The sequence below is a fragment of the Rattus rattus genome, chromosome 3, assembly GCF_011064425.1.
Source record: "Rattus rattus isolate New Zealand chromosome 3, Rrattus_CSIRO_v1, whole genome shotgun sequence".
Lineage (NCBI taxonomy): Eukaryota > Metazoa > Chordata > Mammalia > Rodentia > Muridae > Rattus > Rattus rattus.
Window position 1 is genome coordinate 37812614 of NC_046156.1, and position 144179 is coordinate 37956792.

The 144179-nt window shown below is 41.5% G+C and overlaps 1 protein-coding gene across 1 annotated transcript; it reads right to left on the reverse strand.

Annotated features, from left to right (window-relative positions):
* Positions 1 to 1115: 1115 nt before the first annotated feature.
* On the reverse strand, positions 1116 to 71828 carry Arhgap29 (Rho GTPase activating protein 29). Its single transcript, XM_032897391.1, has 23 exons — positions 71690 to 71828; positions 52892 to 53128; positions 45332 to 45466; positions 37101 to 37197; positions 36728 to 36800; positions 35467 to 35515; positions 34637 to 34774; positions 33732 to 33796; positions 33234 to 33344; positions 33053 to 33133; positions 32730 to 32918; positions 31984 to 32121; positions 23472 to 23632; positions 22855 to 22994; positions 21948 to 22052; positions 20869 to 20967; positions 19689 to 19828; positions 18906 to 19094; positions 18553 to 18690; positions 16554 to 16786; positions 15074 to 15404; positions 14450 to 14558; positions 1116 to 3379 (listed from the first exon to the last, which is right to left on the reverse strand). The coding sequence occupies exons 2-23, from the start codon at positions 53094 to 53096 to the stop codon at positions 2490 to 2492; spliced, it is 3816 nt and encodes a 1271-aa protein (XP_032753282.1). The 5' UTR covers positions 53097 to 53128; positions 71690 to 71828; the 3' UTR covers positions 1116 to 2489.
* Between the last annotated feature and the right edge of the window lie 72351 nt (positions 71829 to 144179).

Consider the following 144179-nt stretch of genomic DNA (forward strand, 5'->3'; position numbering starts at 1 on the left):
GACCAATTGTGGATTGTTGTCTTTATGTGGGTGAGGGCTGGCATAGGATGGGGCAGGGCATACGACTGGACAGTAGAAAGGGGGTGGGAACAGAGTTTTGGTAAGGGGAGAGAGAGGAGAACAAAGATGAAGGCAGAGAAGGACCACCCAGATCCCTGTGGCCTTACATGGCCAATTACGAATATTTAAGGGATGGATTTCTATAGGTCAATCTATCTTATCTGGGTGGGTGGTTTATATCACTACCCTCAATTGGTCGTGAGTTTACTGAGTGGCTGTTTTGTGGATTGAGAATTTAACATATAAATTTGATTGCTAAATTGCTAGCATCTGGAGTTTTGATTTTACCGGGTGGTTGGGAGTTGATACTATAACCATTTGGGGGTAGATCCGTGGAATGTGAGCAGAGTTCACAGTACTAGAGATAGCGGTCTCTGCATCCAACTGGCGGGGTAGTGACCCGCTTGGGAACTAGATGGAGCAGTCGCTGCTGGGCTCAGAGAGTAGCGGAAGCTTGAGACAGAGATTGGGAGCTTAGTGAGTGAGACGCTTGCCACCGCAACAACCAATATAACTTGATCTATAGAAAGATCTACAATGGAACTGTCACTTGGTAAGTGGGGTACAGAGGCAGCTTTCCGCCACGATATATTCATTGGCTGGGCTGTCTCCATATACTCAAGCTGGAGTTAAAACCACAAACCTTATGGGATAGTAAGGAAATTATGGAGATAGTGAATTATGCACACCCAATAACAATGAGAATATATTTACTGTTCCTGAACCACATGTGCAGAAGTGATCACAAAGTGATCTCATTTTCGCAGTATAAGGGGCATTTGTTATTAAGCACTCGCTGATGATACTTAGTTCTATCACATGGTCACTAAGTACACCAACCATCAAAATCAGAGAGCCCTGTGTTCTATATTAATTCTGCTGCTGACACCAGTGGAACAGCAGGCTCATCACCCACTACAGGTTGCTAGGAAAGTATAAGTAGGAACTTTGTTAAGTTTGTATCATACAGAAGGGGCTCAATAAATGCTGGCTGATTTCATTTTAGGTTCTTACAATAGGGTGTGTAATAAAAAACCAAGCTTCCCCATGAAAAGGCTGCTTAATTTCTTCTTAGTTCTTAATGGCACAGAGACTCCGACACAACTTGTCACAAAACACTCCATGTTATAGTTAAGGGATGCATGGCCCTAAGCGCTGATCCCTAAGTCAACGGTTAATTACACTGAAGATCACAATGTAGGAGGCAATATTATCAGACAAGCCATGAGAACCTGAAATAATTTAAGAAGTGGATATATACATATATTTATCAAATATAACAAGGTCATACAAAAGCATAATATAATTCACACATACAAAAGGCTGTTGTATTTGTTGTCCCTTTTACATCCTATCTTAGACAAACAATGGTGCAGAGAATGACAGGAATGCACAACATTCTGAAAATTAGGTTGTTGGTTTTTGTTTTTTAACAAAACAGACCTGGTCATCTACACCTTCTCTCAAACTTCTGAATGAGGCTTACTGGGGTGTACCCTTTGGATCAACTTAAATAAATCTTCACTCCATCTGAAAGAACTATACATTTTCAGTGGTTGAAAGTCAGGTAGAAAAAGAATATAAAATGACCCATAAGTCAAAACATTTCTTATAAAAGAAAGTTTAAACAAACCCAGGTAGCAAAAAGGGGAAATGTACTGAATTTAAAAACTTCTGAAAATAGCATCTTTCCTGGACCACTGTACAAAATGTGTTCAGAACTGTTGGAAACAGTTTATACAGACAAGACTACGGGATTAAAAAAACAAAACAAAACTCCCAACCCCTACCAAATGTATTAAATCCATCTAAAGTCAAATAAGAGGTAAGAGAACTACACAGTTCAAGTTTAAGTGCATTTTTGGGGGTACAATTTAACTGCCATATGTAAAAATTGGCAATTAAAATGTAATTAAACACAGACTGGCAAACCCTTTGGCCATTATGTAAATATTAAAAGGTGAATTTCCAATTGAAAACTCAAAGCTGACTTACAATTACAGAAGCACAAATGGTCAAAGACGCCCTGTGAAACTGTGGGGAGCTGCAGCACATGGACACCCACCAGGCTCCCGTGCTCAGAAATACTTTATAAATATGCACTTGGTCTTTCTCTCCTCACTAAAGCTGATTTTCCCCAATCACACCTACTGCTAAAAACTACCATACGTCAGCGATGCATTTAAGTGGATCATTTTTTGGGAAAATCAACTCTAAAAAACATGAACCCACCCATTTTCTTTATAACAAGATTATTCCAGTGAGGCATCAAGGGAGCCTTGTCAGAACACTCTCCTAACCCACATGATCAACAGACAACACACCTGACAAACAGCTTTGGCAATCCTGTACACAAGGGCCTGTCCACATCCTCTCACACAATGACACCACAGAACAAATAAAACAGAAACATCTAAAATCTGACAATCCTACACGAACTGTGGGATTTCATCTTCAAGGTCCTCAAACTGCTGCATTCGTTTTAGTCGAGGTCTCTGGCAGGTTGGAGTCCCCTCAGGCAGGCCGGGCTCCTCAGAGCTCTCTTTAGGTTGACCACTTGTCTGCACAGGACAAGCCAATGTGGCCTCCAAATCTGGGTCTGACTTTGCCACATGACTCTGGGGAGCATGCACCAGGACAGGAGGCACAGCTGCTGAGGGGAATGCTGTTTTCTCCTCAGTGCCCCTGACATTGAAGGTGGGGTTAGGTGGTTTGTAAAACGTTGTCCAGTGCTGGGGCTGCAGTGTTCTGGGTGCTCTGACAGCAGCAACAGGGCAGGAGTCAGAGGAGCTGTGCTCGGACGTGTCTCTTGCAGACCTGGCTGGGTCTGCATGTGCTTTACTAGGCTGGGCAGCACCACTGGAATGGCCCCTGTTGTTCCCAGTGCTCACTGCCAATCCCTTCTCGGCATAGGCACTGGGAACAATCACCGTTGTCTTGGCAGTGAAACTGTTCCGCTCATACTGTTTGTCCCAGGATTTCTGTACATTTTGCTGGTCAAAGCCATTAACTTTGGAACAAGTAGTATTTGAGTGGTCCTTTCTCTGGAGTCCTTCAAAGGCAGCATTCTTGCCAAACTTGTCTGAGTCTGTGTTTCCTGTATTCCGGCTGCTTCTCTCAGTAGGAGACCCGGCGAGCAGCAGCAGTCGATCCACAGGCAGACTTACAGGTCTTAGCCTGGTCCTCGGAGTCGGTCTCTGCACACTATTTGCTGCCCTATCAGATCTCAGAAGGAGCAGCTTAGGGCTTTTACAGGTATCTTCCGTCTTGTGGGATGCTGACTCAAGCTCTTGGTCAAAAAGCAAATGTACTTTGTTATCTGAAAAAGGAAGTGGCACATGATAAACACCAGAATCTGAGTAAGACAGACAGACACTGAACTACAGAAGGAATTCTATAAATGTCCCCAACACAGCACTGTCTATGCAGAAGACCTAACTGTTCTTTAAAGATAGATGGAATTTAAAAGTTCATTTAATTTTTACATACATTTATACAAAAAACCCAATCACAAAACATTTTACGAATGAGTTAAAACAGAACAAAATACAAAACCGCTTGTCTAGTAATTTTTCTTTTTTTTTTTTTTTTTTTTTGGTTTTTTTTTTTGGAGCTGGGGACCGAACCCAGGGCCTTTGCCTTCCTAGGCAAGCACTCTACCACTGAGCAAATCCCCAACCCCTAGTAATTTTTTCTAAATATGCTCCCCATGAACTGTTGTGGTTTGCCTTGCCAAGATGTGGTGTGGATAACATGGTTGGTGAACAGAGTTGGTGGACTGGGTGATCAGCATATTGTTGGTTTTGTAAATTGCAGAATGGTAATAATGATGCTTAGTTCACCTATGTATAGGGAAAAGTTTTTTAACTGGACAAAAAGGGGGAAATGTTGTGGTTTGCCTTGGGGTTTTCTCTGAATTTGTTAAATAAAGGCAAGAGCGTGAGATTTGGGCAGAGGTAGGAGTTGGGAGTGAGAGGGGGATTAGATTCAGAGGTTAGGTTGACAGTTGACAGTTGGAGACAGTTGAGCGAGTGGAACCTGAGGAGGGGGGGTGAGGATTGACAGTTGAGGGAGGAGGGGTGAGAGAAGGAAGCCAGGAGGAAGAGAGGGAGTTGGAGAGACGATGGGGAACTGAGAGGAGTTAGAGGTACCAGGTGGGAGAAGAAGCTGGAGACTTGGTAAATAAAAGGTGCAGGGATGAGTAATTTGGGAACTGGGATTAGGACAGTGTAATGTGGATCTGCCAAATCTAGACGCTGGATTGCTTTAATGCTAAATGAGTGTGTTTTTTTTTAAGAAAGAGTCTCAATTTAAGTAAGTGTGGCTGGGCTGAGTTTATGCCAAGATATCCAGCAGATATCTGGGGCACTGAGGTGTGGAACCCTAGCAGGGTAAAAACACCAGTTGTATGCTCTTTTGTGTAAGAGTCTCAGTATAAGAAAGTGTGTGGCTGGGTTGTGTTTCTGCCAAGATATCCCGAAGATATCTGGGGAAGCGAGGTGTGGAACCCTAGCAGGGAAAAACACCCTGAGGGAAAACATTCCACCCCCGGTTTTCGTTTATACATTTTTACTTTTACTTTATTTTTATTTATTTACGACAACATATGGCGCCCAACTAAACCATTAGAACTCAACTAACCTGAGATAAAAGTTTACTTCCCTCTCAACCCCAGAATAGGCAGGAGTACTAGTGGATTGGGAATTGACTGGGTCTGGAGGGTCTACGAAGAATCGAGAGGACTGCACGTATTCTGAAGCAGAGGGAGAAAAAGGTACAAGGGGCTTCAGATCAGATACTACTTTGATGTAAGAGAGATATATAACTTTATGATACTTAAAGATGAGAAACATAATGAATATCTTTTGGGCCTTATGGAATGATATTTTGAATGGTCTGACAGTTGAGAATTTTGAGGAAAAAGACACTTTATCATTTACCAGTATTGCAATATTCATTCTTCTGATTTACTATATCTTCTCAAAAGACAGGGCCCTAAATAACAAATTTCTAGCTTTAGAACAGAAGATACAGGTAATTATGGAACAACATGAACAACAGAAAAGAAAATTAAATCTTGGCAATATAGCCTAGAAGGAACACTAGAATTGAAGACACAGAAAATTATAGATCAGAATAAGAGACAGAAAGATGAAAATGAAAGTGATAGACAGGAACTAGAAAGGATGTTAGAACAGAACATACAACAGCACACAGCCCTAAATAGCAAATTTCTAGCCTTAGAACAGAAGATACAGGTAATTATGGAACAACATGAACAACAGAAAGAAAATTAAATCTTGGCAATGTAGCCTAGAAGGAACACTAGAATTGAAGACACAGAAAATTATAGATCAGAATAAGAGACAGAAAGATGAAAATGAAAGTGATAGACAGAAACTAGAAAGGATGTTAGAACAGAACATACAACAGCTCACAGATCATACTGAACAGCAGAGAGAAAGTAATGAGGTTTGGAAGCAAGACTTAGAGAATAACTTTTTAAAATTAATCAATCAAAAGATAATGGATAACAAATTATTAGAAGTACAATATAAAGAAAAATTCAAAGTGTGGAAGCAAAACCTTGAACAGAGAATTCAGGAACTCAAAGAACAGGGGAAAGACAGAAGAAATATGAAACACGGATACAGACTTTAAGAGAGGAATTTAAAATTACAACTAAAAAAAAACTCAGGTAGAGACAGAAGATAAAATTAAGGAAAGCCAACCTAAGGTTTTAGGAAACAAACTTTTAGTCTATCCAGTTAGTGTGCAACAAAGGCCTCAAACGATGATCATCCACAGGGGTTATGAAGAATTTGAATGGCAACCATGGATGTATTAAATTAAGGAAATTTAAGGAAAGTGTAACTAATTTTGGAATGCATTCGCCATTTGTAAAACAAATCTTAATTTCTTGGGCTATTAAAAATAGAGTAATCCCCCAAGACTGGAAGAGATATGGTAAGAGCAATTCTAGAGCCTGCTGAAAATTTGCAATGGATTTCATGGTGGAGAGAAGAAGTGAGGGAGATAGCAAGACAAAATAGAGCTAGGGGGCAGAGAGATTTCCACAGATCAACTGCTTGGTGAAGGCCCTTTGCTGAAGTAGAGGTGCAGGCTATATATGACGAAGAAACTCTGTCATGGTGTCGATTGTCAGCCTTAAAGGCCTGGGACAAAATCGCAGAATCAGGGAAAAGACTTGAAACATTCACTCAAGTCATACAAGGTCCCTAAAAAACCTTCCCTGACTTTTTACAAAGGCTTACCTCAGCTGTGGAAAGGAGTGTATCAGATTCAAGCGGCAAGAAAGGCGATAATTGAGTCTTTAGCCTTTGAAAATGCAAATACCAAATGCAGGAAGTAATTAGACCACTAAAAGGCAAGGTCCGCACCAATAGATGAGTGGATTAGATATACAGCTGATGTTGGATCTTGTTCTCCTGATACTACTTTGATAGGAGAAGCTGCCACTGGACAGCTAGAGATGACCCAAGATTTCAAATGTTTTAATTGTGGTGAGCAGGGCCATCTCAGATATTACTGTAATAAAAACCAAAGTGATACAAAAAGGGGACTGTGCCTCCTAGAATGTGTCAAAGATGTGGCAGATATGGACATTTGACTAGGAAGTGTACAGCAACAACAGACAGATGGGACCGCATCCTGACAAAAAAACTCCCAAGGGGGCCTCTGGAGCCCCAATACCAGGCAGGAGAGTTCTCCTCCTCAGAACGATTAAACAACAAGACTTCAAACGAATATTTTGGCTAACGTCTATAGAGGACCAAAAGGCCAAAACTAAAAAATACTGGTAGATAATATCGAAATTGAAGGAATGGTTGACACTGGAGCAGATGTTACCATCATCTCTCCAAAATCTTGGCCCATTAGTTGGCCACTTCAAGGAGTGGATATGCAGTTTCAAGGTGTTGGCACTTTATCCCAAATAAAACAAAGCATCAGGTGGCTTAAATGTATAGGACCAGAAGGTCAGGTAGGAAAATTAAGGCCATCGTGGCTGATAGCCATTAATTTATGGGGAAGAGATCTACTACAGCAGTGGAAAACTCAAATTAATATCCCCTCAGTTTCAGGTTCTGGCCTAAAATTCATCAGACTCCTAATAAAAACTTTAAATTAGTCAGGGAATGTTATCAAGGACAGTTAGAGACTGTCCAAGCTGTCCATAAGCAAGATACAGCAGAGGCTGACAATTTAGTGCTACCCCAAGGAGCCACTGCTGTTAAAACAACAACAGCCTTGCCACTAAGGTGGCTGACTGACCTACCCATCTGGATTGATCAGTGGTCCATGACAAAAAAAAAAAGAAAACTACAGGCATTAGAGCAGCTAGTCCAGGAGCAGCTGGAGGCTCAGCATACAGAGGAGTCCACCAGCCTTGGAATTCTCAGTATTTGTCATTAAAAAACAGTCTGGCAAATGGAGGTATTGACAGATCTCAGAGCAATTAATAAGATTATTCAGCGATGGGTTCCATGCAGCCTGGGATCCCTGCCTTCTTTGTTGCCTAGGGAGTGGCCTATTATAGTGATTGACTTAAAAGATTGCTTTTTCACTATTCCTCTACATGAAGGCGATAAGGAAAGGTTTGCCTTTTGGTGCCTACCCTTAATAAGGTCGCCCCATAAAAAGATATCAATGGAAAGTCCTTCCACAAGGAATGTTAAATAGCCCAACCTTGTGTCAATATTTTGTACAGCAGCCATTAGATATAATTCAAAAAAATTTCCCCAATCTATTATTTATCATTACATGGATGACATTTTATTGTCTGATTCAGATATAAATATCCTGGAAAGAATGTTTGATGAAGTAAAAAAAACATTACCATGCTGGGGATTACAGATAAGCCCCTGAGAAAATACAAAGGGGATTCTATTAATTATCTAGGGTATAAAATAAGTGTACAAAAAATTAGGCCACAAAAGGTGCAAATCAAAAGAAGCAAATTAAGGACATAATGATTTTCAGAAACTACTTGGAGACATTAACTGGTTGAGGCCTGTGATTGGCTTGACCACTCAAGAGTTGAGCAATTTATTTCAAACACTACAAAGGCGATAAAAATTAAATAGCCCAAAGGAAACTATCAGCTGAGGCTGAGAAAAGAGCTAACTTTGGTAGAAAGAAACTGCAGGACGCACATCTGGATCGTATTGATCCAAAGATGGCCTGCATATTAGTCATCTTGCCCTCTACTCATTCCCTACAGGAATTCTCATGCAAAGGAAGATTATATCTTAGAATGGATATTTTAGCACATAAACAGAGTAAGAAACTGAAAACCTACATTGAGAAGGTCTCTGAATTGATACATAAAAAGGAAAATTGAGACTTCGACAATTGGTTGGAATGGATCCGGCTGAAATTGTGGTACCTTTTACTAATGCAGAAATTAACTCTTTGTGGGTACAAAATGAACATTGGCAAAAGAGCATGCAGTAACTTCTTAGGGAGACATTAACAACAAATACCCTAAAAAGCAAAAAGACTTCAGTTCATAAACGAACTAACTGGATCCTCCCTCGTATAGTAAAGGAACTCCAATATCTGGAGCCCCTACATTTTACACTGATGCCAGTAAGTCAGGGGAAGGCAGGATATAAATCGGAAAATGTAAACAAGGTGACTGAGAGTCCCTATAAGTCAGTTCAAAAATCTGAACTGTATGCAATACTCATGGTGTTGTCACATTTTCGAGAGCCTCTTAATATAGTAACTGACTCTCAATATGCAGAAAGGGTTGTTTTGCACATAGAGACTGCTGAACTTATTCAGGATGATTCCGAATTGACATCACTATTTATTCAGCTACAACAAAAAATCAGAAATAGGAGTTACCCACTATATATAACACACATAAGATCCCATACAGGTCTGCCAGGCCCTCTGACACAAGGTAATAATGAAATTGACCAGCTACTGATAGGAAGTGTACTAGATGCTTCAGAATTTCATAAAAAACACCATGTTAACAGTAAAGGCTTAAAGAAAGAATTTTCTATCACTTGGCAACAAGCCAAAGAGATTGTGAGGCAATGTCCTACTTGCTCGTTATATAATCAAACTCCATTGCCTACAGGAACTAACCCTAAGGGTACCCAAAGAAATGAAATTTGGCAAATGGATGTTCTCCATTTTACAGAGTTTGGTAAGCTGAAATACATACATCATACTATAGATACATATTCAGGATTTCAATGGGCAACTGCCTTAGCGTCAGAAAAGGCCGATTCTGTAATTACACATTTGTTAGAAGTTATGGCTATAATGGGAATACCCATACAAATTAAAACGGACAATGGTCAGCATATATCTCTAACAAGATTAAGCGCTTCTTTGACTATTATAATATAAAACATGTTACAGGTATACCACACAATCCTACAGGACAAGCGATTATGGAGAGATCTAATCGAAGTCTAAAGGAGATGCTTAACAGGCAAAAGGGGTCAACAAAAACTCCCAGAGATAGGATACATAGTGCTTTATTAACCTTAAATTTTTTAAATGCTGATGAACAAAACAGCACAGCTGCTGAAAGACATTGGATTGTGGAAAAGACTACTGAACTAAACCAGCCTGTTTATATTAAGGATATTCTGACGTCAGAATGGAAAATGGGAAATGTGTTACGCTGGGGAAGGGGTTATGCCTATGTTTCTACAGGAGAAGAAAAAAGCTGTGGGTTCCTTCAAGCTGATAAAAATCAGAAATGACAGGGGAGACCTCCTGAAGTCCTTGGCAACACAGAAGAAAAAAGGAGACTAAGACGATCAACAAATAGGTGATGTATATATGAGGTTGTTTAGGTCTCCGTGTATGAACTAGCTGAGACTGAAATGTCTATAAACAGCCAGTGATATTTTGAGTGCAAATTCCTCATAACTTGTCATTATGTATTACAAAATTATATTCTGGTTTGATTATATGATTAACCTAACCTGAAAAAAAGGTAGTCATTTTTTTTTTTTTGATCTTTATTTACTAAACTGTACCCTGCTTATCCCATTTGAAAATGTATAGAACTATATAATGCTTGTAAAGTTTTTGTGCTGCAGGATGAAGGAAGAAAGATAGCTCTGAAATGATACACACTCTGGGATGCTGAGATTCAGGACTTTCCAGTCCAACTTAGTGTTTGATTCTCCCTTAATTACACTGAAGATGCTTGATTTAAAAGGCCTGCTTTCAGAACTTTCCCAGAATGGACATCTTTATCCAGCCCTTCAGACTGTCATAGTCAAGATGTCAGCTAAGCGATGAACTTTCTCAGCACAGAATGACTGGCAGGCAAATCCCCTAGCTCTACTTCGACAAAGCCAACTTTTCCTAATACCCCTTGGGCCCCAGAAGGAATTCTTCCCCAATCCAGCTAGAAGCAGACAAGGAAGATCGTCGTCCCATTTCCTTATGTTGGGGTGGATGGTTCTGTTTATTTTAAGAACTGTGGATAAGTTTTCTTTTAAGGGATACAATACAAATGTAGCTTTGGGCAGGGGAAACTAGAGAATGTAAACTCAGGGATTGCTACTTTTCCTTTCCTTTTTGTATCCTTCTTAGATATAGTAATACATAGAAATTAGAGAAATAGACAAACAGATAGATTGGCAAACTACTCTTAAACAAAATTTTACGCTATATTTTACATTGATAGAAATGTTTGTAATTGATACAAAGTTGAAGCTGTAATCTTTTCATTGGTATAGAATGCATTTTTTACACAAATCGAGGTTTTCAATGGTATACTTTCTTGTTGATTTATAATTGAGATTAATATTGCTACTTTAACATGGGCATTGTGCCTCCACTATGCATCTAAGAATACAAGTCTTAGACCGGTCCTATAACTGCTGTTATACATTATTTTAGTTGATTAACCAGTACCAGCTAAGGGTCAGATGGCAAGGTTATGGTTCTAAGTCAGTTTAGATGGGTTTTGTAAATACTTGATTAGAGAGGGCCAGCGGTACTCTATATGCTTAACAGTTCAAGAAACGCCTATGTAGATAGGAAATCTTCAAGGGCATCAGAAGTCCAAAAGAATAACCTGTTTATGGACATTTCTTCATCTAGATCATTTTACTAGAGACTTGTCTGCCCTGACAGGGCCCTTAGACTCGAAGAAGAACTTGAGCATCAATGGAGTTGCTCAAATCGGTAATACTTGTAACCACTGAGCAAATTGCTTCAATTCATCTACAGACAAGACACTGTCCAGAAAGGACAAATTATGCAGAATAGTCGATGATAATCTCTGCGAGGCAGGGTGATCAACCCTTCAAAATCTGCATTGATAAGGTCTGTCAGATGATCCTGGGCCAGAAGGCTGAAGACTGATGCTCCAGCATATTAAGGAATAAAGGGACTGTCAGGTGATCAGCAGTCTTTATAAAATTGGCTAAGCTTGGAAGCCATGTTTTTGTGCTTCCTATGTTTTCAGGTAATATTAATCATTCTTGGATTTCTGATGTGGTTTGGAGACTAGTAGTCTCATAGACAACCCGAATGGTTTAGTATTGAGAAAGATGATAAATCTGTTAGAAGTAGTTTTAGGGTGGCATAGGATCTAGAACCAGGATATAGTCAAGTATAGTTTTTAGTATTGATGACATGGTTAATGAACAAAATTGATGGACTGGGTGATCAGCGTATTGTTGGTTTTATAAATTGCAGAATGGTAATAATGATGCTTAGTTCACCTATGTATAGGAAAAAGTTTTTAACTGGACTGGGGAAATGTTGTGGTTTGCCTTGCCAAGATGTGGTGTGGATAACATGGTTGGTGAACAGAGTTGGTGGACTGGGTGATCAGCATATTGTTGGTTTTGTAAATTGCAGAATGGTAATAATGATGCTTAGTTCACCTATGTATAGGAAAAAGTTTTTTAACTGGACAAAAAGGGGGAAATGTTGTGGTTTGCCTTGGGGTTTTCTCTGAATTTGTTAAATAAAGGCAAGAGCGTGAGATTTGGGCAGAGGTAGGAGTTGGGAGTGAGAGGGGGATTAGATTCAGAGGTTAGGTTGACAGTTGACAGTTGGAGACAGTTGAGCGAGTGGAACCTGAGGAGGGGGGGGTGAGGATTGACAGTTGAGGGAGGAGGGGTGAGAGAAGGAAGCCAGGAGGAAGAGGAGAGGAGTTGGAGAGAGGATGGGGAACTGAGAGGAGTTAGAGGTACCAGGGGAGAAGAAGCTGGAGACTTGGTAAATAAAGGTGCAGGGATGAGTAATTTGGGAACTGGGATTAGGACAGTGTAATGTGGATCTGCCAAATCTAGACGCTGGATTGCTTTAATGCTAAATGAGTGTGTTTTTTTTTTTAAGAAAGAGTCTCAATTTAAGTAAGTGTGGCTGGGCTGAGTTTATGCCAAGATATCCAGCAGATATCTGGGGCACTGAGGTGTGGAACCCTAGCAGGGTAAAAACACCAGTTGTATGCTCTTTTGTGTAATAGTCTCAGTATAAGAAAGTGTGTGGCTGGGTTGTGTTTCTGCCAAGATATCCAGAAGATATCTGGGGAAGCGAGGTGTGGAACCCTAGCAGGGAAAAACACCCTGAGGGAAAACATTCCACCCCCGGTTTTCGTTTATACATTTTTACTTTTACTTTATTTTTATTTATTTAAGTGTTTTCTAGGTCAAAAAAGTCAACAGCCCTTCCCCTGCTCATACGTAGCCAATGTGTAGCTTGGTCTTCATTGTGGATCATGGACAATGGGCTCAGGGGCTGTCCCAAAAGCTGTGGGTGTGGGCCTGTCTGTAGAATCTGCTCCCCTAACTTGGCTGTCTTCTTGTCTGGCTTTAGTGACAGAAGTGCCTAGCCCTGCTTGATGTGCCAAAGTAGGGAGATAACGGGGTGGGGTGGGGGGGGTGTCCCCTCCACTCTCTCAGAGAAGGGGAAAGGGATTGGGGGAGAGATTGAGAGAGGGTCAGGAGGAGTGATCAGAATATAAATTAAAAAAAAAAAAAAAAGTCAACAGGCAGACATTAGTGAGTTGACTCAGAAAATTACACCACCTTCAGCCAACCAAATGCAGGTGTGCCCTGAATACCAAGAACTTAGGATACCTCACTTGATCTGTTTTTAGCCACATTCAATCCACAGTGAGGGGTGCTTATCACAGCTGCTCTGCTAAGAAACCGGAACATCTGCGAGGTCAAACCAAGGCTGAAGAACTGAGCTCCAGGGAAAGCACTGTCATTTCTGGGTGCTGGGTGCTCCCACATTTACTTTCCTCTCTCTCCAGTAGTCTGGTCCCATGGCCACACTCTCACCCTGAATCCTCAGTTCCCCATATTGCCTCCCCCGCCCTTTCTTCTTTTTGGCTTTATCTACTCAAGAAATTCCAACTCCTGCAAAGGCCCTGCCTTTGAGCCCCAGCTCCGTGGTGATGAGAAACATCAAATGACTTGGCACCGATACTGTTCTGACTCTGAACAGCAGCTGGCCATGGCCCTGTGTGTGGCTTGAAGCATCTGCTCCTGGTCCGATCTCTCCCATTCCTGGGTGTGGTGTGTATGTATACAGGTGACCACCAGTGTCACCTGTCAGCCACCATCTCCTCTGACTTCTCTCTAACTCACCCTGGACAGCTAACCTGTTTGTTTATTAAATGTCTCTGTGTACATGGGCACAGGCGCCCTCAGAGACCAGAGATACAGGATCCCTTGGGAGCTCTAGGTGAAGCTGCAGGCAGCTGGGAATGGCATTCAGAACTACTCAGGTCAGTTCAGCAAGCACTCTTAACCAATGAGCATCTCTCCAGTTTCCACATGACCTTTCTTCCCTGGGCTCCGAAAAATGTTCCTGCCATCTACTTGCCTGGGTTCTTCCCCACATTCCCAGAATACTCCAAGGACCTGGCTCATTGCAGTTGGCCTGCGAGAACTAAAGGACACGTATTCCTTCAGTATTGCAAGAAGAACCATTAGCATAGAAGACAGTGTGGGATCTGCAGTCAGTTGCCCGGGTCCTAGTCAGTGCTTGACCCTGATGTGCACGGTAGGCCTTGCACTGTCCCTACCTGCCTTCATCTGTCATATAAGAATACATGGATCTGAGTTGTCATGTTGGTCTAAATGTTCTAACAAAAAAGGTACCCAGAACTCTCTGGTAAACAATACATACTAAAAAGTATCTACAAATTCTTTATGTTTATTACTATTTCTAATTAGGAACCTAATTTTATGAGGTAGTGAAAAACAAAAAGAGTAGGTTAAATTTATAAGCCAGAGAGTACTGAATTCAAACCCTATCTGAATAATCTGTGGCAGTGGACTGGGGATTGAACCCAGTGCACTTGCCTTGGCCTTTAACAACAGTTTACTTCTGTACCCAGCTTTTTCACAGTGCTACTCACCGAGGATGGGAGCATCACATTTTCCCAATGCATTTTGTTTGCGTTCTGATTCTTCAAATGATGTAGTTAATTCAAAAGTTTTGCTCTCACAATCCGTAGTACGGATATCCTGTTAATGGAAGAGAATATTCACACTTGTAGAAACAAAGCATATTTCAAAAGAAGGAGTGCAAGACCATTAAATTACTGACACAAACACCACACAGCTCTAACACAATGCTGTACCGGTCACAGCTCTGCTCAGCAGGTAAAGGTGCTGTTCACAAAGTCTGGCAACCCCAGTATGATTCTCAGAGCCCATAAAACAAACCACCAAACAGACAGACAGACAGACAGACAGGCAGACAGGCAGTTGTAGTAGCATGCATCTGTAATCCTAGAGCTTCTCCAGTGAGGCATATACCTTGGAATTTCTCAGAAGTTTCTGGACCAGCTAGCCTAGGTCACTCTGCACAGTAGCAGAAACAAGACAGACCCTGACTCACACGGTGGAGGTGAGAATCAACCCCCCCAAAGTCGTCCAATGACTTCTACCCAAGTGCCATGGCAAGCAAAAGCCTGTCTTGTCATGTGTGTGCATGCACACACATACACACATACACATACAAATTAACGACGACTTACTTCCTTTGAAGAAAAGAATAGTTGTTTCAAAGAATGATCCGAGTCTCTCTCATCTGGTGACAAGAGCGGTTTTGGATGACACCCATGATCGACTTGAGGTGCAATAGCACCTGTGTTAGCTATGACACCAGCTTGAGGCTGGAGGGACCCATCGAAGATCTTCTGTGCGTAAGTAATGAGGAACTCTACTACTCGTGCCTGACTGGAATATTCAGCAAGGGATGAGATGGTGACAGGAGCCGTTGTAGGCCTTGGCCTAATGAGCGTTGGGCCAAATATCACCCCCAAGTTCTTAGAATTCATCTTGTTCTCTTCTGCATGGTCCACCACCCTGCAGGTCAGAGCACAAAGCCTTATGAGACTTGGCCAGTAAAGTTCTTCAGTGTAGTTTACTATGGGTTGGGAAGAGCATTCATATTTCCATCCAATTTTCCCAGCTAGAGTCTGGCACACAGGAGGCACCTGAGGGACCATGTTGGCTGCCTGAACACACAGGGTACTAAAGTCTATGAAACTGTCAAGAGTCAAGTTGTGAAGGACGTCTAAGAAAAATACATACTTACTTAATTAAAATTTTAACCACAAACAATATTTGATTTAGTCATATTTTTGTATTAGGATAAACACCAAATTGAAGGAATTACTGGCCTTTTTCCCGCAGAAACAAAGAGAGACCCTTAAAGATTACTTCTGTATAGAGTTTTAGGTCTTTATAACGGAAAGGGAATACTACTGTCAGTCTCCTTTAACCAAGGCTATTGTCAGACCCAGGAGTCCCTGGTCTCTGTCTACACTGCTGCTCTCCCACTTTACCTCCAGCTCTTATCACCTTTTGTTTCTATGACAACACCTCCCCTCTAGCCCGCTGTCCTTGTCTTTGCCAGGAAGATGTAAGAGGCAAATCTGAACATGTAAAATTCCTGGCTCAAACATCTTCAGTGGGCACAGAAGCAAGACGGTAAACTCCGCTGTCAAGCATGCAAGGTTCTATCGGGCTCCACTGTTCTGCCGTAGCGTGGCCTAAGCACATCACCTTGTTTCCTGACCGTGAACGGCGCTCACCTACCTCTGCCTGCTACCCCCTGCCTGGGATGCTCGCTCCTCTGAGCATTCTCCGGCTACTAATCACGCCTGAGTTCTTTAAGGCCTACGAGGCTGCTTTCACTGACTTACCCCATCTTCCTTCTTATGCTGTGATAACCTATCGGACAAAGTAACGCTCTACTGTGTATGCATGCAGTCTGCAAGCCCTCAGATGGCAGACTCCCTGTTCCTCCAGCTACAGCCAGCCTCACAGGACACATCTGAGGATGATGTTGGCCCAACAAACATTTGCCCTCTTTCCTCTAACCTTATGAGAAATTAAATCCATTTTAAAAGAAAATACATGAATGAACTTAACACTACTATGCTAAAATGGTGAAACTAAAAATACACTAAAATGGTAAAAGCTATATTTTATTTAACAAAAAACTCTTACCGCTTCAGATGGACGATGAGGTAATGAAGACTGTTGAAGTTTGATGCTGGCAGCTGTCGCAGCAGGTCCTTGCTCCTCAGAAGGATGCGGTTGATTTCTATGCTCACGTGTGGGTGCTTTTTGTCTTCGGGGCTATCTTTTTTTGCCTCTTGTTCTTCATTTACATGCTGTATCTCTTTTGCAAGGTCTATAAATTCCTTGTACAATCTGAATAAAATAAATGGTTCTGGAAGCTAAAGAGATAAAATTACATTATGAATATTAATCTTTTCTCCCTGCTAATGTTAACTGTTATTGACAGCTACACAATGGTTCACCACAGCCTCTTAGGTTAACAGGATTTAAAGCAGGTCTTTAATTATGTATGTTTGGAGCTGGAGAGATGGCTCAGTGGTTAGGGGCACTGGTTGCTTTTCTAGAAGATCCAGGTTCTATTCCCAGTTGGCTGCTCACAACTGTCTGGAAATCCAGTTCCAGAAGATTTGATAAGATTCTGGCCTCCCTGGATACCAACATGGATGTGGTACAGACATACATGCAAGGGACCATCCAGGTACATAAAAAAAGTTTAGATGTATATGTTCGCTATAGACATGACCTATTAAGGTGATCTGAAATCACTGTTATTAATTAAATAATTAAGACAGTAACTCACAGACAATAAAATTCTAAACCTAAATGTTCCACAAGGGATTTTAAATGCTCATCTATGTGCACAGTTACATTCATTATGATCCCGATGTTAGCACCAATGAAAACACCCACCAATACAGACGGCGTCAGATGAGCCAGAAAGAACAGAGCACCAGAGCTGGCAGACATTCAAGAGCCACCCTAAGGAGACTCAAGTTCCAAGAGTGAAGGCTGAGAACCAACTAGAAAGCACTACAGGACAGGAAAAGCCTGAGAATGGACAGAGAAAGGACGGGGACTACAGAGCCAAGTTAGGCACTTACTATCTATGCTCCTTAATTCCATCAAGAGAATATAAAATAAACACACAGGTGAGTAAGGCCCACCTTGTTCAAGGATTAGACATGAGCAAAATCAAAAAAGACAGGAACAAAGACAGGAAATTTTCTTCACAGAAAAACGAACAAACAAACAAACAAACAAAAAACCAGGATGACAGCTATATAAACAGACACAGGATCCAGAACGGAACCCTGGAACTCCAGAGACTGACATGTATGTTCAGCACTACCAGCACTAGAACGCCATTTGGGCATGACCCAAGTAGCTTTTGTACCTGACTCACAACATTGTGCTAAATTCTTAGCACTTAACCATAAGCTTCTGCCTGAGGCCGCTTACTTTACTCCATAGATATAGGTTTTTTGAACTTGCTAACACAAACTCCTGATCCAATACTGAGCACAGAAACAGACAATCTAGGCTGGCCCACTTCCTGACCATATTCCTGTATATCCAGCTTACAGGATAGCTCTGCTTGTTGTTGCAAACGTGCACTTTAAATTTCCTCCCACTGACCATCCAAATCTATTCTGAAATCTTAGGGAAGACAAAATCAAACTGATCCAAACACTGCTCTGCTTGGGGAACAGTTCAACACTGGCCTTTTCTTACAGAGCTAAACTACACTTTCAAGTTAAGTTTCTAAAACTAAATACAAACACTTCATGTTAGTTACTTCTTTATGCCCAGGAAAATGTTCCTTTACATGGTTAGGAAAGAACTTCCATATGCAGTGAGGAGGATGTAACTTGGAAAGACACATGGAGGAGGTCTTTTGTAAGGTAGAGTAATAGTCTGTGTTCTCTTCTGTGAAATGAGCAGTGCTTTATTATTATTATTTTATGTTTTTAATTGTATGACTAATTTTACTTTTACCTATACATTAATATTTATGAGACATCAGTATGGTCTATATCAATGAAAATGTCTATGTACAAAGGTTATGAACTGAAAAACAAAATATGAATCACGTTTTTACTGTATCAAATATAGTGGTGATTGGTTACAAAAATCAAAACTTTACCTGTCGCAGGTATAATTTCAAGACATCACAGATGTCATGTGAACTGAATTCTGAAATGTCTACTAAGTGCATTCCATTTTCCAAAGCTTGGCACAATTTTTCAGTTTTTATTTTGTTTCCACAAACACGATAAATTCCCTTGAATGGAGAAACAAATTCTGCTTTAGTTCAAAAGGCCCCTGCAGAAGTGTAGACATAACAGATGTGTCTACTTTACTTATTTTCACTATTGCTGAAACAACAGAGCTGGGGCAAACATTTTTTTAAAAAAAATATAAATTGGAATAAAATCAGCTATTCCAAACTGGCAGAAGAAATTCTCTTTTCATTACACAAACGACACACGTAGGTACCTGGAGACACAAGGCTCTACTTTCAATTTCTGAGGCGCATATTTTTAGCACGAAAGGGATGCCATCTGGTTCCTTTTTTGCAACTTGTATGAATTCTGCTCCAAATATGTGCATTTTCCCCTGAAGTTTTTGATGACCACAAATAATGACTAAATTCTCCAAACACTTTCGATGACAAACAAGGAGACACTAAAGGAAATGACATTTAAAATCAGTTCATTTTAGATCTATTCACAACTGAGGAAGCTATGGACAGATTGGCAACATAATACAAAACAAGTTTATAGTGCCTTATTTGTAAGGTCCGAAATGGACCTAACAAGAGAACAAAATACAAAACAATAAAAGATACACTGTGGTACGACTTATTAAAACCATATTTGTAAGGCTGGAAGGGATGGTTTAGCAGTTAAAAGCACTGGCTGCTCCTCCAGAGGACGGGCTTTCAACTCTCAGAACCTACAGGACGGCTCACAACCTTCTCTAACTCCAGTCCCAGGGTATCTGACATCCTTCTCTGGCCTCTAAAGGCATCACAAACATTAGTGAACAGATATGCATGCAGGAAAACCATCAATATACACAAAATAAAAAAATAAAGCAAAATATATCATAAAAGATTAAATGTATTCGTGAAAAAATATCCCAATATTTAAATGACACATACATAGCAGATGCCACAACACAATCTACCATTTTATATTCTAACCAAAAATACTGTAAGTGCAGAGAAACCAGCCGGCCAACAAGTGTGAGGCCGATGCACTGCCAAACAGATCTCACCTCTTCACATTCGACGCCTGGGAACATTACGATGCCTTCACAATCCCTGCACTTTGTGGGGGATCTCAACTTGCGAAACTTGTGAGTGAGAGCTGCCTTCGACATCAAAGTTTTCTTAAATGTTCCGAGGGAATTGGGTCCTTGTAAGGGAAAGAACGTACACGAGAATGGAAAGATGAGAACATTTTTACATATTATGAGCAATCCTTAGACTTTTCAGCCATCTACATATCACAAAAAACTATTGTCTGGGGTTTCTAACATCATATATATATATATATATATATATATATATATATATATATATATATATATATATATCTCCACACTTCAAACCACTAAGCTAATTCTAAGATGCCAAGACACAGTGTCTGCAAGATAAACAGATGTATGCTTTATTACTATGCTCTGTGAAAAACAGTGTGTTTACAGGTGGCATTACATGCCTAAGAAAACCCAATCACCACTTTAAAGAGCTAGTTACATGAAGCTAGCATGTGAGCAATATGTTCATTAAAGATAGTACTATCATAAAACTACAGATTAATACTAGCTAGTTATATTTTTAATCATAACGGAAGTCAGATACCCTATTAATTTGTGAAATTCTGCCAAAAGAACAGTATACCAAAGAAACAAAAACAAGTTTATATTGGTTTAATTCAAGTCATTAAGGTAAATGATTTTTATGCCTTAAATATCCACAACTTTCCTTGTCCTTGAGAAGTTCATTTATCTGCTTTTCTTCCTTGGCTTCCTGCAGTTTCATTATTGTAATTGTTGTTTCGCAGTACTTGGGCTAGAAGCCAGGGCTTCGTGCACAGCAACACAGTTTTACCACTGTGCTTTTCTGCCCATAGTCCCTGTGCTATTAACAATGAGCTTTTCCAGAATTTTTTATGCAATGCCATACTTTTAACAGAAAGTCACTGTATTGGACTTATGAAAGAACACCATACATGACCTGCTGTTCACACTACCAATATATTTTAGATCCAGCAGCTTTACTTCTTATTCTTGTAGCCATATTTCTATCATCTCATCAATTCATTATCAATCCATATGTATGCATAAATGAACAGATATATTTAAGATACATATAACAAACTAATGATTTAGCATTATGCACTGCCACTATTTCAACTGGTTTAGTGGGTCCTAACTGAGAAGACTGTAATACCAGCTTCTGAAGGTGATGGTGGCTCTCGTTCATCTAGATCATCAGCAGAAGACATGGTTCCACTGGATGGAGTTCGTGGAAGTTTCCGATGAAAGTCTCCTAAAATGAAATTGTGGATACCAACCATTACCTGACTTCACACTGAAGAACAATAAAAATAGACAGTGATAACATTCTTGGAGTTACACAATTTGTATTATTTTATTATCTTTGATTAAAAATTTTCTTCTATTCTCAAAATCTAGGTAACAGGGGACTCAGATATCGATTCCTAGAAACATAAAATTATGTATTCTTAATGAGACTTTACTCTTCAGTTCTGACAGTAAGCACTTGAGGTTACAGGCTTTACAAAGACAGGCAGCACCTTCTATGTCTAACGTATGACACAGTAGCTAATGTAAGTGGTGGTGAGTAGTATGGCCTACCATAGCAATTAAGTCAACACACACACACACACACACACACACACACCCTAAATGATATTTTCATTACTAAGTTATTACACAATACAAACACAGACAGCTATTCACAACATGGCAGAAGGAAATCAAAATTAATCCTTTGATTTTGCCAGGCCTACTGGGGAAGAACATAAGATTCAAAGCTTGTCTTGACTATAGAATGAGCTCAGGCTCACCTGTGCAACTTATAGCCAGCCAATCAATCAATCAATCAATAAATAAATGTAAAAGAAAATGGGCGCAGGGTAGAGCTCAGTGGTCAAATACTTGCCCAACATGCAAAAGGCCCTGAATTCAATCCCCAATGCCAGATCAAGAGTAAGGAAATGACTATTTTTATAGCATCCAAAAGAGGGTAAATCCATGAAATATATTACTAAAAACATTTAAAATAGTTATAAAATGATTTACTCTGGTGGGACAGGTGATTTTTCTGTATGTTTGTGTTGTTTATATATGTATACAAAGGGGCTTCTCATGCACTACTCATGTTCTGCTTGCTGGGTTAGCATACACACATATTTATGTATATTCTGTTATGTCTGAGATGGCTCAAATGGATCATTTCATCTTTCACTGAATTTTCAGTTAGACTTAAATATTTAGTTACTGTACCTGGACTTATAGATTCTGAATCCAGAGATCTCGACTCACTGCTTCCTCCAGTACTCTCAGAGTCACTAAACATCCCGAACTTCCACGATCTTATGAAAGAAGGACCTTTAAAAAGAGAATAATTAAAGACACCAACCAGTGACTGCCCCACCTTGAGACCCATTTCCTGTGAAAGCAAGCCTCTGACACTATTCTGATACTCTGCTATGTTGCACACAGAAGCCTAGTGCAACTGTCTCCTGAGAGGTTTCATCCAGCAGCAGACGGAAACAGATGCTGAGACCCATGGCCAAACCTCAGGCAGAGCTTGGGGAGTCTTGGGGAAGAGTGGGGATAGAATTGAGCGAGTCAGAGCGGTCAAGGATACCACAAGAAGACCTACAGAGTCCACTAATCTGAGCCCAGAAAGGATCACAGAGTGATCCACCAACCAAAAAGCATGCAGAGACCGGACCCTGTCACATCTGTGGCAGATGTGAAGCTTGGCTTCATGTGGGTCCCTAACAACTGGAGCAGCAGCTGTCTCTACTCTGTTCCCTGCCACTGGATCCCCATCCCCTACCTGGACTGCCTGGTGGGGCCTCATTGGGGAGGATGTGCCTAGACCTGCTGGGACTAATGTCCCAGGGTGGGGTGGTACCCAAGGGGTACTCCTCTTCTCTAAGGAGAAGTGGAGGGGAAAATGTGGACTTGTAAGAGTGGGACTGGGAAGAGAGGAGTGAGGGGGAACTGTGATCAGGATATAAAGTGAATTAAAAAAAATACATTATTAAAAAAACCTTGCCTACAGGTAGATTTTATAAGGTAAAATACTAAAATTACGTACAAGGAAATGATTCAAACAGTGACTAATGTATAGACAAGACAGGCATGGTGGTCAGGCAGTGTCTGCTCTGTGTGAATGTACCTGTCATGTCTGCACTGTTGGAACACCTGTCCTCTTCAAGTTTGTGACAGCTGTCAGGGAGGCGTGCAACATCCTCTAAAGAGTCGGCAGGTTCATATCCAGATGTCTGCGGACTGCTGGCTATCTGTTTATTTACATTCCTGTGAGGTAAAGATAAAGCTCAGCACTAAGCTTTTTTAAATTCTTAATTTAATGAATGCAGAACAAGCTTAATGAATATTAATAACTATTACGCAGTTCAACTTCTTCTAAAGATTTAAATAATAGTTGAAATATGGAAGAGGTATGACAATAGAATATTTATGTCATGATTAAACTTTTCTAATCTAACATTAGTAGAAAATATAGGTTAAGTTTTTGGTATACTCAAAATATGTAGGTCATAATTTGCTATTCCCAAAGGGTTTTTAAGACTCAAAGAGGTGAGGTCTGTGTGAAAATAAAAAGCATCATTCTTAAGTATGTTGCATCTACATTCCTTAAGTTCACAAAATATGAATAATGAAAAAAATTAAAGTTAATTCAGTATAAGAAAAGACACTTCCTTATAAGCATAGACAGGAACTCAGTAAATGTTCTCTCACTTGAAACAATTCCTCCTATGCATCAGTTCTTACCCGTCAACCTTTTCTTCTAATTCACTTGAGCTTGTAGCCTTCACGAATTCACTATACTCCTGACCTGGATCATAGAGTTTGGCACTGTCACAGAGGGACTGTAAACTGTTGGCGAGGGAAGCAGCCTGAAGCTGCTGCATATGAAAGAGGTTAACTGTTACCTATAATCACAAAGACAAAAGACAGACATAACTCATGATATAAAACACTATGTGAATGTACATGTATGTCAACAAGCACACCAACAAAAGGCCATACATTTGACATACAGAGCACTGATTACCACCCTCAGCATGCTAGCTATGTTGACTGGTGGTCCCAGCACACAAACACACAACCCCCATATCCACCAGTAACAAGTTAAAAGATGATGAGCATATTATTCCCCCATTATGACGATGCTTGTGTTTCTGGAAGGGTATTTTCAACATGATAGGTTAGGGAAGACCAAAGAGCTGACATTTGAAATATGAGAGAGAGCCAGGACACAGCTCCAGAGAAGGCCAATTCAAACAAAAGGCAGAGGCGGTACAGACGTGGACAGAACTGGTGCTCTCAAAGCACACTCAGGGAAGCAGAACTTCTGTTTGACTCAGGTCAAGAAAGGTCACTGGAGGTGAAGTGTAAAAGGAAGCCAGCTAAAGACTAAGCAAAGTATGGCCTCATTTATTCCTTTCTGCCATATTTATGCCACTGCGGATCTGTGTCAGGTATGTGCGAAAGGAAAACAGTTTGGAAAAAATGCCACATTTTGATTGTTATCTCAAAATGACTGTTTTTTCTTCATCAGTCATGTCTTATCAGATGATAGGATGACTCTTCATTAACCAGAGTCCAGGTGGATAAGTCAGTGAGCCTAAGGAGTACTTGTAATATATATCCAAAGGAACAGTGTGTGTCTCCATCCTGCAATTAACAAATGACCGTCAGCCTTTACTGGTACACTTTATGTCCATGAGGAGCTAACATAATTTGGGCAGACCAATGCTAAGCTGAACTTGCCTGATCTAAAAGGGTCCCTTACATGGGTGAGCAGCACTAATCAAGTTATTTATGATCTCTTTGTACCAGAAATTTGAAAAAGTTCAACAAATCATCTGAGAGTCTTGTTCAAATGAAGACTCTGACCTCAAAATTCTTGTTCAAAATCCAACCCTCTTCATTACTTATAGGCTACCTCAGTGACGATAAGGCGACTCCTTAGACTCCCTGAGTAACGATAAGGTGATTTGTGACCCAGAGACCATACACTGGGAAGATTTTCTAAACTTGTTTCTGCATTAGTAAAATGAAGCTAAAAATATGTTTATGAATAAGACTTTCTGAGAACTAGGTAAGTTTATATAGAGATATAATACACAGACAGATTCATACCCAATCTTAGCTATTATCAGCTACAGTTTGGGTAAAGATCTTATAAATCTTTTGATTTAGTTTACAAATCTGCAAGCTAGTTTTAAACATCAATAAGTGATTTATGATTTTAAGAGCTCAAAACATTTCAATTGCTCTTCACTGAGATGAATTTTTTTCCCTCCATTTGAATGCCCTGGTCAGAACTATGTCCTGGTCAGAACCATGGATCAGTGCCACCTATCTAAAGACTCCCTGGAGTAAAAGGAAGCAGGCAGACTGGGGAATAGATGACAATTTTGGTACATTTCTTGCTTTTCCCACTCTCATATTCTCCAGCCTAGGCTGACCCCCACAACACTCATTATGGATATAGACAGCTTCACGAGGGGGCCTCTGTGGACCCAAATGGTTGAGGAATAGAAAATATGACTCAAAACATAGGAAGGAAGCCCTGGTTTCTCTGATCCATCCTCTCTTCCTCTGTTACTCATAGGAGCCTATACATCCTTGGGGCACAATCCTGTAACAGTGATGGCAGTTACAGAACTGAACAGATTTCCAACTCTAAAGTGAATGCTCCTTTATGATCGGAGAATGGTGGTGAACTCTTGAAACTCCTGTAGCTTTTATTTTTCTCTTTATTCCTGCATGGCTCACCCACCTCCTCCACTTAATGAGTAAGAAGTGATGTCTTTAGCTTTCTGGAGAGCAGAAGAGTAGCTAGCATAATGCTTCAGCTTCCTACTCAGACCCAGGTGACAAGCACAAAGCTAGGAGGGAGAACAAAACTAGATCAAATGCCCCTCAGCCCCTACTTTAAAACAGTATTAGGACCCAGAGTCCCACAGAACAATGTTGAAAATACCTAGGATAGCATTCAAAATTTGTTGTGGAATGCTGTCCTCCGGGCATGACACAGCCTTCTTGAACTCTCAGCAGCTGAGATTGCCCTCCCCTCCTCAAGGATACACAGGCAGTTAACAGTTGCTGGAGTGGGGGTGGGGTGCCACCAGGCCCTTCTCTTAAGAGGACGTATAAGTAAGCAGTTAACAGCTGTGGGGCAGAGACGATTCCTTTGTAATTAGCTTCTATGGCTGTTCATGCTCCTATAGGTAACCCCAACTAGACACCAGTGCAATAGTTTCTTTGGCAGTTACTGGTATTCTTCTGTTGAGCAAACATTTGCTGACTGACGATGTCTTCCCAGCAAAATTACTTGTCATGTGAAAATCTTCACCACTTACAAAAGACCGATATCAACACTGAGATATCTCACACTAGGATGAAGCCTCTATGGCAATTATTACAGTGGGCTGAAGGAGGAAGGGAAGGCTGGGGGGACGGAGATGTATTTGACTTGTAAGAGTGAGGATCTGAGATTGAGCCTCACACGTTTTAAGAAACAAAACACCTCCCACCCCCGCAAAATAAATAAATAAATCTATCTATCTATCTATCTATCTATCTATCTATCTATCTATCTATCTATCTATCTAACCAACCAACTAAACAAGCACAACAGGTATGGTGGTGGTGTGTGCTTATATCCCAGCCCTGGGAGTGAGAAACGGATCTCCAGGATCCCATGGCTAGCCAGCCTAGCCTATTTGCCAAGAAATCCTGTTTCAAAAGAAAAAGTGGATGGCTCCTGGGGAATGATACTATAAGCTCCTTCCATGTGTATCCACATGCACACTTACAAACATAGTCACATAAAGGGGAGAATAGTTTGGAACATGGGAAGATAAATCTTCACAGAGAAACTAAAGACACACAAAAGGGAGATTTTAGTAGAGAAAAATCTAATTTCCAAAAACAAAGTAACCAAAGGACTATGTTGGAAAAGAGAAAACAGAGAGGCAGTGAACTTGAAGCAAAAGAGCATGACAAGATAATACTTCTCAGCTCACTATGGGACTAAATATCAATAAACTTAATCCTAGGTGGAAAATTTAATATTCTAACAAGACCATTGTTAAGTTGAAAAATCTTAATAGAAGTTTCATTAAGCTAGGGACTGAATTTTTATGAAGACATGTACATATGTATGTAAGTAATAATGAAAAAGAGGTAATGAGTTTAAAAGAGCAAGAGGAGGCCTACGGGAGGGTTTGGAGAAAGGAAAGGAGGAAATGATATAATTTCAAAAATTAAAATAAACAATGAAAAAGCAAACAAATACCCTCTTCCCTACACACACACACACACACACACACACACACACACACACACACACGAAGACAGTTTGGTGAGGTTTTTAATGTATACTCTTTAGTAAACACATACCTAGCACAACTGAGTAAAGGGCTTACATGGTGCTCAGTAGACTGGGTAGAATTTGGTATAAAGCCATGCATGCTGCCATGCTTCTACATTCCTAGAACTTGGACAGTAAAGGTAAGGAGAGTTGCTAGTTTAGGACAAATAGATCCTGTATTCAAAATAAAAGTTGAAGTATACAGTTATTTCTCAGTATCCACGAGGATTTGGGTATCCATTCAGGGTAGTTAAGTCTCTTATAGAAAACGTTATCTTTGTATGTAGTCTATGTATATCTTCCCATAAGATTTATCTTTAGATTACATATAATGTCTATTAATGATACACAAATGCAATGTGAACAGCTTCTACACTGTACTACTTAAGGAATGACAAGAGAGAAAAAATCTGTATATATTCAATAAGAATCCAAATTTTGTTTCTATTCTCTGTTAAATCCAAAGATTTGGATTCACATATGGAGCAAACTGATAATCGCAAACACAGACACAAGCACGCATGTCTGCATCTTAGTTCCTAGGCCAATAACTACAAATTTAGAGAAAATTAACCCAAAATATGAGTAAGTAAGCATGTTAAAATGTTGATGAACAGTTCATAATTAAAACTTAATCCCAACAGACAAAAATAGATGAAAGGAAAGGAGTTATAAATAGGTAGGAAATAATATGGTATGTGTTTACATTAAGCATGAATTCTCCAAACGCTCAAAAGACTGTCGAACCAGATGATTAAAAACAATCAAGACTAAAGTAAATGCTATTTGCAGACTATAAGCAGCTCATTTTAAATGTTTAAAAATAGGAGAGAAGGGGGCTGGAGAGATGGTGTACCAGTTAAAAGCATTTGCTGCTCTTGCAGAGGACCAGAGTTCAATCCTTGGCACCCACAAGGTGGCTTACTGCCATCATAATGCCTGTTCCCGAGATCCAATGCCCTCTTTTTGACTTCTGTGAACACTAGACACGCATGTGCTACACATACATACATATAAACAAAATGCTCATATATTTAAAAAATTCAATCTTAAAAAATAAGATACTATGTTCAAACTAACTAAAAGTAAACTGAAATAGCCATAGCATATTCCTATCATATCATGTTATATCATATACAGCATATATATCTACTAAATAAGTAGACTAAAAATAGCAAGGAAATTGACCGGGCTAAAAAGAGACTGTTGGTTAGTTGTCACTTTGGCACAAACTGCAGTCACTTGGGAAAGGGAAACCTCATTTGAGGACGTGTCTTCATCTTACCGGCCTGTGGGGACATTTTCTTGATTGCTGATTGAGGTAGGAGGGTTCAGCCCACTGTGGTTGATGCCACCACCAGGGAGATAGTTCTGGCTTATAAAAATCTAGCAGAGCAAGCTATGAAAAGCAAGCCAGCATGCAGTCATCCTCTGTGGGCTCTGTGGGCTCTGTGGGCTCTGCGGGCTCTGTTCCTGCCCTGGCTCCCTGTGGTGTTGGCCTACAGCCTCGGAACCTTTGCTCAGCCTTTCTTCCCTGTGTTCATTGCAGTCACTGTTTTATCTGAGCAGCAGAGTGCTCTCACCTCCGCGGGGGTGGGGTGGGGGTGGTGTCATCGCTCCAACCCCTCATGTAATTCCCAAAGAGAATAAAAATGGTGCTCACATCTCATTTTCAGTATAAAGCAACAGAATCAATAGGGAGACTTCAGAAGTAGGTATGTACAAATATCGTCAGCTGGTTTGAAAAAGATGCAAAGGAAACAACGGAAACAACATGGTATTTCGACCTATCCTGATTGTGCACCACGACTGCCTGGCTCCTGCTTTATTTTTAAAAAGGATGTCTTTGTGCGTGAGTGTGTGTTTTCTGTCTTCATGAACACCAGAGGAGGGAACCAAACCCATAACAAAACCCATACACATCTTAAAGATGGTTGGTTACCATGTCGTTGGGAGTCAAACTCAGAACCTCTGGAAGAGCAGCCAGTGTTCTCAACCACTGAGCCATCTTTTAGACCCTTTTCTTTTTTTAATGGTATTTTTTTTTAAAGCTAGCCAGGGAGAACTGCACTTGACCAGACAAGAGCTTGTAGAGCATCTCATCTTCACACACAAAACTAGTAAGTCCAAGTTTACAGCCCAAGTCAATGTAAATCCTACAGTGGGCCAATTTCCCTTGTCCTAAATAAAGCAAGAATAAGGCATAAAGAAGACACATGTCAGGGTTGGGGATTTAGCTCAGTGGTAGAGCGCTTGCCTAGGAAGCGCAAGGCCCTGGGTTCGGTCCCCAGCTCCGAAAAAAAAAACCAAAAAAAAAAAAAAAAAAAAAGAAGAAGAAGAAGACACATGTCCTCATTCCCAAAGCTTACTGAACTGTGCAAAGCAGCCAATCCTAATGGGTCTGCAGTCACTGCTCATTTTGTCTTTCTTGAGGAAGCCCCAACTAAAATCTTTTTTGTTATTATTCTACTTTGTTTGAGACAGAGTCCCAAATAGTCCAGGCCTGGCCTCAAACTTGCCACATTGCCAAGGATAGCCTTGAATTCTGATCACACAAATGCTAGGATTACAGGTGTGTACCACTACATCTAATTTCCAATAAAGATTCTTACACTTAGTTAATCTGACCACTCCTGTTTTCTGCCTGCCAAAGCTATCACTTTCTTCTATGTCCTATTGAGAAATGCCCTCTTTGTGCTGGTACTTGGTATCTACATGCCAAACAAAACAAAACAAAACAAAACAAAACACCCAGCTTCAATCCACACCTTGCACAAAAATGACCTCAATTTAGACCATATATGCAAGTGTCAAACTATACAATTTAGCACAAAACAAAGGGGGAAACTCTCTGACCTTGGGCTTGGTGAAACACTCTTACAGATATAACATCAAGAGCATGATCAAAACAGTAAGAAAGACCTAAAATGTCCCCTAGAAGATGCTGCTAAAAGTATAGAAGAAAAGCTTTGAAATGAGAGAGAATACAAGTAAATTCAATCATAAGACAACAAAAACAGAAAAAAAAACCACACAACGAAAACATTTAAAATAGCTAAATTGTAAATAAGCCCTTGAAACTATTTTAAAGTTATTTTAAAAATTCTAATTAAAATATAATTATATCACTCCCTTCTTCCCCTATTCTGGATACGCAAATGAAAACCATAATTCAATCTTTGCCACCCACCTATTAGAGCAGCTAAGCATGTCATAATAAGAAGACCCAGAGCTAGAGTTCTCACACTGATCAGAGGCACTCTGGAGAACTGTCTTATAGCTTCTTATTGAGTTAGTGATGCATCTGACAGTGACACTCCTATATATTCCTATAAATATAAAATCTATGTTCAACAAAATCTGTCAACAATTATTCTTGGAGCTTTATTCATAACGACCCAAACTATAAACAACATACATGCCCACCTGGTGAATGAATGGACAAACACTGACACTAACACAGTGGGCTGTCAGCTACCAAGACAGAGAATGGAGCTACTGACACACCCACAACACCCAAGAATCTCAGAGGAGTCAGGGGTTAAAGGCAGCCTGTCTCAAAAGGCTGGGTACTAAGAGTCCATTATGAGACACCTTGGAAAAATAAGGAACAGTTACATGCAGAAAAGCTTCCGCTAAGGTCTTTACAGCTAATTACCAAGATGGAGAACACATGAGTATCGCTAAGGATTCCGCATGGGTGTGAGGACTGACAACAGATGGGCAACACTCCTGAAATTTCCTGACTCCAATTGTGATGGCAGTTAACAGGGATTGATATATGCATTTTGAATTGTTAACTCATGCCAACTGGGCCTATTAAATATAAACTCTATCAAATACTCAAGAGACGTGAATGAAAATGTGACGCAGGATGCTTTGTCTTTACATAAATCACTCAGTTCAGTTTCACCATCTTTTTTGTACTTAAATTCCCAAAGCTATCTCACAGCAAAGTCCGATGTTTTGGGGTTTAAATCAGTTTTACCAGCTAAGGCAAGAAAGGTAGTCAATTACCAATGCTCACATTTAAATTTAGCCAAACAAATCATCAACTCAGGGTATACAGTGGAGAGAAAGAAGAAAAGTAACTAAAAAAACCCACAAAAAACCAACAATAAAACAAGGCACAGTGGTGCATACATGTTACATACAGGATACTTGATCACATTGTGAACCCCAAGATGGTGTTATTTGCTGAAAAAACTGTTTCTAGTTGTGTGGCTCAGCCTTAGCACACACCTTTAATTCCAATCAATGAAGGTAAAGTTAGTTTGTAGAAGGATGCAGCCATGTTTGAAAGTGATGTCTAACTGAGTGGCAGAAAAAAATGACAAATCAGAGGAAGATCTGACATAATAGGACATTCCCCAACTCTCATGAGGACAGGAAAGAGAGTTTCTATTAAAGAGAGCAGAGAGAGAAAAAGAGGATGCAGTTTTACCAGGACAGTTGAACAGAAACAGGTTACAGAAAGAGAGCAAGCTATACACAGGGGTAGATAGAACAAGCCAGAGAATAAGGAGGAGCCAGAAGATGAAAGCAAGTTGTAAAGTTAGTATGAGGCCAAGCAGAGCAAATCAGTTAGAACCCGAAAGAGAAACCAGATTGACAGTCAGCATGGAGAAGCGTAGACTTATGAGCTGAAAGCCAGCATAGGCTTCATTCACAGCAGATCCTGTCTTGAAACGGTGTCGGGGGTGGGGTGGAAGGGGATGGGATGGGGGGTGGGTGGAGAAATAGAGAAACAGAAAAAAAGGTAGCTCAAATTACAGATTACTATTAAAAACGGAATCTGTCTGAATGTTCTTTTGAGTCTCAGGATATCTATCTCAGCAATCAAATTCATAGACCTCAGGACTTTCTCCTGTGCTTTCAAATAATGAAGAAACAACTCACAGCTTTAAGTGTAAGGTCACACTGGAAAACAAGTGTCCGGAGCTGTGTTAAAATTTCTCGCTTCGTATTTTCTAGATCATTCCGTCTTTCTTCAACATTTGTTACACAGACTTTGTAGTGCTCATTTGCTTCTTCTACCTTCAAGAACACCACAGAAGAAACAACACTAATCACTAAATTCATACTTAAAAGCTTACAGTAATTAGAGCAGTATTTCAAAAAATGGGAAGTCTTTATGAAAAGAAAAATCTAAAATATTTTAATTTTCAATATAATACTATGAAATGAATTAAGTAAAATAATTTAAAGATAAATAGCATTTTATTTAGCAATTTAAGAACACTATATTTAAATTGCTGGGGTAATTTATAATTACTATATTGTTTGCACAAGAAATAATCTCCATTTTTAACAGAATTTGTCAAATTATATTTCATAAATGATAACAAAACCTCGCCTTATTATGGTTCAACAGGAGTGTAACATAGAAACTTGCTTAAACAGTAGACCTTATAAATAATCAAGTCAAAAATAACAAAGTACTATCCTAAGATACTCCTTCGCATGCCCACATAGTGGCACTGCCGTCGTGCCTAGGAACTTGTTAGAGGGATGGCTGTCTGCTCTCACTGTATAAGAAACTCACTGGGCAGGACCGAATATGCCTTCCTGGTGAGCCTGACTCCTGCAGAGTCAAATCTTTAGCAGAGTATTACTAATTCAAGTTTCAAATATCAAAATATTACTTTCTGAAGCGCCTCTTCTTCCAATCTCCGCCTTTTTTCTAGTAGTTTGTTGAGATTTTTTCCCAGTCCAACACTTGAACTCAGCTGCTCTTCTTCTGCTCGAAACATGGATGATTTTGCCTTTTCGTATTCATCTTGCCGTTGCATGCATAACAGTTTTGCCTTTTTAAGAGCCGTCTCTGTTTCAAGCTACCCAGAAAAGAACATTAAACAGACTATTAGACGACATTTTAGAGAACCCAGAGTAAGACAGGTGGTTTATGTACGGCGGGTGATGCTGGATGTTCATTAACAGGCAAGTGAGACTCCAGTTCAACACTAACCAATTTATTCTGTTGCTGCTTCCAAAGTTCTTTTATTTCTTTCCTTTGTTTCTCCATTTCATTCTTCCTCCCAAGTAGAGGCTTTTAAGAATATTAAAAAAAAAAAAAGTAAGTTGTCTTATATAACGCATGTTAGTATCTAAAAAACAAACAAACATATGCTGTATGTAATAATTTTTACCTGCACGAATTTGTTGGCTTGGAGAGCTGCGATTGTCTGTTGTAAAAGGTGACTGCTGTGTATATCATTAAGGAGAGCGTTGGTAAAGAGAGACTGCAGAGGCATAAACTCCTAGAATTTAAAGGTGAAAGGTAAGTTTTATAACAGCACAGTATAAGAGGAGGCTCGATCCTTAAAACTGGCATTAGAAAAAAATCTGTTGCTAGAGTTCTAGATACATCCCTGTTCTCCAAACTACAACTTTAGATTTTCTTCTCTAGTAAAATGACTTGTGTCTATATGACACAAATATTGAAATTATGAACAGTTAGCAAAATTAGCATTAAATTAGGTATTTGTATAAATCTTAAATGCTCTAGTTTCATTCCTAAGGAATAACCATTTAAATTATTTTTTCCAATACAAAGATCAACAATTATGTTCTTTTTTCTGTGAACTAACTGGACGTTCAACAAAGTAGTCTCTTATTTCTGAGCCCAAGGAGTTCACAGTACTCACCTGTATTCCAATGCTAGATCTAGTTGCCTCTGCCAATTTTACAATATTTCTAGTGGACTCCAATTCTGAAAAGGTTAAAAAAGTCAAAAATTAGCATTTTTCTCTAGATATACACTAAAGTTATCTGTGTTTCTTCAACTAAGAGGTCACACATAGTGTGCATCATGCTATTAAAGGAAATAACTTTTAATCCGACTGCTCATCAGAATCAACTGGGGAACTTTCCATACGTGCATGACATGACTCTCAGCTGTCAGAACGAGACCTAAGCCAAGTCTGAGCACACGCATTGGTGAATCCTACGTCCCTCCAACCGAGCCTCACGTTCACAAACAAATGATGTTTCCTTGAAAATGGGCATAACAATCGTGCCTTGCTTACTTTCCAAGTGTCAGGCTTAGGAAAAATAATCAATAGGAAAGCATCTTCTCGACTGGGAACACCGCTCACTCACACTGGCTACTCAGCTGGGAACACTGCTCACTCACACTGGCTACTCAGCTGGGAACACTGCTCACTCACACTGGCTACTCAGCTGGGAACACTGCTCACACTGGCTACTCAGCTGTTTCTGCCATGTGTCCTCTCTCTCTGCTTATGCATCCACTGCTGCTCTTCTCTCCATTCACCTCATTCCCTGATTGTACATTTCTACCCATCACAGTAGGGCTTCTTCAAGGCAGACACAGTGCTACCTGCTGTTATGTGCCTACATCCAGCAGTCAACAAATGTTTAGTATGTATGTCTAGTATATGAAAGCCTTGCTTAAGAAAAAAACTACTTCTATTAGTGTGAAATAACCACTAATTATAACTCATAATACCTATATTCTGTAGAAAATGAATCACAAACAATTTAGCTCTAACGTTTCAAAATTAATCGGATGCTTTAACAGAGAACTCACCCAAGTTGAGCTTTTTTTCAACCCAGGACACTATGTTCTTGGTATATTTTGACCAAGTTTTAGCATAAGACAAAGCCAGTTCTATAGAGTCAGAGTTCTTTAACAGCAAGTTGTCTAGTTCTATAGGAGAAAAGTTTCCTGAAAATAAAAGCATCAGTATATGTTAAGTATGAACACACAGTAATTCTTTAAAAAAGTACTTGGATCCTTAGGAATTAATCAATAAAACTGGTTAAAAATTCAAAGGATAAGTTTATAAACTGCCAGTGTTTATCTTTACAATGTACTTATTTTTTTTTCTTTTTTTCGGGACTGGGGACCAAACCCAGGACCTTGTGCTTCCTAGGCAAGCACTCTACCACTGAGCTAAACCCCCAACCCCACGATGTACTTATTTTTACTTTATGTGCATGTATGCTTTGCATGTAGATGTGTGTCATTCATGCCTGGTGCCCACGGAGCCAGAAGCAAGAGTCAGGCCACAAGAAACTAGAGTTTGGATGGCTGTGAATTGCCTTACGGGTGCCCAGCACCCAATCCAGGTCCTCTACAAGAGGAGTGAGTGCTCTCAGACCCAGCCGCTGTGTCTCCAGCCCATGGTTTTAAATCTTAGTCCGTATTTCTATTATTTGTTGAGCTACGATGTGAATGTAATTATGATCGGTTTGCATTATCACATCATCTACTCAAATTTTATGTTTTATATGTAAAATTTTCTATATTTAGAGTAAGAATGAATATACTAGATCACAAAGCACAAAGAGATTAAGCGTATCAAAATACTTAACGAAAGAAAACACAAAACGTTCAATAAAATCTTAAACACTTACCTTTTTCATGAGGTAAGTCCACTGAGTCCATAGAAATGTTTTCAAAGGACTGAACACATAGAAGAAAACAAATTCAAGATTAGAGCAGAAAACAACAGATCGCTGCTTCCAAAAATTCTGTTCTAATTTTATTACTCTGACATAATTCCTGCTAAAAAATTTCAAGTATTTACAACTCAGAGACCTAAGAAGTCTACTTAAAAACCACAACAGTGCAAGAATTATAGTTCCCAACATTCAACAATAAACAAATGCTTTAATCTGATTAGGTAAAAATCAATGAACCCATATTAAACTTCAAATCCACAAATCTAAAAAAGACTCAGAAGTTAAAGAAGTAGTTACAAACTTAAGAGACTACAAGAATAAGAGAAGGCCCAACCATCTTTTACCATTTTATTACAGGTACGTGTGCCTTTTCAAGTTTTTTGGACAGCTTAGTACAAAATTTCCTGTGATAACAGAAATGTCATGCATATTGCATTATATGTATGTATGTATGTATTTATCAGATACCAGCTACATGTAGCTACTTGAACATTTGGAATATGGCCATTAAACACATTAAGTAATGGTTACATCTATTAAATAGTGTTTAAAAATATCATCTTAATTGTTAAATTCTGTTTGTTTTTTTAGGTTTTTTGTTTTTTTTCCTGGTTTCTTGGAAGACACACTCTGGCTATGAAGCTCAGGTTGGCTTGGAACTCACTATGTAGACCAGGCTAGTCTCAGAGATCTGTCTGCATTTATTTCCCAAGTGCTGGGACTAAAGCATGTAGCTAAATACTTAAATAAATCTAATCTACATGGTTGGGCAATATAGGGTTTACAGATTCAATGCAAAAACACCTTTCAGCTCTATTAGGTGTATTGGGCTAATAGGATTTACCAAACCTTAGTTTGCCCTTCTCTAAAAAAGGGAATAGAATGCTGTTTTCTATGCCTATGTCTGACCTCCACCTGGACAGCTACCCAAACCCAAATATCCACCTCCCCTTATCCTCAGCAAAAACAATCTTCACTAAAGTTTTGGACCACGCAACATAGATTCATGAAGAGTCAGGATGTTTTCTTAATACAGTATCACTTAGAGAGTATAACCAAATTATTGCTCCAGAAACTGATCATTTTATCATATATAAAATTAACTAATCTGCTTTGTTTGGCCTCGAAAGATGAGGTAATCTATAATCAGAATAATACTAAGATCAACATGAGGAATCAGTTGTGATAGTAAGTTAAAAATAAATTGACCTACCTTACTCTCTCGAGAAATAGGCAGTCGTAGTATCGAATCATTGCCCACATCTCCCATAAGGAAGTTTGTGAGGCTATCCAGAGAGGTTAAAAAAAAGCACAGAAATAAAAAGGCAAATTATTACATTTCTTGTTCTCTTACTGTCAATTTTTCATCTAAATTAAATTGTTTTAGGAATTTCATTACACAAAGCACAGACACAGCCCCTACAACCTCTACAAATACCTGGCAACACAAAGGCAGCTCTGACCAAGATGTGATGGCCCTGGACACTGCCTAATAGTTTATTTTTCATTCATCCTACAGATTTATGGACTATATATTCTCACTAAGACATTCAAGGAGCACTAACTCAATGACAGTCTTCACTTACATGTTTCCAAAGGTAAATGCCAAAGTTTCAATGGAGGAAAAGACTTCTCGAAATAGATCGTTTTTGTTTTCGTCATTAACTTCTGTAAAGTTCACAGCTATAAGCAAAGATCAGTTGCAGTAAGTGGAGGAAAGCACATTTAACACTACATTTATACAAAAATCACTAACTCCTTTAATCACTATTGTTTCAAAGCATGAAGAGGTTCAGAAACTTAAAATCTAATATACAAAATGAACAAACATTTAATTTCTTTATTAAGGAAATCATGTAAAAACATCAGTTTGCAAAGAAGTGGCTGGGACTGCAAGTCCATTATATATGCATTACATAATCCAAGACATCCAGGTGAGTCAGTGTTCAGTCAATCTTGGAGTCACAGAATCTATGCTGTCTGTACCTGACCTCTACAGAGTGTTCAGGGTTTTTCTCTCACTTACTATTCTCTGGCTTTTAAAAGAGAGAACTAATGATACTGGTCCACTGAAGTCTCTATGAAGTGTAAGTTTAATATAAACTATCAACAACTGGAGTCATAGATACATTTTGCATATCATAAACTATATAGCATAGCATCACATAAAAAACCCAGTGCTTTAGAAAAGTTAAAGTCCTAGTTACACAAAGCTTTACCCCCATCAGCATGTTCTTGGGCTCTGAAGTACATGTTAACTGACATAATGCTTTTGTTTATAGTAGGGATATTCTGACATTTCGCTATTGTATATTATTAAATACAATCTGAAAAGGTTATTTTAGTTTCTTGAATTGGCCTTTTTCTTTAAGTAAGTCTTGTGACTCTGTAAGAAGCAGCTGGTCCCTTACAGCACCAATCTCTTCACGAAGCAAGATGGGGAAGCTAGAAAGTCACCCTCAGTTTCTATCTTGGCTGGAGTTTGAAAAACAGCTCCATCAGCAAAGACTCAGAGCTCACAGGTCTGCCCTTACTTAGATGTTGACTGGGTATGTAAATATGGTGAAAAGCAGGAACCAGAGGTCACAACCAGAACTGTATATGGATATGCCTCTGTAGACTGTGGGGTAGTGACACTTAGATCCCTAGCTTTCATCCAAATCTTCTAAATGTCCCTTATAACAAAACAAAAAACTTACGAACCAGTTAGAGCAAACAATTTTTTTTTTTTTCGGGGCTGGGGAATCGAACCCAGGACCTTGCACTTCCTAGGCAAGCGCTCTACCACTGAGCCAAATCCCCAACCCAGAGCAAACAATTTTAAGAATATTTTTAGACCTTTGCCTTGATCAAACTGAAGAAACAGATTATACTTCTGCCTGAAATAACTAAAAACAAAGAAAGAAAAAAACCTATACAAAACTGAAGAACACACAATTTTTTAAGACATTAGCTTATTAGGCAGTAATCTTTTGTTGTTGTTGTTGTTTTGAGACAGGGTTTTTCTGTGTAGCTGTGGCTATCCTAGAACTCTGCTGGCAGACCAGGCTGGCCTCTAACTCAGAGATCTACCCACCTCTACTTCCTGAGTTCTGGGATGAAAAGCATGTGCCTAGCTAAAAGGCAGTAATTTCTGACTATCAAGAAACTAACCACAGCTTACAGCTGCCTGAGTTTACTGCCTAATATTACACAAGTAGATTCCCAGGCAAGGACAGGTCCAGAGGCATCTTTAAAATATCCTAATACTGTAGTAGGAGGGCATAACAATTTTATACATTTGTGTACATACATTTATAAATGTACAGAGCTGGAAAATTCACAATGCAAAAACTGACAATAACCACAGTGAAAAGTGAATATATTATCAGTGACAGATATTTTACTATTACTCTCAATGACAGAAAACATAAAACAAGGCAAGATAGTGAATCCCGAATGACATCATCAACTAACCCGACAAGACAGATATTTGTACAACTTTACCCAGAAGCAAAATGCAGAAGATGCAAGTTCTTATTATGGATATGAACTACCTCTCAATAAGCATAAACTATTCAAATTATTCAAAGTATATCCTCTGATTACATGGAATTAGATTAAAATTAACAGAAAAAAATTCTGAAAAAGTTCTTGAATACTTGGAAATTAAATAGCATATATAACTTACGGGTCAAACACAAAGTGAAATTAGAAGTACTTTGAACAGAATGGAAATAAACACATAAACCATCAGAATCTGTAAAGGGGAGGAAGACACAGGCAGAGGGAGGAATCCTGACAGGGCAAGCATTATCCTGACTGGCGACAGTGTCACAGAATGTGCATGTAGGAACATTTAAAAAGTAGCACCGATGCCAAGCAACCAGAGCTTCCAGGGACTAAGCCACTACCTAAAGACTATACATGGACTGACCCTGGACTCTGACCTCATAGGTAGCAATGAATATCCTAGTAAGAGCACCAGTGGAAGGGGAAGCCCTGGGTCCTGCTAAGACTGAACCCCTAGTGAACTAGACTGTTGGGGGGAGGGCGGAAATGGGGGGAGGGTAGGGAGGGGAACACCCATAAGGAAGGGGGGGGGGGGGGGGGATGTTTGCCCGGAAACCGGGAAAGGGAATAACACTCGAAATGTATATAAGAAATATTCAAGTTAATAAAAAAAAAAAAAGTAGCACCGAGATCAGAGGAGCTCGCTCTCTATCAATCTGACCTCAGTAAGACCATGTTTATAACTGTCCATTGCAGAGTACTTCATAACACCACTCCTATTTTTGTAACTATTTTTCCTTTCTTATAGGTATATCTTTTCTTGACATTAAACACAATTAGGACACAAATATTTACTACAGTGACTGTAGTAACAGGCCATCCTTTTGAACCATCTTCATTCCTACTAGACCAGGGTTTCAGTCACCTAATGAGAGTTCACGTAGGTGCCCTTCCTTCCCCTTCAGGGCAGCTCTTATTCCTAGTGTGGTTCATCCTTTCTGTTCCAACAATATATCCTGTTTCTTTGAAACCCTGAGCCCTGGTCCCCCTTCCTTCTTTCACTAGATCTCATCCAATTAACATTTTTCCCAAGAAAATGTTCAATATCCTTGCTATGTGAAAGAAAAAATTTGTTTTACCATGTTTCTTCTTAATCTAATCTAATTTCCATTTCTCTCTACCAAATCTCTATAATAGGTAATGCCTGCTTTACTTTCACTATGATTTACCTAGAATTCACCAAGATTGGGCTTTTTAACCCAGTTCAATGTTAACTTTTTCTATAGAGAGCCAGGTAGTGAATGTGTACAATCTCCAGGAAATGTCTGGGTTAACACTCTGAAGAAGCTACAGACCATAGAACAGGGTAAGATGCCTGGGTTCCCATCAAACTCCATTTGGCCCCCCAGCTTGCATGGCTGACTCCTGAGACAGAAGACAGGTTCTACAAACAGCCTGTGCAGGCTTTGTGTCTACAGAAAACATTAACACCTCTAGTCAGTTTCCTCATTTACTCAGTAGGAGCAATTACAAGCTCCACAGCTGTGGGAATTATAGGGCGCTGGGACACTATCATCAGACAGCACTCTCGCACCAGCTTTCCGTCAGAGAAACTGAGGCTTCCCTTCCCAGGTCTTCAATCTCCTTGACTCATCTCCACTTTCTACCAGTTAATATGAGTACAACCTTGGACAAACCTTTCACTTCAGCTTCCACATTTACTGAGGGGAAGCTGATCCCACAGGTTTATTCTTCACTGGAGCTGGGATGATTAAGGGAGGTCATCCCTGCGAAGAGTCTAACAATGTCTGCCAAATGTCTGCAGTCAATCCTAAATGATATCAGCTATACTTACTAATTATTACAGAATTAACCACTTTCTTCCATCATGAAATACTCTACTCTTTTAAAGGCTATTTGTTGAAATATATGGAAGAAGTAAGGCTTTGGAGTTCCAGAAATGGTTCAAGTCTGACCTTGACCACTTCTCATGTCAACACAAATCTAAATTTACTTTTTTTACATGCAAAGTCGCATATCAAGGATGGAATGAGTCTCTAGGATACAGTGGCTGGAATTCAGTAGATATGTGCAACGCCTCAGTTCGGTACTATGGTTTCACCGTGTACAGAGCTCATCTTAAGTTGTTCCTCTATTCCTTACTAACCCCTCAGAACTTCATCCCCTCCATCCTACCAAGGAACTGCTTGTCCATGTGCTGTCTGCTGCAGACCAACCCTTACAAGAGCTTCTTTCACATGTTCCTTCTACGTTCCACTTGCTGTTTCCTATCCACTGCTCAGCCCAGAGTTTTGCTTCTAAAATGTTTTCTTTTCACTCCTACTACTGCTGGCTTTCTCTAACGCAATGGTTCTCAACTTTCCTAACCGTATGACTCTTTAATAAAGTTTCTCATGTTGTGGTGACTCAAAACCATAAAACCATTTTCATTGCTACTTCATAACTGTAATTTTGCTAGTGTTATGAGTCATAGTGTTAATACCTGATATGAAGAATATCTGATATGCGACCCCAAAAGGGGCTGTGACCCATAGGTTGAGAACCACTGATTGAAAAAAACATTGTGTTTCTCTAAATTTTAGACTTAAAAATGAAAACATTAAAAATGAAAACTTTAGGGGTTGGGGATTTAGCTCAGTGGTTAGAGCGCTTGCCTAGGAAGCGCAAGGCCCTGGGTTCGATCCCCAGCTCAAAAAAAAAAAGAACCAAAAAAAAAAAAAAAAAAAAATGAAAACTTTAGGAAAAAAGATCTAGAGAATGGTGAAACTTCAGGGTATGGAAGGCCATCCTAATAACTCAGATTCAAAACACAAAAAAAGACTGATACTTTAAGATACTTTCAAGTGTAAAAATAAATAAAAAGAGAATAAAGTTATAAACTATATCAAAAAGCTAATGTTAGAAATACAAAATATAATACTATAAGTTAATTATATTAAAATTATCAAATTATATTAAAAATATCAAATGCCAAGAGAAAAATCAGGTAATGAGCCAACTCAAATAAAAGGATACAAATGACTCTGAAACATACTCAACTGCACTAAAAATGGAGAATGCAGCTCAAACTACCCCAAGACAATGGTTTTTGCTATGAGCCAGGGTGACAAATCTTGATAGCTAGCACTGCTGACAGAGGTGGGTAAACCAATTCCTTTTACACTATCAGAGGGCAGGGCTTGAGAGAGGATATCTGACAGGATCAAAAAGCACAACTTCTCTCAACACCCAAGTCACTAGGAATTTGCCTGGCCTGCAGAAGAAGCATCGGCAGGAGGGAAGTAATTTAAACTTCTACTGGTTTAAACTTGAACTGGGTAAAGCACATCGATTATGTATCACCAAGCAGCTTTGAAAAATACCAAATAAAAGCCAAAGAACTGAGAAATGCTTTATGTGCGAATAAATGCGCAAGAAGGAGAATACTATCATTTGTATAGGAAAGAGTTTGTTTAAAAGGAGACTGCACCTGCATTCCCCTGTATGTGTGTGATGTATTTCTAAAGATGCAAAGGAAATCAGTGGTAGTCACTGTTTATCACAGGACCAGAACGGATGGCTGCATGTTGAAAAGCCAGGTTTGCAGAACAGAAAGAAAGATGAGGTTTTAACATCTTTCTTTGTGTGATTAAGGCTTGTTTTTCTTTTTCTATTTGCCAATTTATGAATACTGTGAAATATAGATATATAGATGTTAAAAAACCACACTTTTTCATTTATACAAATAAAACTGACTTAAACAGTTGAAAATACTAAGTACGTCATAAATTACACAACTGAGGATGTCTTTATCTGCTTCAAAAATAGGCTGTATCTCTCTTACCATATTGCAAATATTTTGTCAGCTCAACTTCCTGTTTGGAAATGGAAAGAGACACAGGAACTACAAATCACTGCCAGATGAACGGGAGAAAGCTACGGACTTTAAAGTTATCACAAGGTAAATTCCATGTTTCCTTTTTTTTTTTAAGGCAACAGATTCTGTTTCATGTATAAAATCTAGGTGTACTGTAGTGACATAAGAGATTTTACAGTTCTGAAGTTATTCTGTATCATGTTTTTGGTCTTAATTTTGTTTTGAACAGTTTGGCAATTTGGAGAATTGCATTTGGCAGTTAATGATCCAAAGAGAGCTAGCTGTTCCAGTCACTACTGTTTAAAATGGAATGAGGGGCTAGAGCTGTGAGGACAGTCTCGGTGGCTCCTCCACTCCTGCAGCTGCTCCTATACAAGTTTTCTTTAAGTTTCTCCCCAAAATGAAGAAAACAGGAACTCCCTTTCCCAAAGATGGAAGGATCGACACATTTAGACGGTTTGGCTCCTACATTCAGAAATGATTTCTACCTATATCTTGCCTTCTTAGGTTCTGAAATTAAACTGCTATTAAATCTAGCCTCTAATTTAGCCTCAACTGTGCAGGTCACTATTTCTGGAGGGTCTCAAGAACAAAAGCAGACAGTTTTCCACCAACAAATCAATCCTATCTTCCTCTTTCCAACTGCATCCAACACCAAAGTAACACTGTGACGATAATTCTGAGTATACAACAGCCATAGTGCTAACTAATAGTTAAAAGGTTGCTTTACCTCAAGGTTAAAAAGATCTTGGAGGCAGCTCGAGCCCACTCTTGAGGTCTGCCTCTGGAATGTGGACACCAGCCACATGCTGGTGTGCTCCTTCCCCAGGACATCCTGACTGCACACAATAGTCACTGACAACAATCGCACTAAGTTGCTATTTCCAAGCATGGAAATTTTACTATCTATAGACACAAATTTCCCTATCTAAGTAAAGTTAAATGGTACTTGTAAACAATCTACTTAAAAACAAATCTGGTTACTAAGCACATTTTTAAGAGTCACAGAACAAGCTACCTGTTTCCCACTTAAAATTGTCTATAGCACCTTTTCCCTCTCAGTGCTTCAAATAGAAAAAAGGAAACCACGAAAACAGGAAAAGTCTTAAGTCAGAGAAGAGATGTTGTAGGGGGCGTGAGGGGTGGGGTGGGGTAGGATATAAGCTCCATTTTTATTGCCAGGTTCCCGTCCAGAGTGCTCACACAGGATTCACCTAAAGTGCAGCCTTCCCTTTGACAGCTCAGTTAATGCCCATGCCTGACCTGTCCACCTTCTGGACAGGTAACCTTTCCTTCTGGTAAGTCTGTCCTTTATCACAGCAGGGAGCTTACTGCGCCACTTTGGTGCTTGTGACTTCTCTGTCACTTGTATGCCTCTGACTTTCCACACATCACTGTTACCACTTTTTATGGTGCCATTACCGTAGTGACATTGTCTTGTCAGTGACATTTTACTCTGATAAGTACCTTTTCCCCCTTTTTTTTCTTAAAATCCTGCACCTCTCAAACTCCATGATTTCTCTTCCTGTTTGGCAAACACTCCTCCAGTTTGTCTGTCTTCTTTGACCCTGATTTCTTGTCAGGCCTCTATTCTGTGATTGGGGCCACCCTTCCCTGACCACAGGTTTCTATCTTCAAGCATCTCCGTAGTCCTGGCCCACAGCAGTTACCATTTCCCACCTTCTACTCAGGCTCACACCTTCCATTTTTATCTGGTGCATTATTTCTCATGGTTCAAATCTAGTAATCCCTTCACTCTCTAGGTCTTTCTTACATATTGTATCCCAGAATAATCTGTAACAATTTCAAGTGGCTGTCACTACAGAGGCCAATGTCCTAATTCCCTATACTGTTTAGTACATATATAATATATACATACTAAAATATATCTCCACACATACCTGATAAAATTAAAATTGAATTTCATTTTCACATACTAAACTGAGCCTTGTTTTTTTCCCATTTGGAGTCACTACAAATGACCATTTTCCAATACCACCGTCTTCACATAGCAAAGAATCCTTAGACAGTAATAAACAACCTTAAAGGGGGATGAACTCAAGCACAAAACTAAAATTTTAAACACTGGCTGTTTGATTTTTACCATGTCCAACAGTTTTGTTAAAAAAAGATTTATTTATTTATTTATCTTATGCATATGAGTACACTGCAGCTGTCTTCAGAAATATCAGAAGGCATCAGATCCCATCACAGTTGGTTGTGAGTCACCATGCAGTTTCTGGGAATCAAACTCAGGACCTCTGGCAATGCTCTTAACTACTGGGCCATCCCTAACAGTTTTTATTTTTAAGAGAAGAAATCGTTATGTGTGATTTGGTGGGAATATTTATCAAAATATACAAAATTCTTTTTCAAATAAATCCTACAAACTCAGCGTCACTGGGCCCTTCTTGACCTCAGCGCCCGCCCCCCCCAACCCTCCCTTACCTTTCACTTTCGCAGCGAGCGTTTCTGCAGCGTTCTGAAGGTCTACAGAATTGAGGTTCTGATGCTTACTCATTACAGACTTTAAAACACCGAGAAGTTCATCCAGACGGATATGAATGACTTCTTTAAAACAGTCTTTAAAAGAAAAACAAGAAAAATTAAAAATGGATTTCCAGTGCAAAATTCTAGAAATCTAAGCTACAAAGGCATGAAGATGCTTTGAGTAGAAAGCACTGGTCCCATGCTCTGTCCTGCACATGTTCAGTTCTGTTTTTACTACAATTACGAACCATTTCTTTCTTTCTTTTCTTTTTTTTTTTAGCACTTTCAGAAAACTGTCACTTAATTCATTGAGGATTTCAGGACCCACATGGTGGTGGCAAGTCTGTAATTCAAGTACATGGGAGGTGGAACCAGAAATTAAGTAGGGTTCAAAATCAGCCTCAGCTAAGTAGTGAGTCTCCCGCCAGCGCCAGCTACAAGGACTAAGTCAGGTGGTAGCGAGGAACACCTTTAATCCCAGCACTTGGGTGGCAGAGGCAGGCAGATCTCTAGTTCAAGGCCAGCCTGGTCTCCGACATAAATTCTAGGACAACCACAGAGAAAAACCCTGTCTTGAAAAATCCAAAAAACAAACAACAACAAAAAAACCAAAACCAAGCAAAATAAAACAAAAATCAAAACCTACAACCAGACTAGTGGGGTGGATTAGTGGGTAAAGGTGTTTGCTCTGAGAACCTAGCAACTTAACTTAATCTCTGGAATCTCTGTAAAGATAAAAGGGAAGAACTGACCCCCCAAAGTTGTCCTCCAGATAATTTCCATGAAATTAATGCACAATCTCAAATCATCATCATCACCATCATCACCATCATCACCATCATCACTATCAGCAGCAGCAGCAGCTGCAGCAGCAGCACAGGATTTCAAGGCTATCACAATGTGGCTAATTTAACATGACTTTTTCATTCCTCCCAGTCTAAACATGCTCTTCAGACTTCTCAAGGCAACTAAACAGGGCCAGTCCCATCTCATGTCTCTTAATAGACATGGTAACAAACTCAAAATTCCTAAAAAAGTTAAGTTTCCACATTAGAATTGATTCTCTGCATTTCTTATTCGTTATTAGAAACCAATAACCCACATGTATATGTGTAAGGAACATTATTGGATCTACATTTTAAAAATTGGGTTAAATTTACTTATAAGACACCCAAATCTTTCAGTGAATTTTTTTGCTTTTTACAAAATGTCAATTAGTTGTTAACGATGAACAATTGGCTGAACAGTGAAGAACCCAGACTTCTACCTGCTCCAGCAAGTTACAGCAGCTGATTCTCAGCAGTGTCCACTTCTGGTTAGAATGCGGATCAGACTGCCTCTAACCTCTATAACTTTGTGACCACGTAACATCATTTGAGTCAAAATGTTTTTTATTGTAAAAAAGGAGGGTGTGGTGGCACAGGCCTTTAACCCCAGCACTCAGGAGGCGAGGGGGGGCGGGGTAGAGAGGGTAGATCACTGAGTCTGAGGTCAGCCTGGTCTACAGAGTTCTAATTTCATGTTCCACAATCTTATTAGATAGTTGTTTGTTTTTTAAACCACTATACAGATGATAATACAGAAACATACTAAATTTATCAGGTTTATTACACTGTGGAGACAAAATCTGAACCCAGAAAAGAATCCCAGAATTCATGCTCTATATCATGTTTAGTGACATAGCTTTAAAATAACAAAAATTGTAGACAGTTGTTTCATAATTATATCAATACTTTTTTTTTTTTACAAACAATGAAAGATAGTAACCATAAAGAAAAACTATCTTCAGGATAAAGAAACAAAAATATTCTCCCATCTCATTAACTATTCCCTTACTCACAGCCCTATCAAGAAAGAAATGTGAGAATGAGAGAACTCTCTGTTAAAGGGGATCCCAGGACAGCACCACTAGGAGAGAACAGAGATTTAGGACAGCAGCTCTTAAGCTGTTGGTCACGGCCCCTTTAGGAGCCTAATGATCCCGTCACAGGGCTCACCTAAGACCATCAGAAAACACAGATATTTACATTACAAACCACAATAGTAGCAACATTACAGTTATGAAGTAGTAAATAATTTTGTGGTAGGGGGTCACCACAGTATGAGGACCTGTACTAAAGGACAGCAGTGTTAGGGTTGATAACTACTGCTTTAGGAGGAGAGGCCTAGCAGACACTGAGCGAGTGCCATGGAAGACAAGTGTGAGACTCCAGACCTTTTCCTCTGCTCTGAAGTTTGTGAGGTGATGGATGCAGTGAGCAACTTCTTACTATGCACTCCTCCTGTTATCCTGTGCTGCAGTAGCACAGAGCACAAGCCCCGGGGCTGACTGATGGCCACTGTGAGTTACAGCTTACTATACATAGCTGCAGGACAGACCCTGTGGAGGGTTTTGTTTTGCTTTCTTTTGTTTAAATACTGTAGAACATTCAGCAACTAGCAGCATAGATGGTTTACCAACTTCAACTTCCTTTATTACTACACAAGAAGCCCTTACAGATAGATACTGAAGTTGTTCCCAATCAACAAACTGAAAGGTAGTAACTAAGTTACTTAAAATACAGTTCATAAAACCTCAAATTGTACTCTAACTACTTCCAGTTCCCTATGATTTAATATACACTTCTGAAAGAGTCTATATAGCAACAAAAATCTACAGGGAAAATTAATCACAAAGATTCATAATAGGACATTAGCATTGCCTAATGATTAACTTCACCAGAAACTTCACAATTAGCAGGCATCCAACTGTCTGTTCAGGAATTGTTCAAAGAAAGTCTTATTACACCAAATGTTCTTTTCCTTACAGTAAAGCTACCTCCAATTATTTTTATGGAGAAATGCTCTCCTATCCTACCACACAAATGGCAACTTTTCAAAACTTCCAGCAGTTAAAATGGTTCCTTTAAGCTACACCAAGTATCTCCCCTTCAAAAAAACCAAACTAAGTAAAACCAAACAGAACAACAGTGGCACAATTAGGGGAAGCAAGAAGCTAAGACGTCTACATGTGGTAGAAACCTATAGACTCAGACTAGGAAAACCAGCCCAGGTTGCCACTTCTTTGAAATGGCATGCTAGACTTTTGGAACCTGTGTTCATCCTCAATGTAAGAGAATTGATAAGAACATTTCCTTTCCCTTCCTCATAAGGTTGCTGTAAATATCAAGTAATAAACATGAAACTGCCTTGTCTTACAAACAAGAGCCTTACAAGTAAATCTATAAGCCATTCACACAAAATGTCTTTGAAGAGATACACTTCACAGAGATTTAGTAACAAATACTAGCCTGGTCCCACAATACCTTGGTTAATAAAAAAATAGTGGGGTTGGGGATTTAGCTCAGGGTAGAGCGCTTGCCTAGGAAGCATAAGGCCCTGGGTTCGGGTCCCCAGCTCAAAAAAAAAAGAACCAAAAAAAAAAAAAATAGTAAAGATTGAATTTCATTCTATTGTAAAATCAATATTAGTAAATAACTTGGAAATCAAATAAGAGTACATTGCATTAAAATATTTCTGCATCTGTCAACTTACATGTACTATCTTAGTACTACAACTAAATACAAAGCAACTTTAAACTCGGCCACACTATAAATGTAATGCCTGTCTTTGATTTTACTACAGATGGAGATATAAGAAGTTTAGTTTTCTACAACAGCAATACAGTATGCCAATGTTTGGGTGTCCCCCGTCAGTGTGGCACACCGCATTTTACTGTATTGTTTCACCCATCAGTGCTGTTCACTTTCTGCTACATTCGACTTATTAAGTGCAAACAGATTAGCCAGCTCTACTTCTTGTTTCTCAGCCATTCACACAATACCTCAGTGTTTATACTGCAAACACTTCGTGGAAATGCTTGAGTGAATACATGAAAAAATCACCGTGTTTTCCTTGATTAAAAAAAAGAAAAACTGACCAATTTAAAAAATGGTTTTGTTAACTCAGCTTGACCAAAACAACAAAGGAAAAAGCAACAGAACCTAGAAGCAGCAAACCTCTACTTTGCTAGGATGACTTCTGAATTCACAGGACAACTGTGAAGCCTGAGGTACAGCTTTTTTTTTTTTTTTTTTTAACTAGCTACCTGGAACTCTAAAACTTGTAACAGCTGATTTAAAGCTCTTATGGGGTTTTATATTTAAGAACTCATTTGATAAATGAAAACCCAGTGATGGGTGTGCTAACACCCCCTTGGTTCAGGATTACAGATAACCAGCAAGAAGCGGAATGAGGGCTGCTGCGTATGCTAGCTTGGCAGTCTGCAGCTGTTTTATGAGATAGACTCTTGTTACATAATAACCTTGAATTTGCCATCCTCCTGTCTCAGCCCCCCAAGTCCTAGACCCATAACTAGGTTCTGAATCTCTATGATAAACTGCCATGTGGTTAAAGAAGTTATAGATTAATGACGGATAGTCTGCAATATGTGATTTACATAATAAACTTGTATCTTTTATCTTTGTCTATTAAAAAACACCAAAAAGCAGAAAGGTAAAGGTGGGGAGAGGGGGAAAGTGAAAGGGAGCCTGGATACTTGTCATCTCTGGTACGCAGAGGCCCAGAAAGGAGACGCTAGTTAAAGGCCAATCTGAGCACCACAGTAAGACTTTGAAACAAAACAGCACAACACAACAAAACAAGAACTAGAACAAAGTAATGGTAAGCTCTGATTAAAATCCATTTAAAATTGTGTTATATAAATAAGAGGAAAGTTACAAGAATAATAACTCACAACCTGTTTTTCCATCAGATATATTTTATAATGTCATTCTATACTTTCAGACATGAAGTAGCAAAAAACCTAGAAATTTTGTGCTGTGTTCCTTCTATATCACTAAAAGGTTTTAAATCCTCAGATTCCAGAGGTATGTTATAAAGGCGTTACTTTAAAATTACTTCAGGAAATGCTGGAGATGGCTTGGCAGTTAGTAGTACTTGCTACTCTGCAGAGGACTTGGGCTTGGTTCCCAGCGCCTCCATCAAAACTGTCTGTTATTTCAGATCTAAGAGCATCCTATACCCCTTTCTGGCCTCTGTGAGCACTTAATACATGCAGTATACACACTGGCAAAACAACTTACACAAACAAAGTAAGTCTTTTATTTTAAAAGTTTACTGAATAAACTAGGAGAATATTTGTGAATCTGTAATTTGGAAAGCAGAATAGATTATTCCTGCTGGGGGCAACCAAAAACCTTACATTACATATATTCTAATCCACGATTAAACATATAAATTAAAGTGAGTATCTTTAGCCCCTTAATGTAAGATACACAATTTATCCCTATAATTATTCATAATGTTCCTTAATGATACTAGATAGAAATCTCAAACTTAAAGTTTCACACCTGCTACTTGTGTAAAACTACAGGGGACCTCACCTTGGCAATGAGCACTGGAGAAGACTCACCAAACTATCACTTACCCGAGACAGAGTATGGATTCAGGCCTCAGATCTCTCTCTTTAAGGAGTTCATTTATTTGTAAATCAAGAGCCAGCTACAACACCTGCACCAGTGTGTGTGTGTGTAGGGGGAGGAAAGAGAATACGTAAAATAAGACTATTTTCTATCTGTTAGAAATACAGAGGTCTTTGATAATCACTAGTTCTTCAACTACTAAAATTAGTTTCATAGTTCTACTTAGGAAACTTCAATGCAGAATATGTCATAAAACTCACAAAACATCAGTCTTGGGGAAAGAGGCTACTCTGAAGCCTCTTCTTGCATGTTCCTTTTTGTGGGTGCACACATGCACATATATGCTGTGTGTGGAGGCCTTAAGTTGAACTTAGCTATCTTCTTTGAACTCTTTCCACTTTGAGGGTATCTTACTGAACACAGCTTACCAGGGTTGTCCAGTCTGCCAACTTGTCCCTGATGCCTGGTCTTGACGGAAGGAATTACTCGTTGCCTCCCAGAGTCTGCCTGGCTTCTACATGGGTTCTGAGCATCCAACTCTAACTTTCATATTTGTAAGGCAAACACATTTTTGTTTATTTTTGGTTTTATTTCTTTTGAGAGAGGATTTCTCTGTAGCCCTGGCTGGCCTTGAACTCAGAGATCTGCTTACCTCTGCCTCTTGAATGCTGGAACTAAAGGAGTGTGCCACTACCACTGGACTACATGAACCTTTTATTTCTCCTCTGTATGTTATAACTACCTCTCTCTTTTCTCACTGAGGACCAGTGAGAATCTTCTTAGTCTCTGGATTATCTACTTACATATTAAAGCTCATAACTTTTTTAAGATAAAAGGTAATACAACTTGTTCTAAAATATCATTTTAAATCTGTAAAAGGATAACTCTCTAAGATTTGAAAGCATATAAATTTCCCCCCCAAAAAAGCAATAGAAATTCTAATACTATTCTTATTTATATTAACTAAAACTTAAATGAAAACGTTAAATTATACTCTACTATAGGCTGAGGTAAATACTTTATTACCTAAAAATATTATTTTAAATAGCCTTTAAAATTCAACCAGTAATGGACTATACATCAAAAAGAACAAAGATAACAACTTAAAAGTAACCCAGTTAAAAACAGGGCTTTATTATGAAGCCATACTTCTTTGAATAAAGGGCAGGTTTGTCATTTTGTTGAGATGTATTATGTGTTTTAGTGTCTTTCTAGATTTACTACCATTCAACCATCCATGGCTAGACTTCCAGGTGGAGCTATTAAAACAAACAGGACTATGAGTAACTTCTTTAATAGTCACACAATCTCAAGAAAACAAAATACAATGAAAATTTTACTGAAATTTTGAACCTTCCATTTCAATGCAATTATTCTGGGAATTTCAATTTGAAAATTATAATTAGGTTAGAAAAAAATTAGTATAAACATAAGATGTGGTATTAGGAAATGCTCAAACATATTTATTTAAATCTGATAAATGTCTACGAAGGCCGAGAGACCTCATAGAAACACCAGAGATCTTCTCTCTATGTCTAGAGATGTCACTGTGAACTGGCATTTATTACTAAATAGGAGGAGGTCTTTGAACCACTAATTGTCACTGCCATCAAATGTGGACATGAAAGTAACACTAATAGTTGAAATACTTAGTCTCTCCAACCATGTCAGAGGTGTGCATTTTGGATTAAATTTTGGCAAGAATATGAAAAGCAAATTTTAGACTAAAGTGTCAGCAAGGTAAATTACAAATGTTACAAATGTTACAAAATGTCTGCTTCTCACAGATCTGCACCAGGAGTGTTTAGATGTCAGTGTTCTCAAGTAAACCAATGTAAAATATACTCAACTCTGCTCAAAATACAAAACTAGTTTTTCTTTTGTGCCCTTGTTCTCTCACACTTAAGGCTTTTATTACATATTGTACTGTTATCTGATTACAAATATTCTTACATTGTAAGCATTTAACATTGGGGGAAAGTCATAAACTAAGTAGTGAAGAATGGCTTGTTCTTGTCACGGGACACACATTGATCCATAATTAGGCGCTTAAGTTTTACAAACTACCAGTAAGAACTGAGAAAAGGTGACAAACCTGAAAGAATAGCTTCTTTCAAATATAGTAACACATGGGAGAACTTCCTGATATCATTCACCAGCTCCTTGATGTATTCCGGATCAAAAATGGAGTTGGAACTTACGGACTTGAGCCCCATTTCAGAAGTTGTAATAGCAGCAGAGAGTTGGCCTGATGCCCAAACACGTTTTTTCTTTGCCTTTTTCTGTTTGTGAGCAATCATCCTCTCATTTAACAGTCAGAAAAACTGAAATCCTTAAGGGGACAAGAAACAAAAGAGAGGGGAAAATAGCATATCAGCCAAGAAATATCATACTCGGTTTCACAAACAGCCCCCAGCCCACTTCAGCATTCTAGTTTTAGATAAGGAAACCTTGAGCTACTAAGGACAGCAGCTGCCACCAAGTGTCTTCAGTTCTACAACTTTATGACAAGCAAACCCTGGGATGTGCAAGCCCCTACTGCTCTTTTCATTTCATGCTGAAATGCCTCCATCTTCCCAACTGAAAGCTGAAGCTCAAACCTTAATGCTAAAATTTGTGCTCATAACCACTTTAATTCTTTCGATAAAAACTTTTTTTTTTTACTGTAAAGACAGTTCCATCACTTAGTAGACAGTCATATTTTTCCTTTGCAGAATTGTCTTCAAAACTATAGATGAACTACATTGAGAGAAATATCTTCAAAACCTTCCTCTACCACTTACTGTGTAACATCACAAGCTGTTAATCCATCTCTTCACTGTGATATGCTCATTCAAGGGAAACACACTGACCACACCTACACCAGAGATTACTGTCAGAGTTAGATGAGGCAATGATACACAAGTGTCCATTCAGCACATCAGTTCAAATTAGAGTAATTTCCTGAGAATGCACATACATGCACACATGTCTAGCTTATCCAAACCTGTCCAGAATATTTCTTTGTTGAAAGAATCTCTTAAGAATGTCTAGTAATCTCACATACCTTGACTGGACAAATAAATAATTTGATTATAAGAGTAATACTTTGTAATTTCAGGATGATATAGTAAAAGGGCAATACTTGGCATAAGAAAAACTTGTATTTTTATCTCAGCTCTAATATTCTCCAATGTGTAATCTATATAACTAATTTACAGGCTTATATGAAGATTAAAAGAGATCACAAAATAAAAAGGGTTTTCTGTTAAGACATCTAATTCTGATCTACTGGAATTCAATTGTTTTGTCTTTTTACCTTTAATTGTTCTAAAACTGAAAGTCCTTATTTTGGTTGTATCTCTTGAAATCAGAAAAGAAACAACAGAGGAAGACCAAGCAGTGGTGACATATGCCTTTAATCCTATCACTCCCCAAACAGAAGCAGAATATCTCTGTGAGTTTAAGGCCAGCCTGGATCACATGTTAAATTCCAGGATAGCCTTGACTATGTAGAAAGACTTTGTCTTATTAAAAAACAAACAATATTAGGGCAGTGGTGGCACACGCCTTTAATCCCAGCACTTTGGAGGCAGACGCAGGTGGATCTCTAAGTTTGAGGCCAGCCTGGTTTACAGAGTGAATTCCATAACAGCCAGAGTTACACAGAGAAACCCTGACTAGAAAAACCAAAAGAAGGGAGTGGGGGTGGTGGAGAATTAGCACACGAACATCATTAAACATTTCCCAAATAGGCTATGAGTATTTGGGTACTTTCACAATGACAGAACCAAGGACCTCCATGAAATCGATAACAGAAAGCTTCTTGTAATAATAACTTTGTTGTATGTAAGAGACACTTTATTCATACCACACATGGCATAAAGATTTTTGGTTCCCAACTACAATTCTCTACTATATCATTCTTACTTTACTGCTACCATACTAATGAACTACCACCACTTTCTGTTCAGCTACTACATTAATTTCTTAAGGATTTAGTTACTACCATTTATGTGTCATGAACTCTAAAACATATGCTCCTAGTGTTCCTTTTTCGCTCAATACTTTCCCAAAGGACAGAGGTAAATGGAAGGTCCATGAAGTTCAAAATGTCGGTGGCATCCCAGCTGCCTCTACAAAGAAATCTGGACTCACACTTCATCACACACACCCTTTTCATTTTCAGACTTTTCCTCTTTCTTTTCTCTTACTGCAACCTACAGCACAAAGTAATTATACACCATGACTAATATACACATTGAGTATGTCATTTTTGTGTATAGTGCAGGTACAGATGCATTTGGGTTTCATAAAACACATAACCTAAGGACCTGTGATATACTTACATATTTTCTTATTCTAGCTCATTTTGTTTTATATTAGTATTATTTACTTTCAGTTATGTGTGTGTCTATGTGTATGTATATACATATGAGTGCAGATGCCCCAGGAGGCCAGAGAAGCTGCCTGGATCCCCATGGAGCAGGAGTAATAGGCAGTGCTAAGCTACCTGGCTCGAATATTAGAAACCAAACTTAGTTCTACAAGAGCAGCGCGTGTTCTTAGCCCTGAGCTATCTCTCTAGCACCTAGTTCATCTCTTAAAATGCTAGTGGCAGCTCACTGAACTGGCTTTGCATATGGTTCTACCCCTTGAAAAGGATGGCTTTGCTGATGGTCCTGGCTACTACATGAGGGTTCACATGTTTGAACACTCCTTCCTCCTTGATTTACTTACTGTCAGCTCAAAATCACTCTCTTAAAGAAATCTTTCTGGTGGGGCAGTGGTGGTGCATACCTTTAATCCTAACACTCAGGAGGCAAAGGCAGGTGGATCTCTGAGTTCTAGTCCAGCTGGGTCTACAGAGCAAGTTCTAAGTCAGCCAGGGGTATGCAGAGAAACCGGTCTAGAAAAGAAAAGAAAAGAAAAAAGAAAAGAAAAGGAAAGGAGGGAGAGGAGGGGAGGGGAAGGGGGGGGGGGAGGGAGGGGAGGGAGGAGCAGGAAGAGAGAGAGAGAGAGAGAGAGAGAGAGAGAGAGAGAGAGAGAGAGAGAGAGAGAGAGAGGAAGGGAGGGGGAGAGGAGAGGGGGGAGAGAGAGAGAGATCTTCCTGTGCCACTGGCATCCCTTTATCACCACCACCATCGAACCAGAGCAGAATCTCCAATAGTCCTCCTGTAGTATCTAAAATTTTCACTTTGTATTTACTATAGTTCGAATAGAGTCTTAAACTATGAATCCCTGTCCAGATCTTGACAACAAGACCATGACCACTTGCTGACCTTAGTTTTTGCTTATATCACAGTAAGCATGTAAAGGACAGCCTACTTGAAACTATCTGCAAAATGAATGACTTAGCAAGGTTAATAATGAATGGACTTGTAAGTTTACTCTGACAACTTTTATAAAAACATAAAAATAACTCTAGGATGCAATATTTTGTAGAAAAATTGCTTAAATATCTATCTCTACAATATTCTCAAAAATAAGCATATGAAATAATGAAAATCAAAATTATATTTCTTTTATCTTGTTTTGTTTTTTGAAGACAGGGTTACTCTGTATAACCCTGGCTGTCCTAGAACTCAACTCTGTAGACGAGGCTGGCCTCAAACTCTGCCTGCCTCTGCCTCGGCACTGGGATTAAGGACGTGTGCCATCAGCAGGGCCTGGAGTTGTATTCTATGATCACTTAGGCTATGTAGACATGGAGGCTTCTTACCGTTTAATAGTTTCAGAGATTCATTTAGGCAATGTCTTTTGTTGATTTCAAATTATTTAAGAATATACTTTTTATATTTAAACTAACTTACAACCTCAAATTATCCCTTGTAATTTCCAAAATGAACAGGACAACTTTTGGTCATTAATATTAAAGTATCCCCTTCAACTAACAAAAATAAATAAAATACTCAAGTACCTTGTTTGGGCAGATCTTTTATGTATCACCGAGGTTATTAATTAGCCTATCAAACCCTATCACTTTTGCAGTTTACATAATAAAGCCTTTCTGTTGTTTACGGCACCTTTAAATTTAGTAAACTAGACACAGTTATAGTCACTGATAAAGATGATCTCAAAAATTAAAAGATTAAGTTTAAAATCAACTCACGAGTAAAAAAAACTGAATAATTTGCATCAAATAAGCAATTCAAAGTTGTAAACCCTGTTTCAAAAATATTTCTGATTTTTAGACAAGACTTAGAAATCCTTTTAACATACCAATGAACACAGAGGGGAAAAGTACGAAATAGGCATTATGCTAAATGTACTTATTTTTAGAACATTTTTACAATTTTTCTCACATTTAAAACTTTTAAAGGAGCAACATTATAATTGAAAAGATGTTTAAAATTAAAATCACACTTTCTAATTGAACTATGACAATGAGAAAGTCTGGACAATATGCACTTTGCAAGGTCCTGTACATTACTTTCCCATGCGCCAAAATAAGTATTCTCTGCTTAGTGGTGATATAAAGTATAGTTAATAACAGATTGAAACTGGTAATTTAATTAAATTAGATAGTGATGCATGGAAAGCACTTAGCATAGTGCCTGGCTTGAAGACTCAGTAATTGTGAGCTATTATTACTAGGCACTTTATTGTGGGAAATTGTTTTTAAGCATATTTAAATAATAAACAAGCTGTGGCTTCCTAAGTCTGTGGGTTGTAAACAAGGAATATAGGACTGGAAACAGTTCCTGAAGCTTAACTGATTTCATGGAAACCTAGAATCTGCTTCCAAGTGAAGTTTGAACTGTGTAAACAGACTGTTGAGTGAAATAGTTGTGAAACTAATTCTCATCTTTTCCAACTCTAAGCCATAAATATTAAAAATTGTATTATCTATGTCTTAAGGAATTTAATAGAAAGTAGAAAATGAATATACAAAGACAACTCTAAGCTCTAACTCATATGTGCTTTACAAATGAGGGCTCAAAGCTCAGTGGAAAAGTGCTTGCTGCCTGGCAAGGGGCCCTCGGTCTAACAAACAGTAGGGGGAAAAAAATGTTCAGACAGATTTCCTAAACTCCCAAATGGTGATTTTTTACAAGACTTCAGCAGTTTGTGTCAATCAAAGGTCCCCTCTCACATTCCATAATGTATAGGACAGAAGCAGAGAGCTAACTGGGACGCAAAACTGCCCAAAATATCTGCACTTTAGTTCTTACTACTTATATTTCAAAATTGCATAATTTCAGAAATCTGTTATTTCAGCATAATTTCTGAGTTTGTGAGAATCTATTAAAAGACACTGGAAAAAAAACCACACAGGAATCAAGTGTAAAGGTCTTTAATTACACTTTTAAAAAACACTCTACAAAAACAGAACGGGAACATGGCAGGAACAGCTTTACCCTTAACAATTTCTAAAGTAAGATATACAACACACATTTCATTCCTGTGCAGTCTGAACCCAGCATGATAACTAAAAAAATGAAAAAAATAAAAATAAAAAAGAGGGAGAGAAAAAGCTGCCCTGCCTCCCATCCCACGCCTCCAGAGAATGTCTAGCATTCCTGGCAAGGAGGGCTCTCCTCTGAGCAGCCAAAACCACCCAATGCCAAAGTGCACGTTCCCCATGCCTGACTTCATACATACAGAGGAAAGGAGAAACAAAAAAGGACAACCAACATTGATAGTGTCAGACAAAGGATACAACTGGCAAGAGATAGTCACAGAAGCCTTAACAGGTAACAATCCAGTCTCCAAAAAAGTGTTTGGTGAGTTATCTCTCAAAGGTGAAAAACTGATAAGGAGAGACTATCACTAGAATTCTACCTTCAAAATTCTCAATCTTGAGCGCATGTATCCAATCCATAAATGTTTAAAAATTAAACATCAAACCTCCAAACATATTCAAAACAGAATGAGAACACACCATGACACTGAGAAGTGCTCAAACAAAAATATCTTCTAAACACAAAACATAGAAGACAACAATACGCAGGCTGGAACTCCTAAAATACCTTAGGGCTGAGCACCCTACCTGGAGTGAGAATTGCAGGCGGGGTTGGCGGGAGCACACTGCTCAAGAACAAGAGCGCGGATTCTGAGGCAAGGGCGCCTAGGTTTAAGCCTTGATACTGTCAATTACTACTTTGGGCAGATTTTTAACCTCAGCTTTCCTGTGTGAGAAATGAGTTCAAGGGTCATGGACCTGTCCTGAGAATTAAAGGAGTTACAAAGTGTGAAGTTTCAATACACGGTAGGTAAGTATGAGCTAACTACTTGGAAATACCATCTGCTCACCCCTGTAGGTCGGTACTCACAGTCCGTCTGGTCCCAAGCTCAGCAAGGACTATGAGCACCGATATCTAGTCACATATTCGGACCCAGATTCGAAAGCAACTCAGGGGAACCCCAACTCAACAGCCTCGGTGGGAACGAGCACCACCACCCTCACTCACCGTGGGGCTCCATCCTGTATCCCCCGTGCCGACTCCAGATGAACACCCACAGCCCGGGGCGGGCGGCTGGTGCCGCCTAGGGCTCAAACTTGTTGCCTCCATCCCCCATGCCGGGCCAAGCCAGCACTGCTGTGAGGCAGCTGCTGCAGAGGTGCTCCGCCCTGGCCCACCCCTGTCCCGCCCCAGCCCGCCCCCTGGAGCTCATCGTATTGGCTCAAACTTGCAGGGGCGGGACAGCAGCACAGAGAAGGCAGAGTTGTTCAGGGTGTGGTAGTCTGTAGGCAGCTGCTGGGTTGACAGGGTCTCCTCACAGAAGACAGTGTTAGGAAAAGTCACTGCTTAGGAAAAGTCACCTGAGAACTGGATTTGGCAAACAGGAGTTCTTGAATGAAGAATCTATATTTCCTGGACCACTTTCACCTTCTGTCGCCAAACCCCAGGAGTTATAAGAGCAGAAGACGAAGGCTCCACTCAGGTAACATGCAACAAGGCCGAGCCCAACACCTTTCCAAAAGAACGAACTACACCAAAACAAGAAAACCATTCAGCCCCGTATAAAGGGCAGAATTTTCCACGAAGACCCGTGTTTGGTCAACTGCCTTTCTCAAACTCAACTCAGGAAGAAAGGATATGAAGGGACGATTAAAAAAGCAGTAGGGCCCTCAAAATACAAGGGCTCTTGAATTCAACACACAGAAAGCTTAGATAGAGAAAACATGGGAAATATGCCTGTGGGAACAGTAGTACAGAGACAGAAAAAAATGGGAGGAAAAGGATCCAGGGTAGTGTGAGGGGAGGTGGGAAGGAAACGTGGGTGTAGATTTACTGCAGCAAACACCAAGGGAGAAACAAGCAAAGAAAGAAGAAAGAAGAGAATGGGACCCAAGGAGACCAGAAAATAAAACATAAATAGAGCCAACAAGTGAGGCATTGAGTCAGGAGAAGATTCTGAAAAATAGACACTTAGATCCTCTAATTATCACAAAAACAGCCCCTTTAGTGTAACCTGAAAGGATAAATATGGAATTGCTTGGTTACTTTAGCTCTAGAGTGGATTTTTTAAAGATTCACACAAATGTACCCCTTCTCTACCCTCCAACACGAAATACCAAATTTGTGCTCCAAAAATTCAGGAACCTCAAAAACCAAACTACCTTTCAATTGCATTGGGGAAAAAAATGTAATAAAGAATAAAGGGTCCAAGAGTAGGACTACAGTTAAAAGCACATATCTGGGGGAAATGGTAACAAGTGACTCCATCTGCTCCACGTGGTTCTTAGCTGCTCCATAAGTCTATTTAAAAATATGTATCAATTCTCTCTTTACGTATCTGCCATTACACTTAATAAGGAAAACTGTGAGTTGAAGTTGGAGGCACATTTCTATAAACCTACAATTTAGGAGATGGAGACAGGTGGATCAAGATTCCAAAGCCAGTGTCTGCTACCCAGTGAGTTCCAGGCCAGCTTAGGCTAAACGAGAGCCTATCTCACTGAGCTCTCACCCACCACTGATCACCCCCACCCAACTAACAAAAAAGATTGTGTTCTGATGAAAATGGATCTGATTATGTCAGTGAACAATAAGAACAAGTAACTGGTAGAGAGAAAGGGGCATGAAGAGCTGGGAGAGAGACAAAGAGAAGTATAAGGAGAAAGACCACTGTGGAGAGGAAGGTGAGGAAAGACACAGATAATGAAAAATGAGAAGGACTTGGAGATAAAAGGCTACAGCAGAAGGACTACTTACTGCTAGGGGGAAATAGAGGAACACCTCAATGTAAACAAAGTTCTGGAGAAAGTGAAGCCAATTGGCCTCTGAACAAAGATAAGTTGAGAACAGAGGCTCCTTGGTTACTCAGCTCCACATTTTTTTCTACAGATTTAATTGTTTAAAATGTACTCATAAAGCTTTAAATATAACTATATCAAAATTGAAAGCAATAATATTGAAGGCATGTAAAAAATATTCCTTAGGGCTGGAGAGATGGCTCAGCGGTTAAGAGCACTGAGTGCTCTTCCTAGAGGTCTTGAGTTCAATTCCCAGCAACCACATGGTGGTTCACAAACATCTGTAATGGGATCTGGTGCCCTCTTCTGGTGTGTCTGAAGACGGCTGCAGTGTACTCATATACATAAAATAAATAAATCTTTAAAAGAGAGAGAGAGAGAGAGAGAGAGAGAGAGAGAGAGAGAGAGAGAGAGATTCCCTTTAACACCACAGCAAGAGAAGAATACACCATGAACAACCCATGAAACCACTGGCTACTCGAAACTGCAGGACACAAACAGGAGAAGAAAGGATTCTGAAGGTCAGGAAGGAACGTGTCAAGAGAAGAAAGTGTTTGGCTCCATCTGCTCCCAGTGGTTCCTAACAGATCTGACTCTAACCCTCCTCCCCATATCCAAACAGCCAACTCCTGTCCACAGAATCTGAACAGAACAGATCAATGAATAGGAGATGCTTAAAGTCTAAGGAGGGCTGTTTATGGGAAGTTTTGCTCTTACAATCTCAATCCTTCAATTGTCTAAAAACATAGTAGCTACCATTTTTCATACAAAGGATGGTATTTGCAAATATTCACAAAATAAGTTCATTTTTAAATTAAAAGAACTCATAAATAGCTCCTGATTTATATTTTAAAGTAAGTTTATATGGCACAAATAAATTTAACTATGAAAAGCACAATACTGAAGTAAATAATCTTTGTACCTAAAATTACTGGTTTATAATAAAATTATAAAGCCTTCCCCTCAAAAGTAAAAATCATTTTGGATCTATTGTAGATATGTAACATCTCAAATTGTTCAACAAGCTGCAGAAAAACATTTCTGGAAGCTACCTACAACTGAAAAGAAATGACCAGCCGAAAGTGGGGGTGGGGGTGAGTGGCAGCCACAAACATCTTTAATCCCAGCATATGAGAGGCAGGAAGCAGAGGCAGGCAGATCTCTGTGAGTTCAAAGCCAACGTGGTCTACAGAGCGAGCTCTAGGACAGCCAGGAGTGCACAGAGAAACCATGTCATGAAAACCAAAACAAAACAATTACCCGTGTTTCTACTATGTTCTGTTGTGATTGCTTCTACCATTTCCCTTTTAAATGGTAACCTGCACTCACTTTATGTTACCCATGAATCATTCATCCTACAAAGCATGAATTTACAAACTTTATACATTCTCCTTAAAATGTCTATGGTACCAGACTGAATAATTATATTCTTATCTGTAGTGTTGCTTTTTTTTTTTTTTTTTTCTTTTTTCTTTTTTCTTTTTTTCGGAGCTGGGGACCGAACCCAGGGCCTTGCACTTGCTAGGCAAGCGCTCTACCTGCTGAGCTAAATCCCCAACCCCTGCTAATTTTTTTTAAGCAGATGTTTGCATATCCTTGAAGCAGGCTGTGTGAGTTAGGCAGCCTGTATTTTTCACAGCAGAACATGGTCCTAAAAGCATTTGACATCTGGAGTCATTTTTAGTTGTCACAATTGAGGAAGGGGTTCTACTGACATCTAGTGGGTAAAGGCCATGGGCATGCTAAATGCCTTCATGCACAAGATAGTCCACTCTTTAAGAATTAGCCAGCCTCAAAAGGTCAAGATACCTTACTCTAGATTTAACTACTTTATACTTTATAAGCTGTAAGACAAAAAATACATCAAATTATATTTCAGTACACCCTCAGCAAAACCTGGATTATGACAACAAATTTTTTCAACAAAAAAGTTACACGAGAACATTTTTTTTTTTAAATGTCTAGATTTAAGCCTTAAAAGAAGATAGTGGTGCATGCAGGTATACCCATGAGTTCGAGGCGATCCTGATTTGCCAAGGGAGACACTATTTCAATAGAAAAGAAATCATTAAAAGATAAAGTGCAGGAATAAATAACAACAGATTTGTTCATTCATTGTATTTTTAAAAAAACCTAGAGAAGTGTGTATATGTGGGGGTATAGATAGATACTGTTTTCAAATGTTAGATTACACAAAGCAAGGAACAGTAGTATTTGAAACATGGAATCTCAAACCAATGAAATAAACTACAATCTCTGAACTTTCAGTGAAGTAAACTCTATGATCTCCCAACTTTTATTTTATTTATCTATTTACTTACTTATTTATTTATTTTTTGATTTTTCGAGACAAGGTTTCTCTGTGTAGCTTCAGCTGTTCTAGAACTTGCCTTATTGACCAGGCTGGCTTCTACTTAAAGAGATCTGCCTGCTCCTGGTCCCAAGCACTAGAATTCAAGGTGTGTGCCTACCCATCCATCTTCTCATAACTCCACAGTATCCCAGCTTTCGCCAAATGGCACTTTCTAGACCAAAGTAAAAGGAGGAGCCAGGCAGGATATGGAGCTCTTGCTGAACCGAGGAGAAAAAGAGATCCTACCTAGTTCCAGGGGGTAGCACAGATCTTTGAAGGATTGCCAGGGGTGAAAAAAAAATATGGGCTTGCAGAGGGAACCCCTCAATTGTTTCTGAATACCAAGATGTGCACTCAGGGAAAAACGCAAAAGGGTTCAAAGAATTTAAAGGGAGCTGGGGATTTGGGTTTCCTCAATGCCTGGAGAAGGACACACTGAACACTCAAGGGAAGATCCTGGAAGGCCATGCCTTGTAGCTCATCTTACTCAGTCCTAACGAAACAACAAAACAAGCACATTTTTAAAAATCTTTTCCTTTAACGAAACAAAACAAGCATATTTTTAAAAATCTTTTCCTTAAAACGTATTATGTTGTAGCATTTACAGTAAATGAAGAAGTAAAATAAATGGTAATGCTGTAAAGAAGGGAAATGAAATTTTACACTGAGTCATTATGTGTGAAATAACAGTTGACTTGAGGTGTAAGTTAAAAAAGTATTAAAGTCTCTGGAGGTGTAACTAATAAGCTAATAGCTATCATAAACAGAAGTTTAAAAATTAATCCAAAAGAAAGTAAGATAAGAAAAAGAAACCATTAACGAGTGGGACAAATAAAAAGCAGCAATCGGTAGCAACATTAAGTGTACTCTATATACCCCAGAAAAAGCCAGATGTAGGCCAGAATCATAGCTTCCTACCAAAATAGTTATCTACCATGCATGAGACCAGAGAGGATGCAAACTAAAGTAGCTGGGAGAGGTGAGCTATATTCTCAAATTAAGGAAAATAGCAAGATCTAATGCCAACAAAACAGATTTGAAATATAGAGACATATAAATTGAAAGAAAAAAAAACAAAAGATACAACATCTAAATATTAACCACAAGAAAACATTAGTAGTTCTATGACACCAGACAAGAAAGTCTACCAAACATAAAATGTTGTATTTAATGATTAAATGATTATAAAAGGCAATTTCATCATAAAGCTGTAACAATCCTAAAAGAATATGTACCTACGATAACAACTAAGATACATGAGACAAATCCTGACAGCATTGCTAGTTAAAGATTTCAGCACTCTTCTCTCAGTATCAACACAATAAAACAAAAACTATTAGGGCTATCAAGATCTGAAAATAAAACAAAACAATGTTAACAAATTTGACAAGACAGACTTTTACAGAAACTCTACTGCTAAATGGCAGAATACACATTCTTTTCAAATGTACTAGAACAATCACTGGGATAGCCATGTCTGAGATAATAGAACTAGTGCCAGTGAGTAGCTGAAATAACGCGATGTCAGCTTCTTGGCCTAGATAAGAGTAACTGTGAAATCTATAGCATAAAGGTATATGTGAAATCTCAAGATATTTGTTAGTTACAAAACATGTTTTTAATCCATAGGCCAAATTTCCATATGCTATTAAGACTACATGGTAAAAACTATGGCTAGAGAAATATACAGCTTGGGATGCTTTATTTTCAAGAGACTAAAATCAGTCACACCAGCTTCTACTTTAAGAACTTAGAAAAAAAAAGAGTAAATTAAAATCAAAGTAAGTCAAAGGAAATAATAAGAACAAAAATTAGCCTGGTGGTGGTGGCATATGCCTTTAATCCCAGCACTTGGGAAGCAGAGGCAGGTGGATCTCTGAGTTCAAGGCCAGCCTGGTCTACAGAGAGAGTTCTGAGCTACACAGAGAAGTCCTGCCTAGAAAAAAAGTAAATAACAACAACAACAACAACAACAACAACAGCAAAAGTAAGTAAAGAAAATAATGTAGAGAATATAGACAAAAGCTAGTTATTTGAAAAGATTAATTAAGCTGATAATTATCTGGCTAAACCAAGAAATAAAGACAAAAGTAATTAACATAAGCTGCTAATATCAGTGAAAGAAGAAACATCATGACAAACCCAACAGATATTAAAGTGATACAAAGGAATTTTACAGTCACTTTAAATTGAACAACTCCAAAAAAACCTAGATGAGAAACAAAATCTAAGTAGTCTTATAAATGTTAAAAAATTGAATTCATAATTTAAAACTTCCTGAAACAAAAATTGTAAATTTAATAGGTTTTAATGATAAAAAAGTCCACTGAACCAGAAAAAATATATATGTATGTGTATATAATATAATATAATATAATATAATATAATATAATATAATATATATTATTACACACACCCAAAATAGAAGTAAAAATCTTCTTAAATCTTTTTGAGGCAGTATATCCAATATTAAAACCAAACAATGATACTACAATAAAATTACAGATCAAATACATTAAATGTAGTATTTACACATAAAATAGAATAATATCAGTCAAAAAAAGCTTGTTCCAGGAATTTAAATTTAACACTCATTAGAACTTGTGACCATTTCAAAAGATTCAGAAAAAGTAACAAAATTCCTTGCCCATTCATGATCATGATAAGGTTATCAAAGTTAAAATAGAAGAGAATTTCTTCAACCCGATAAAAGGCATTTTATTAAAAACTACAACTAACTACCCTCACAGTTAATGGTTAAAATACCATTGTTAATGTTGTTAATGAAAATTTATAGTAAAAACTTGCATTCAGATTAAAAGAGAAATAAACTACTTTACTCAGGGATGACAAATTTGTATACTAAAAAAAACCCTGAAGAATTTATAAGCTACTACACTTAATAGAACAAGATCAGAAGTTAATAAATACACTCAATCAACTTTATAAACCAACAGTTGAATAATGAAAATTTAAAGACCAACTGCATTCATAATATCATCAAAAAAAAAACAAAAACAAAAACAAAAACAAAAAAACCAAAAAAACAAACCCAAAAAAAACCCAAGACATTTCAGGGGTAAGCTTAACAAAATGCGCCCTAAACAGGAAACCCATAAACTACTACTGCAGGCTGGAGAGAGCTCAGCAGTGAAGAAAAAGTGTGTATTGTTCTTGTAGACACCCAAGTTTGGTTCCCAGCACCCACAGCCAGTGGCTTAACAACTGCTTCTAACTCCACCTCCAGGAGACCTGATGCTCTCTAGCCTCTGCAAGTACCAAACATGTGCACATAAACAACACACATACGAATAACTTAAAATAAATATTAAAACAAAAACACCACTGCAAAGAAATCAAATAACTGGTAATAATAATAATAATAAAATAATAATAATAATAATAATATAGCACTTTCCTGAATAAGACTCAAATTGTTTAAAAAAAAAAAAAACCTTCATACTGTAGTATAGCACTAGTCCAGTTTTAAAGATCAACTTGCAATGGCTTAAAATCACCTGGGAAGAGTCTCAAGTAATCTACATCGAGTTTATCAGGGTTTGTCTATGGACGTCTCTATAAAAGCCTGTCTTGACAGTTAATTGTTCTGGGAAGATCCTGCTCACTGCAGGCACCACCATTCCCTGGACAGGCAGGGAATCCTGAACCCTCTAGGACAGGAGAAAGCCGGAGTAAAGTGGCAGGCAGAAGCAAGCAAGGATCTGTTCAGTTTTCTGCTCTTGACTATGGATGTCATGTGACTAGTAGCTACCTTGCTTTCCCCTCAGTGATAGAATGTAATTTGGAATTGTAAGTAAAGTAAACCCTTTCCTCTCCTAAGTTGCTTTTGGTCAAGGTTTTATTAGAAAATCAGAAATGAAACTAGAGAATACAGCAATCACTTTGTAGCCAACTCCAGTCTTGAACTCATGGCAATTCTTCTACCTCAAATCATATGGTTTCAAAGAATTGCCGTGAACCTTTTTTTCTCCTTTAAAAAAATATTTTTTTAAATTTTTTTGCAGAAATTTCCAAGCTTAAATCTCCCTCTGTCCCCCTTTTTGAGATAGGTCTCACTAAATATCTCTAGGTGTCCTAGAACTCACTATGTAGACCAGGTTGGCTTCAAATTCACAGGGCTCCACCTGCCTCTGCCTCACAAGTGCTGGGATTACACTCGGCCTGAGCTTAAATTTTGTATTAAAATGTAAATATATGAAACAACCAAAATAACTTGTTTTTTTTTGTTGTTGTTTTTTTTTGTTTTTAAATTGGACTTAGGACTGCTTTACTTCAAGATTTACTATTCAACTACAAGAATCAAGATAGTGTGGTTTCTGGCCAAGTGATTCATATACCAGCAGGACAGACTCCAAAAGTAAAACCAAATATATAGATTACCTGAGCTTTCACAGAAAGAAAGCTAGTCTTTCAAGAAGTACTTGATACCCATACACAAGGAAAAGACTATCAACCCTTAGTTCCCAGTATAGCAATTTACTAGAAAGGTAAACACAGAAAAAAGCATAATATGAACATAGAATCTAAAACACCACTTCTTCAAATTTAGGGGAAAAGAAGCAGATGCCTATATTTTTAAGGTTATTCTTAGGATTACAACCACATTTATGTATTATATATAATTTCTTTTCACAGAAACAGTGTTAAGCAGTTGAGTCAGTATGGCTGCCAAGCTTAAAATATTCACCATCTGTGCCCAAAAATTCCAAAATATTCTTTGAAACTATAGGCAAAACCCAGGAAATCATTTCTCTGACAGACCCAGAAAAGAACCAGAAAAGAACACACTGGCAAACTGGGGGACAATTAACTTTTACTCTTGTAAGAGCTCGCTAAAATAGAAAACGCAAGCTAAAACTGAGGGAAAATGTAACAAAGTTTTATCAAGATTATGTCAAGAACTCTTATAAAATAAGTAAACTCATAATAAGTAATGAAGGAATACTTTATAGAAGGAGATAGGGAAATACAGACTTGGAATAGTGTTTGATAACTGAAAAACGTACATTTAAACTAAATCAAGAAATTTAAATTTCTGCTAAACCAAAATGTTACATGTTGTTGAGGGTGTACACCAACAGAAACTGCAGTACAGCACTGCTACACAAGGCAAACAAGTCACAGGAAAACAATCTGGCAGCTTCTTAGGTAAATTTTCTCACTTATACGCCTAAAAGAAATGAAAACACAGGCTGGAGAGATGGTCAGTAGTTAAGAGCACTGACTGCTCTTCCAGAGGTCCTGAGTTCAAATCCCAGCAACCACATGGTGGCTCACAACCATCTGTAATGGGATCTGATGCCCTCTTCTGGTGTGTTTGGAAGACAGCTACAAATATGTAAAATAAATAATTCTTTAAAAAAAAAATGGTCCCAAGCAATAGAAGAAGACACTTGGTGTTGATCTCTGGCCTCCACATATATACATGTATGTGCATCTAGGCACACATATCTCACACACACACACACACACACACACACACACACACACACACACACTCTTACATTTAAAATGTCTTTTAACAAATTCTTTTTTCTCTAAGGCCAGAGAATAAATGGCACGTCTTGCATCTGATTTTTAAAATACTGTGAAAAGCCAGATGTGGTAGAACAAGTATATCTCTGTGACTTCAAGATCAGCTGATCTACAAACTATGTTTCAGGCTAGCCATGGCTAAAATGGAGACTGTCCAAAGTTAGCTACACTGTAAGCAAAAGCATGACAGGTGAATTAAAGCAAACCTATATAATGCTGTGTCTGAAAGTCCCTGGAACTCTGCTTACCCTTTCCCTAGTATGTTTACAAGGGCTGGAGAGATGGTTCAGCAGTTTAGAGCACTTACTGCACTTGGAAGAGGACCTGAGTTTGGTTCCCAGAATCCCAGATGGCGGTTCACAACCATTTGTAACTCCGGTTCCAAGCGATATGTTACCTTGTTTAACCTTCACAGACTCCTGTACACATGTGATACACAGACGCACACCCAAACATATGCATAAAGTAAATATTCTGAAAGCATGTTAAGTATCCATTATCCCTCAAAAAGGGTGACTGGTATTTAAAAACTTTTTCAAGAACACACACTGACACATGTCTTAAGAGAAAGATTATTACCTAAGGAGGTCGCATCATCCAATGTTGACTGGTAAAGAGGTGGTTCATTTCCTTCTCACAGCAGTAATAAACATTAACAATAAAGTCCTAACCCTCCACTGAAATCTTGATTATAACAGAATGACCGGCTAACGTTAGCCTTGTTCCTTTATCCACAAATATATGTGGCTCGTGACCACACTGGAGGTGAGTGGGAAATTTAAAAACGAACCAACAAAATACTCAAGCAAAGGAAACAGCTCTGGATGCTCTAAAGCAGAACTGGATCAGTGGCATCCTGGTATGTGGAGGAGATAACATGCAATTCTGCCCAGGAGGGTCCTTCCACTCTGTATTTACTGAAAACTCATTCTCTGGGTCTTCAAACTCATACAGAATACTTCTTTTCATTCTCTCCACTAAAAATAACCATCCGTCTACTTTCCCACAGGACATTCAACACACTTCTTTCTTTCAGTGCGCCCATAACACGGTGCCTTGGGCTATATTCCATATTGTCTATTGTTACTCAATAAATGAAAAGGTTCTACCGGGCTCTAGCTAGCATGATGGAATGTCGTTGGATTTTCTCAGGGAATGCTGGATATTTTATCAGTGTCACAAAAATAAAAAAACCTTCCACAAAGTTTTCTGTGCAAAAGCAGCCTTTACAGAGGAGATGTGAGGCTGGTAATTTGGGTATATGCTCTATTTCAAGAGAAATGGAAATAAACAGCGCACACACACACACACACACACACACACACACACACACACACACACACACACACACACACACACACAGTGTTTTCTTCTCAGCCAAAGTTCCACTTTCTACTATTTTAGGGATTGAAACATTTTCTATCTGGGCCTGCTTACTTGAGTTCACTCTTAAGCTTCTCCAATCGTGAGAGCAGAGCTACAAGCTCTGTAGGGTATTAAGGCTTAAGTGTCAGGACTCCTTAACTTGTACAGTACTTGAAGTATTTCTAAGTAGGCATTTCTGGCAAACTGCCTCAAGAAATCACGAAAGAAAATGACCTAAATCTTGTGTTGGGTCTTATTTATTCCTTTTAACTATTCCTTCATATCTAAATCTGAAATCTTTTTCATAGAGAGGTAACCCTTTGCCCAAATTCAGTAAGACGGTAACATGAATTCCCAAATGAAAAAAGAAGCAGGTAAACAAATCCTGCTCCACTGTGGTCTTTGAACTTTTGAAAAATACTTAACATTTCCCTTCCCCTTAAGACACACTGTCAGAACATGTTAAAGACCCAAAAGAACACTGTGTGAAACCCAATCCTTGATCCCCACAGACGAATAGTGGGTTTTGTTTTTGTTTTTAAAGAGAGATAAACTCTTGTCAAAAAGGCTCCAAGACCAGGAGCCTTGCACGACTCGGTTTTGTGGAAACAAGTTCCTCCAGGGCACCGGGTTTCCATCAAAGACTAAGTCCTGGGACATTCTCAGCAATAAAACTTTCAGGGGCAGGCTCCCCTGGTGGTAACTGTAATCTCTCAGTTTATCAATTCCTAGTCTGCAAGGCGCACGGTTTACCCTAGGGCCACAGCTGGAATAAGGGTGACCAGAGCCCAAGGAATGCAAGGAGGAAAGTGACAGAAACGCCTGGGAAGGGGGCAGGGCATCAGAGGGAAGGGGGGTAGGGGGTTGTCTGACAAACAGCGGGCTCCAGGACAGAAATGCCAGAAGGAAAAGTGAGGACCGGGCCGGAAGAGTTCCTCACGGTCCCTCAGTCTCCTGCATCTGTCACAGTGGAGTTTGTGAGAACGCCACCAAACTTCCTAACCCAGTCCCCGCAGGAAACACAGACGTGAAGAAAAGCAATGGGGAAGCTCTCGGAGCCCGAGTGCCTCAGGCAGGCACGAGAGGTGGCTGGGAAAGGGCCCGGGGCTGCTGAACGCCCGCTGACGAGACCTTGGATAAGGACGGTCAGTTCGGCGAGCCGCTGCCCGACCGCCGACGCCGATCCCCGCACGGGCACACCGATTCCCCGCACGGGCACACCGATCCGCGCACGAGCACCGGGGTCCGCAACGTCCCTTCCCGCTCTTCAGAGCCCTTCGTCCCCTCCTGACTCTCACTGGTGGAGGGAAATTCAAGTCCAGAGCACCCGGCCCTGCCCGCAGCCGCCTCCGCCCTGCGACTCCCGGACCCCCGACCCCAAAGCTCCTGCCAGCCCCGAGGCACGGCGGGAGCCCGCGCCGCCTCCCCTCACTCACCGTGGGGCTCCATCCCGCGTCCCGGACGCCTATCACTCACGGCCACCGCCCCCTCAGCGGGCCGGAGCTCGCTGTCCCCATCCCCCACGGCTGGCCTGAGGACTTGGGTCGAGGAGCCGCCGCCGCCGTCGCCACCCCTGCAGCTACCGCCACGACCGCGCCAGCCGCGGACGCGACGCCCCGCCCCCGCCTCGCACCCCACGCCTCACGCCTCACGCCCTCCTCGGCCCGCCCCTGAAGCCCTCCCATTGGCCCGCGCCCTAGGGGGCGGGAGGGTCACCGCTGAGGGGGCGGGGTCATAACAGGTGCGGGTGGGGCAAGGCGTGCTCAATTCCTCCGAGAGGGGCCTTGACCTGACCGAGGTCCCAAAGTCCCAGTGTACTGGTTGGCAATCGGACCCACCAAGGGAAAAGTCACTCTTTCTTAACTCCAAATGAGAACCACTCCTCTGTCCTGGTTTAACTTGGCCAATTTTTTCAGGAGTGCACTATGAATACTTTCCTGTCAGAATTTTAGTCTTGAGCTCGTTTAGTTGACTTTCTTGCTCCTCCATCTTTTCTCGTTTCAAAACCAAATTTATGACTCATTTTGAAACTTTCCTACCCTTCTTTCTTCAGCTGTCATTTTCTGAAAACTAAATTACTTAATTACATCAGCTATTATGCACAGTATCTGGCTACATAGATGTGTTAGATAAATGTTAACTACACATCCCTCTAATCATACAACACATTTCTTATCATCAAATGCTCCAGAAAATAGGACTATTAACGTGGTTGATGGGGATACGCAACAAAAAAAGAATGTTGCTAGATGTTGTGTTATATATCAAATATGGGGAGGGAAATGTATAGAGTGTTGCGTGTCTAACTTACACTTACCTATATCAAGAAATGTTTTCCCTCTTGTTGATGCAGAGACATAATTCTCCCTGGATATTAATCGACAAATAGGTAAACTTACAAAATGCATCTTATCTACTTTTCCTGTTGCTGTGATAATACCCTGATCAAAGCAATGTAAAGAAAGGTTTTCTTTAGCTCACACTTCAGAAAAATCAAAGCAACAGGTGCTTGAAGCAGTTTGTCACTTAGATTCACAGCCAAAAGAAGAGAACAAAGAATGGATGTGAATCCTCAACTCACTTTCTCCACTCCTCTACAGTTCATGATCCCTTGCCCAGGGAATAGTACCACCCACAGTGGGCAGGCTGCCCCACTTTGGTCAGCATAATTAAGATAACATCCCACAGGTACACTCAGAGGTTCATCATTCAGGTGATTCTAATTCCCATCCGTGGGATCACAGTCTCCAAGAATGGAGTCATGTGAGGCAAATTGAATGCTCTTGAGAAAATTCCCAAGAAACCGAGAGTCTTGTGACCTCAGTTTCTATAAAAACGCAGAATTGAAGCCAGTGGTGGTGGCAGCCTTCTTTAATCCTAGCACTCAGGAGGCAGAGGAGGGCGGATCTCTGTGAGTTCAAGGCCAGGCTGGTCTGCACAGAGAATTCTAGAACAACCAGGGATATGTAGAGAAACACCATCTTCAAAAACCAAAAACCAAACAAACAAAAACACCACAGAACTGTTCTTGGATTCTACTTTAATACTTCTAAATGGGCCAAATAGGAGTAAGCTCACTTCAGTTTATTCACTACAACTGACTCGTTGTTTGTTTGTATGCCTCTGTGAAAAAAAAACATGTTTGCCACATGCATCATGTCTGCCACATGCCACTTGCCCGTGTATGCTTTACTCTGTGTTTCCTCTTAGCCCTCAGAGCATAAACTGATGTGCCGCATGAAGTAGGCTATTGCCCGAAACTTTAGCTCATTTATCCACTCCATTCTCCCAGGTCCCACTGCCTCCAGAGTAGTGACCTTGACCTGTCGATAATTAACTAGCACAAAAGGGTATTTAGAAAAACTCCTCAACTTCATGTTTCTCTTTAATCTTCTTTCTAAACACATAGTAGATACATTTGCCTGTCTCTTTCTCTTTCTTGGTTTTTTTTGAGACAGAGTTTCTCTGTGTAGTCCTAGCTGTCCTGCAACTCTGTAAAGCAAGCTGGCCTTGAACTCACAGAGCTCCACCTGCCTATGCCTCCGGAGTACTGGGATTAAAGGCACGTGCCACCACCATCTGGCCATAAAGTCTAATAAGTAACTGACAAAAATGAACATAAGAAATCTGATGTCTTATAGGGATGACTGTGTTTTCAAAAGCATCTTAAACATTAAAGGTCAATACCATACCTCCATTAGATTCTCAAAAATGTCCCAGAATATGCCCTGAATCATACTGTAAAATATTATAAATGTTTGCTGGTTAAAGTGACTCATGATCATGGCTTTGAAGGCCAGGAATAAACAAACAAACAAAATTAGAGGAATAACTGGGTATCATGTTTTTAAAGACAGTTGACCACCATATTACTATTTATAATTTCAGTATATATGGATAACTCTGCTCATTGAATTGTTCTTTGTTTCTTTTATGATAAAGGATAGCTACTCCACTCGGAAATCGTCCTTTTCTCCACCTTAAAAATCAAGTTACTTACTGTTAAGATGTCTTTTTCCCGTAGTCCCAGCAGTAGAGAGGTTGGAGATGTGGAGGCAGTAGGATTGGAAATTCAGGTCAGCCTGGCACTGAGGAAGAAAGAGATAAGGAACGTGGACTGTTCATTTGGGGTTTTGGTCACATTTATTTAGAAGCGCTTGTATTGAGTAGTTGCAGTTTGGGTCCCCACTAAGTAGCCTCCGGAGAAGTGTTGAAAGAATGATCAGAGGATCCAGAAATAAAAATTCTTCTAGGACTATCTAGATTCTATCATTTCCTCAAATATTTATTGAATACTTCTAATATGTCAGGCATTGTTCTAAGTATGACAGGTATATTAGGGGACTTTAACTCCACTTTCAGTTTCCCCTCAACCATGATTAAACGCTTGGAAAAGAGGAAGAAGCAGGAAGGGGTGATCTCACCGGCAGGTCCCCTATTCTGCTGCTGCCTTGCTACTTGAGAATTTAGAAAGAACGAAGAAAACCTGACAGGCCACAGGGCACACAAAGGCTTCAGATTCCAAAGTGGACAAAACTCACCAAACAGGTTATTAATCTTGATTCCATGATGGTTGTAACTGAGAAGCAAGGAATCAATCAGCTCACGTGCTGGAAATGAATGTGAAAGACATTGCGAACGTTCACAGATACTGCGCCATCATGGGGAGAGGAAACAGACTAAGAACGATAAAATTAAAGAAAAACTTAAGAGAGGATTCACATATACTCACTTTAGATTGAGTTATTAGCATTGGGATTAGATTACAACATTATTTTTCTGTTATATGCATTCCTGTAAAACTTTAAAAAATAATTTTAATTTTTTTTTCTTTTTTTTTCGGAGCTGGGGACTGAACCCAGGACCTTGTGCTTGCTAGGCAAGTGCTCTACCACTGAGCTAAATCCCCAACCCCTAGAAAACAATTTTAATTGTGTGTGTGTGTGTCTGTGTGTTTGTGTGTGTGTCCGAGTGCCTTTATGTGTATGAATGTAGTGCTCATGGAGTCCAGTAGGGGGCATCAGATTCCCCAGGAAGCCGGAGTTATAAGTTATTAGCTGCTAGACAGGGTGCTTGGAACCTAACTTAGGTCTTTGGATATTAAGAAGTGCTCTTAACCTCTGAACCATCTCTCCAGCTCCTTTTATAGAACTTTCAGTGACATAAACCTCTATGTTCTTGCTTAAACCTAATTCCATATATAATGGTATACTATTCTAATCCCAGGGCTTGGGAGACAGAGGCAGATAGTCAGGAGTTAAGGCCAATCTTTACATAGGCTAGATCAGTGGGCAAAAAAGTTATTTTTATATACATATAAAAAGTTATTTTTATACATATATATACATACATATATATACATACATACATATATGGTCAGTGGCCTTAAAATGCAATAATTAACAACAACAACAACAACAACAACCAAACAAAACAAAAACAAAACCACACCACACAAAAGTCAGAGTAGTGGTGGTACACGCCTTTAATCCCAGCACTCAGAATGTAGAGGTAGCCTAAACTAGCCTGGTCTAAGAGTGAGTCCAGAACAGCCAAGGCTACACAGAGAAACCCTGTCTCCCAAAACAAAAATAAAAGCAAAAGATACAAACCAAAAGGAGCAGTTATGTAACCTTTGTAAGCAATCATCACTTTTTTTTTCTTTCTTTCTTTTTTTTTCAGAGCTAGGGACTGAACCCAGGGCCTTGCGCTTGCTAGGCAAGTGCTCTACCACTGAGCTAAATCCCCAACCCCAGCAATCATCACTTTAACCAAACATCCTTGCTCTGTGCTAGACACAAAATAAATTTTGCTTCTCATTTCGTAAATTATGGTCGTCACAATCTAATACAATTTTTCATCAAATTTTAGGAATGAAAAACTGAGGCAAATAGTAGAAGCCTAATTTTTAAAATTTCTTCTGTGTTGTTGGGACTCAGACTTAGACCTTGTACGTTCCAGGCGATAACTCTACAGTTGAGTATACATCATAATTCCTGCATAAGGAAAGGATTTCTGGAGCTGGAGAGGAAACGGCTCAGCGGTTAAGAACACGGTTGCTCTTCCAAAGGACCCCGGTTCAATTCCCAGCACCCACATGGAAGCTCACAACTGTCTGTAACTCCAGTTCCAGGGCATCAACACCTCACACCGATAAACATGCAGGTAAGACACCAATGGACATGAAAAAAAATTAAAAAAAAACCTTGAAGAGTATTTCTGCCTGACTTGAGGAAAAATGATACTTTTATAGAGATAAACGAGATACCTTCTCCTGGGAAGTCACTCCTATCCTACCTTTGGCACCCTTCTGCAGATCCACACTAGGCTCCTCTCCTGTGGTTATGTGGGCTGCACCCCTGTCCTTAGCCTGTCCTCCACGTCAGAGACATGCTACATTGGCACTCAGTGCTTCTGTCTCTGATTTAGTGAGTGGCGCTCAGTCATGCCACTCACTCCTTTACTGATGATACAAAGTTGCACATATATACATAATGTCTACTAGGCGAGGATGTGTGATTGGGAACTTCTGTTCCAGGATAGAAGCAACTCTGTCTGTTTTGTTCATTGCTGTGTCCCTAGATCCTGGAATAACACTTGCAATTAACCAATCAGTGAGATGTTTTGTGGAAACTAGTGTTTTCCTTTGGGAAGGATCAATTTTAATCATTTAAGAGAGTCATATTGCTGTGATAGGTGATATTTTTACGCTGGCTGCAATCATCAGTGTAATAAATAACACATGCCAGGTTTATCTGAAATAACTCCAGAATCTGAAATGATTTCCTTCTTCCTTAAAGCAGAAAGGTGAAACTGTACTGCTATTGTCTCCCTTTCACCTACTCCACTAAATGTTAGCTAGCTCAGAAGGCAAACAGAGCTACCCCTACCCTGTGTATCTATTGGCAAATCCTCTGGAAGATGGTCAAATGGCACCTGTTTTTCCACAACAGAATGTCACAGTTTTCTGACTCAGAGGCTGTGAGACTGCATATATCCCATCTCCCATTATTATAAGAAAGCCCCCGTTCTGCAGAGATCGCGGGTTAGTAACTAGACTAAGTTGACTCCAACCAAGTATGGGACTCCTTCAATACTGACTGACTGGGTAGAGCTTTAAAATCTCTGTAAGTCTATTATACTACAGCAGAGCACCCATCTGAATAGTTTAATGTGTAGGCTATATTAACATGCTTAAAGATAAAATTTGTTCTATAAATTGATTCCTATTAATTTGGAGGTCTGACTTAGTATTATAAGTGTATATAAGTTCATTATGTTGTATAAACAGAGTCCGCTTAATTTTAGTGTATGATTTTTTTTATTTGTTAGAAAAGATTTTTTAAATAACAAAGCTTATTTTTTTCTTTTTACTGAAAAAAGACTTTTTTCTTATATGTTTTATCCACATTACAGTTTCCCACTCCCTCTACTCCCACCAGCTCCTCCCCACCTCCAGTCCCGTCTAGATCGGCCCCCTTTCCATCTCTCATTAGAAAACAAACAGGTTTCTATGGAATAATAAAATAAATAAGATAAAACAAAAACTAACACATCAGAACTAAACTAAACAAACTGGAAGCCATAATAGATACACAAAGGCCATATAGGGTAACAAGAGAGAAGAAGAAGGAGAAGAGAAGGGGGTGGAGGAAAAGGAGGTGGGGAGGAGGTGGAAGAGAGGGAGAAGGAGAGGGAGGAAGAGGGGAACAGGAAGAAGAAGGAGGAGGAGGAGGGGGAACAGGAAGAGGAGGAGGAAGAGGAAGAAGAAGAGGAGGAGGATGAGAAGAAGAAGAAGAAGAAGAAGAAGAAGAAGAAGAAGAAGAAGAAGAAGAAGAAGAAGAAGAAGAAGAAGAAGAAGAAGAAGAAGAAGAAGAAGAAGAAGAAATATGTAATAAAAATAAAAAACAAGATTTTTTTAAAAGAGCACTTGGGAGGCAAAGGAAGGCAAATCTCTGAATTTGAGGTCACCCTGGTCTATATAGTGAGTTCAAGGACAACCAGGGCTACATAGAGAAGCCCTATCTCAAAACAGAAACAAAACTCCCCTTAAATACAACAACAACCAGATGAAGAAGAAAGAGGAAAAGGAGGCGGAAGAGGAAGAGGAAGAGGAGGGGAGGAGGAAGAGGAGGAGAAGGGGAGGAGGGAGGGGGGGGGAAGAGGGAGGAGGAGGAGGAGGGGAGGGGGAGGAGGAGGAGGAGGGGGGAGAAGGAGGAGGAGGAGGAGGAGGAGGAGGAGGAGGAGGAGGAGGAGGGGAGGCGGCGCGGGGCAGTGGCGGCCTGAACCCTGCCGCAGCATTATAAGACAAGGAACTGAGTTCATTTTCTGTTGGAATCTACTGCTAGGCAGGAAACCTACCCTTAAGAGTAGTTTGTTTCCCCCAGTGAGACCCTCTAGAAGAAACTAATAATAAAGATTATTTTTTAAAGTAGTACCAAAAAAAAAAAAAAAACTTCTTAAGAAATGGGTGGCTTAGCATAGAAACAATGAGAAGCTGGATTTGCTGTTAAATCAGAAAGTTCCCCTACAGCATTCTGGAACACACACACAGCACCTACCATCTAAGGGCAGGCTGGCTAGCTGCAGGAAAGAGTAAAGCCCAGTGGAAACATTGCCAATCTCTTTATCTACTCACTGAGCAAATACTGCTGAGCCTTCTGAGAAACAATGCTACCACAAGTGATTTCAATGAGTGTTTATCTTCCGAACTTTATATTTATATAGGGGTGACTGCCTGTGGTGTGCTTGCCAGAGGATTGGGAAGTAACTGACTGTAAACGCTGAAAACTGTTTGATTTACAAATCTGCTTTTGAGTTAATTCAAGAGAACATTACATTTGATCACATAAAAGAATTATTGGCATGATTATTACTCTACTGTCAAGGTACCTGGGTTTAGATTATTTTGTTCTGAAGTTATCTCCATAGTTGACAATGTGGGACTTAAGTGAGAAGAAAATGTAGGAGATCATGGTGCCACATACCTGTGAGGCCAGGACTCCAGAGGCTGAGGCAAGAGAATCTAGAAGTCAAAGCTAGCCTAGGCCACGTGGCCTTGTCCCTTTGGGGATATAGTAAGATTCTACTTTGGGGGCTGGTCTGAGGTGGGGGTGGGGGTAGGGGGAGAACTATTATGAGTTAATAATTTAAAAAAAATTCTACTTCAAAGATACTAAAAATCTGAGGTTTTTATTTCAAGATTGTGGCTTTAAAAAAAAGCAATCAATAAAAAGAAGCAAACAACACTGATTGGTTTTCGGTGGCAGATTGGCATCCTTAACTTCATGGTCCCGGTGCTGTATTTAGTGTGGAATGTTTGACACTGTGCTGAATTTTGTCCAGGACTGCATAGTCTCCGAGTCTATGAGGTCAGAGACATAACTATACATCCTGCCAGCCAAAGGCCTGATGAAACAGCTGTTGGGTAACTTCACTGAAACCGTCTGCCAAGCATATGCAGGGTGGGGAGCAGATGGAATAGCCAAGCATCTAGACAGCACGCTGCTTCACTCAGGAAGTGCCCTGAAGCAGACAGCAAGGTAACAAGTGCCTTAGGATTGAAAGATCTCTCCTGGGAGATCATCTGGGTTCCTTCTGGGTAGTGACTAAAAGGCAAGAAAAGTAACTAAAAGTAATCTACCAAGAAATTAGACCTAAGAAAATGAGTGGACTGGTAGATGCTTAAAGACTTTAAAAAAAAAAAAAGTATAAGACTAGTCTTGAACACCCAAACTCGGTGTAATCAGCTGTTGATGCCAACAGTGGTGTTTTATTCATGAATTGGAGTTTGAGGTGCCAAGGGGTTTGGGAAACTGGGGGTAACCATTTATTTATGAAGAAAGTACTATGAGCTGAGCTGTACTCCTTCAAAATTCATATCCCATCTCATTCTCTAGTACCCCAGGATGCTATGATAGTATATCTGGAGGTAGGGCTTTTAAAAGAGTATTTACTTGAAAGTGGGGTCTTTGCGCAGTCCTAATTCAGCAGCTGCCACAAGAGCTCATTGGGCTCGTATGACATTAGGACTCAGGACACCCGGAGAGCAGACCCAGAGAAACTCACGGAGAAGGCAGCCTTCTGGGAACCTCAGAAGAAAGCAACCATGCCAGCACCTGAACCTTAGCCCTCCAGCCTCCGGAGTCCTGAGAAGACAGGTTTCTGTGTTTAAAGGACTCAGGCTGGGATACATTATCATGTCAGTACAAAGTCAGTTCTAGTCAGTAGGGCTTTAACAATACTAGCATCTGTGGTGTCTGTCGACCTGAAGAGACCCTTCCCTACCCTGCAGAGACATTCAGTCCAGTTGTACTGGATGTTACCATGATCTAACCCTAGAAATGGGGCATGTCCTCTGTCTAATAGGAGCCACAGCGAGAGGGCCAGGGTGTGGCCCTCCTACTCTGGGGTGTGGGCCAGGACACAGCACCATGTTCATAGCAATGCTGTTATTTACATCAGAAGGCATGAAGTTTATCAGCCTGGCACGCTGTAGGTCTTGGCATTTTGCAGGGCGAGGGAGTTGAGTTTCCGCTCAAACCTGAAGAGGTGCCCTAGACTCTTAATTTGTATGCAACTGAAGGAGATGTGACAACTTCTTCCTGACACTGAAATGGGCATGTGCCTGGTTAATAGAAATATTCTAATAGCCAAAATAGAAACTCTATTACAGTATTTGGGTCCTAATAAAACTCAATCAGTATTAGATATTTTTAATCTTTTTTTTTTTGCTCTAGGGAACAAAGTCCTTTTATATACATTATCTCAGTTAATCTTCAAAGAAATCCATGAAATATCACTAATTGTTATCATCCTTATTCAGTATAAAAGAATGAACTACTCACTCAGCGTTGTACAAGTTAATAGTATAGATTATTGTTCTAGACTTGGTTACCTGTCTTTTTCTGTGGGGCTTTTCCAATGTACCCTAGGTTGTTAGTTCTATTTCACTCTATAAACTTAAACGACCCATTTCAATCACACAATGACATTTTTGGTATTCACCAAATACTGTAACAAGCAAGCTTTAATATGTTCATCCTAAAAGATACAGGAATGAATATTTTGTACATTTAAATAGGCATAGGAGAACACTCTAGAGTCTCTTCATTAGTTACATCCCCATCACCTCCTGATCCCAGCTCTGGGTTCAGAATTCCTTGAGGGTGAACGGTTAAAATGGACTTTCTTTTCCATAAATGCCGTTTCCCTTTAACCAGTACCTGAGAATATACTTAACAGTACCGATCTTCATATCCCTCGTGATTTATTTTACCTTAAATGTGTATCTGTAGGGGTAGGCAGACAAGAACAAAATGCACCAAAAGCATTTGAATTCACGGGAGATTCACAAGCACACCTTTGGAGCACAATCCTCTCACTGAGTGGATGATACTGCTGTATTTTCAGAGACTCAGTTTACATTCCTCTGAAACCCATCCTTTTGGGATTCAGAAGGCATTTAAAGAGTCTTACAATGTCTCCAACTGTAGTTATGACATATGTGACATAGCCTTGTGATACATGCCTAAAAAGGATGAGTAAATAAACCACGAGTGATGGTAGATCACTAATGACATCGCATGCCAGACTGTTCTACTGTGAATTACATCATATGCCTGACGACGACTGAGGGAGCCCCAGAACTGATATGATAACTTATTCTGCACCCCTTTTCTTTTTAGAGAAGGGGGAACGTGATAGAAGCACGTATCAGAGACATTAGATTCTAGAACATTCTCTGATTTCCCTGCTTAGAGAACATGGCTGCCATGTAGCCCATATGAAAGGGCTTTTGATATACTACAATAGACAAGAACTCTAAGAGGTTCTAGGAATGATAAAAACAGGAATCTAGGGAACAATAACCTGAAACAACGGGTCTGGGTTCCGATGAACTCAGCCTACGATGAAGGGAATATCCAGGGTAACAGCTTAATTCTTTACTCATCACAGTCTTAGCCAGCCTGGGCTATAAAGTTGTTACTACTCTACTTTTCTCATGGGGGATCTGGGGCCAGTCTGGACCAAGTCACCTAGTAACTGGCAGAGCCAGGACCTGAAGTCTTGTCAGTCTTGACTCAAAGACTCCACACTGCTTCCAACACAAAAGGAACCAACATTCTCTGTCCTTGGGCGTTCACCAAGGGTTCCACCAAAATTAACCAATTTTTCATTGGGTAAGTCATTTTTGAACCCTTGACACCAAGAAATGGCAAACTTTTGACTCTGGGTTTATAAGAAGACATTTTCTTACTGTTTTTCTTTTATTCGGGGTTCTAAACCAGAAGCCTGGGTGACTAGGATTGGGAACGGCCATTTAGAATCAAAGTGTTAGTTAGTGATAAGCAACGTTCATCTACATTTCAGAGATAAAAGTAAATGAATATATCATCAGAGGGGGGTTTTACTATTATATATTTATTCTCTGTCTCTCTCTGTCTCTGTCTCTCTCCATCTTTCTGTCTCTCTCCATCTCTCTCTGTCTCTCTCTGTTTCTCTGTCTTTGTCTCTCTGCCTCTGTCTCTCTGTCTCTCTCTCTCTGCACACACACACACACACACACACACACACACACACACACACACACACACACTTGCTCTGTCTATCTGACCAGCTGTTGAGTCCTTTGCCCTCTTGGAATTATTATCCCAGTTTTCATTTCCCGGTCTCATTTTGACTTCTGGCAAGTGGTCTTGCTCCAGATTGGGTGGGCTGTGCACTGGAGAAGAATCTCTCACTCTTTCAGTTCCTGGAATACTCATAGCTGCGAAAAGCTGGCTTCAAGCCCCTCCACCCTACCACTGCCAGATTCAACCAGATCTCCACGCGTTCCAAGAGGAGTCCATCCACAGGATTGTCAGGGTTTTATGACATAATCTATTAAGTAAGTTCTACCAAAGAAGAAGGGTAGTTACCAGTAGCAATAAGGACTTGCATTTAAATAGAAGGTTTTAGGTAGGGATATTGTAGCAGAGACACTGATATGAGTGAAATATAGAAATCAGAGACATGGACACAGGCAGTATTATTGAGCAGAAGCCATGAGATGGAATGAAAAATAAAGAAAGTTGTCTGTCAAGTCAGGCACAGTAGCAGCATAGACCAACAGCAACTGCATCATCATAAAAATGGCACAGCAGGAGTCAGGGCAGCTGATGCTATATCCAGGGGCCCAGGCTGTACTGCATCCAAAAACCACTTCTACTTGTCAAAAGATGTGATGCCTGGGTTAGGACAGGCTATGAATGCAGTGTCAAGTATTTCCTGACTTCCGTAGGGTCTCATGAGTCCTCCATCCTCACCCATGTATGTCCACGGTCCTGCTAACCAAGGCAAGAATGTCTCTGTTCTTGAAACACCAGATCACGAAATCTACTTTCTGCCAAATATCTTCAGGGTTCACTTTTGCAACCCTCTCAATGATCCTAAGTATACAAGTGGTTAAGGCAGTAACTCTTGGCCACTCCTTTTACAACCCCACCACACACACACACATTTTGCTGCCCACTGCAGAAGCCCCACCATGCTCCTATGTCAATGTACAATGGCACCAACCACATTTAGTATAGATTCATTTCTATACTTGAGCACGATGAAGTAACGTATACTTACAGTTGTGTGTTTGGCTTTACTGTGCTACATGAACAATATGCACACACTTCTACATCAACACGATTAAGGCAAGAGTGAAAGAAGAATTCAGTAACTTAAAAATACAATTCTGTGTTCTGTGTGCCTTGCTATTATTTCCTGAAATCAAGAACAACAGGCATTGAAAACCATGTAGACCATACGCACATGCCCTATATGATTATGAAGTACCATCGAAGGAGGCAGAGCCCTTCATGTAACAAATGCCATCCCTTCTCTATTTCCCCTTGGGTATTTACACAATATGCTTTTATTTTCCATTTAAAATTATACAGATTTATCTTAGAAAATTGGTGAGCATTCTAAAGTAACCCATCATATTGCTACTTAAAATAGTGATTATTAAAGTGTTACTATGGTTACTTTAGAACTTATATTCCTCCCTTTGTGGATATTTTAATGTCTCTACAAAACTGGAATTATTCTACATTTGTACTATATGACATGTTTTGTAAAGTGATGCAGCGGGAGGTAGTGCCTTCGCGGGTCAGGTCTAGTATAAAATGAAGTTCATTTGGAACGTGGGGAAGGGAGTAGAGGCAGAGAAAGAAAGGGGACAGGGAAGGACAGTAAGAGAGGAGAGAGAAAGAAGAGGAGAGGCTGGTGTGGGGAGAGAGGAAGAAAATGCGTGGGGGGGGGGGGAGAGAGAGAGAGAGAGAGAGAGAGAGAGAGAGAGAGAGAGAGAGAGAAGATGGAGAAGAGAGAAGTTCTTTTATAAGCCAGGCTTGTACCTGACAGTTGCTAGGTAACTGATGGGCGGAGCCTAGAGGAAATGCTAACTAACTAACTATATATATATGTATATATATATACACACACATATATACACACACACACATATATATATATATACACACATATACATATATATGCCATGTAGTCCTTCTCTTGCTTCTCTTGGGCTCTTGAGTTTACTCTGGGTAGTCGCACATTATAATATTCTATCAAGATGACATGTGCTTTCCCTGAATCACCCATGGACGCTCCATTTCCAGGGCCCATGCTGTCTCCGCTCATTTCTACTTCCTATTATACTTCCTAGATATTTAGTGTGTAGACTTTTAAAGCTCCAGTCGCCCTATGCCTGGTCTTTGCCAGAGGCCACTGACACGATCCTTTTCTGCTTTTCTGTGACTTTGATAGCTATGACGTGGCTACACGGACTGCCTTTCCTTAGCTCAACTCTCTCATTGCCACTTCCGCCCAGCTTCGCTCCTGACTCAATAAAGCCTACTCACTTTTACTCAGCGTTTCTTCCCAGCATGCTCTGGGCCACACACTGCAGTCCGGTGAGAAACTGACACTTCAAGTCCTTGCTTCAGGATATTGAGAGAGTGTGTTAAACGTGCATAGAAGGACTATGGCAGTCTGCCAGTTTCATCTTAATAAACCCATTTCACTCCCCCAGACATACTTTCTCTGCCCTACTTCTAGTTTGTCCTTCCTGCTTTCCATTTATTTAAGCTCCATTCCTGGCATCTTCATAGAGCTGCCCTCTGGCCTCTGGCCCGCCATGATATCCCAGCTTCATGCTTGGCTCTTCTCTTCCTTGGTGTTGTTCTCTTGGCCTGGCTTCCATAATCTATCCATAATCAATCTGGTAAGCATGGCCTGGCATTCCTGAAGGTTCTGCTTCCTTCTACGATCTGGCTCTCCTCTAGAAGGTGTATGGATAGGCTGTTTTTAAATCCATCAAGTTCTGTTTTCTCCTACGAAGGTAGGACAGCTCTTGTAAAAGAATGTGGAAAATGGGGAAGGTTTACCTTTGAGGAAACCTTAAGAAACAAGCCTTCAGTGACTGCATAAAATGCTTCCCGAACTCTAACGACCTCTCTTAGACCTTCAGTTAATTCTCTCACCCCTACTCCTGACTTTCTTCAGGAGCAGAGGAAGCAGGTGAGGAGATAATCAAAATCCAAAAAGCTCATCTCACTGAAAATAAAGTAGGAAGAAGTCGCCCAAGGCAGGATCAAAGCTAAGGTAGAAATGGTTATTCAAAGGAGAAATGGCAAGGAGGAGCCCAATGCTTCAAACTGCTATGTAAATTTATATTTACAACCACAGACCTGTGCTCCTCTCAAGCTTGGTCAGCTAAACTTAGGTTTATAGCGGGCAGCAGTTAATGCAGAGAAACAGTGGGCTAAGGTGCTGAACATAAATGACTGGCAGGGTGTGACCTTAAATGGGACATCTCTCTGAGCCATTTCACCCTCCATCCTTGCCAAGGCTCTAGGACACTGGGGAAGAGGAGGCAGAGAGAAAAGTAAGATCTGGAAGAATGCTGTGAAATGTGGTCTTCTCTGCCATAGCTATTGCTTGTATGAACTCACGGCATGTGTGATTGTCTGCGAAAGACCTACACAAGATCTAGCCAGTTCAATTGTGTATCCCTACTTCTACCTGAGAAGCTATTGACAGTTGATAGTTGTTAGAGGGGGCAAAATGTATTGTTATCTGGGTGTGCGGCTCCATGCTCCAGTGATTGACCGCACACCCATGTGCATCTGAGAAGTACTGCTTTCTCATTAGTTGGTTAGGTTTTTTTTTAGAAAGAATAAGAGGAGATGAGGTTGGGAGGAGGACGTGTTGGAGTGTCTTATTTAGGTTTACTATGGCTGTAATAAAACATTGTGGAGAAAAACATCTTGGGAGGAACAGGTTTGTTCCACTTACATTTCTAGGTAACAGAGGGAAGTCAGGAAAGAGGTCAAACAGGACAAGAGCCTGGAAGCAGAGGCCATGGCAGACTGCTGCTTACTGCCTTGCTCCTTATGGTTTTCTCGGTCTGTTTTCTCATAGAACTAACAGCACAGGGGTGGTCCCACCCACAATGGGTTGGACCCTCACCCATCAATCATGGTTAAAAAAATGTTCTACAAACTTGACTACAGTCTGGTCTAACGGAGGTAATTCTCAAGTGAGGTTCACTCATGACTATAATTGGTGTCAAGTTGACATAAAATTAGACAGCACAGAGGGGGACTCAGAAAGAAATGAAGTTGGATGTCATTGTATTTCATTGTATTGAAGTAGGACTTTTCTTTTAAACCAAAGATAAAATCAAATAAGTAGAAAGACGAGGTGTTTCCAGTGGAACAGGGTTCAATTCCTAGCATCCATATGACAGCTCACACTTGCCCATGACTTTAATCTGAAGGTTTTTTATGGCCTCTGTGGGTATCAGCCATGTACACTATACACAGATACAGAAAAAAAAATGAGCACATAAAACTTTTAAAAGTAAATAAATTGAAACAGAAGTCAACACACAAACTTCATCCCATGAAGCCATTGTTACCATAATACCAAAGACTAAGGGAAAATTATAAATCAGTTTTCCTGTTGAACATAGATGCAAAATTTCTCAATAAAATTCTTACAAGCCAAATGCAAAAATACATTGAGATCACATACCATATCTGTGTTGGTTTTATTCTAGGGATCCAAGTCCATTTCAACATCTACAAGCTAGGGAGGGTAATACAACACTTAGACTTAATGGTAGAAATCACATGATGGTCTCAACAGATGTGGAAAGACCTTGAACAGAGTTCAACATCCCTTCATGATGAAAGCCCAAAGAGAGTAGCACTAGAAGGCCTCTCTCTCTCTCTCTCTCTCTCTCTCTCTCTCTCTCTCTTTCTCTTATTTATTATGTACACGGTCACTGTCTTCAGACATAACAGAAGAGGACATCAGATCCCATTACAGTTGGTTGTGAGCCACTATGTGGTTGCTGGGATTTGAACTCAGGACCTCTGGAAGAGCAGTCAGTGCTCTTAACCTCCAGCCCTAGAAGGCATATCTCAACATAGTTCTGGTGATAGATAACAAATACACAGCAGGGCTTTCAATGGGATTTTGAGTCTCGCTAATGATAGAGGGACTCTGAATACTGAGCTCAGTGTGCTAACCTGAGACCTGACAATAGCTCCTTGTCACCCTTTCTCTTTTTAATTCTATTCTTTTCTCTCTATTCTGTGAAGAGAGCTCGTTAGTGCTATGGACTTAGTCTCTTTCCACCTGTGTCCTGGAGGACCAGAGTGTGGGGCAACAGAAGAGGTAGTGAGAACCCCAATTCTAAAGAAAACCCTGCAGGTAGAGTATTTGTTAGCCCATCTTAGTACATTCACAGTAACTTACTTCTTCCTAAGTCAAACTTTGTGATTGCTGTCAGCTTCCACAGGCTCATGCAAATCAACTATTTATGGCCAATAACCAATCCTTATCTCCTGGAGGAAGCACTTTCACTGACAGTCTTTAAGCTTTACAGTTTCGAGCAGACTGGTAGATGTAAATTTGACTTGCCTAAGTCACATGAGTTAATGGCAGAGCCAAACTAAGAGTTCAGATCTTCCCTCAGTCCAAGGATGTTTCCACTACTCTGTCACCCCTTCCTCAGATTTACTCATCCTTGGTTTATGCAACACTGTCTCTTGAGTCAAAATTATTCCCATAGCTTAGAAATAGATAGGCTATTCCATTAGCATTTCCCTTTTTGGCTTTATACAAAAGGGCCTAAAAATAATATAGCCTATTAAAGTGCAGGGCCATCCTGGGGCCATCTTCTGCCCTCAAGAATTGTGCTAGTAAACCAGCATCCCAAGAATCCCCTAGTAATATACCCTCAATTGAGATGCATCTACAATTGGATAATGAAAGTATAAAATCCAGTGGGAGGCTCCACGGTTTCAGAATGGCAATTCTAACTGGATAAAAGTTCATTCAGATGTATAGACTTTGGATCTGGTTAATTTCAATGTGGTGTTTTTTATTTGGTGTGGTGGTTTGAATAGGAATGCCCCCCAATAGGTTCATATTCATGAATGTTCACGGCGTGATGCTACTTGAGAAGGATTGGGAGGTGTGGCCTTGTGGGAGGAAGTGTGTCACTGGAGGTGGGCTTTGCTTTTCAAAAGCCCAAGCCAGGTTCAGTGATTCTCTCTTCTTGCTGCCTGTGGGTTGGGGTGTAGAACTCTCAGCCACTACTCCAATGTCTGCCTCCTTGCTTCCTGCCATGACTAAATCTCTGAAACTGTAAGCAAGCCCAACTAAATGGTTTCCTTTCTAAGGAATGGTCACGGTGTCTCTTCACAGCAATAAACCATTAACCTAGGCGTTTAGCTTTATAACAAAGTTTATTAAAAATTTTGAAACATGCACCCACAGCTCTGATTCAAAGGTTATCATGTTACACATCTTGAATATGAATTATGGTAATGAATACTCTGGGGTGACTCATGCTATGTTCTAGAAACAAATAAACAGTGTCATTGTCAAATCCGACTGACGGTTCTTTTCCACTCACATGAAGAGTCAATTCATATGTGTTTCACCTCCCATCCTACACACGAATAGATTAATAAAAGGCGCAGAAGTAATCAATGTAGCAAGTTAGATAGTAAATCCTATGCCCAATAATCTGGGTTCATAGCCTGAGCTAGACATCTGTGAATTGGTGAGCTTGAGTAAATTATGTAACCTCTTCTCATTTACATATGAGTGTTATTGAAAATTGTCACATGAAGTAATCTATGAAATACACATACATACATTCATATGACCCAGCCTTAGGTCTTTTGCTAAAACAATATAAAATGGACTAATAGATAATACTTGATATATTGAATTCATAGATATCCACTTAACTAATTTCTTCCACTTCAAGATTTTGTTCAAACCTCACCATCTCTAACCATATAACTATCTAACTTACTATGTAATTATTTTTTTGCCTGTTTTATATAGTCAAAACTCTCTGTCTTTGTCTTTCTCTGTCTCTCTCTCTCAGTTTCTCTCTCTCTCTCTCTCTCTCTCTCTCTCTCTCTCTCTTATGTCTAGAAGAGTATCTGTATCTGGATCTTAGAAGTTCAGTAAGTTTATTAGCGATTGGCTGAGTGAATTAATTAGTATATTTAATTAAATGGTTTCATGTGATACAAAAAAAAAAAAAAAGAAATCACCAGGACATACCTCCATCTATCTTTTCATATTTTTCTGCTACATCAAGCTAACTTTTAGTAATGGCTATGTTCTCATATGTGCAAAATGTGACTATAAATGCAGACACATATACTGTGTAGGAAGGTTGTATTTTCTTTATGCAATAACTTAATCCTGTCAACAGAGTATGATCTTTTTTTCCTTTCTCTATTTTGAGGCAATGTTTATTTCTAAAGAAATACAAGTTTCATTACATATTCCACAGACCAAGAATGCCCCGGGGTGAAAGTCCAGAAAAAGCTCTTTCTCAAAACTCCCAGAGTCAATTCGAGTTTTGGCCCCAAACCCAAATGGCCTCCGTCCCACACTGAACCATTTGCCACGGAACTTGAAAATGGTTGAAAGTGCTTTTGAGCTGCACCCAGAAGGAAGCAGCCTTTATCTAAATCAAACCTGTGGACTACTACTTAGCCTTGGAAGGGGACTTGATTCACTTATTCATAAACATTCACTCAATTAGCTCACTTCCTACTCTTCCACAGGCATGGAGCTACGTCTTGGTTATCTATGACTGAAGGACAAATTTCCTTCCTTAAAGGATTCTAACTTCGGGGTAGTAATCAACAAGGAAAAGGGACATTACGGACCCTCCTGGACTCTGTCAGTGTTTGCCCCCTGCTGAGCCTTGATGATGCGTGTGAAAGCCTTTGTTCTCTTGTAGGAACATCCTGGCCTTCCTGTCTGCCATAGGGGGTAACTAACACCTGAACACTAGATCTTTTGACCTCAGCTTTAGTTTCAGTTTCTGTTTCTCCATTGCGTTTCCACTTAGTGGTTGCGGTATATATTCTGTGTACCCAGTAAAAGCTTTGGCATTCATTTTCTTGAAGCATGAGTGACCTGAGTTTGTTTCTATTTAAATCTCACAGGCCTGTGCCTGGTTCTCAGTACCCTGATGATGCAGGCATTGTTAAATGGAGGTCCCACTGAGATCAGGTAGAGAGGAGTACCTAAAAAGATCGTCCCAGGAAGCCGGCCGGCGAAGGAGGGACACATTGGAGAAAAATGGGCCAGGAAAGGCCTCAGTTGGCAGGATACAGGAGACCGTGGGAATTGAAAGCACATGCAAAAAATAAAATAAAGATTTGAGCTAGTGGTGAGTAAACCTTGTGAAAAGGGACAAGGTAATAATAGTAAAGTGTTTTTGTGTATGTGTTCTTTTATGCTTTTAGTCTTTGGTCCCTGACTAGAGACAGCACTCCCAGTCTCGGGCAGCAACTAAGCAGGTGCTGCTCTCCTTGGCAGGAGACAATCCTTCTGCCCAAATCTGGCTCAGCCCTTATAAGAAGCAATTAACCCAAGACGGGCAACTCTTTGGGACCAATCCTCACCTAAGACAGAGGGCTCTGAGACTGGCAGAGTTTCTCAGAGACGGACAAGAGATTGGCATCCCAAAGTGTCCTAAGACAGGTGCTGCTTAATAAAAGATAAAAAAGGGGGACTTGTTGGACCCTCCTGGACTCTGTCAGTGTTTGCCCCCTGCTGAGCCTCGCTGATGCATGTGAAAGCCTTTGTTCTCTTGTAGGAATATCCTGGTCTTCCTGTCTGCCTTAGGGGGTAACTAACACCTGAACGCTAAATCTTTTGATCTCAGCTTTAGTTTCAGTTTCTGTTTTTCCAATGTGCTTCCACTCAGTGGTTGGGGTATATATTCTGTGTACCCAGTAAAAGCTCTGACATTCATTTTCTTGAAGCATGAGTGACCCGAGTCTGTGTGTTTCTTTTTAAATCTCACAGGCTTGCGCCCAGTTCTCAGTATCCTGACGATGCAGGCATCGACAATGCAGTGCACGTGTCTTTCCAAAGCTGACCAGAGGATACTGAAGGAGCTCCAAGGTTAGCACATATTCACTCTGTGTAATTCACTCTGTTTGCCACCAAGTTTGCCTGTGGACAATTAAGTTTTCAGGTTCCAACCAATGCTGTTGTCTGCTCTGAGGTGGCAATTGCCTGTGACCTAAAGGGAAGAAATCAAGTGTATTGTTGATGTTATTGCTACTATTATCATCATCATTGTGTGTGTGTGTGTGTGTGTGTGTGTGTGTGTGTGTGTGTAGTATATGTACAGGTGTAAATGTGTGTGTGGTGTGTACATATGTGGAACATGCACAGGTATACATGTGTGTATATATGTGTGTGTATCATATGGGTGTGTGTTATATGCACAGGTGTGTGTGTGTGTGTGTGTGTGTGTGTGTGTGTTCACAAGGAGGCAAGATGATGGCAAGAATGAACTGCTCCATCACTCTTTCCTTTGGGTCTGTCACTGAACCTGGGACTAGGCTAATGCCAGTAAGGTCCAGTGCTCTTCCTGGCCTGGACCTTGAACCACTGGGGTTGTAGATGCACATGAACATGATTAATTTTTCAACATGTACTAGATTAAGAACAGAGCTTCTAGTGCCTGCACAGCAAGGATTCTTACCCACCAAACTGTCAACAGCCCTTGACTATTTTGAGACAGGGTCTTGCTCTGAAGCCCCTAGAACTGGCCTCCAACTCTCCATGCAGCCCCATCTTGTCTTGTACCTGATGTAATTCTCTTGTCTCAGCCTCTTAAGTGCTGGTATTACAAGTTTAAGCCACCAGACCTGGATAACCACTGTAGTTTTATAATGACCTGAAGAAAAAAGAACAATCTGCAGAAAGGTCTGATTCATAAAGTAATGTGAGTTAAAACAATGCGTAAAGATTTATTAATCAATGGAGTCCCTACTGTGCAGCACACAAGATTCAAGATGCAGAGGTACAGGAATGAGAAGGAACAAAATAGTTCTCAGATAGCTTACAGCACAATTTGCTTGGCATAAGCAACCAAATAAAGGGTAGTGCATGAACTTACAACTGAATCCTGACCGGGGTCCCATTTACGGGATTCACCTGGCCCATACAAGCAGACGGAGGTTAACTTTTCTAGGCTCCAGCTGCACAATTAAGATCAACAAAAATGGAGGCTAGAAATGATCAAGGTGGACAAGGGGACAGAAAAGACACATTCTCTATATCATTAGCTATTTTAGCTCTGGATTTCTAGGAACAACACATTTTATATACAAGAACACTGTGCCACCCTATACCAGTGTGACAAGAGAGCTGCCATATTTGAGGGCATGACCCAGGATAGAAAATGGATCCACAGAAGGTCCCCCACAGTTTACCCTAGGGCTGTGTTTATTATTCTATCATTTCTCATAATACTCTTTGAAAAAGTGATCTGAACTATCTGACCTCCCTCAGAGCACTGCTAGTATTTTGCTGATCAGGTAAAAGACTAATTAAAAGGAATAAGTAGTTAGCATGCTGGTAACCCTGGGCAGATACAAGCACTCAGGAATGGGAGGGGAAATCTCTGGAGATTCAGGAGTTTGCTACTTCAGTAAAGTTTGGTGTGTGAGGGGGTCTTCAAAGAATGAGATACCTGACTTTATCTCTCATTCTCTGCCTCATTAGGAAGCCCAAGTCTAAGAAGCCTCTTGGGTTCCAGAAGCAACACATTCTGCGCTGTATATAACAATGTCATAGTATGCGGTCAGAGATGGCACTGTTCACCATGGCAGAGAAACTTCCAGAACAGGAGGCAACTAGTCATATTGCATCTGTACTCGGGAAGCAGAGAACAATGAAGGTTGCTGGCTAGCTCACTTTCCCTTTTTTATTCAATCTGGATTCCCTGCCCATGGGATAGTACTGTCCACATTCATGACAAGTCCTTCCACCTCAATATTAACCTACATCTAGAAACTCCACCCAGACATGCTCGGAGCTTAGTTTCCATAGTGATTCTAAAGCTCATCAAGTCAGGGAGATTAACTATCACAGATCCCAGAGGATCTAATAATTCTGTAGGGCTAGAATTCCTGGTCCTCAAAGGAACAGAACAGGGAGTCCTGTTGCTTTGCCACATACAGTTTCAACTTCGACCCTTTGCAACCCTTATGTCCAGAGAGCAGCAGGCAAAAAGTAGAATCATTACCGAGGCAGGGGTAACTGATTCTGAGCAGAAGGCAGAAAGGCCTGTTTTTGTACAGTTGAGGGCAAGGATGCTCATGAATAGAACCCATGTATCCACTTACCCGAGCACCCCTTGGTAACCTACCATTGGCAGATATGAGCTACTTCACCGACCTTCTCTTTCGGAGTTTCTCTTTAGAACAGGGACTATAGGAAATACAGAGGACCTGCTTCTGACCTGTGTGGGACCTATGGGGCAAGAGATGGGTGGACAGTGATCACGTGTATTGCTCTCAGCTCTCTTCAAGAGAACTGGATGCAAGGAGGGCGCTGGTCAATAGTCTCCAGCTGCTGTACCTTTGGATGCATCCAAGTGTTCAGAGTCACAGTACAAGCAGGCTGGCCCCAGCCAGTGATTAAAACAGAGGTAGGTTCCTATAGCTGGGCCATTTATGCCTAGATGTGAAAGTCCTTGGGTGAGCAGCTGTAGTGGCTCCTGGTTGTCAACTTGACTATATATGTAATGAACTACAACCCAGTATTGGAAGGCTCACCTTTGATCCTGATCTCGAGGCTGGGAGATCCAAGTTTCTGACCTGGATCTTGGTATGGAGATTTTGAGGCCAAGTGGCTAAGAATTCCAGGAGCTTAAGGCAAGGAGATCTCTGAGTTCAAGGTCATCTGGGACAAAGCAAATCCCAGACCTAGGTGCAGTGCTGCATACCTTTAATCTGGGACACACCTTCTGCTGGAGACTTACATAAGGACATTGGAAGAAGGAAGAGGCTCTCTTTTTCCGCCTGCCTGCCTGCCTTGTGGGACTGAGCCACTGCTAGATCCTTGGACTTCCATTCATAGCTGCTTTTGATCATTGTTGGAGAGTTGGACTACAGGCCATAAGTCATCAACCAATTCTCTTATTATATAGAGACTACCCATAAGTTCTGCGACTCTAGAGAACCCTAAGACAGCAGCCTTAGATCTGGATCTCTACCAGCCTGACCAAAAGGACTATGGAGTTTCCCTGTGGACTAGGATCCCATCCATCTGGTTCTTCCTTCTCTCTCCTTTTATGTGTGGCAGAACTGCACCACAGCCTGAAAGCTCTTCCCGCCTACTTCTGCTTTGTTCTATCCTTTATGGGTCTTGCCCTCCCCAAAGTCACTGCGTGTCTTGCCTCTTCTTGGTGACTGCTTCTTGAGTAAGTGACACAGAGCAGAGAGAGCTCATTTCTTGGAATGGAGGATAAAATTCTATCTATAAAATCTAATCCAGCAAGTAAGAATACCCAGCACACAAACTCGAACCTGAGGGAACCGGCTTAGTATTAACAAACCAGTATAAATGTCTGTGGGGGCAGTTAGTCCCAATGCCCCAGCAGGTAACGCCTTAGATGGAGAATACTTTACAAATTCAGGAATCGTCTACAGCTCAACATCCCTGTAAGGCAGGGACTCTCGGTCAATGCCGAGGCTGAAGTACTGCAGGAAAGCTAAATTCCAGTTAAGTCCCGTGGTCAGAGAGAGAGAGATTATTAAATAAAATGTTGGATGAGTCAGAACGCAGGCCTTCTTCATCGCACGAGCTTCAGTCTGCTCTGCCCCACGGTTTTCTGACTACAGGGCGTGAGCATTTCGTTTTGTAGAGCCAGTAGGTTTTTCAGCAAGGAGGGCTTGTGAGTTAAGAAACATTTATCCATGCCAAGTTTTGGCTTGGTCTCTTATTTATCATTTAGATTTTTCTTGTAACAAAAAAAAAAAAAAAAGAAGAAGAAGAACATTAGATATTTTTCATATGCCTTTCCTTCTAGACTTGGTGTTTAGAAAAGGCATGTTCTAGAACTGCTGTGGTTTCCTCTGAGAGGCAATGGGATAGCATGCATGCATGAGAGATATCAAAGTAGAGACAAACACATGTATAATCGAGCCTCCTTTGATCACAACTGAAGATCCTACAAACCCAATGCCTGATATCAAGGTACGTGCGTGTACCAGGCAGGCGCTCAAAAGATCTATCCTCAGCTTTGTATTGTTTCCCCCTAAATATAATTAAAGAATCTTTTAGAGTACTCATCACAGCTGAGTAGCTTAATCATCAAAAGTGACTGGGCTCAAAGTTCTTTCATTAAGACTAGATAACGGTGAGATTTTAAAATTTTTGATTAAATATTTAAAAAAAATACGAGAAATAGCAGAAGAAGGAAAACGAAGCAGGATATGCACATACATTTGTTATAAGTTATAAGTAAAGGTAGACTAAGTGTGATGGGGGCAGGCCTGGAATCTAAGCATTCAGGAGGCTGGCATGGGAGGATTATGAATTTGGGGCTAGCCTGTGCTGCATGGGAATACTAACCCATCTCAAAACGAGACATGTCAATATTATGAAAAGAACTGCTAATGTATGCTAGTGAGTTTGTGCGGGCTCTCGGGGATTAATCTCACTTATTCCAGACAAGAACCACCCTGTTAGATAGGATGTCACTGCTGTACTCTGACATTTATGTTCTCCTTCTCGTTTGCCTTCTTGTCTTCCAAAGAACAACCTGGAGAGAGAGAGAGAGCAGAGAAATGTGGAGAACTCCCATGGGTTCTGCCACAGGGCTAGCCTCTATTTATTTAAAATAGAATTTGAGGATCCTGATCTTAGCTATGGTGATTTCGAAAGTACTCACTAAGTGCCAAGGAAGCCAACTTTTTAACAAGTTCCACAAGTGTTCCTGATGTGCGTGCACCATGTTTGGGAACTGCTCGGCAGGAGGATTTCTAAAGTTGCTTTTAACCTTCCCAGGCAGCTATTCTGTGTTTATTGCCATGACGACATTTACAAACATCTCGCTAAGGAGCAAGGGAAAATCTAAATGGTTTTAAAGATGTTTTACTTAGTTTACAAAGTTTACAAAGTCCCGTCACTCCCATATAAGGGCACGAGCTTGTCTCATAGGTTGTGGTGTGGGAGTCAACTTTGTTGACTAATAGGTCTGGTCTGGAGTTTCTCTCTAGGAAACAGATCAACACTATCAGTCTTGGATGGGTCAGGCCTGCAAGCTTACTTTAGACTTGCTTTACATAGGAAAAGGCTGGCAACTGTAGAGAAATGAATACACAAGCAGGATTCTCCCTGCTTCCAGCTACACCACAAGCAGTTGGCAATCTTTTGAGCTCTCAGTAAATGTCCAGTGGGTCCCTGAGGGCCAGTTAGGTTATAGCAGAGGGAGGGAAGAAGAGGAGAAGGAAGATCAGAAGAGAGGGCTTAGAAAACAACCAGAGAAAAGTACACAAGGGGCAGTCTTTTGTTTCCTGAATCTACTTGAAAAAATAGGCCATTGATAGGATCTACGGTTCTTTTATTAAACTTTTGAAAAACTACATCTCTATTTATTTTGTGTGTAATGTGCATGTGTGTCTGTGTGGGTCTAGAGGTCAGAGGATAACTTATGGGAGTCAGGATTTTTCTACCACGTGGCTTCCAGGTATGAAACCTGAGTCAACTTTACTAGCTAAGCATCTTGCTTGCCTAAAATCTGGGGTTCTTTGATACTCCAAAAACCCAAGGTTCTTGGTTTCCATCTCAATTTGGGGCAAAAATTTGGGTAGAAGCAAAACTACAAGATCAGCAGTGGGGTCTTCAACCTAAAGACAGTTTATGGGACTGGAAAGACGGCTTATCTGTTAAGAGCAATTACTGCCCTTCCAAAAGACTGGAGTAGAGCTCCAGCACGTGGTTCGGTGGTTCATAACTCTGTAGAGCTCCAAATCCAAGAGATCCGATGCCCTCTTCTGACTTCTGAGGGCACCCAAAAATGGGGCATACATTTACACACACACACACACACACACACACACACACACACACACTTGCACACACACACACACACACACACACACACACACACACACAAATACAAATTTACAACAGTTTTGGAAGGGAGCCATCTCAGGACATTAAATTACTGCAGTTGTTGCCTCAAAGTACAGGGTAGGGGCCTATCTCCTTTGAAGCTCCCCCCTAAAAAGGATGAAAAGAAAAAGTGAGGAGACGAAGGGTTCTCAAATTGGATTTTGCTCAATTATTTTTCAATAACATTTTCACCCTATTTCTGAGCATTATAAAATATGGGCATTACCAAACACCTACATAGTGAGTGAGCAGTCTATCTACCACAGCTTGGCCCTCAGATGTTGCTGCGGCCTTTATGGACAGTGAACTGAAGACAGACCCACATTCAGCCACTGCAAGGTCTTTCCCAGTTAGTCTCCCCCCCTTGGGGCAGACTGCCCCATTTCATCTTACTTTGGAATGTGTTTGTATTTTAACATTTGGATATGGATGCTTCTAAATTTCTGGGAATTAAAATGGAGTTTAATTTGTTTCTTTGTTTTTTTCTTTTTAAAATGCTGCTCTTCTGGGAAGATCTAGCTTGGAGGAAATTGGAAAGCAGGCCAACTTCTGAAAGACAAGATAAATATGAACAGGGAGGGAACAAAGTCACAAAGAAACTGAAAGGCAGATTTGTCATGGGTTTGGATAATCAATGCTTGGCCATCCTGAATGAGACAGTTCAGACAATGGTTTTCCTCAGGTCATGCTCCCATAAAACAAGAGAAAAATGTCCATTTGGTCAGCGTCTTATATATATATTTAAATATTGGGTATTTTTGTAGGCAATAGGTAGATCAGAGTTAGACTTTTTCCTCTAGCCTTGTTTTTAATATTCCCAAGTCTTCCTGGGAACAAGGAAGGACTATTCAGTTGTAGCAAATAAACCAGGTAACGTTTTAAATTCTCTGTCATTTTATCTGTAAGATTGCTCTAAAATGGTTGGTAGGAGAAAGGAACAGAGATACAGGCTGGTGAATTGTTTTGCCCCGAGATCACTACTTCGGGGAGCTAGACTGTCAGGAGGAGACTGTTGATGGGTCCTTTAAGGTGTAGCTTCTGACAATAAAAGAATTCAAATTTTTTGGCATGAAGGGGTTAAGCAGGTTTGAGACAATCAATACATCTTGGTAACTGTAAATGGTTTGCTGTACATTGATTGGTAAATAAACATCATTTCAAGGAATCATTCTGTATACTGATGACATACACAAACATTATTGGACAAAGTTGTCAGGTTATTTAAGATTTGTTTAAATGTGTGTGCGCACGCGCGCGCGCGCGCGCGCGCGCACACACACACACACACACACACACACACACACACAACTGGGGGAGCAGAGAGACAGACAGACACAGTCAAACACCACATATTTTGAAGAAGCCAAGGACCTCTGCCTCCCTAAAGGAAAAAAAAAACTAATAATGTTGTTGTGTGAAAGATTATTCCTGGGATCCACAACACACACATCTATACCACCCCAGATAGGGAGCCCATGTCAAACCAAAGTAGGGATATCGCAAACATCCAACTTGGTGAGCCAATGAGTTTTATTGGGGTTACTTAACAGAAATATTGATGAGGGGTTACTTATAGGAGCAGAAATGACACAAAAGACACCTGCATCACGAAAGCCCAACACAAAATGGGTGATAGCTCACAAAATCTGGGAACTTTGAGCACACTACACAACAAGCAGCTTGACGTGTTAGAGAGTGTCCCTTCTAGATGACTCAGTTGTTCTAAACTTATTCCAGACAGCTGGGCTGGTTTCAGTCAGCATCTTCTTTGCAGCTTGGCTTGTCTCAACAGTTTGACTGGTGTACTTGAGTGACATAGTGAATGTGATCAGCTTCAGGAACTTCCTGAACCTATTTTTTTGAGTTGTTTACCTTCAAAACAAGTTCCCAGATTTTGTGAGCTATCACCCATTTTGTGGTGGGCTTTGGTGATGCAGGTGTCTTTTGAGTCATTTCTGCTCCTGTAAGTAACCCCTCATTCATACTTCTGTTAAGTAACCCCAATAAAACTCATTGGCTCACCAGGTTGGATGTTTGTGATATCCCTACTTTGGTCTGACATGGGCTTAACTTTTTTTTAAAGAGGTTTCCCTGCAGGGTAGAATGCAGAAATGTTTCAATCTCAGAGGAAAAAGACACACACAGCAACATCTACTCTACCGTTCATTTGTAAAATGCAAGATATGGAAGGATCTTTGAAAGGTTTGCCTAAATCTCTTCTAGAGTGGGGGAAAAAACAAAAAAACCAGAAAAAGCAAACAAAAAATCCCAAACACCACCAGCAGCAGTAGCAACAACAACAAAAAGCAACCAAGCAAGCAACCAAACAAACAAACAAATCCCAGAAGCTCACTGAATCTCCCAAGCTTTCACGGTTAGCACTGGTCTTTTATCATCAAAGGTTAAATCCTTTATCTGGTGTGTGCACCTTCACATATGGTTCTCACCCCATCTTTGGAGGAAATATATACTGAGAGACCTTCTGAGACTCATTAAAGAAATTAACCTAATGGAGGTTGAAGCTGAAGGTGTCTTAATTGGTTATTACGTTTATTAAACCTAACTCTGCTGAAAACCTTCAGGGCATCCTCATATTAAAATATTTTAAAGCCATATAAAAACCCCAACTTTAATTACTAAGTATGTGTGCAAGTCTGGAAAGATAGGTTTTCAAACGACTTAGCTGTCAATAAAAAGGAGTGTAGGTCAGCTCTTCTGGTATTGCAACTTGTTATATCAGGACCCTCAGTGAAAGCAATGAGGTTTGCCTTTGAATCTATTAGATAATGGGATCTGAGGAACCACTAGGGAAAACTAACCTCTGATACATAGGACGACAAGCAGATGATGATTGCATTGATTAATTTATTCCTGGAAAGAATCACATAGTGACGGGCAACTTGTTTAGCCTGCTAACCCAATATGAATGATGGGAAACAGTGTCCCACTTGCTAGCTTCTGTGGTCTTTTTGCTCAAGTCCGCATTTCTCATGGTTTCTTTTGCTCTATGACTACAGCACTCCTTAAAGAGCAGCTGTGAGTGTGCTGCAGATGGCAAATCTCTAATAGCATTGGTATTTCTGCACAGATTAGTGGGCAGCTGCTAGAAGTATAAAATGATGTTTACTGGCCTGTCCATCTCATGCCCCTTTGTCTGTGTTATACCCTAGGCCTAGAATCCCATGATCCTCTCTTCCAACTTCTCTGCCTAGCTTCTGTTTCAATGTCATCTCCTCCATGGGGTTTGCTTCCTCCACCCAACCCCAACCCTCCCCGATTCACAAGACGTTCGCAAGTCTTTCTTTGCGCATGCATGTGTTTTTAACACATAACCTCCATGGCAACTCCTTTCAGATTATATCCTAAGTCACTATGGTTCTTTCAAAGCAGGACAGAGTCCCACGAAGACAGTGTCTGCCTATCTTTCACCCCTAAGCCGAAAGAGACTGCCTTCAGGAGGCATGACCCACATATTGGGTGAGCATGCCCCGCATATTGGGTGAGCATGCATCATTGCTCCTTGGTTTCCTAAAACAACTTTCCTCATAGTTTCTCTTCTCTGCTCTACATTTCTGACTTCATTCCCAGGGTTCACCTCTCCTCTCCTTCCTACTCGGGAGCCCTGAAGGACCTTTTCACCTGAGAGAGGCTTGACTCCAGGATCTTTCTATTCATCCTGTAGCGAATTTGCTGAGACTGCTCTTTAGGGTTCCGGTTAGGGTTCCAGCTTTGTCTCACGTCGTCTTAGCACCGCCTCCTCCATCTATCCTGGCCATGGCTAGCTATTACACGTCATCATTAGGATTTCCCCTGCACTTTCACAGCCCTTGGCCTTCGCTTAAGTTTGACTCTCAATTGTTTATTCAGTAAACACTGATCACTTCCTATGTGTCCGGCACTGCTTTTGCTCCGTGGCATAAGGGCTCTGTCTTTCCCTTCAGAAACTCCTCTCGTCTAATGTTGCCTCTTTAATTTAATTTTTGCCTCTCCTTCCACCGCTTGGGGTTTGTTACACTTGCAGGTTTTTATATTTCAATTTCACTTGGCATTTTGTTCCCTGGCATTTCATTGAGTTGTTTTCTTTGGGGGTGCGGGATGGTCTGGCCTGCTCCTCCACCAAATAAATAGCAGCCTAGAAGCCGGAAGCTTCTGCAGTGCAGTATTTCCCTCTCGGCCCAGCACAACCCTAACCAGGTAAGTCTTTCACATTAAAAAAAAAAAAAACACAAACAAAAACAAAAAACAAAAAACAAAAAAAAACAAAAACCAAAAAACAACTCTTTAATTGAAAAGAATCTCAAGGGACATGTAGAGGAAGGTAGAATGGTTGTGCATATGGTGGGAGGGACTTCCGGAGTTTTCAGTTACGGCACCTTATTAATGTTTCTCTATCTAGCCACTGTAAGTGTTTACGGAGACCAAGGAATTTGCCGTTAAAAATAAGAGGAATTTGGTGTTGTGGGGTGTAGCTCAGTAGGCTGAATGCTTGCTTAGCTTACACAAAGCCCCGAGTTTGACCTTTAGTATGCTATAAACAAGGTACCATGGTAGACACAGGTACCTCCAACACTTGGGGGTAAAGGCAGAAGGACCAGAAGTTCGGAGAGCGCTCAGCTATGTAGCAAGTTTGAGGCTAGCCTGTGACACATGAGGCATTACCTGAAGGGGAAAAAAGAGATTTAATGCTTTGATTGTACCTTTACACATAGCCGAAACTATAAACATGTTTACTCACCATACACAAAAGAAATACAGAAGAATTTTGGCCCGGAGTTAAGGAAATAAAGAATAAAGGTGGAGAAGTTGGGGGAAGGGGCACTAGCAGGAAGGGAGGTCATTTCTAGGCGAGTAAGAATGCCAGGAGCTTACCCCAACTCTTTTATGACAACTTCAAACTCTTACCCAGACCATTTCTGCCCCAGAGCTGAGAGAATGATCAGAAGGGTCCTTCTCTAGGCGAAGTACACTGCAGTCCACCTCACCTGCCATCCTGTTCCTCAGTCTTGAACTTGTAAGTCTTTACTTCCCTGGACAACTATTAACTTACTGTTAGGGACAATCATTCAGTCCTTTCAAGGGCCAAGTGTATCTCTATAGGCGATCAACTTGTTATAACTATTAGCCAAAGAGATGGCCATGATGCTGCTCTTTGAGACATGAAAACAGTGAAACCTCTGTGTCTTAGAGTCACACGAATATGTACATGCATCCACACACAGGCATTTATCAAATACGGGTTTATGTGTATGCACCTTTAAACTCGATAAAACTCCAAAATTCCATAAATCCCTGTGCTGGCCCAACATGACAGCATGATAGGGAAGGAATTGGGGGCCTTTTACTATCATATCTCACTGGGCAAGCCCAAGGCAGGAGGTACGCCGTAGGCTGCTCTTTCTGGGAACAGTCCAGCACTTACAACTGACCCTGAGATCAACAGCGTCAGTGAGATGAGTTACAGGACTTCATGGCAGAGCCTCACAGAAAGTCAAGAGCATATCAAAGCATTTGTCACTCTGGGGGCAGGAAATAAGCTAGAAGAATTCTGAGAATTGCAATCACACATAATAGTGTTATCATAGGGGATTTCAGCATTCGAGTTATGTACACATAGGCTTCTCTTACTGAATAATTTCCCCTGGCAGGTACTGCTTAGGAGCACTTAAGGAAAAGGGGCTCTGGATAAAATCAGCCGTACTCATGAGCACTCAAGGAAGAGAGGTTCTGGATAGAATCAGCCAGAGACCAAGTCCATAGGGTTGGACAAATGGTATACAGTGTAAATGATAGAATGGATTCCAGCTAGAGAGGTGAAAGTCAATCCTGAACCAGAAGGACAGCTTGGGCGGCATTGCTGTAAGGGATTCCCACCCTGGAATGTGAGAGTGTAGCGCCATCATGGTGGACAGTGCAGCCACTGAAGTCTCCATGTGGGCATGCTGTGGCCTCAGATTTTCATACCTCTTTGTCTATGGGAGCATGGGGTACCTCTCAGGAGTAGGGAGAGCTATGCTTCTGACCTGATTTCCAACTGCCAGAATGACCCAAGTCCCAGGTGTAGCCCAGTTTAGCCCAGGGCGAGAACCCACATAGCTCTGTAATGTTACCAGTACTTCCAGAAGATGGCAGATAAACAGAATCACAAAGGAGTATAAAAAAAATGTTTCCAGCCAACCATGGTACATGCCCATAATCCCAACAGAGACAGGAAAATTGCTGTAAACTTGAGGATAGCTTAAGCTACACGGCAAGTACTAGCCTAGTCAGGGCTGCATATAAAGAACTATCTCAAAACAAACATGGGCAAGGAGGAGGAGGAGGGGGAGGAGAAGAAGGAGGAGGAGGAGGAGGAGGAAGAGGAAGAGGAAGAAGGGGAGAAGAGGAGGGGGAAGGAAGAGGGGAGGAGGAGAAGAGGAGGGAAGGAGGAGGGGAGGAGGGAGGAGGAGGAGGAGGAGGGAGAGGAGGAGGAGGAGGAGGGAGGAGGAGGAGGAGGAGGAGGAGGAGGAGGGGGAGGAGGAGGAGGGGGAGGGGAGGAGGAGGAGGAGGGAGAGGAGGAGGAGGAGGAGGACAATGACCAATATCAACAAAAATTTCTACAGATTTGTAGCCCCGTCATCCAAAAGATTTTATTCATATGTCTAGGTAAGCCTAGCACTTCAACTTTTTTTTTAAATAAGAAATGAGCTGGGGAGATAGCTCTGTAAGTGTTTGTTGTTTAAGAATGAGAACTTGAATTCCATCCCTAGAACCCAGGTAACAAAATACTACCCTCTTAGAACTCCACTGCTGGGGAGGCAGAAGCAGATGGATCTCTAAGACTCATTGGCTGGCCCGCCTAGCCAACTTAGCAAGTTCTCCAATGACTATAGTCCCTGCCTCAGAAGGAGGGGTCTAGGCCTTCACAGCAGCATCCGAGGTTATACTCCCACCCACAGCATCCGAGGTTAGACTCCCACCTGCAGCATCCGAAGTTATACTCCTGCCTGCAGCATCCGAGGTTATACTCTTGCCTACAGCATCTGAGGTTATAGTCTGGCTTACAGACCCACAAACAGACACTTGCACATGCACCTGCACATATACATGTATGAACATACACACGTGTATATGCATTTAATATATAATTTTCCACATGGTTTGTTTCTGGGCAGAAATGAAGACATTAGATCAGATTCAATCTATATGGCATGAAATCTAATTCACTTAACTAGATCTGGGGACATGGAAATCACTCATCTAGCCCAGATGAATATTTTTTCCTCTGAGAGCAAGAGGGATGTGCGTATTCTTGCCCTTAGGGGCAGAATATTTTCCACAACATTCCTCTCCTTTAACAATTAGGACCTGGTATTTATAGCTTCATAAATGAATATGAAATTAAAATATTTAGCAAAGACACAAGCCAGTAGCCAGAAGCTTTTTTGAAGGTGAAGTAAAATGCAAGAGAAAAAAAAATTTCACTGTTCTAAATCTCAATGTCAACTCTGCACAGTTGTTATTTTTATTGAGTCTATTTTAAAATGAAATAGCAAGCACGAATTGCTCTTTTCCTCTGTAACCAAGAACATCATTAGGTTGCAAGGCTCTCTGGGTATTGTCACTCCTACATTACATAATCACCAACACCTTCCACACCAGATGACACTGGCAAGATGACCTGGTTGTCATGGACATATGATGCCCAGGATTGTGCAGCTTGAGGAAGCCTGAATGGGTGCCACTCATGTGACTGTATAGTGTCTCACTAAAGGCAGATTCTTCATAGGTTAAATGAGAACAAGATTCAGACTATATTTCAAAGCTTTACTTTATTTACTCTATTTACTTTACTTTCAAAGCTTTATTCCCCCAACTGCATAATTACATCTAAGTTATCTGATAACTCACATGGTTACCAAGTATTTGAAAGGACTAGAACATGAAAAAATGCTTCAACTCTTTATATATGAAATATCTTTTAATCATTCTAAGAATAAAAATGAACAAAAAATAATTAGCATTCCAGTTATTTTTCAGTCAATCAACTAAGATGGGATATTACCAGTATCCATATAAATCTGAACTTTGTACATGTGAATTCACATATATGTGCTTTTTGCTCTGACATTACTTGGTAGAAAAATAGTATGTGATTTTAAGAAATAAATGAGATGCATGTAGAAAATAGAGCTACAAACTTAGAAAATCAGTGGATTATCAGGAAATGATAGCATAAAATTTCAATTGTGTTCCTAAACTCCTTATCAATACCAAGAAATTCTCACGGTGAGAAATTGTTCTTACTTTTCCCTCTTGTCTGTAGATGAAACTCAAGGCTTGGCACCTTCTGGGCCAGCACTCTACCACGCCATCCTCCGGCTCTGGCCTAGTTTCCAGGGATGCTAAGAGTTTGAAATGTGGGCCCAGGTCCAACTGCTCATGGCTTCATTTGGAAGGCAGACCTCACATAAAAAAATTATCAAAAGTGTATCCACTCCAACCTATGTGTTCATCCATCTCTCTGATTCTGGACAAGTGTTGAAAGGCAGAGACAGAACGCAAGCTAATGCTAGAAGCATAACTTAGTCAGCTTAGTGGGTCTTCAAAGAAAACATCAAAGAGAGAGAGAACTGAATTATTCTTAGTGATTAGTGAGGTTTTTTTCCACAGCAGCTTTTTTTTTTTTTTTTTTTTTTTTTACTGAGTATCAGGATCTCTAAATTTTTGTTTTGTTTTGTCTGAGGCAGGGTTTCCTCTGTGTAGCCCTTGATGCCCTGGAACTCACTCTGTAGACCAGGCAGGCTATCCTTGAACTCAGGGACCCACCTGCATCTGCCTCCCAAGTGCTGGTGCTAAAAAAAAATGTGTGCCACTGCTTCCAGATTAGGATTTTTAAGTTTAGGATCCTTAATAGAGTGTGTAAGTGTGAATACATGATGCATGTTTGCATGCGTGTGAGGGTGTTGTGTGCTTTAAACCCACGTGTGCACATGTATATTTGAGTGTGTATGTAGAGGCTCTCCGCCTTATATTTGAGTTTCTCACTGATCCTGGAGTTTTGGCAAAATCAGCAAGATCGGCAAGATCCCGCCCTCCCCCCTTCCCATCCCTGTCCCTGTCCCCCAGCATCCATACATTTCCAATCCTCATACCTTAGATTACAGGCTCAATGTTTTGCACTGGTGCAAGTGATGGGAGTTCGTGTCCTCATGCTTGTAGAGCAAGCACTGACACACTGAACCACGTCCCCAGCCATCGATCTGCCAAGAGAATTCATGATTTGAAGCCTCACCTTGGTCTTCAATGCACGCATCGTTGTTAGCATCTTAAAGATGGTAAGATGGAGACCCCAGAAGGCTGGCTATGGTAGATGATTTCCTTGTTCACCTTTTGGCCCTCTCTGTGGGGGTCCAGATGTGGTCATCTGAGGTGTAGGCAGAAGTGATGCCTGTGGTTTCTGGGCAGAAGTTTGAAGAGCTGTGGTTGGCTGTGCTTTCTCTCTGCCACCAAAGCAGCAGTATTCAAAGTGGGGCCTGGAACACAGACCACGCAGAGAAGAGATACTTACAGTCTGCAATGAATGTGTGGCATAAAAGAGAACAAAGACGGAGTATGGTCAGCTACTGACATTTTTAGATTGTTTCTGCAACAAAGCCTATCTTCTCCTGCTTGATACACATGATAAATGGCCAAAAAAAAAAAAAAAAAAGTTCAATTCTGCCTTCTAGATTTCTAAGCTTTTGGCATTGAATAAAGGTGCTTGGCTCAGTGTAGGCACTCCATAAACATTTGTTGAAGGAAGGAATGCACGGTTGTTGCCCAGAATTGAACATAATATTTCAGATGTGATTTGATCCACACAAGAGGCACCGGGAATACAAATACTCTTTTACACTGAACATCTGTTAATGGAGGCTTAGAGTGCTTTGCTTTTTGACAACCATACTGGTTTCTCTGACAATAATGTCAACAGAATTATTGTCCTCTTAACATGTACAAAAGCCCTGGGCAGGGGAACGTCATGGTTGATACAAAAATAAAAGATGAAAATCATTGTTTTCCAGCTGTTCGTGATTTTATGAGTGAAGGTCAAACACTCAGTCAGCTGCGTCACCAAGTCCATCCTGGAGAGTGTTTTAGTGAATGGATAGAGCATGGGACTAGGGTGTCACAGAGTCCGGCCTGAAGAGTGCTTTAGTGAATGGGTAGCATATGGGACTAGGAGCCATGGGCTTCAGTCATTCACTTCACACCCCATAAACCTATGTTGAGTGTCAACAATGAGTTGGTTGCTCTATTCACTTCCATAGACTCACATGTACAACACACACACACACACACACACACACACACACTTGTACCTAGATGATCTCACAAGAGACAGATTGCTAGTGGAATGTTACAAAAAAAGAGTAAGAGCCCTGACCAAGTTAAGCTCAGAAAGCTATGGGTTTGTGGATAAAGGACTCAGGGATCACCCAGAAGAGTCGGGGAAGGGTTTCCTGGGGAAGGGATATTCCAAATGATTGTTAACAGCAGAGATAAAGAGAGGGAGAGGTGGGAAGGAGTACACAGCTGCCGTCACTGTAGACCACAGGAGCTGACGAAACTACAGAAATGAACATCGTTACAGTTTTATAGGCTCAAAGTCTTGCATTAGGATTCCAGCATGGTGGGTTTGGAGGAGGGCTCGTTTTCCTGGCTCCTAGACAGCTGTTTTCTTACTGCATCCTTACATGATGTGCCCGGCATGTGGGGGAATTCATTTCTCAGAAGGCCGCTCATCACACCAAATTCCTCCACCCTCGTGACCTCATTTCTCCATAATTACCTTGAATGATCTCCAAACATTATCACACTGAGCTTCAGGCCTTCGACAGACAAATTTTGTGAAGACCCAAACATTCATTCCCTAAAAAAAAAAAAAAAATAAAACACAGTTCAAAGATTGATGGAGAAAGAAAGCTGAAAGGTAAAACACGCAGAGCCCAGAAGACTCTTAGACATGCAGCCTGCTCATAGGGACTCCCACTTGCCATAGAATGCCCACACATAGCAGGCAGGGATCCTTATGGCCACATCTGTGCCTTGTTTTCATTCACCACCCCCATACTTTATCTAGAGATTAACCATTTGGTCAATTTGAGCCAATAAATATATTGTTTCTGGAAATTTGAAAATGGCAGTGAGGGACACAGACTCTGAGAGTCTTTTTAGTTGACCCATATTAACAGGTACCCCACAGAGAGAAGAGCTACCTCAGACAGTGTACAACCAGCACAACATAGACGAAGGACCCTGTCAAGGTCTTCAAGCTTCGGCTGCTGGCATTGCCATCTCTTTCCTAGCTCTGGGTCTTGGTGCTTTGTTGTTCAGTTCTTCCTTAACCCCCTTGAACTTCCCCAGTATCTTCCCAATAAAAATGCCCTCACTTCCCCTGAGTTCATCACAGAGAAGTTTTGTTCCTTGCAAACAAAGGCACTTGCACTATTTTGGGGTTTTTATAGGCGACTGACGTCTATGGAATCCACTTTCCAAGCAATGTAGGATTGCTGAGATTTCTGATAAGAGAATTGGTGCAGGGCTCTGGTTTTGGAATCATCATTTTGTTGTTGTTGGGGAGAGGAGCAGATTAGAGACACAACAGGGCTAGAAGGCTGTTGTAACATCCCAAGCACAGTATGTGCCTGTAATCCCAAAAACTTGGGAATCTGAGGCAGGAGGATTTAAAGTTTAAAAGTCTGTCAAAAAATGAATTGAGGGGTTGGAGATTTAGCTCAGGGTGAGAGTTATTCCCTAGGAAGCGCAAGGCCCTGGGTTCGGCTCCCCAGCTCCGAAAAAAAGAAACAAAAAAAAAAAAAAATGAATTGAAACAAAACCACCAAAACCAAACAGAGAGGAAGAAATAGAGAGAGGGAGAGAGGGAGAGAGGGATGGAGAGAGAGAGGGAAAAGGGAGAGAGGGAGAGGGAGAGGGAGAGAGAGAGAGTATATGAGGGTCAGAGGAATAGAAAATGAATAAGTTTCAGAACGACGAAGAAGGAAACAGACAACAAAAACTTAACCAAAACCATTTGATTATTGATCAAAACCATTGATCAAATAGCAATGCACCTTTAAAGCACTAGAGAGGCAGAAGCAGGTGGATCTCTCTGAATTCAAGGCTAGCCTGGTCCACACAGTGAGGTCTCAAACAAAGCAGAATCAAAAACCAAACAAACAAACCAGTCCCTAAGAATTACTACGTTAATAAGACTATTCAGAAAGTTGAGTTTCAGCGACTAAGAAGTGGGAAAAGTTGCCCTTCAATAAAAGAGTAAGGTTTGAAGATAGGATGAAGAGTGCTCACACTTACTGTAGACCGGATTGCATGAGGATGATGGCCAAACATGCAATCAAAAGCCTCATCAATTAGGTACAATGATTTAGAGCTGAGGTATACCATTTGATACATAGGTCAGTATGCAGGTATATAGGTTGGGCTATGTAATATATGCTAGTGACCACAAGCAGTGATAAGAATACCTCAAGGAGGCAAGAGTGTAAAGGACATCATATAACCAGGGTCAGTCTCAATGATTGACTTCTTGTCTACCACCTGATTCACTGTGAAAGAAACCTTGTAGGCTTTTCTTTTTGTTAATAAGTGGTTTAAAGTTGTATGAGGGGAAGTGGGAAAGATGAAGATGAGGTTAGAGATCTTAGTGGCATCACACCTACAGACATCCATGGTTCTTTATCAGTGTGGGACAAAAGGCAGAGGTGAGCCGTTGTAGTCACAGTACTGGGATTTCCCCTCAACAGACATGTAAAAGAACAAGGGAAAGGAGATGGAAAGGTGGATCTCTTGTTTCTAAGTTGCCTGGAGACAGAAATGAAAAGAAAAGGGGTCAAAAAGTAAGTGACGTCTGGATGCTCACTGCCTTAGATACAACTCGGAGATTCTCAGTTATAAAAAGGTTGTGCTTAGACGATGGAATTGAGGACTTCAGAGACGGAACCGTTCCAACTGATGGTGAGATAGAGAATGTGATCAAGGCTACAGGCTACTAAAATTAACAAACAACAGGAAAAAATTATGGATGTGTGCGTCTAGGATGTTTGAGCATATTTATAGGCTGATGCAAACAATTCGTCATAGCAGAGGAGTCAACAGGAAACAGATGAAATGCCTGCTAGGATTCTAACTCAGAATGCCATATCCTTTAGAGTTAGAAGTCCACATTAGAATTAGGAGGACGAACTACTTATGATGGTATAGTAACTATATAGGGACCCAATAGAGCATTGTAGAGTGTTCCAGGGTAAGAAAAATGGAGTGATTTCCTTACTTGTGTTTTAAATATTAATTTATTCTTTGACAGTCTTTGTGTGTGTGTGTATAATATTATACATCATACATATTTACATATATGCATATACGTGTATCTAAGTGATAATATGACCACACTTATCTCTCCGCCCTTTTTTAACCTCTCCCAAGCCTCACTGGTTCCCCTCCTCCACCAAGTCCCCATCCTCCTTTCCTGTCTCCTTTTGTTTTGTTTTTTTGCTTTGTATTTTGTGACCCACTGAGCTTAAAACCAGGGCCACCCATGTGGGGCATGGGCGTGGAGCTATCTGCTGGAACATAGATAACTCACCAGTGGCTATACCATTGAAAAGGAGTGAATAGCAGGAAAAATTTATAGAACTCAGGAGCTGGCTGTCTTGAGAAGGCAATAACTTGGGTCAAAGAAAACTCAGCCAAACCAAGAAGACATTTCAGGGAAGGTTCCAGAGGCAAATATTATCTCATACCCCGCTCTGTCTAGATCTGCTGCCGGGAAGGGATGTGAAAACAGAGAGCAAGGGAGTCAGTCTGTGGGGTTTCTGGAGAAGAAGAGAGAAGGATAAAAAGATGGCATTAGATCGGTAAACCATGAGCTCTCCAACTTGATGAGACTGGAGGGTGGGAGGGACAGGCCAGAGAAGGGCAAACTGATAGTGCAGATTTCTAACAAGTGGAGAAGAGTCAAAATTCAAGTCTTACATAAATGGGCAGGACACAAGCACAAGAGGTAAGCTGGACCTGGTGGTGAGTTCTCACCAGTTCCATCACTTGGGAGGTCGTATGCTCAAAGTTCTCCTGGACTACACAGTGGGACCCTGACTCAAACAAACAGACCAACAAACAAAAAGCAGGAAGAAAAGAAAGAAACACATACAATGAGAAGAGAAGATAGAAAGTATGTAACGTTCAGGAATAGCTTCGTGGATTCCATTTTGTACAAAACAAAGAATACCCGTAACTGAAACGGTGAGGATGAAGATAGCGGACTGCTTGCAAACAGTGGGGGTAAAGATGGCGGACTGCCTGCGAATGGTGGGAAAGGTCTGACGTTTCCCCTTGGAGAGCACGCACAGAAAGACTACCACCGGTCCCCCGTACCCCCACCACCGACACCCCCTCCCCGGTGAGAGATGACCATGAACTCTGAGCAAAATCTATTTGTCCTTTGTGTGATTTTTCTCCACTGTTCCTTGGCTATTCATGCTCAAGAAGGGAGAAAGCAGGCGGTTGTGGGTTCACAAACCTCTATAATTCTTACCCCAGGAGATTCACTCCCCTCGTTGGAGGTTTAGAAAGGCATACACGTGGTGCACATACATCCATGCAGACAAAATATACACGCATAAAATAAAAATAAATAAATCCTTTTAAAAAGTCAGCTTGACTTTGTCCACCCTCAACTTACACGACCTCAGGCAGAACTACCAGCTGTTCTCCTCCCTGAAGCCCTCTCCCTTCTCCTCCATTCTCAGACACTTTCCTAGGATTTGTATTTATTCATGTTTACAACATTTTACACAAAACAAGGAAACTATTCTTTAAAAATCATCTTTGCTTGTTTGCTTCACCCCAGAGCAATCATAAAAATACCAAAAAGCAATGAAATAAATTTCTGTCCTTATGGTTCAGAACCTGTGAAGTGAACTCAGTGTGGTAGTTCATATCTGTCTTCCCTACCTGCATTTGAAAGGCAGAAGTAAAAAGACCATAAACATGTTCGAGGCTATCCTGGACTACTGTGCGTTCTGGAGGAGCCTGGTCTACCAGAGAGAGCTTGTTTTGGAAAACCGAAACCAAACATCAGCAGCCAAAACTCCGTCGCCATTTGTCACAAGAATAAAAATCTGAGGAAATAGAAAAGTAAGTGCACATCTAATGAATTCATTTATATTGGCTCCCGCAGCTAATCTTATGAAACCCAACTCATAACAAGAAGTCGGTGGAAACAAAACAAATACAGCATTTTAAAAAACCTTCGAAAATAATAATAAAGCACAAACACAATGTTTCTAAAACTCAGCCACACCACATCCTCTGCTCCCATTTGGATGTGACACACTGTTTTAAATGGCATTGGGCGGAGGCCCAGCAGGAAGGAAGCATCGGATATTGCTGGAACATATCTTTGTTTGAGCAACAGTTAATGAGAAAGGTCACCATTATGCTTTGCTTTCAAACCCCGGGTCTGTTTTGAAATTAGTTCTAAACATTTCATCACAAATACTGGTTTATAATCGCTGAAGCTCATAATGTTGTAGCATTCATCGTTTTCCCCCCTCCCCAGCGAAGTGACGGGAACAAGATTATTTTCGTGCCACCGTTTGGATCACAGTATGTCACTAGAAGGTAAAATGCCCTTCGCTTATGAGCTTTAGAATTCCCGGTTAATTATAAAAGTGCAACAATAAATTTGGAGGAAATTTAGCTTTCTAATTTCCTCTGTAATCTGGGGGGGAAACTTGTTAAGCTCCTTGCCAGTGTTTGAGATGCAAGGTTCTTTAGTTATTGTTTCCCAACATTTATTGCCTTCTTGTGCTGGGTCAAGAACAAGACACTGAGATCCTAAGCCAGACTAACTTTTCTTTTGTGCAAACTGGTAAATTCTATAAACTCCAGAAGCCCTCCTCCCAGGAAGGGCCGAGTTACATCAAGAACAGTAGAAGCAGTTCTAGCAGACATTCCTGGTGCAATTTGGGAAGGGAGAACAGAAATCTATCAAATATCTCAGTTTGTATTTTTGGTTTTCCCGGTTGGCCCCGCTGCTGTATTCCCATGTCTGAGGCACGTTCCACTGTGCAAGCTGGAGCTCTCAGAATAAACGTTGGGAAAGGCTGGGTCCACCCTCCAGGGATAAGAGAGCCAGGGGAGGAAGGGGAGGGGGCAAAGGAAAAGGGAAGGGGACGCTGTCTTCCTGTGTTTGGATGACCTTTCCCTGTGTTTATCTGGAGAGACTGGGCAGCCACAGTGTGTTTGGTGTTAGGCTGCCATGCTGCCTAGTTTTATGTGGCCGAAGGACTTTTGTCTTTGCTTAGAAGGAGTGGATTCAGCTCATTGAAAAACAATAACAAAAAAAGCTCACCAGGGTAAGGGTCTAAAAAAAGAAATTGTTTTCTTTAAAAATGTTTTTTGAAAATATCTATTTTTTAAAAAATGTGTATGGATAATTTTCCCTGCGTACTGTGTACATGCCTAAAGCCCCCAGAAGCCAGTTGAGGGTATGCGATTCCCTGGAACTGGAGTCACGGATGATTGTGAGCCCCCATTTGGATGCAATTTGAATCGAACCTGGGTCCTCTGTAAGAATGACTGTCCCTAACCACTGAGCCATATTTTCAGCCACAGGAAATCTTTCTAAATGTTCATATTAGTTTGTGTCTAATCGATTCCCTCAATTCACTAAGATGGATCTTTGAGCCAACCTGGGTTTCTGCCTTCCAGCTGAGGTCTGACTGGAGTATCTTCCTTCACCCAGATCTCTCCAGATCCTTTTTAGTTTAATTAAGCCCATTTATCTATTTCTTTATTTAGAGACAGGTCCAGCTACGGAGCTCAGGGTTGACCTTGAACTCAGGATGCGTCTGTCTCTGCCTCCCAATGTTGAGACTACGTGTGTGAGCTATCAGCCAAACCTTCAACTTTCATCATCTATGAATTCCATGAAATAAATGTTTTTTTAATGAGTGATCGCTTTAGTGAATAAACCCACAGAGTCTTTGCAGGGTGACTCTGGAGTCCTTAAACTGCCTACTTTATCAGTCTGTGCTCTGCGGTCGCTGTGCTTGGAAGCCTCCCAGCCTTACATTCCTCACGGTGATTCACATATTTCTTAAGGGCGTGTGAGACCAGGTCCTCTGGTTTCCACCTTTCTCTCAGTTCGCTGGGCCCCATTCAGGCTCAGAGCTACTTCCTAGAGAAGTGATGCCTTAGTCTTCCCACTCTCTTCCACGTAAACTAGGTGTCCCAGGTCACCACTCAGGAGACACTTCCTGTTCCCTTCACAGCACTTAACACCGTTTTAACCGTGTTCAATCATAGGATACTCCATTCTGTGTCTGTTTTCTCCACTAGTTAAAAACTCCTTAAACACGAAGGACCATTTTTAGTTTTTTCAGCAGCATGTGCTGGCATAATTCCTGACGTGGCATAATTCATGACATAATCATGGGAGCCCCTGACAAATGCGTAGATGAGCAGATTGATGAGTAAATTGTACTTTGAGGAAAAACTCAAAGTAGCTGACTGAGTGAGACTGGGGGCTAAAGTCAGAGTCCAAAAGCTGCATCAGTACCAGGCCTTAGATACATTCCCAAGGCTGAGATTCTGCAAGGAGGGTAAAGCAGCTCTGGCTTCAGAAGCCGGCTCATTCCCTGTGTTCCCGGGAATGCCAAACACCTTCCAGTCTGAATGTGTCCCCCACAACAATGTCTTCTGCCTGTTTAGTAATAGCATTATCCTTTGTTACCACCAGGTATCAGGAGGACATTTGATGTCTTTCCCTTTCCTTGCATCATGCAGGGTCATAACACTTCCTTCTGTCTCTGATCCACAGATCTGACGAATCCGTTAGTCAGGTCTCTCTTGGCAAGTTACACTCACTCAACCGCAGCGTGCTTAAAACCAAAGCTCAGAAACACCTCACACAGTGTCTCTGGGAAGCTGATGGAGGCAGATGGCTTCAGGCATGTCTAGATCAGGGACTCAGATGTCACTCAGAGTGGTCACTCTCTTGTCCTCTCCCTACTGAGACTTTAAAGTGGGCGTACCCTTCTCAAAGTACTGGAGAGGACTCTGACCATACCCACGTGACTATATTCTGTACTCCGTAACTGTTGAAGGACGAGGCATACAGATCTGATTGGTCTCGCATGGGTAGCCTGCGAGTTCCTCAAGGAAGAGAGGAATTATGGGCTGGTAGTGTAGTTCAAGGGCAACGCGTGGCTTAGCATGTTTGAGGCCCTAAGTTCAATACCAGGCACTGATAGGAAGAGCAGGGAGGATGAGGATGGGGGAGAAGAAAGAAATTGGGGGAGGCAGAGAGGAGGTGTTATGAAGAGCGGAAGGCAGAGGAGATAGCTCAGCTGATAAAGTTCTTGGCCTGCAAGCGTGAGCACCTGGGTGTGATCTCAAGATCTATTTTAAAGAGCCAATGTGGTGACACACGCTTGCACTCTCAGCATGGGGAAGGAGAAACAGGCAGACCCCTGAAGCTCACTGGCCATCTTGCCTCATTCCCAGACCAGTGAGAGATCCTGTGTCTGAACACCAGGTAGATGGCATTCTAGTTGTCCTTTGCCCTGCACCTGCACATGCTTGTGCACACACACCTCTCCCAGCCCCCGCCACACACATACATATGTATGCACATGCACCCCCACTCACACACAGACACACACACACATACATATGCATGCACATGCACCCCCCCACACACAGACACACACACATACATATGCATGCACATGCACCCCCCCACACACAGACACACACACACATACATATGCATGCACATGCATACGCACACACAAGTGTGCCTATCATTTTCATAAGCCAACACTTAAAAGAAGAAAAGCTAGAGAAACGGTGTTGCATAAACAATAGGAAATGTTCCTACAGTTGCCTCCTTGTGCCCGATATGGTGGTGACAGGCCGCAGTCCTACATGAAGCCAATGACACGGGGAGCGTGGATGGGCTAGAATCAGGTCGCATCAGTCTAGACCTTTGTGCTCTTTCTAGGCAGCTCTGTGATTTGGACAAGTTAACTTCTCTAACAAAAATTTTGGGTGGAATATTTGATAGAATATGAACCAGCTTTAAATGGGAAAAAAATTCCAAGACAGGCTAAAATACACATGAATATTGAAGACATCCTAAATGAAATAAAGCCATCATAGAAGACACAGACTGTATGACTGTTCTTCTATTAAGTGGCCAAATCCATACAGACAGAAAACCCAACAGTTGCTAGAGGCCAGGCCGTAAAGGAAATGGGGGTCACTGTTTAAGGGGTACAGTTTCAGTTCCCAGAGGTCCAGTTTACAACAAGAACTGTAATAGCTGGGGACGGTACCTGCAGAGCAACGCGAACCTAGTTGACCCATGAACTACACTCTTAAGAGCATTTGTTAGGAATGGCGAGTTTCTGCTGTCTGTATTTTATCAAGATTTTAGAACAGCTAATAGGCTGGGACGTGGATGGTGTGAACCCATGAATGCTCACAATGCAAAGACCCTTCCTCCTGAAACAGCCCCAGGGGTGGAACACTGCGCTTACAGGCCTGAAGGTTATTACATGCTGCCTAATTTTTTAAATGTTGCTTTGATTACATTAAACTTCTGTTCAATGACTTAAGAGTGTTACAGAACTCTGCTGAAGCACTTAGATGCTGCTTTGGATTTCTTTTCTTTGCTTTTTTAAATTCTACTTATTTATATGTATGAGTGTTCTGCTGCATATACATCCGCCAGCCTGAAGAAGGCATCAGATTCCCCCTATAGATGGTTGTGAGCCACCATGTGGTTGCTGGGAATTGAACTCAGGACTTCTGGAAGAGCAGCCAGGGCTCTTAACTGCTGAGCCATCTCTCCAGCCCTGGGTTACATTTCTTATTTGCAGACTGATATGATACAACTGCAATTTTAGCTTCATTCCAGTTTTGAGGACATCCCTACGTTCTCTTATCTACTAGTGCTGCTGCTGCTGCTGCTGCTGCTACTCCCTTGCTCCCGAGGAGCGAGCCTACGGCCTCTCACATACCAGCCCCTCTTCTGTGTTCTCTGCATCCGTCACATATGCTGATTCTTCAGATGGGTTAGAATGGACGCTATCTATTAAGACCAATTTGCACGTAGGGAAAAAAACAGGCTAACTACTCCTCCTCCTCTTCTTCCTCTTCCTCCACTTCCTCCTCCTCCTCCTCTTCCTCCACTTCCTCCTCCTCCTCCCCTCCTCCTCCTCCTCCTCTTCACTCCCACGGTGTCTGTTATTTGAATGCAATCCAGACTTCGACTCCTTCAATAAATGTTATCATTCTAGCTATTCATGTCTTAACTTCCACATCCAGCTTCTGGAGACAGCGATTAGTTCTTTAGAATTCCCCTAAGGCCAGTTTAGTGTTGCGTTGAGCAGTAACTTGCTAAAAACCCTTTAATGATGCTGATGCAGGAAATACGATTATGATGACTGGTCCACACAGCCATGATTCAGACTGGGGGCAGAAAAACAGCCCATGTATTATCTTCTTTCTTTCTTGTTAGAAAAGATGCTGGAACTTTTTCCTCGTACTTTTAGGTCAATTCAGGACATAAGGTTTCCTAGTCAGTGGGAAAATAAGAAAGATCAAAGCTGGTCACAAAACTGATCTGCTGGTGGGCCCGTGTGCGAGGTAGATGTCTTTTACTGATAAAATTCTGAGAAACAGAAATAGGCGAAAGTGTTTATAGAGCAACCAGAGACGAGGCAGTGGGTTTTTCAAGAATATCTTAGAAAACATAAGAGGTCATTTCAGGTCTTCAAACAGTGCTGACACGCAAATGTTTCATCTCTGCATGGGTGCTGGAAAACCCAGGTCTGTCAACCTTTCTAAGAGACACAGAGGCATGCTTTCAACCCTGGCTCAATGGCTGGTCCTCGGGGAGCTGTTTAAAGCAGGGCAGAAACTCACCAGGAAGGTGATCCTGCTCAGGGGACTGGAAGTGGACAGCGAGAACTGCTGCACACCAGTGTATGCCCCTCAATCGTGACAGTTTGAGTGGCTAAAGTATCGCCTCTAGGAAGAGTGAACAGTGCTCACATCTCTACGAAGTAGGAAGACAAAGCACCAATGGATGAACAAAAGAGACAAGGCAGGAAGCATGGGGAAGGACCAAAAGCTGGAGGAATTCAAAGCAATGATCTGGGCCAATGAGCCATACAAACCCATTAAGCAGGTAAATGTGACAAGTAGATTTACATATCGGCAAGATGAGAGAGACTATTGTAACAGATTCTTACTGGGGACCAGATGAGAGGTGAAGACTTGAGCCAAGAACCAGTGGATATAAAGAAAGGAAAAAGATGTTATTGGGTAAAACTGGTTTAAGATCGAATGGAGAAAGTGGGAGTAGTAGTGTCAAGATGAATGAACATCTATAAAGTGCATATTCCTTTTATTTCTCTCTCAATCTCTGTGTATATATATGAGTGATGTGCGCGTGTGTGTGTGTGTGTGTGTGTGTGTGTGTGTGTGTGTGTGTTTCCTGCATGTGGAAGCCAGAGGGCAACCTCAGCTTGCATTTCCTAGTTGTTTTCCCTTGTTGTGTGTGTTTCCATGCTTGAGGAGGGGTCTCCTGCTGGCTGGAACTCCCAAGGAGTCTAGGCTGCTTGGGCAATGAGGACCAGGCATCCTCCTGTCTTCACTTCCTCAGCACTAGGATTACAACTGGGTACAACACACCCAGCTTTTCAAAATGGAGGCCCAGGGCTCTTCTAAACTCAGGTCCGATGTTCATGCCTTCAAGTCTAGGACTTTACCCACAGCAATCTCCACAGTGCCAAGCCCTGGATATTTTGAGACAAGATCTTGATCCTCTGGTCTTTGCCTCCAGAGCTCAGGGGATTAGAGGCAAGTACCACCTTACCCAGCTGAAATGCGAGTAGTCTACCGAGTGGTATGTTCTAAGGCTGCCTCCATACTTCATGTTTATTTTCACTGTCTCACCTCAAGATTCAGATAATGCGTTGTGGTTGACCATACGTAAGATGCTTGATAAGAGCAGTTGAATGGGTGGCTGCTGGCAGCTCTTGTATAACACAGTTACCACATCTGCCCACATGTTGGGTCTAGACTAAAATAACAACTCATTTAGCATTGCCCGGGTCCAGCTTTCTGTGGCTGAAGGGAATACAGAAAGTGTTCTGAATGCTGATGAGGACTGCAGAAATAGCGGGCAGAAGCCTTTGGATGAGACCACCCCACAACCAATGTTTAGAGTATTATCTCTTCTTGCTTGCAGGAGCTGAGCCTTGGGTATCCTTGGGGTTTGCACAGTTTCTTCGGGGCTTTCCCTGATCATCAGACAGTCAAGATGGGAGAAACTTAGTGTGAATCGGTAGCATGCGGCGCCTGAGAAGCCCCAGAGAAAACCCTTAGAGTTATTCCCAGAGTGGATAGGGATGGCCTTGCTGAACCCTGGATTCACAGAGGAGAAGAATGGTAAGGACTATCAAATGTGGGTTGGGTAGATGGCTTAGTGGTTCAGAACACTTACTGATCTTCCAGAGGACCCAGGTCAGGCTCCTAGCACCCACACGATAGCTCACAATTCCGAAAAATTCAGTCCCCTCTTCTGGCTTCCACAGACACTGCATTCCCATGGTACATAGACATCCAGGCAGGCAAAACACCCATACACATACAAATACAGAACAAAACTATATCATTAGCATGGAGTCATCTTTTTTTGAACTCCCTCTGAAGCTAAGGTTGGCCTTGAGGTCCCGTTCTTCTAACCTCTACCTCCCATGTTGTGTTAAGATGATAGGTATGTGTCAGCACACCCAGCTCTCAAAAGTTTACTTTATAATACCATGTATTTACCCCCCACAACCTCTTCTTAAATAGTTCTTTAATGTTCTCCACCTAAGTGAAAGAAAAAAAAATAATCCAAGAGGTAATTTGAAACATTCAGACTGCTTCATCTGCATTTTAGCTCTTCCGTTTTCAAATGCAGGCTTTTATTTCAAGGGGTATTTCTTTAAAAATGGAAGCAATTTCTTCTCTAAATGAGGTCTAAGACTCTGGTGCCTTTACAGTTTCAAAAGATAAACTTTGCTTTGGACCTGTAGAGAGATATTTAAATGTCATAACCTGAAAATAACCCCGGAGTTTCCCACACTCCAACAAAACCTTCAATTGCCAGATGGATGTGCACCAATGTTTCCAGATTCTCTGGGGAACTCAGTTGGGAATGCTAAATTCCAAAGAAAGAAAACGCTACGGGAAGATACACACACTCAGAAAACAGGGCTTTGACCCAATGTGCACGCCCTGCCACAAGGAAGGCTTCTAGCACAACACACATCACAATACAGAGGGCGGCTATGACTTAGCCTCCATTTTAGGAAGATATTTATAATAATGACAAGACCAACAAAACATTAGCATGTCTTGTTCAATTAAGAGAAGCCAGTTATTTCTGACCTGACTTTGCTGAATAATAAAAGGGATTTTTTTTTTTTTTGGTCTCCTTCTCTACCACCCACTCCCTTAATTTGCACTTTGCCAAACCCAGTGCCAGCCTAATTTCAGCCAAACCATTCTTTACGCTCCTGACGTTATTAGTTCTTGGCTCCTCACCTGCAGGACAGTGTGATTTTGCTCTTTTCAAACGTTTCTCTTTTCTGTTGTGTTGTAACCAGGTAATTTTGGATAATTTTGGATGTAGGTAATAAAAGCAAATTAAATCAAAACTCCAACGAGATTTGACAATGGAATATCAGGAAATTATAAACAGAAGGATAACCAAGAGAATGAGAGAAACAAAAAGGATAGTAACGGTCTCAACAGTTATCAAACTATAAAACTGACATACTAAATAACGTAATCTCGATGGCGTATAACAGACTGGTGAACACATGTAAGAATAAATTAAGATAAAGGTATATTTTAAAATAGTGGGAAAGGGTAGAATAAATGCTATCAGGAAAGTGTGTCTGTTTGGAAAAACTATATCTCTGCTTCTTACAAATTAAAAAAAAAAAAATAAGAAAAGCTTCGTGTAAAATGTAAAATAAACTAGGGAAGCCCTAAAGAGTAAGGGTAAGTCAAAAATCGGAAACTGTTCGTGATTTTCCTAAGAGAGGCCTTCCAAACAAGGCAACCCAATAAATAAAGCAAGGCTCATTTGGGGCTAATTCATCTGTCAAAGCATAGATGCTCATCCGGTTTCTTCCTGTGACCGTAGTTGGGCTGCTAGTAGGCAGCGTGTTAGTGCTCAGGCGCGAGCAGGACTCCAGGGGTCATTTGGGTGCCTTCGCATCCATCTGCAGCAGCGCTCTGCTGTCTGTTTTTATTTTGAACAACTCAAATTGCTCTGATTCTGGTAGAATTCTGAGAGAAGAACAGACATGAGCAATCGATGCTTCATACTCAGATGACAACGAGCCCCGCTTATTTGTAAAACGTTTCCAAATCAGTGGTTTGAAGACGCTCCTTCCCTCTCCCCAAACCCCAGCAGCGGGCGCTAGGATGTGACTGGAGAGAGTGACAGGTGCCATCCGAAGCCCAGCTGTGACGCATTCACAGTTAACGTCTTTGCTCGATCTCTTTATCTCTCCCTCACCATAGAGATCGAACGGTTTCCTTGGGGGAAAATCAAAATACCTGAAATTCAGGGACAGTCATAAGTCATGCCCAGACTAATGGCTTGTTGGCTTATTATCTCTTCCTTGGGCAAGCAAAGATAAAGAACTGAGAGAAATGGGAAAGCAGAGGGTGGTGTGATCTGAGTTCTTCAGCTAGGTCTCGGTGGTACAAAAAGCCAGGTGGACCTACTTGCAGTTTATAATCCTTAATTCTACAGAAACATAGCATCTGACAAAATGGGATCACAAAATAAATGTCTACACTCTCCCCTCCTTCTCTACAAACAGGGCATGTAAGACCGCTGTGAGTCCCCGAGGCTGCGTCATGTCAGCGTTTTTGTTGTCGCTTTCCCCAGGTGGGGTTGTATCTTGTCCGTCATGTCAAGTCCTTCTGGTCTCCTCTCTAATCACAGCTACTGTTCCAGGACGCCATCAGGGCCAGCCCAAACATGCAGCCTGCCATGGCCTGCCCCATCACACACGTCGCCTTTTCCTTCTCCCCTGGGACAACCTCTGTGGCACATATGTGGCATTCATACGTGTGCCACCCTGAAGTGAGGGGGCACTGATGTCGATAAGCCATCCTGATCTCGTTGCTGGGAAAGGCAGATGTGGGTGAACTGCCCCCTGGGTGAACATTTCTGACTTACATTTCGTATAAGGCTCTTCAGAAGCTTGTGTGGGAGGGGGTTGGGGATTTAGCTCAGTGGTACAGCGCTTGCCTAGGAAGCACAAGGCCCTGGGTTCGGTCCCCAGCGCTTGCCTAGGAAGCGCAAGGCCCTGGGTTCGGTCCCCAGCTCCGAAAAAAAAAGAAACAACAACAACAAAAAAAAGCCTGTGTGGGATCAGGCACCTACATCCCTAAGCAACTTAGTCAACCGCCATTGTATTGTCCTCCCCACTGTCTTCCCCTCTCTCTCACCCACATTGCCAGGTCCACAATGGTATCTGCTTTTCCAGGAGCTCAGCCACGGGCTCAGTTAGCCACTTCCTTTTAAAGGAATAGTGTGTGGTACTTCCCAACCCTTGTTTCCTGTTTTAAAGGATCTTTATTTTGTTGTCACGATGAAATTTTAAGAAATGTTTTCACTATTTCTACCTGGTAAAGAACCAGGGCTCAAAGAAACAAATAACTCCACTAGGGTCACAAGAAGTAGAAAACAGTAGGACCAGAACTCAGCAAAGGTCCTGGGAGAGAAGGTCAGTGCCTGCTCTGTTATAACACAGCTGCCTACTATCAAAATATTTGCAGAGGGCTTTGATCTCCATGCCCAGCACTCTGGAAAATGCTTTTGCTTGCTTATCAGCTCACTGCCATAATACTCACAGCTGTTCCAAACCCAGCCACGCGTTTTCCAGCCTCACATATACCACACCACACACACATGATGCTCGCTCTGTATCTCTGTCTCTGTCTGTCTGTCTCTGTGTGTGTGTGTGTGTGTGAGAGAGAGAGAGAGAGAGAGAGAGAGAGAGAGAAAGAGAGAGAGAGAGAGAGTGAGAGAGTGAGAGTAAGAGGAACAGAGCAGTCATCAGAGAGAAGTACTTAGAAATATTTGAAATGACCCACAGATAAGTCAACTCTCCAACTCCCGCTATCTAATAGGAGTAAATACACACGGGAGGTTTTAAAAACACGCTCCATCTAGCGAGAACCACACCCTCTAAGAAACTGATTTTCTTCCCCCAAAGTCATCAACTGTCAACAGCTCCTCTGTTAGAGGGTGGGTCTCACGAGTCCCTACCCTCTCCATGGCAGAATGTTGACTGATCTTATGCAGGTCTGCTGTAGGCAACACAGCAGCCATGAGTTCGTGACTTCATTGGTCCTCTCCTATGCAGAGGACACTGTTTACCTCCAGTTCTCCCTGGCCTCTGGCTCTTCCTACAAAGTCTTCTGCAACGAACCCTAAGACCTGAAGGAGGGTGTGATACAGATGGCTCCTTGTGGCTGAGCGCTCTAGACTGGTACTCTTTGACCACTTTGACCACTTGTGAGTTTCTGTGTTGACTGCTATCCAATGCACAAAGACACTCCTCAGACAAGGTCTGAGGGTGGCACTAATTTACAGGTTATAAAATTATCAATTTGGGGGGTGATCTGCATGAGGGGGTACTGGGAGGAGAGGGGGCCTGATATTGGGATGTAAAGTGAATAAATAAATTTGATAAAATATATGAATTTAGAGGGCAGTTTGATACCGTCTCCCTTTAGCAAAATACTAGTAATAGTTTCACTGTATTACCAGAGAAAATGATCTGATTCACAGACAAACTGGTTCGTGGCCCTGCTGGGCTGGGCTCAAGCCACATCTTCAGAATCGACTTCAAGATTCTGTCAGCATGCAAATTAAGCGCTCTCTTTTTAAAATATTCCTTCTAGTAACTGTAATTGATAAGTAGCTCTAGAGAGTTGACTTATCTGTGGGTCGTTTCAAACATTTCTAAGTTCTTTTCTCTGATGACTGCTCTATTCGTTATATTGGGGTCTATGAACTTCCCTACTATGGGTTCTTAGCCAGGTTTACAGTTCCTCCAATGGACTGGGCCTCAAATCCAACTCTCCTCCTCATCCTCATCCTCCTCCCCCTCCTCCTCTCCCTCCTCCTCTCCCTCCTCCTCCTCTTCCTCCTCCTGCCCCCTCTTCCTCCCCTCCTCCCCCTGCTCTTTCCCCTCCTCTTCCTCCTCCTCCTTCCTCTTATTTCTTCAATAGCTTTAAGAGAGAGAGAGAGAGAGAGAGAGAGAGAGAGAGAGAGAGAGAGAGAGAACATAGAAATGCCCAGCCACTCATAAACACTTGCTTCATTAGCTCCTACAGCCTCCTTCTCTCCCAAGATGATTCGACCTCAGCAGTACTTCCCAGGCACCTTCCCTGGATGCCATGTTCTTCAATGCCGTTGGAGGAAGCAGCAGTCAACATCTGGGGGGTGTGCTTAGAGCTATGGGCATGCATTTGGATCCACTGGACCCACGATTCCATCAGCTGTGGCATTACGTTCCCAGGGGTCATCAGTAGTTCCTTGAACACTAATGTGGTAGTTCTCTTAGTTATACTTAAAGACAAATTTGCCCTGCTAGGTCCCTTAGTAAGTATCCCTTTTACCGGCCACCCCCACCCGGAGACTTGGACCTCTCTGCTGCCTTTTCTTCCTCCTCTGGTTCTGTTTGTTCCCCAATATTGTTTTTGGCTTTTTGCTCTTTTAACAGTCCCTCTAAAGCTCCTGTTAATAATTATATCTGGATGACAGTGCTAGAAGGAGAAAGATTAGCAAAAAATTACTAGAAGGAATATTTTTTTAAGAGAGCATTTAATTTGCATGCTGACAGACTCTCGATGTTGACTCTGAAGACTCGGCTTGAGTCCAGCCCGGCATGGATCAGACTCGGTTTTCTCTGGAGTCTGCCACAGCATTCTTATGATAGGGATGGTGGGAACTTACTTTGCATATTTTATCTTAAGGTACAAACTCGAATGCTACAGGTAGAGGAAGATTTTCTAAAGTATAATTCGAACTGTAGAAAGTGAATTCCAAGGAAATAGTCCCCGGAATATTGTCTAATGGGCATAATCAATATGCCCGATTATCGTTTCACTTCTGTACTCATAGAAAGGAAGTTTTTTAGGCCCTGTGCCAAGACCCAGTCAAGTCACCCATGCATCATAATTGTTCATGGACCAAGAATTATATTCCTTTTAAATTAATATTTACTTATTTATTTATATCCTAAATGCTGTCCCCTCCCACTCCTCCCTCACAGAGTCCCTCCCCACTCCCCTTCTCCTCTGAGAAGGTGCCTCTCCCAGTATCCCCCCACCGTGACATATCAAGCCTCTGCCAGATTAGGCGTATCCTCTCCCACTGAAGCCAGAAAAGGCAGTGCCGCTGGGGAACTAATACCACAGCCGGACTACAGCTTTAGGGAGAGGCTCTGCCCTAGTTGTTGGAGGACCCACACAGAGACTGAGCTGCACGTCTGAAGAATTATACTCTTAGTCTAAAAATTACCCAAGATGCAATCCACAGACCACAGGAAGCTCAAGAAGAAGGATGACCAAAATGCAGATGCTCCCACTCCTTCTTAAAAGGGGGAAAACTATCCATAGGAGGGGATATGGAAGCAAAGTTTAGAGCAGCGACTCAAGGAATGACCATTCAGAGCCTGATACACAAGTGGCCCACATATATACAGCCACCAAAACTAGATAAGATTGATGAAGCTAAAAAGTGCATGCTGAAAGGGACCGGATATAGATCTCTCCTGAGAGACAGAGCCAGAATATGTCGAATACAGAGGCGAATGCCAGCAGCAAACCACTGAACTGAGAACAGGACACCCTTGGGGGGAATTAGAGGAAGGATTGAAAGAGCTGAAGGAGCTTGCAACCCCATATGAACAACAATGCCAACCAACCAGAGTTTCCAGGGACTAAACCACTACCGAAAGACTATACATGGACTGACCCAGGGCTCCAACTGCATATGTAGCAGAGAATAGCCTTGTTGGGGCACCAGTGGAAGGGAAAGTCCTTGGTCTTGCCAAGGTTGGACCCCCAGTGCAGGGGAATATGGGGGAGGGCAATAAGGGGGAAGTATACGGGGAATACCCGTATGGGGGGGAGGGGAGAGAATGGGGGGGAGCTTTTGGACAGGAAACCGGGAAGGGGAATAACCTTTGAAATGTAAGTAAATAAATATATAATAACAAAAAAAAAATCTGCAACCAAAGGAACTGAGCTGAAGTTCTTCTTCTGCCCATACCAACCATCAGTGGGGATTCCACGCGTACGTACTCCGTTTCAGTCCTGAAACAGTTTTCAAATCCCCCACCGCTGATGGGAGCTGGAGTCCGGCCGAATCACCCTCCAGCTGAGGGAGCTCCTTAGGGATTTCAGTGCATTCCTGGGCAAGAGAGGGAAAGTTTTGAAATACTCCAGGCTGGGGTTTTCTTCTAGCTAAGATTTCAGGCAAGAAGCCACTTTAACTCAATTTGTTCATGAATGTTTCTGTGTTCCCCTCGGGGCACAGAAATACATACTTCGAGAGGACAAACAAATCAGCGAGAAAATGAAACAAGACCGAAAAAGCTCCTCCTCTACCTGTTTTATGGTTTAGATTCCATGAGAAGCCATGGTAGCTTTTAAAGGTAGGAAATATTTTAAGTTAGCTGGTATTTTAACAGCTCTTGTCTAATCATTAACACACACACACGCACACACACGCACGCACACACACACACACACACACACACACACACACACACACACACACACCCCTCCGAACCAGAACATTTATGAGGAATGATTTCCTAACAGGACCTAAAAATCAACCTTTTCCCCAAAAGCCTGTTAAAAATTACACACTTGGAATTCTATCCCAGGCTGGCTTGGCTGTAGGGTTCTCTTTTAATTTTTCCTGGGAGCGAGGTGGGGTGGAAGAGGACAAACAGCCACATTACATTTAATTTGTGACATTTAATCTGGTGTCAGTCTTGACTCCATGCTGAAGGTAGGGTGACCAGCCAGTCCAGTTTTCCAGAGTCACAAGACTTTTGTTTTGTTGGCAAAAAATGGGCTCAGCTGACCATACACCTAGAAAGAAAACCCTTGTCCAACTCTCACAGGTTATGAGGAATCACGGGCCCACCAACCTGAAAGAATTTGCCGTAATAATACATAATAATAATAATGACTGTCAGGCTGGATGCCCTAAATCTTAGTCTAGGGCTCCCAGGACTCACTGTCCTTATCTGTGGTAGTAAAATGCAGTAGAAGTTGAGTTCCATTCTGGCTTGTGTGCATTTGACTGCTCTTCCCACGTGAGCAGATTGGAATGAACAACCCAGGTACATTCCTAGCCAGTAACCATACCGGTTTGCATGTTCTAAAGCTATGTATGAATGCTCCCTCTCTACCCACACTCATAGCAGCATCATTCACAATAGTTAAACTGTGAAGAAACCCTTAGGTGCCCTTAGCGAGTAGATGGACAAACAAACGTGGTACAGATAGACAGAACACAGTATCCAGCCATAGAAAGGAAGTCTCACATTTATTATCTCATTAGATGAAGCCGGAGGACATAACTAACTGAAAGAAGCCCCCGGGGCCAGGGAAATGACTCAGGGAGACAGGAGACAGCTACATGAGCAAGACGTGCTGAGTTTAGACCCCCCAGGACCCACATAAAAGCAGGGTGCGACAGTGTGTATCTGTAACCCCAGCAAGAGGGAGGCACAGGCAGGCAGACCTCCAGAGCTCATGGACCAGGTAGTCTAGCCTATAGGGAAGCTAACTCTTGGTTCAGTGGGAGTTCCTGTCTCAAAGCGCAAAGTGATTGGGAAAGCTCTCTGGCCTCCATCCACGCTTGCACAAAGGAGCCTACAATGAGCAAACACACACTCGCGCGCGCACACACACACACACACACACACACAAACACCTTTTAAAAGCTGGCTATGACGGTGATTGTTAAGTGATATGAATACATTACAATCCTTTTCTTTTTTTTTTTTTTTCCAGAGCTGGGGACCAAACCCAGTGCTTGCTAGGCAAGTGCTCTACCACTGAGCTAAATCCCCAACCCCTACATTACAATCCTTAAACAGAAAAATAAAATAATAGCCATAAACAGTTTATCTAGTCCCCAGATCAGTGGCCATTTATTTATTTGCTTGGGATGTGATGTCAAGTCAGACTACATTCTTTAGATAAGGAATTTAGTTTGCTTTGATATTTAGTGACCTTCCATTAACTCAGCACAGAGTTTCCAGATGTACAACACCCCAGTGCCTACCGAGAGCTCGCCGCCTGGTGCAGAGTAAGCGCTTTGGTCTATACCTGTACATTTCCCAGTATATGAACAGCAGCAAGGATGAACATGTTGCTGTAGACGTTTGTTTAGAAGGAGATCCCTTTTGAAGCTGAGAGAGCTTAAGTTTTTCAAGACCCTGGAAAGGGACTTAGCTGTATGTTTTTATTTGTTTGTTTGTTAACAAAGTCTTTTAAATGCATTGCACTTATTTATGTGTGTGCACACATGTGAGTGTGTGTGCACATGTGCACGTTTGTGTGTGTGTGTGTGTGTGTGTGTGCGCAGTGCGCGCGCGCTCATGCACGTCAGGGTACAGGTATGAAAATAAGAGGATAATTTTCAGGAGTTGGCACTCTTTTTCATCATGTGGGCCCTAGACTTTGACTAAACTCGGACTTTGAGTTTTGTTTACTGTGTCCTCACAGAGACGTATATTCACAGAAAACTTGAAAATGTCAGCTTTGCCTTCTTTTTATCAAAGAAGACTTCCAAAGACTTACAATTGCCAGGCCTCACAGTGCTTGGACCAAGGTCTGCCTTCTGTGACTCTGCTGCCTTGTAGATAGCATACAATTATTTACTGTCTCTCGGATGAAGACAGTGGATGTATTAGCTGCTTTCTTTGTTGTTGAGACAAAAAACAACAACAAGCACCTTGAGGCAGGAAGGATTCATTTTAACTCACAGTTGGAGGAGACACAATGTATCATGGCAGCGGGAGTGTGAGGCACCAGTCACATTCAGTCTGCAGCCAGGACACTGAGGGAGACGAAAGCTGCTATTTGGTTTCCTTGCTTTTTATTCTGCCAGGACCCCAGCTTGTAAAGACACCATCTACATTTAGGGTAGATCTTTCCAGCTCAGTGAGCAAACCTAGAAATGTCCTCACAAACATGCTCAGAGGTATCTTGAGGTGATCCTGGATCTTGTTGAGTTGACAAGATTAATCATTACCCTAGGTAGCTGGTCACAGCTACCCGGAAAGAGAGGGATAGGTAAGGATTTACCAATCTGGACGTTGGAGACCGGGTCTACAACCCCACAAGACTGGGTTAACCTAGCCCCATTGCAGGCCAAATTAGGTATGACCTTGTTCAGCACAGTCATCTCATCTGGTGCAAGGACAGGAACAACGATGCGATCTTTGAACATGGTTGTTGTTTCAAATGATTTGAGGGAATACAAAACGGTCGGGCTGAAGAGGGGAGAGACAGGAACGGAGATGCCATTCCACATACGGAAAAGTCTCCCTCCCTCCCGGGCTGAGAGCTTTGTCTCCACATTGCTTTTATCTTTTACTTATATCTAGGACTTAGTCGACGCTGGGGTCCCCATGTCTATTCTGAAGGCTCTAAGTCAAAGGGCAGAAAGGAATCTTTCCTGTAAACATCCTCTGGGCCCCTCCCGGAAAAGGTGAGCAGCAGTCACTACATCCTCTCTTTATTCTGAGTCTTGGAGCATTTTTTTTTTCTGGGCCAATAGGAAGAGGGAACTGGAAATGTCACCGGATTGAAAACATCCTCCTGTGGAGGCTCTACTCTGGCTTAGAAACTCATCTGTATACTTCACAGCCCAGCCATGAAGACATTGGGGGTGGGAATGCTTGGCTCCACCATTCCGGAAACACACACACACACACACACACACACACACACACACACACACACACACACACACACACACACACACACACACACACACACACACACACACACACACACACGGAGGCCTCCTCGCCGAGGCTGCAGCTTCAACCCGAAGGCAACCTCCACCCTGCTCCAGCTTCTTGTGTCCTCCTGCAATGTTTTTGGCTTTTGATCAGCCAGCTGGCCAAACCTCAGGGTCACTTCTATAACCCGGTTCTCCGGCCCATCCCATGAATCACCAAAAGCCACAGATTTTCCTTCCTGTTAGTGTCCAAAATCATTTGCCGGTTTCCATTGGCTTTGTTGATACTTTGTTTTGAGCACTTCTCATTTTAGGCCTGAGATGTTGCAATTGCTTCCTGGCTGAGCTCCTGGCCTTCAAAAGGGCTCCCTTCTAAAGGTGGATTTGCCATTTAATGGAGCAGCCCAAAACTCCAGGCTACCTTGCTTGCATAGAGAGACCTGCAAATGATCCTACTTGATTTTATCTTTGCAACTTTCAGTCTGCTCCAAACCCTCTCAGTTTTATACTCAGTTGCCAGGGTAATCTTCAAGAAAAGAAAAAAAAGACTATCTTTTGGGGCAGTCTGACTTTACAACAGAACAGAAAAGAAAATTCAGGCTTTCTGTGTATGTCCTATCCCACCACTTCATAAAACCGCCACACTATTGACACTAAGTCCTAAGGAGTAATTTGTTAAACGAATTAACCTAAGTTCATCATTTAGATAAAGATGCATTTTGTGGGGTAAAGTGGCAGGGTCTGTGCTCAAAATACATTACATTTGCATGAAATTTTCCTTAAGTCATATAAGCTAAAAATAGTTTTAAAACGCTAATCCTTGATAAAGTAGTGCTACATTGTATCACTTTCTACTTTAAAACTTGCAGCTGGTTAGGCAGGTGGTGGTGGTTCGTGCCTTTAATCTCAGCACTCGGAGGCAGAGGCAGGTGAATCTCTGAGAGTTTGAGGCCTGCCTGGAATAAAGGGTGAGTTCTGGGATAGCCAGGGCTACACAGAAAAGCCCTGTCTCAACAACAACAACAAAACCCTTCCGGCTGCTCATTAAAGTACTGCCCATTTCCCCCAGGGTCCAAATTAGACCTCTACTGCTCTCCTTGTTCTGCCCAAGTTGTACTCACCAATCTTATTTCCTACCAACCACAGGCCGAGGTGCTACCTGCTGTCTCCCCAGCCGGTGTCCCAACTGCCACATTTACACCATCTCCACCCTGACTGCCACATTCACACCATCTCCACATACACTGAATCTGCTCATCCAAAGTGGGCCAAGACCTAATATGGATGTGCATCTGCTCCCGGTCTGACCTTATAAATCTTACCCGGTTTATGCCATCTGGTCAGCCTGTCCCCCCTGGCTCTAATTCTGCCTGGCTCACAGCAGCTGTTTCTAGGAGGGGAAAGGGGGTATTAACTGAACCAGTAGTATTTAAAAAAAAAATCATAAAATCTAATATGGGGTTGTCAATTTTGTACTTTGACAAATAAGAACTTTTTTTTTTTTTAAAATGCTACTCTCACGATGATGCTATCAAAGAAAAATAATGTTTTCTCTTAACGTGAAGGGTGTCGCCTCAGAAGGATGGCCACTTGTGTAACTGTAGCACAGTTAGCTTTGGAAAATTGACTCTGTTTCCAGGAGCGTGTGCTGTCTCAGGTAATGAAAACTGCTCTGACGAGACCGGGCATTTGGGCGTTGGCTTGCCAGCACTTTGTTCTCCTCACCACCTGCTTACTACTTAAGCACAAGAACCTGGGGGCACATTTTGCACTGTCAAGTCTTTATTTAACTTCTTGTGCACACATGTCATTTCCTCAACTACAAGGTACGCTTGCTTTATAAGAAGCCGGTAAAAGGACTGCGCCTTTAACTCTCCAGGGAGGCCCAGCAGAGAGAAAACGTTCCAGAAGTATTTGCTGAATGAATGAATCAGCCCAGGGTAGGCTTTCTAAGCCTGTGGTAACCCATAAATCCCATCTTAATGGAGTAGGGAGCACCCATCCTGGGGCAATTTCTTTCAACAGATTCCTCCAAAAAGAGTTAACCGGTACAAATTGCTTTGCTTTTGAGCGAAACCAGAAAAATAATAATAATAATAAATCCCATATGAAAAGTAAACAGCTTCCTCCTCGAGGCGGTTACAAGCCTCAGCGAAGAGAGCAGAGAGACAAACACACCTTTTGTAGCTTGTCGTTTAGCTGATCCCAGGTATTTAGGGCTTTGTGGACAGTCATGTGCACAGCGTATGCCTCTGGCCTAACGTGCTTCATAGAACACTTGGCTTTCGATCGGAGGCTCCCGCCCATGTACCTAAGCCTCCACAGTATCCATTTGTCTGCTTCCCTCCACCTGTGTGGTTTTAAAAAAGAAAGAAGACAAAAGAGGAAGGGGAGGTGGGGGGCTGGCAGGCACAGCTTCTCCTCAGCCAAACCTTGGTCTTGGATCTGGAGTGGTTACAGAGCTGCATTAAAGAGTGTCTTTTGGATTTAAAGCATTGCTTTCACTCAGCATCCAGAGTAAGCTCCCAAAATATAGATTAGGTGACACCATGCGGTGTGTAAAGCATCCATTAACTTTTAATATGATCTCACTTAATCGCTAGTGATGGAAAACCTCCTAAGTGCTGGACCCTGCTGTTGATGTTGGGGACATTTTAGAAAACAGACAAAAACACCTTTTTTTTTTCTTTCTTTCTGAACAACTTATGCCTGGAACAACTGAAAGAAATATAATAAAGAGCAAATCATTGCTACAATAGAAAGCGACAGATGTGATGGAAACCAGTTGGACAAAGGAAATGTAGCCATCCCCCTGGATTGCACAGTCTCCCTAAGGCTAAGACTTGAAGGAGGTGGGAGCACGCCTATAAGGCTATGTAGAGAAGGAAGTGCCGTGCTGCAGCATGGCATCACCTATGTCCTTTGCACGACGTCACCTATGTCCTCTGTCAGTTTGCACATGCATGCCCTCCTCCTGCTCCCCTGCCACCCCTGCCACCCCTTTCCCACCTTGAAGTGTCATATAAATGACCATCCACTCAGTAGCCCCTTTTTCCTGGCTTTCACCAACAGCCTTCATCTATCTCTTGGGTGATCATATAAATGTCACCTCTTTGGGTGGGCTCTCTTTGTCCCCTACTATAACTTAAGAAAGCCTCCCACAGTTAATTTCATTACCCTCCTTTCAGACACTCAAGAAACACTGTTGGAATGAATGGACCTAAAGGTTCAAGTAGGAGGATGCTCATTTTGAGGACAGCATCTTCACGGATAAGCTCCGTGACTGAAGGCAGTCCTGGGGTTCGAATGGGAACTGTCCTCCTCAGGCTCCTGTGTTTGAACACTGGGGCTTCAGCTGGGGAAAGACTTAAGTCAGGCTTAGTTGGAAGAAGTGGGTCACTGGGAGCTGGCCTTGGGGTTTCTTAGCCTGGCCTACTTTTGTCCTTTCTCCTTCCCAACTGCAGGGGCATCGTGACCTCTCACCTCAGGCCTTCCCTCAGCTTCAAGCCCAAGTATATCCTTCCTCCCTTTACCCTGTTAGGTATTTAGGCAAGGCAGCAAGGAAAGTAACCGGTAGAGGTGGAGGGAAGAACCTAGTAATAGTTTGCCCGTGTTTAAGTACAATAATCCTCAAATACAAGATTAAGGGGAGGCCATAAAGCAGTGGTTCTCAAATTCCCTAATGCTGTGACCCTTTTAATACAGGTCCTCATGTGGTAATGAACCCAACCATATTTTTGCTGTTGCTTCATAATTGTAATTTTGCTACTGTTATGAACCATAATGTAAATACCTGATATGCGGGATATCTGATATGCAGCCCCTCGCCACCCACACGTTGAGGATCGCTGCTGTAAAGCGTTAAATTGTGTTGTAGGGAGCAGATTTTTCTCCCTGCTTCAGCCTTTCCCCAGAGTAAAAGCTTTCTTCTGAGTGAAGCAAGCTTTGGGTCAACCCTTAGCCCAGATGGGCTCTTGCCCAGCCAGTGAAGGGTCACCGTCCCAACTTCACGGGGATCCTGGTTTCCTGCGCAGAAAAAGTCTATGTAACATAACAATACTGCACTTTTCTGTTGTCTTAGATCAGCATGCCTTTCAAATTATTCCATGCCTCAGATTCAAAGTAATTTAAAATAAATTTTTCCTAAACACTTTTTCACATTGAAAAATCATTCTCTAAGTTCCAATTCTTTGGATAATTAAAACATCCTTCAGTTTTCTCCCACAACCATTCATACCTTCGTGCTTTTCTCTTGGTGGGATTCAAGATGCACTGCTTCATGACTGGGTACCATTGGCATTTGAGAACCCAGATGAGCAAGAAGGTGAGCCTCACTGTCCCCTCACACCGCTCTCCCGAGGCACACTATGTCACCTCACCTTCTGGGCACGTTCATGCTGCACCCTCAGAAAAGGAGCAGTCTTCTCTCTGCAGACACAAGGACACAGAGGACTCTGAATGGATGGGCCTTGTTAATTTAGCACTGTTAGAGCATACCTCCAATATCCAGGCAGAATTCAACAGGACTGCCCGTTTCTTCTTTAAGCAGCGTGAAAATACATAGGCTCCTCTATTCTTCAAATTTTTATTTCTGAATGGTTTTATTCCAGTAAAAATGTTTTTGTTCTTTTTTGGTTGGGTTTTGGGTTTCTCTTCTCTTCTCTTCTCCCCCCCCCTCCATCTCCTCCTCCTCCTCCTCTTCCTTTCTCTTCCTCTCCCTCTCCCCTTTTCTTTCTGTACACATGTATATGTACACGTTCATGTGGTGGGGCATCTGTGTGCACATGTGTATAAAGGCTAGAGGTTGATGTCAGGCACCTTCTGCAGTTGCTCTCTGCCTCACATTTTCAGGCAGTGTTTCCCACGGAACCTGGAGCTCCCTGATTGGTTGGAATCCTTGACTAACAAACCCCAGGGATCCTCCTCCTGTCTCTGCCTCTCCAGCACCAGGACTGCGATCACAGGCTGCAGTGCCTGGCTTTTTATGTGGGTGCTGGAGTTGTGAACCCAGACCCAACTGAGTCATCCCCCCAGCCCCACTCCTCTTGTGGTTTTTGAGACAGGCTCTCATTATATAGCCCTGGCTAGCCTAGAGCTTTCTATGTAGACTAGGCTGTCTTCACACTTGCAGGGACCCTCTTGCCTCTTGGGTTCCAGGGCTATGCTACACCTAGGTTGTATAAAATTTACAATAAATAAACGCGCATGATTTCGCTTACTAAGCTCTTTGTTATATGTGCCCATGTCATCAACCTAGCAATAGTCTCTCCTTGCCACACGTGTGGTATAGAAAATGCCATACAAATGATTTCATTAACGTAAAGATTCCATTTAATCCCTGTCTGGTTTCAAACTATACCTTATAGGTGTCCTATTAAAAACATAATTGAACCAAAAAACTCAGTTGGAGCAAAGAAAAATAAGAGCAGGCCAGAAATCCAACCACAAAAACACAGCGGCTGCTGGACAGACCACAGACTTGGCTCTGGACAGACCACAGACTTGGCCCATAAGAAGAGAGCGGACCAGTTAGAGGATCCACAGTCTTTTGTAAGATATACAGCAGGGGCCCAGGAGCCTTGAGAGTTTAAAAAAATTTTTTCCCATGCAGCCTCAAAAGGAACGTTTGGTGTTACTGAAAAATTTTGGACATCCTTTTTTTTATTTTTATTTTATTTTACTTTATTTTGCTGCCAGATGATACCAGAGAAATTGGTATCTAAGCCTCTCGGGGTTCTTAGTTCATTAATAAAAATAATTTAAGAATGGACTCAAATAGAGGCGCAATTTTATTGGCATTTAAAAGTAAAGGCCAGGATGGGCAAGCTGTAAATCTCAGCAGCTGCCTAGAAGGCGGGGGAGGGAAGGAAAGAGGAGAGGGAGGAGGGGGGGAGGGGGGAGAGGCATGTTTGGAGTGGAGGGGAGGGGGAGGGAAGGGGAGAGGGGAGGGAGAGGCATGTTTGGAGTGGAGGGGGGAGGGGGAGGGAGGAGGGGGAGGGAGAGGCATGTTTGGGTTAACTGGCATGGAGGTTAGCCACATGGCTGCAGATGGGTAGCAACAAGGCAGGGTAAAGAAGCTCAAATCTCCAGAAAAAAGAAAGAAAGAAAGAAAAAAGAAAGAAAGAAAGAAAGAAAGAAAGAAAGAAAGAGAAGGAAGGAAGGAAGGAGAGAGAGAGAGAGAGAGAGAGAGAGAGAGAGAGAGAGAGAGAGAGAGAGAGAGAAGCAAGCATATTTAGGTTCTGGCCTGTCTCCAAAGAGATTCAGAAAAGAGAAAAAGAGCAAGCTGCACCTTTAGGCGGACGGAGTCAAAGAACCCCAGGCAGCTTAGACTGTACTAAGGGGTGGGGGCCCTGGGAAGGAAAAGTATGCTATCTCAATCAAGGGATGATTATTCCGCCCATATTCTTAGCATCACCTACAGCGATCCTGCCTTCCTGGGGGTGGGCTTACCATCCTGAAGGGTGGTCCCCTTCAGACCCACCTGATTGAAACGTTAGAGTGAGGATTCCAACCTCTTGACAAGAAGGACTAGGTTTCCCTCTGTGGGCATTTATTGATGCTGTGGTGTCGATCATGTCAAAAATAACATTTAAAGTGAGTGAGTTTCCGCTCGCTGTTTGCCATGTGTAAAATCCAGGAGCCTCAAGGTAGCACTGATTGTTGAACTAAGAGGATCTGCAACTGAGTTCTTCTGAGGTTGGACGAAATGATGCACTGTGAGACCGCTATTCTTTAATTATCCGAGTTGATTCAGGGTAAGATTTAAAATACCTTAAAGAACGGAATGGCCGGGGCCAGTGAGATGGCTCAGTGAGTAAAGGGGCTTGCTGCCAAGCCTGGTGACCTGAGTTTGATCGCTGGGACTCAGACTGTAGAAGGAGAGAAGCAGTTCCCACAAGTTGTTCTCTCACTTCTGAACGCATGTCACGACATGTGCACACACAAATAAAATCAAGTAAGTAAATCAATGTATGGTTAAAAAGCATAGGACTACCTGCCTTCCTCTCTAAACGCCATATCTCCCATTAAGCTTACATAAGAGTGAGCGTCCACAGTGTCAGGGATGAGGTTTTTTGGCAGCCACGTGTCGGAACTCTGTGCTGATTGGACACAGGGTTGCACGTAAGAGCTTGGTATCCACTTGTAAAGATCAAGGCTCCAAACAAGCCAGATGCCTGCCTGAACCCATCCTTGGAAAGACACAGACTTAGGTAGATGTACCATGGGCAAGGGCTAGATGATCTTCAGAAAACAGTCCTCCTTTGCTCTCATCTGACAACGAACGATCAGCCAGGGCTAATGGAGCACGGACACGGTCTGTGGCATCGGTGACAGCCCACCCACCGACATACCGCAAATTCCCCAGATACAAACTTAGTTTTTCTATTAGTCTGTTTTGTTGTTGCCATTGTTTACCTCCTCATCCTGTAGAGCAGAGAGCTGAGAACTGACTGTAGAAACCAAAGTCAAAGACTTAAGGATGGGACTGAGTGGGACCCATTTAGCCCGCCCAAGGCTCTGGGTTCCAGTCTCCGCCACGAAAGAAAACAACAGAGCCCAACATCATCCTGGGGAGTGCACGGAGCCGTATTAGATTTGGGCCTAGCTGCTTTTTGACTGCATGGCTCAAAGTGACTAGGTTACTCTGGGCTGTTTGGCCACAGAGACTCACCCCTAAGATGACTGCATTAAGTCTTAAGATTGTTGAATGAAAGCCTCTCCCATGAATTTATGGCACAGGAAGACAACATTCAAGGGATGCCTCAGCTCCCCCTTAGCAGATACCTGTTACCTCCTGAATCAACACCGGTGTCTCCACTGCCTGACCTCATCGTCACCGCCTGACCTCTTTGCCTCCTGCTATCACTACCTATATCCGCCTCCCCCTCCTCTGTGTTTCAAAGGACTCCCCCTACCTGAAAGCCTTAAAAGCTGTAACATTCACCCCAATAAACGAGACCTTGACAACAGAACCTTTGCTTGGTCTCCTTCTCTCTCTTCACCCCATTTTGGCCCACAGGTAGAAAGCCTCTTGGGACCCTGAATAACTGGGTCCCGCTGGCGGGGATTCGAACACAGGGACCCAAGCAAGGCCGACTGAACGGAGATAAGAGAGCTGCAAGCGGGAATCAAGGACTCTTCAGGTTTTGAAATGTCGCTGGAGAGGGAGGTGGACGGTCGAATAATTGTCGTCTAATTGCCATGGGAAGGTATTGTCTAAGGAGGCTTGTTTCATAAGAGAAATCAAGCGTTTACTCAGGGAGAGAGGAATAAGAGTTAAGAAAAGGATTTAATCAAATTTTTTTTTGTAGATGAAAAATGTCCTTGGTTAATTTTAAGTGGGATATTCAACCCATACTTGGAATAAGGTTGGTCAGGAGATTAATAGGTTTTTGGCCGGTGACCCAGTGTCCGCATGGCTTTTTTCAGTTACTGGGGTATCATTAGAGACATTATAATAGATGCTGAGGAAGGAGGCGAGAGTGCCCGCCTCCTAGCTGTCGCAGAGGACTTCTTACAAGCCTCATGGCCAGCTTCCGTAACAATGAAAAAGAAAACGGGGTGCGCATTCTCCCAGCCCTTCCATTGTTATTGATATGCCTGGGGATGAGGGAAATCCCTCATCCAAAGCCTTACGCTCTCTAGAAGACCCCAAGATGTCCAAAAATTCAAAAACCATTTATCCTTCTCTTAAAGAATTTTCTGGGAAAAACAAATGCTCTGAGTCAGGTCTAGATCCCGCCTCTGAGGCCGAATTAGAGGAGGAAGCTGCAAGGTATGAGGAATTAGAGGAGGAAGCTGCCAAATATGAGAAAGAAAGATATGGTCCCGGGCCAGAGGAGACTCGGATCTTCTTCATTAGGAGGTCTGGGCCTGTCTGCCTCCTACCTTATCTACCCCCTATATCGTCAGCCCCACCTGCACCTCTACTGGTCGCAGTAGTGGAGGAACTGACTAAGACTGCACTTCAAGCACAAATTACTGGGCTTAAACAGATCTTACACCTACAGCAGGAATTGGGGGATCTTACATTAGAAATCCAGAATTTACAAGAGACCATGACTAAGGGACAGTATGCCCAAAAAGGGCCAGCTAAGGCCAGTAGAAAACCCCAACCAAAACTAACTTTCCCAGTTATGACTAGGGCACGCGCCAGACAGGCCAGGGATGAGTCTGAGTTAAACAGTACTAGAACACTAAATAGGTTGGCCAGAGATGAACGCGAGCCAGACAGTACTAATCGTGACCATAATGAGGAGCAAGAAAGTGAAGAAGAAAATGACTATGAGGAGGGACCCTCAGATTCGGAAGAGGAAAGCCCTGATCAGGATGAGGGTGGGACCTCGTGTCCCGTATACAAGAAACTTAAACTCAAACACATAAAGGAATTACATTCAGCTGTTAAAAATTATGGTATGAATGCCCCTTTTACCTTGGCTATCCTAGAAGGACTTGCGGGGTCTGGGTATTTGACCCCTAGTGAATGGATTAGAGTACAATCTGTCCTCACTAGAGGACAATATTTGACTTGGAAATCTGAATTTATTGATAAAGCGGAGAGCCTTGCTGCTAGAAACAGAAACAATCCTTAAGTAAATCTGCTTCCTGGACGGCAGATAAGCTATGTGGGAGGGGCTCATTTGCCTCTGAGGAAAAACAGCTGGGGCTGTCTCCGGTGTGCTCGCACAAACAGCGCAGGCGGCTTTGTCCGCTTGGAGAGCAGTCCCGCTACAGGGGCGCTCACCACCCCTTAACTAAAATAATCCAGGAGGCACAAGAGCCCTATGCTCAATTTGTAGGAAGACTACAAGAAGCAGCTGAAAAATCCTAGGTCAAAATGAAAGTGAAGGGCTTCTCGTTAGACAGCTTGCTCTCGAAAATGCTAACTCAGCGTGCAGAGCCGCACTTCGAGGCAAGACCAAAGACCTTGATATCCCAGGCATGATTAAACTTTGCAAGGATGTCGACTCTTTTTCTCACCAAGTATCTAAATCTATCAGCCTGGCAATTGGAGCTGTGTTCCAAAGAGCTGGAGATTCTGGTCACCCTAGAGGCAGAACATGTTTCAAATGTGGACAACCCGGTCATTTTGCTAGAGAATGCAACACCCCAAAACCTAGCCAGTCCCCCAACCCTGCTGGATGGTCCACTGCCCCGAGGGTTTGTCCCCGCTGCAGGAAAGGCCGTCACTGGGCCAGGGAATGTCAGTCTAAGACTGACATTAGTGGACAAACCCTCCCTGCGGTCCAGGGAAACGAGCGGGGGGCCCCACAACGGGGCCCCTATCCACGGGTGACCACAAGCCCCCAAGTATACTTATCTAGCATGTTCCACTGGTCTAACCACATATGTTATAACATCTCAATTTTTACAGACTAAAGATTACTGTGTGCTGGTTCAATTATTTCCCAGACTCAGCTTACCTGAGCCAGAGCCTTTTCTTAAATTCTGGGACAAGGGCTCGGCTATGCCTCACAAGGTCAAAAGAGAACCAGTAACTGCCATCACTCTTGCGGTTCTCCTAGGTCTAGGGGCATGAGGTGCAGGCACTGGCATCGCTTCCTTTACTTCCCATCAATACTATAACCAGCTTAGTGAAGCCATAGATAAGGATATTGCTGAATTAAGAGATGGATTAGCGGGGCTGGGGATTTAGCTCAGCGGTAGAGCGCTTACCTAGGAAGCGCAAGGCCCTGGGTTCGGTCCCCAGCTCCGAAAAAAAAGAACCAAAAAAAAAAAAAAAAAAAAAAGAGATGGATTAGCTAACTTAAAAGACTCAGTTGCCTCGTTGTCTGAAGTAGTCTTACAAAATAGAAGAGGCCTAGACTTAATCTTCCTACAACAAGGAGGACTTTGCGCAGCCTTAAAAGAGGAATGCTGTGTTTATGTAGATAAGACTGGACTTGTAGAAGACAGTCTAAAAAGGTGAGAGATAGCCTAGAAAACGTAGGGAGAGAGAGAGAGCAACAAGAGTCTTGGTACCAAAACTGGTTTTACATCCCCATGGCTCTCTACCCTGTTGTCCTCAATTTTGGGACCCCTTGTGAGCCTACTTTTGTTGATTTCCTTTGGTCCTTGGGCCTTCCAACGACTTACACGCTTTATTAAATCACAAATAGATTCTGCTTTTGCCTAGAAATTCTGTTTCAGTACATTATCATCGCTTGGAGACCGGAACAGCTGAGGAGAACCAGAGAGACAACGAACAAGATGAGGTGCCTACAACATATCGGGAGAGGCTCAATTTCCACAATCTCTTAAATTAATGTCATCTGGCCCTACTCAGCCCCTGGGCTCAAGTAAGAGGAATGAGAAGATGATCAATGTAGCTATCCTCAGGGACGGGCAACTTCCTCTGACCCTTGACCAATCTAAGACAGGAACCTTTGGGGCGACAAGGTGATCCTATGACGGATAAGGCTGGGGTTGAGAGGTCGATCCTAAGACAGAGGTGGCTACACCCCGTTTTAAAACGGGCGGTCAAATGCTTCTCTGCCCAGTTTCTCCCCAATAAAACACACACGTATAGCCCAGAACGGTGTGTTACAACATAAAGTTCATTTTAGCCATTGGGGTGCAGTCCTAACTGCAAGAGTGGCTCACCATGGCCGAGCTGGGCACTCTGTGAGGCATGTCTGATCCTCTCAGACCACTACTTCCACCTAATGGTCTTTTATAAAAGAAAAACAGGGGAGATGTAGGGAGCCATATTGGATTTGGACCTAGCCGCTTTTTGACTGCATGGCTCAAAGTGGCTAGGTGACTCTGGGCTGTTTGGCCACAGATATTCACCCCTAAGACAACTGCCATAAGTCTTAAGATTGTTGGACAGAGGCCTCTCCCATGAATTTATGGCACAGGAAGACAACATTCAAGGGATGCCTCAGCTCCCTTAGCAGATACCTGTTACCTCCTGAATCAACACCGGTGTCTCCACTGCCTGACCTCATCGTCTCACCGCCTGACCTCTTTGCCTCCTGCTATCACTACCTATATCCGCACCTCCCCTCCTCTGTGTTTCACAAAGGACCTCCCCTACCTGAAAGCCTTAAAAGCTGTAACATTCACCCCAATAAAGAGACCTTGACAACAGAACCTTTGCTTGGTCTCCTTCTTCGCTTCGCCCCCATGTTGGCCCACAGGTAGAAAGCCTCTTCGGGACCCTGAATAAATGGGTCCCCGCTGGCGGGGACAGGGGAGAAAGTCATTTTGGACTTACGGCTGGGGTAATGGGCAACTGATCCAGAATCTTATTGGGCTCCCTCTCAGTCTAGACAGTGTCACCACCAATATGATTTTAAGTGCGTGCATGCATGGCCGTAGAGTGTAATCACGCATGTGGGTGCCTGAGGTGAACCCTGGGTGCCATTTCTCAGCCACTGTGTTCATTGAGACAGGATCTCAATAAGTCTAGAGCTTTCTCATCAGGTTGGGCTGCTGATGAGCGAAACCCCTGGAATGTGGCTGTCTCTGCACCCTTAGCACCAGGAAAACAAGTGTACCTCCACCACAGGGCGCTGTTTCCCACGGCTTCCAGAATTTGGATAAGGGTCCTCATGTCTACGTAGCAAGTGCTTCGCTCTAACTAAGCTCTCTCCACGGCCCTTGGCTTTGGTTTTTAGAAACCATGCTCGGTTAGTTGGTGAGCTGTTAAAGTGAGTTGTACTTGCGTTACAATTCCTACCCAGCAATCTGATTGTTTTCGGTGTGGCTAAAGCATTACTCATGCGGCACCAATGGGGAAAAAACGGTGATGATTTTCTCCCCCTATCGTGTTTTATGTGTGTGAAAGTTTAAAACTTGTTTGGGATGAATGCTCTGAACAATTCAGCATCTGGTGCACAAATATTTTTGTAGACACGAGTCCAAATACCACAAAATCACCGCCACAGCCCAGGTTATGTGAACCATTTTCTTAGGCAGATTTTTAATGAGCGCGATTATTCTTGAACTATGAGACTGTCTCCCCAGGGACATCGAGATTAACCTCAAAAAGAAATCTTACAGCGATGACCCATATTTAAAAAAGATGGAAAGAAGAAGTCATCTTGGAACTAATTTGAAGGGGGAAAGAACCTTTTGGGTTTGTTTGGGTTTTTTTTTTTTTTTTTTTTTTTGGAGCTGGGGACCGAACCCAGGGCCTTGTGGTTGCTAGGCAAGCGCTCTACCACTGAGCTAAATCCCCAACCCTCTTTCTTTTTTTTTTTAATTGTTGTTGCCGTGCTAAGCATTGTACAAAGGCAAATCAAAGTTGACACTGTCAGGGACATTCCTACAGAGAG

Coding starts and splice junctions, on each gene's coding strand:
- Arhgap29 (XM_032897391.1), bottom strand. CDS start 53,096: ATGATTGCTCACAAACAGAAAAAGGCAAAGAAAAAACGTGTTTGGGCA. Junction 35,516..36,727: donor CTATTTCTCGAGAGAGTAAG/GTAGGTCAATTT, acceptor CTATGTGTTCAG/TCCTTTGAAAACATTTCTAT. Junction 32,919..33,052: donor AGCAGCAACAGAATAAATTG/GTTAGTGTTGAA, acceptor TTTTCTGGGTAG/CTTGAAACAGAGACGGCTCT.